Source organism: Aedes albopictus, chromosome 3 (assembly GCF_035046485.1).
Source record: "Aedes albopictus strain Foshan chromosome 3, AalbF5, whole genome shotgun sequence".
Classification (NCBI taxonomy): domain Eukaryota; kingdom Metazoa; phylum Arthropoda; class Insecta; order Diptera; family Culicidae; genus Aedes; species Aedes albopictus.
The window spans coordinates 195,583,515-195,727,693 of NC_085138.1; the positions used below are offsets into that span (position 1 = coordinate 195,583,515).

The following is a 144,179-nucleotide window of genomic DNA, read 5'->3' on the forward strand; positions in this document are numbered from 1 at the left end:
AAGTTCCACTTTCATTCAAGATCGAATACAATCTTGGATGTAAAATTGCGTAGTGCATGCAATATTAAAAGCGATCACTGACTATCGATCACTGCGCCATCTCTAAATGATTGCCTTATGAGTTTCAGCTGCTCGTTACATACAAAATGGCTGTTGAGCATTTTTACACACATTGCCAATATAAGCATAAACGTCTGTTATCTGTGGAAGAGATAAACAAAACTTTTTTTACTATTTTTTCTTCGTTCCACTTTTGACAATTCTATTGTCGGGCCGCCACCAAACCGGACTTCGCACAATCAAGTCGCGACGCGACCCAACTCGCGACGTTTTTGAATCATGTTAAAAGTAGTGCGCATCCTTTCCGTTGTTGTCAGAAACACAGCGCACTAGATGCGAAATAGATGCGACACTTGTGGTCCAAGGAAATGGCAATTTTTGATTGAATGTCTGTCCTGATTCCAACCGGATAGACAATATCACCAGAGATTCGGTACGAACGGTTGGAATTAGCCGCTTATCAGCCGAATATTTCGCCAAAAGTGGCTTTTCAGCAGCCCTATTAAAATATGTAGTTCCTAATAGCTTTGTTAACCATGTTCTTTATATGCATATAGAGCCGACTTGGTGCCATTTTTTACTGCCTAACGGTTACTTGGGTAGCATAAACATCTGTTATCTGTGGTGATAACGTTTGGTGGAACGTTGGCTCGTTTCCAATCGATTCAAATTGATTTTTGCACATTGGAATTTACACCGGTCTACATGAATTTGTGATCAACGCGATTCATCAAACTTTATTTTTACAATTATTATGTTCCTTATTATTATAATTCATTATAATAGGAATATTTGTGTGTGGCACTTCTCTTGCCATTACTATACTGCCGTGAATCGCATATCAGTCCCATCTTTGCTGGATTTCCTATGCAAATGGGACAGATATGCAATTCACGGCAATATAATCAAGTGAAGAGTGAGCGTCGAATATAGTGTGCTTATAATAGATAAATGAGGCTTTGACCAAACCATCGACGTGGCGACATCAACACTCTTGTATATAACATGTACCTACCGTGGAGGGCCCATATTCTGCGCATCTAAGACTTTTTCAATTTCAAACAGCTGTAACAAATTCCAAATCGAACCGATTTGGCTGAATTTTTGACTGCACATAGTTATCAGCTTTGTAAATGAGGGAAAAATATAATTCTTATACAAAACACTCAATTTATATGTAAAATCATGAAAATTCTAAAGAGTGTCTCTGTTCCTAATTCTGCTCACCCTTTTTTGGAATGTTCCTTATTCTGCGCACTAATGTTCCTAATTCTGCGCACATGGGGAAAACTCTAAAAAGGTAACATATTGTAATGAGAACATGATTCATAGATGAAATTCAATTGAATTCTTCATTTTCAACTTTTATGCGACATTACGACCATATTGGAACTGTTAGCGCGCAAATGCAGCTGGCTACCCTATACACACTGATTGAGGAGAATAGGTCGTTTGAAAAGAAAGGCAAACTAGAAGATTGCGAATAGTATAGTCGAGAGCAAAGAAATAGTGCTAAAAGCAAAACATAGGTTTTTAAAATTCACAAGTTGTAGAAGGTTTCGAGTGCGGATGAATCACTGAAGATTGTGAGTTGTAATGTAATTACCAAATTATGAATTATTCTAAATAAAACATTTCTAGTTTAAGCTGATTATTACAAACAAAACAGTGAGTTTTCGATCTGCTCTAAGAACCAGTGCCGGCACCGCAATAGGAACTTTGCATGTCCTCAACATTGACACTACCTACTTTGATTACTAAGCAACGGGAATTTCAATCATAATACTCAAAAGGATTTTGTAGCATTATCGAATACTACTATGTAAAGCTTTTTAGTTATCCGCATATGCACATTTTAGTAAAATTTACTTTCATTTCTAAAGGAAATATAAACTTTTTCGCCATGACAAGGTGGCACAATCTTTGTTTGCAAACTGAGACTTCTTTCTTGTCTAACTCCAGGGTTTCCACTGTTTATTTAAGAAAATTCAATGTAAACTCACATCATATATCGCATTTGACGAATGCTTGCATGAATACATAAAATTGCCTCCGAGGTTGATAGCAAATGTTTAAAACAAGTGGTTAGTCCGGTTGATAGTTCAAAAGTTCAAAAATCGTAAATTAGCCTTCAAAGTTCATAAACTAACTTGTTGAGCCGTAATTACATTCATCGGATTGCTAGAAACATAGATTATCCTAGTTGTAACTATGGTAGCATTTATATGATGTTTGTTTATTAATTATATATTCAAAACTTAGTGTTGAAATGTCTGCGCAGAATTAGGACCACCATTTAATACCAGTTCCTAATTCTGTGCACCTAAGAAGAACAAGAAGGTTAAAAAAAAGAAGAAGAAAACTCAATTGTTTTTTGCCGATTCTGATTCCTCGAAGACAGCAGTACAGGATGCGCATGGAAAAGCAGACATTCTCTTCATTATTTATGTCGCAAAATGCTTCAGCTCATGAGGCAACTTTTTAGCAGTTTCGCTAACAAACACAGATTTCAGGCAATTTACAGTACTTGCAACATCATTTTATTTTTTTACAAAATAATGATCGTTGATTTGAAAAAAAATCTTCACAAACTTTTTCATTACTATTGAAGCAATATTCAAAAAATATATTTGAAGCTAATATTGTACTAGCGTCCGTGATTTTGTGGTATATTCGAGAAAGTGCGCAGAATTAGGGCCGGTCACGGTAGTTGAACAAGTTTGTAATTTGAAATGGTGTATTAACCAGATGTTTCGTCGGCTCTGTTTTATCCGGTTCATGTAGCATAATCTGTCTAATAATATTAGCTATGGGTACCTACATACGCAAAATTGGGATAAACATTATCAACAAAAGTACGCCACAATTTTGCGGTTGTCGCTTTTCATCCTCGGTCACGCCCAATGCTCGCCCGGATAACGCCTCACCTGGTCCACCCATCGTAGTCTCTGCGCTCTACGTCTTTTTATATCATACGGACCAGTATCCAAGCTCATGGTTCATCCTTCGCCGCCACACACATCGTTTTCGTGCACGCCGCCAAAGATCGTCTTTAGCAAACGATGCTCGACCACAACAAGGGCTTGTAAGCCCCCTTCGAACTTGGTCCAACCAGTCTAAAGTCCGTAGATCTCATGTTCACCGATTTTATTATCGTCTTGCACATGGTACATTTGGTGCGGCGGAGCCCCTAGTAGGCACGACTTCCGATGATACGCCTTCGTAGTTCACAGTACATGCTGTCGTCAGCCGTTTGCAAGAAACGGTGGTAGACAAAAGGATAGCTAGAGGGTATCCTCATCTAACGGCAGAACATCCTGAAGATTCAGGTTTCTAAAGTCAGTTTCACTTAACCCTTAAACGCTCATGGTGTCTGTAGAGCACCATCACTTTTTGGCGAATCCGACCTAAACCAGTTCACTTCAATATGTTATAAAAGCGTTTGGGAAGAGGTTATAAGCATATTAGAGTACTTGTACAACTCTAATTACTGGTTTAATAGTGAAACTATTGATAAACAATCAATAACTATTGATAAACGATTAAAAACTTTTTTTACGATTTCGATAAATTGAAGTAATCTCTAACAACTTTTGTTCGAGCACTTTTTGTTCATAGCATTTTTTAGCATTCAAAAGTTTGAAAGAAGTCGTGGGCGGGAAGGGGTTAATAAGTGTTTGGCTCAGGACTAATGAAGTCATATGATGCTCCAGTGCAAGCTAACTCATCAGCTATTTCATTTCTAGTGATGGAAGAATGTCCAGGTACCCATACAAGGTGAACAGCATTTGCTGAATTCAGCTCCTCGATTTGAGTTCGACAAGCGATAACTAGCTTCGACCTAGAGTTGGCCGAAGTAATAGCAGTCTGGCTATCTGAACAGAAGTATATTGCTTTGCCCATTACGTGCTGCTGAAGTGCTAAATGCCCTCCGCACATAAGAGCAAAGATTTCAGCTTGAAAAACGATGTAGTGGCTACCAAGTGAGTAAGACTGATGTAGCCTTAGCTCACGAGAGTGAACACCAGCACCTGCTCGACCTTCGAGAAGGGAGCCATCAGTGTAACATACGATGCCGTCATACTTCTCTCCAGATAATCAAGTGTCCACTCTAATCGGGAAAGCAATTTCGTTATACATAGTAACATGTCCTATATGAAAAATAACAAACAATTGTAAGATCACATGAAGCAAGGACTACTTACCGTTGGCGCACAAGTGGGGCAGCGCCTCGAGCGCGTCTGCCCTTTGAGGCGCCAGCGAGTAGGAGGGTCTGGTGGTGTGCGTTGAAGTGCCTGGCGTAAGCCGACATGGAGCCGCCACTAGCACAGATCTTGGTGGTAGTAGCAAATATTCGAATGAGATCTTGGATGACTGAAGTGGAGGAGGGTTTCGTGTCAACAGCAGTTGAACACGAGTTAGCCAATCCTAAGCTCTATGGGAAACCTGCTTTTTACCTCTCGAAGCCATCCCTAACGGGCGTACCGCGAAGGTAAGGAAGAGAGAGAATGAGTTTTTAGTGGGTCGATCCCTACATCACCTGAAGAACCACCTCTTGGGTATCTGTTGCAGATTTTCTCATTCTATAAAAAAAAGGACCACTTTGTCCCAATTCACCAAAAGTGGAAACAACGAGGTGTGTGTTGATGTGCGGTTCACCACAGAAGTTTCTTCTAGTAAACCGAGTACCGATAGGCGATAAGTGCAAGAAAGTGCTTTTTGTTTAAGATGAATGTGTAGTGGGGCAACGTCAAAGAGAACTTCGAGCGCTGCCATGGGAGTTGAAGAGAACGCTCCAGACATCGCCATCAAGTACATCCTTTGGAGATGGCCTAATTTTGATTGGATCGTTCTCACTTCATCCTTATGCTACCACACAAGACAGCCATAGCCATAGACCAATATTGATCGAACAACAGTTGTGTAAATCCATTTTATATAATTGGGTGTTAGGCCCCAAGTTGTACCAAAGGTTCGCCGGCATTGCCCGAAGGCCATACAAGCTTTCTTGATTCTGATCTCAATGTGAGGTGCCCAGGAAAGCTTGGAATCAAGAATAACTCCAACGCACTTTACCTGTTCAGTCACATCGAGTTCATGAAAAGAACAATAGATTTTTTACTCGGATTTACCGAAAGGCCATATTGGCGACACCACCCCTCAACTACCTGAAGGGCACTTTACATCAGGACGAAAAGGGTGTTGATGCACATTAGCGTGGGACACAAAAAGACATTTACTGCTGTACACTTTTTGACTTCCACTTTGGCCCCATATCAACTGTACAAACTTCAGCTCGATCGGAGAAACGTTATTTTAGCGCCAGCCGTTTTAAGTTTTCATACAATTTCATACAATGTGGAAAATCACTTTTTCAAAGAAAAATCGCCTCAGGTTGCCCCTTAACCCCTAAAAATAAATCGTTGAATGATTTCTGTTGAAAATTTTACAGGGAATCAACCTTCCGAGGACCGCAAAGCGATATAAGGCGATCTGAAATTTTGCACAGTTGATATGGGACCAAAATGAAACTCAAAAACTATACAGGAGTTGGAGTTTTTCCATTTTTTTATATTTTCCCATATAAACCGTGACCCAGGCTAATGCACATACCGACAAACAATTAGCCTCTACACTCAGAAACTGGGAAAGTCAGAAAATGACTTTATTTTATTCATTTGTCAACTATGTTCAATTTATGCATATCAAATACTATAAATTACAGGGATTCTATTACATATGGCATAATCGTTTTGCACTCTACAGCAATGATTCACACAGAAGAACAGTTTTCTTTTAGTTAATGAAATTTCTGTTGTTATCACTGCAGCAGAAATAGTCCAAGGCGCCAGCGCGTATGGAACTCATCTAGCGGTCTTCAACACTTCTGGTTTGACTCCCGACCCGACAACAAAAAAATGATGGTTAAAACATTCATGTGGGGGGCATTAGTACCGTCGATAACGAAACGGTGCTAAAAATAGATTTTTGTTTTGGTTTTCCGTGTTGCACGTATTAAGCATGTGCAAATGCAAATGTACAGCACATGCATTTATGTCACTTTAGCAATGGCTGTCAACGTGCTGCAATATGAGGCATTAATTTGATTTCAGTGGGGCCCTTTTCAACTTTACTATTGCTTCAATGAGGTGTTTAAAGTAATGCAGCATTACATACACAATTTTAAATATAAATATATGGCAAAATTGATGCACTTATATACGGCTTCGTGGTTACTTGGGTAGTAACTAAATATTCTTCATTGGCCATAGCCTCGCGTGTAGCTTGGTCTGGTCCAAAACTTTTCGCTTATAAGCGATAATAAGAAAATGCACGCCTGCTCCGTCATAGAATACATTTGAATGTCACTTATTATAGCACAATAATTATGTACAATACATGTATGCATAACGTAAATGAATTCAGTGGTGTTATTACACATACTCATACACTTATGCACAAAATCTCATGAAATAATATTTTCATTCGTGCATCGGAGAACATTCACTGCAAACAGAAGATTTTTTCGTCTTATTTTGTCTAAAGTAATTTTTTGCACATCAACCCGGGTAGTTTCGGTTCCTCATGGTTCCGAACGAGTCGAATCGTGTAATCGATAAAAAGTGATCAGAATGGTGCTGCAAGGAGTGTTTACCTTTGCATCTTCGTTGGCCCTCGGAGTTGTTGCCCTCGTAGGGATATACTATACTTACAACTACTACCGGAATCAATGGGAGGAGGAACCCTTCCGACGGTCGCGTCCGGTACCCACCAATCCCACCTCCTCGAAGCGCTGGGAAAGCTGTGACGACACTTCTGATTCGTAAGGCAGCTAGAGTTTTGTTTGCCCGGCATACAAACTTTAATAGCAATATATATTTTCATGCCATTCTAGAAACTGCACGATATGCTTGATCTCGGTTAACGACGAGGGCGCCAAAACGAAGTTGGTTTGTGGCCATCTGTTCCACAAACGGTGCATCAATGGCTGGCTGCAGCATTCGAAGTTCTGCCCAAATTGTAGAGAGCCAGCTAGATTCACGACGGAATAGCGTGAATCCTTTGGATCACGGAACTGAATCTAGATGTTAAGCTCGTGGAAGCAATAGATAACTAATAGCGATGAAGGTTAGATGTGAAACAGTTGCTTTCTATTTTATTTTAGTTTTATCGATAGAATTCTAATCATTTACATAACATTATTTCTAGCCATGTAAAAATCCGAAAATAAATAATAAATTCTAATTTTGCTTCTACGGCTATTCAAAAAATTTAAATCACTTGACCAGGTTTCTGGAAAAAAAAAAATAAAACTGTATGTATAGCGCATTTAGTTCACCACTGGACTATCGCACTAGTTTTCACGAGTGCGAAAACGCTAATAAAAGTGCGCGATTGCATCAAATCAACTCGGTGTCTTCAGAGCACTTGTTCTCCATAGATTGAAGAAATAGTGCGCCGAAGACATTAACCTGATTTGATGCAATCGCGCACTTTTATTTACGTTTTCGCACTTATAATGTCGCAGTTCGCAGTCCAGTAGTGAACTAAACTGCCCCCACTCACATAACAGTCCCATTTGCAAAAAGTAGGAATTGAGAAAACGGCATTTGAAGTTTGAAAACTTGTTTCCATATAAAACATTGAAAAATCGCCAAAATTTGAAACATATTTCGATCATCTCGAAACTTTCACAGATTGCTTTGCACATGAATATATAACTGTAAAAAATATTACAACCACTACAAAGTTGTTCAGTTTTGTGTTACGTAACACAAAAATCCATAATGGGACTGTTATGCGGGTACTTTTGAAATGGGACGCTCATGACTTGGTATTTTCTTCACACATTGACATAAAAATTCGTAATTTTTATTGTTGTTAACTCAAAAGTGATGAAAAGTCAAATGGGACTGTTATGCGAGTGGGGGCAGTAAATGCGGTATATAAACTTAATGAGGTTAACTTAGCTCAGATTGATTGTTACATGTCAATGGTTCAACCTTCAACGGACCAGATATTCACCGTACCGCAAATCTTCCAGAAATGCCGTGAATATCAGGTCCTAACGCATCACCTGTTCATCGACTTCAAAGCGGCATACGACAGTATCGGCCGCACAGAATCATGAATCATGGACGCAAACGGCTTATCTGGGAAGCTGACTAGACTTAGTAGAGCAATCGTTGACGGTGTGCAAAACTGCGTAAAGGCTTCGGGTGAACTATCCAGTTCAGGGACTGCGATAAGGTGACGGATTCTCATGCCGACTATTCAACATCGCTCTGAAAGGTGTGATGCGACGAGCCGGGCTCAACAGCCGAGGAACGATTTTCACAAAATCCGGTCAATTTGTGTGCTTTGCGGACGACATGGACGTTATCGTCAGAACATTTGGAGCGGTGGTAGAGCTGTACACCCGCCTGAAACGCGAAGCAGCAAATGTCGGACTGGTAATGAGTGCCTCAAAAACAAAGTACATGCTGGTAGGCGGAACCGAACACGACCAGATCCGTTTGGGCAGTAATGTTACGGTAGACGGAGATACCTTCGAAGTGGTGGAGGAATTCGTCTACCTCGGATCCTTACTGATGGTTGACAACAATGTGAGTCGTGAAATTCAAAGGCGCATCATCAGCGGATGTCGGGTCTACTACGGGCTCCAGAAGAAGCTACGATCTAAAAAGATTCACCCATGCACCAAATGCACCATGTACAAAACGTTAATAAGACCGGTGGTCCTCTACGGACACGAGACATGGACCATGCTCGAGGAGAACCTGCAAGCACTCGGAGTTTTCGAGCGACGCGTGCTAAGGAAGATCTTCGGCGGTGTGCAAAAGAACGGTGTGTGGCGGAGAAGGATGAATCACGAGCTCGCTGCACTTTACGGCGAACCCAGCATCCAGAAGGTGGCCAAAATCGGAAAGATACGGTGGCAGGGCATGTTGCAAGAATGCCTGATAACAACCCTGCAAAGTTGATGTTCGCTACTGATTCGGTTGGCACAAGAAGGCGTGGAGCGCAGAGAGAACGATGGGCGAACCAGGTGGACACAAGTATGACTGAATTTGGTCATATAAGAGTTGTATATGCATTTCTAGAACATGTGTGCTGTGGTGCTACTTTGTAAGGTGACGAATTAATATATGTTCGGTCAAAGCTTTGGATACTGCGTACCTTATCAAGTCGATGACTCTTTTCAGAATGGGGCACGTTCGGTGTAGTACTAGATTTGTAGTAATGAGCTGAATTTTAGTATGGTGAGAAGGTCAATTTTCCGTTTCTGCAACGAAATGGTGCAAAAAGCGTGGGTATTATTATTCCTTGTCTAATTTGATGCTGTTTGAGCAGAACTTTGGGTAACTCTGTTGTTGTTTTCTCCATGTCTTGCAACATAAACAACATAGTTATCAAAAGTTTTGCTCAAACAGCATCAAATTAGGCAAGGAATAATAATACCCACGCTTTTTGCACCATTTCATTGCAGAAACGGAGAATTGACCTTCTCACCATACTAAAATTCAGCTCATTACTACAAATCTAGTACTTCACCGATCTGTCCTATTGCATACATCTCGTACCTTCTGAAAGATCGGCCTACTACTCTGCGCTGTTTCCACGCTGCTTCGTCTCCGTTCATATATCTTCTGCACGGAAGATAACATTGATAAGACTGAGTCATCCGGATTTCTTGCAAACACAGTTTTTGCGGGGCTGCTATCCGGGATTCATGCAACATGCCCTGTCTATCGTATCATTCCGGCTTTGGAAATCTTCTGCATACTTGGTTCGTCGTGAAGCGCAACCAATCGAGGGTTCTGCACGCCACAAAATATCATCATTAGCACTAACACTCGTTTCTCGAACACTGCTGCAATAACTTGCAAGTCCTTGAAGAGCATGTTCCAAGTCTCATGTCCGGAGAGGGCAACCAGCTTGAAGACAGCTTATGCGAAGAAGTCCGTAGCGAGCCAAACTAATGTCCGGAAGCAGTTGGCTCGTTTGCGAATAAAGGAAAGCAAAGATATGCAGCCGCATCTATTGGAGTCCGACGGTCTCGTGAGGAAATTGAAAACAGCCGGAGCGACTTTGACACTGTCTTTAAAAGTAATGTGGTGTCGCAGCTCTTCTTGACCGACCCTGCCAGACTGTATCGGCCTCCATAAGGTTGCGACCCTGGAGACTGTCGAAAAAGACGATTTGAATTTGGACCTCGTCAAACAGCGGTTGTTGGCTGGCTGAAGAAAGAAAGCGTTCCGATCAAACTGCCAGCAAGACCGTATTTGCCAAAATCGGAGTGAAGTGGAAACAGAAGTTTTCCAAGAAAGAAGAACACAACCAGCAACAAGGTGAAGAAGTTGACAAGGGCCGTAGTCGACGTGATGTTTTCTAGTATCGTGTCCGTTTTAAAGATGAATGGCAAGCTCCTGGCTACTGGATTCCTTAATTAATAATGTATGAGCATTTTCGCCGTTATTAACTGAGAACTTCCTGTGACATTGACTATTTTGCATATTCTGTGTTCCCAAAGTCCTCTGCAAAGTGATCCATAAGCGGATACAGGAGAAGATTGACGCAATTCTCCGGCGGCAGCAAACAGGATTCTGTGCCGGACGGTGTGATTGATCGTGAACCAAATCGTGGGTTGCTGTGGCAGCCCATTACAATGGAGCACCTAAACGACTTCGAACTGGCTGATGATGTTGTTCTCCTAGCTCAACGACGCTCTGATCAAAGTAAGCAGATCTATAGAAGGTGAGGGCTTCCTTTGCAAGTTTAAGAAATGAATGGAAAAACAATCAGATTAGTCAACGCACCAAAATCCGAATTTTCAACTCGAACGTAAAATCTGTTCTGCTGTAAGCCAGTGAATCAGTGGAGAACACTCAACGGCTGCAATATAATTCGTGCATGGTGGCATCACAATTGGATCTCTAACGTGAAGCTCCATCGTCGATGTCAACAAAAGCCGATAGCGACGGACATTCGGGAGCGTAAGTGGAGGTGGGTGGACCACACTCTACGCAGGGGTGGGAACGAGTTCTGCAAACAAGCGTTAGTTTGCAACCTAGCAGGACATCTCAGCTGAGCAGAGGCAGGCCGAGAGGCTCATGGCGGCGCAACCTCAACAAGGAAATAAAGGAAGTCGACAGATATTTGACCTGGCCACAGGTCAGGACGAAAGACTTCCGGCCCATGACCTCCAAGAGATTGAGGAAGAGGTTGGCCGGTTGAAAAACAACGAAGCCGCTGGAGCAGATCAACTACCAAGCGAGCTTCTAAAATACGGTGGAGAAGCACTGCACAGTGGAAAAAAATAGGTATAAAACGCGAATAAATTCAATATCTCTGCTCGGAGTGGATGGATTCCAATAAATTTTTGACACAAACTGTAAAAATCTTTACAGTTTCAGATAAGGAGAGTGTCATTCACCGCACGATGCTGGAAATCAGTGAATTTAGCTCGTTGTACCCCACTCTCTCTATCATGGACCTTTTTGAGAAAATCCTAATCTATTCCCGACTGGCGCGCAAAATAAATGACTCGTATTTGTGAAAAAAAAAACTTCCATAACATCGGCAATTTCACATAGGGTTGGTCCTGCTCTTATCGATTGCGTTCCCCTCCGGGCGGAGATACATGTGAAATTTCAAAGAAATAGGGGATATCGGGGTTATTTAAAGATATTTCAATTTTTAAAGCCGTGAGGTGAGCCAAATCAGCTCCTTTTGATAGTACGGAAGTTTTCACACAATCACGACTTAAAAAAACATTTATTTTGCACTTCAGAAATTTCCGAAAAAGGTGAAAAAGAGAGAGTGGGGTAAAACGAGCTAAATACATTGACTTCCAGCATCGTGCGGCGAATTACACGTTCCGTATCTGAAACTATAGAGAATTTTACAGTTTGTGTCAAAAATTCATTCAAATCCATTCACTCCGAGCAGAGATATTGAATTTATTCGCGTTTTATACCTATTTTTTCCATTGTGCACTGGTGAGAGCACTACCCGGATAAAAACTAACCATAGGGTGTTTGGTGAAAACCATTTCTGCACCATACAGTGTACCAGCTACAATAATGTATATTGTAATGAAATGGTTCACTAAAAGCTTCGCACATTGTAGCTACTATACATTTACATTCGATTTTTATGTAACAATATATTATACTGTTTTTCTTACGTTTGAACCATTCACTTTTCCGAAACATTATTTTTCCGTGCATTATTAATTATTTATTCAGTTTTAGATTTTTTCCGTGCTTTGTTTTGTTGATGTTTGTGACTTTTTTGATGCAAAGGAAAGGAAAGAAAAAAAGTGAATAAGTTGAAACATCAATTTAAAAGTAAAAAGAAAATCGCGTTAAGTACTGTTCCTTTGAATTCCACTAAGAATCAAAGGAACAGTACTTAACGCGATTTTTTTTACTTACGGATATTCCCCTAACAAGCCCAGGTTAATCATCATCATTAATTTAAAGTCAATAAAATGTTTAAATAAGTAGTAAACCAGATCTCTTAAGAACTGCAGATCCAAGAGATATGGTGGACTAAGTATGTAGAGTGCGATGAGAGGAATACGATTGACGTACTTTATCGTAGAGCCATCTTTAACATATGGACTGGACTGAATACTGAAAGAAATTCTAATATAGGTTCGTCTGTGGATTCGCTTTTTAACCTAACTTATACTTGAATCGAACTTGACCGTTTTCTCATAAGTTGTTATGTATTTCCCCGTGTATTTCAAACTTTAGTCAAACTGGAGCCTCAATATTGCAATAACGGTTAAGCACGCTGTAATGATACTTATGTACCTCGTCACCCACTTCATGCAACTACATTAGTGGTCTAATAACACTTAGCGCGCTCGGCATAGTTCCATCATGCCGCTCAAAGTGTTGCCACAAATAATGCTTAGTTTGCGAAACCCAGTTATCTGGCTGGTGGGGCATGGGAGCCTAAGCTTCAACTGTTAATGCAATCAGAGACTACTCAGACCTCGACTCAGACTTAAACGTGGGCGATCCAATATGAAGGGTTATCCAAAACGCTCTGGAGAATTCCCAAAGCGCATTCTCATAATGCTAGTAAGCCTAAGATGCCATTAACAGGAGGAAAATGACAAGATAATATAACATTATATGGTTTATGTAATGTAAAGCAATACAACATAACAAAAGAGAACCATTCCAAAACCATTTAATTAAATGTATAACCAGTAGTGAAACTACAATTAAAAAAACAATATATTTAAGGTACATTTTATTGTTTGAAACCATATGTGTACCATACAATGTACGGTTTATTAAAACCCACGTATCAGTATTTATAACAATTCATTTACAATATAATGTATGGTTTTGCAAAAAAATATATATGGAGAAAAATATTTTTTTAAATTGTTACGATACTTAACCACCCGTATAGTATATTGTAAAAATCTTATTTACAATTTACTGTATTGGGTTCTACATTACATTTTATTGCAAGCCCAAGATTGCAAGGATTGGCGAAAAAATGGCTGAAATATGACCATTTCAGTTTGGCGGGTACCAGGGTACCATGTTAGCATGTTGGCATTATACTGGTGCAGTTCTTGCTCATTGTTCAAGGTGCGTTCAATTTCGAGCTCGCACGCGTTCCAAATTTTGAACTGAACAATGTTCAAATCGTTTTGATCGCAGCGTGCCGAATTTGAACATGAACGCAAATTGATCGCGTTCAAATGCAACACTGGCTACAACGGACCAGATGTTCGCCATCCGCCAGGTGTTGCAGAAATGCCGCGAATACAACGTGCCCACACATCACTTGTTCATCGATTTAAAATTGGCGTATGATACAATCGATCGGGAACAGCTATGGCAGATTATGCACGAATACGGATTCCCGGATAAACTGATACGGTTGATCAAAACGACGATGGATCGAGTGATGTGCGTAGTTCGAGTATCAGGGACGCTCTCGAGTCCCTTCGAATCTCGCAGAGGGTTACCCGGATAAAAACTAACCATAGAATGTATAGTGAAAACCATTCCTGCACCATACAGTGTACCAGCTACAATAAAGTGTATTGTAATGATATGGTTCGCTATACTATACATTTACATTGGATTTTTATGTAACAATATATTATACTGTTTTTCTTACGTTTGAACCATTCACTTTTCCGAAACATTATTTTTCCGTGAATTTTTAATTATTTCTGGTGTTCGATTTGAATAGGTCGTATGTTTGCTGTGATTCCTATATGCAGATTCGACCTATTCAAATCAAACACCAGATTTATTCAGTTTAAGATTTTTTCCGTGCTTTGTTTTGTTGATGTTTGTAACTTTTTTGATGCAAAGGAAAGCAAAGAGAAAAAAAAGTGAATAAGTTGAAACAGGTTGAAACATCAATTTAAAGTCAATAACATGTTTAAATCAGTGGTAAACCAGATGTCCTAAGAACTGCAGGTCCAAGCAGGGGTCCAAGAGATATGGCAGGCTAGGTGTGTAGAGTGCGACGAGAGAAATACGAATGTAGGCCAACCCGGAAAGATGCAGGTCAGATTACCGTAAATCAGTGGATGAATTCAACACTATTATTGCTGTATTTGCATTTAGGGGAGTTTTCTCCTCTTCTCTCATGTGAACTTGTCTTCGACCACAATCGAATCAAATGCGATTGACAAACTTTATCTTTGACGTAGAGCCATCTTTAACATATGGACTGGACTGAACACTGAAATGACTTTTAATATAGGTTCGTCTGCGGGTTCGCTTTTCAACCTAACTTATAATTGAATCGAACTTGACAGTTATCTCATGAGTTGTTATGTATTTCAAACTTTGGTCAAACTGGTGCCTCAATATTGCAATAACAGTTAAGCACGCTGTAATGATACTTATGTACCTCGTCACCCACTTCATGCAACTACATTAGTGGTCTAATAACACTTAGCGCGCTCGGCATAGTTCCACCATGTCGCTAAAAGTGTTGCCACAAATAATGCTAAGTTTGCAAAACCCGGTTATCTGGCTGGTGGGGCATGGGAGCCTAAGCTTCAACTGTTAATGCAATCAGAGACTACTCAGACTTAGACGTGGGCGATCCTATATATGAAGGGTTATCCAAAACGCTCTGGAGAATTCTCAAAGCGCATTCTAATAAATCTAATAAGCCTAAGATGCCATTAACAGGAGGAAAATGAAAAGATAATATAACAATATATGGTTTATGTAATGTAAAACAATACAACATAACAAAAGAAAACTATTCCAAAACCATTTAATTAAATGTATAACCAGTAGTGAAATTACAATTAAAAACAATTTATTTACGGTACATTTTATTGTTTGAAACCATTCATGTACCATACAATGTACGGTATATTTAAACCCACGTATCAGTATTTTGAACAATTCATTAACAATAAAATGTATGGTTTTGCAAAAAAATATATATGGAGAAAAATCTTTTTTTATATTGTTACGATACTTAACAACCTGTATAATATATTGTAAAGATCTTATTTACAATTCACGGTATGGTGTTTTACATTACATCTAATTGTTTTTGTATTTTTTATTTTTACAGTGTTGTCTATTGTAAAAATATGGTTCTAAATAGTACTGTTACAATACAACGTTCGGTTTTTCTACTGTATTTTTTATTCGGGTACGGCAAGGTGATGGTCTTTCGTGCTCACTGTTCAACATTGCTTTAGAGGCTGTAATTAGGAGAGCGGGGATAAACACGAGTGGAACGATTTTCTCCAAGTCCGTTCAGCTGCTTGGTTTCGCTGATGATATTGATATTATTGCTCGTAAATTTGAGACGATGGCGGAAACGTACATCCGACTAAAGAGTGAAGCCAGGCGAATCGGACTAGTTATTAATGTGTCGAAGACAAAGTACATGATGGCAAAGGGCTCCAGGGAGGAATCAACTCGCCCGCCACCCCGAATTTATATCGATGGTGATGAAATCGAGGCGGTTGAAGAATTCGGGTACTTGGGCTCACTGGTGACCGCCGACAACGACACCAGCAGAGAAATTCAGAGGCGCATTGTGGCAGGTAATCGTGCTTACTTTGGACTCCGTAGAACTATACGATCGCATAAAGTTCGCCGTAAGTGACCATTCATAAACCACGTAGACTTCTTGGGGGAAAAGGGGGGGGGGACCTGGCCAAACTCTACGCTCCATACAAATTTCATTTTTTTGTGTGGACGAAAGTCTGCGAGGGGGGGGGGGGGGTCTGAGATGGTCAAATTTTGGTCTACGTGGTTTATGAACAGCCCCTAACACGAAGTTAACATCTACAAAACGCTGATTAGACCGGTCGTCCTCTATGGACACGAAACACGTGCAGAGGACCAACGCGCCCTTGGAGTTTTCGAACGGAAGGTGTTGCGTACCATCTACGGCGGAATGCAGATGGAAGACGGAACTTGGAGAAGGCGAATGAACCACGAGCTGCATCAGCTGGGAGTCAAGGATATTTCCATTACGAAAAGCTCCTGGACCGACTGGGAATCGGACCCATTATCCTCAGCACGGTATTGCTGAATGCCAACCCATACACTTCGGCTATATGGGCCCCTTCTAGATAGCACTCAATATATCAAGTTTACAACACCCCTATATGTGGTAAAATAAATACAAAATTGATTATCCATTATTATATTTAAAAAGCCTCAAACCTTATTGTATAATTTTATTTACCTAACATTGTACATACACAGTTATAATAATCTCAGCTTTTACCAGGTATAACATTTTTCCCTTTGGTACATAGACGACAAATACGTGTTTTTTTTACATAAGTACATTTTAGTAGAAAAGTAATTGCTAGCTAGGGTTAGTCAATACCATTCGACAGATGGGGCATGTCCGTTTCACAATAAGCCATTGGTTGATGCATTTTTCGTGGAAACTATGTTGACACTCTAGCGTTTTGCGTTTGTTGTTGTACTTGATACAGGCTCGACAAATCGCACAGAAGTTTCTGCAAAAGTATCAAATTTTGAAGAAACGAAAATTTTACATTCGTGGCAAACCCGATCAAAAAAATGGACGCACCTATCTTCCCCGATTGGGCCATTCCAGGTGACACGGTTGTAGTTGGGTCGGAAACTCTCCGGATCTTCCTGTTGCTGTAGGTACTCGTACTCGGTATAGTTTGCTTCACGTTGGAAAAAATGAATTACGGTCGCCAGACTGGCCATTCCCAGTGACATTAGAGAGCTGATGGCTAACACATTTTGCAACGACATTTTTCCATTGTTTCATAATTTGCTACCGATGAAATTTTTCGATTTTATTTCGCGGATAGATAAATACGCAGTTGTGTTTATTTTCTATTTACTTTGAGATATTTTTGTTATGTCAGCTGAGCTGGGCAGTGTCAGAATGAAAATACGAAAATGAATGTTACGCCTTTATGGAAACATGTTTGCCATAACATTCATTTCACATCAGTGCTGAAAATTTCATTTCGTCATATCTAAATTCAATCACCTACAGCTCATTTTAGAAGCTGAACCTGAGAATATGATATATGAAAAACTTGTGCGTCTAGACCCGTTCTGAAAGTCACGGAAAAAACGCGATTTTTTGAATATGTAAGGTAAATGTCACGGACTATCTTTGAAAAATGCTAAATGATAATCACCGTGAATATCATTTGCATTTTTCGAAGGTATTAACTTGACTCTCTACATCTCAAGGACCATAAGAGATCAAAATTAAGAACCAATTTGTAATGCACACTAGAACCCAAAATGTGGCATGTGGGTAGATCACCTTAGATGAAATGGTGCGTTGTGGTGTAAGATCTACCAAATCACATTTTAATTTTGATATTTCCCGCCTTTGTAAGTATTCCCAGAATCAAAGTTTGATGTACTTTTTTGTGTTTATGTTATATTTTTGTTTTAGTGTTACTGATAATTAACAGTTTATTTTAGCAGGATTCAGGTGAATTTATCGTAAGGACTGTATCGGAAATTAACTATATATGTTCAAAACATCCTAAAAAATAATTTATTGAAGTTATAAATAATTTTATTTTTGGAGGTACTATATAAATCCTCAGAAAAAGGAATGGCACTTTTGCTTTTGTAAAAATAATTATTTTACATGGTCATCAATCTCAAAGTTTAAACGCATGATCTTGAAATTTTGGACACCTCTTGAAAATTTGAAATTGCTGAAAAAATGGATTTTTTTTAATTTTTTTAAATGTTTTAGCGCAAATATATTCTTTCCCAGATTGCTCATAATATAGGTTAAAAAATTTGTTCAAGAAAAAATTCGACTCCATTTTAGCGCAATTCTTAAAAATGAAAAATGGTCATTTTTCAGGGACCCTATTTTTTTATGTTCATTCAAAGCACGATTACGCAAATAAAAAATACATCAAACTGATGATTCGATTTTTTTTAATTGGAAATGTTTTTAAACTTAACGACGAGGTAGCTTTAGTAGAGAACGGAATTGTATAACCTTTGAAGATATTTAAAACAGACTGCCAAAGTTCGACAAAAAATTAGTGTTTTTTTAGGATAGGTCATTTTTTAAATGTTGAGGGTTTTTCGATCATAAATATTTTTTTTAAGTCAGTGTTCGGTGATATGTTATGTGTACATAACTGCTAACAATAATTAATATTTTTTGGATTTTTCGCCGTACAAGTTTTATTCGCTACAGGTTAATGAAACGCTGAAAAATCTTTAAAACACAACAATTTGTCCAAAATTTTAATTTGTAAGATGTATTCATTCTACAATATTTTCAATAATGCTAAACATTTTTCAATTTTTTTCAGGCTGTTCTAAACTTGACTGTATTGTGAAGATTTGATAGAAGAACCGAAATGATAAGACCAAACATGCTTCGAGATAGAGCATCCTGAATGTTTATAGTTAATTTCCGATACACTCCTTATGATACAAATAATATTATAAAAATATGTAACTGTGGTGAGCGTATCACGCACGCAGTTAATTTTCCTTTACATTTCAGATTTTCAACCGAAGAATCTAGTAATGGTCACTCCGCACATAAGGACAACCTGACTACTCACTTTGAGGACCTCGACGATGGAGCTCCACATTGGAGATCCAATTAGGAGGCCACCATGCACGAACTATATACCACAGGTATCTATTGAAGTGCCCTGCAGCCGTTGAGTGTTCCCCGCTGATACACACTTAGTTTCACTGGCGTACAGCAGCACAGATTCCGCGTTCGTGTTGAACATTCGGATTTTGGTGCGTTGACTAATGTACTCTGATTGTTTTGCATACATTTCTTAAACTCGCAAAGGCAGCCCTCGCCTTCTTTATCCATGCACCAATCTTGGTGCCACCATCCGCCGCCATTTGGCTACCAAGATATTGGAAGCCTTCAACATTCTCCATTGCGTGCCCGGTTACCGTGAAGCTAGAAGGGTTGACAGTGTTTACATTCAAAGATTTGGTCTTGATGACTTCTTCTTCTTCTTCTATGTGGCTCTACGTTCTCACTGGAACTTGGCCTACCTCTCTCCAACTTAGTGTTCTTTGAGCACTTCCACAGTTATTAATTGGAGGGCTTTCTTTGCCTGCCATTGCATGAATTTGTATCTTGTGAGGCAAGCACAATGATACGGTATGCCCAGGGAGTCGAGAAAATTTTCCCGACCGGAACGGGAATCGAACCCACCGTCTCCGGATTGGCGATCCATAGCCTTAACCACTAGGCTAACTGGAGACCCTGGTCTTGTTGACGTTGATGGTAAAGACCTGCCGCCGAGGAGCGATCGGCAAGATCATCGAGCTTACTCTGCATATCAGAGCGCCGTTGAGCTAAGAGGGCAACGTCATCAGCCAGTTCGAAGTCATTAAGGTGCTCCATGGTAATGGGCTGCCACAGCAACCCACGATTTGGTTCACGACCTATCGCACCTACCAGGTTCTAGTCGATTGCGATGAGGAACAGTAGCGGTGATAGTATACATCCTTGCCTTACTCCAGCAACGACCCGGATGGGATCGCACAAGACACCGTTGTGCAGCACTCTGCATGAAAATGCAATGTAGGGTCTGGGACTGCTGCTATAACTCAGTCAATTTCAAACCGGTTAACTTGAATTTTTGAATATGGCTAGATACTGTGCGTATCTGATCGTGAATCAAAAACCAAGCCAATCGGTACAAAATTGACTGAGTTATAGCAGCAAGTGCCCAAAATAGGTTCTTTTGCCCAAATGGTCCCAGACCCTACTGTTCCTCAATGAGGCCGATGATTTTCTCAGGGACACCCTTGCGCCTGAGGACTCCCCACATGTTTTCTTGGTATTCATTGATTTGCTCCAAGGTACAATGTGGTCCACACAGAACCGTCCGGCAGGGAATTCTGCTTGCTGCCGCCGGAGAGTTGCATCAATTTTCTCCTGTATCCGGTTAAGGATCACCTTGAAAAGGACTTTGAGAACGATGCACAGTAACATGATACTGCGCCAATTTCCGCATACAGTCAGGTCACCCTTTTTGGGCACCTTTACAAAGACGCCTTGCATCCAGTCGACCGGAAATGTCGTGGTTTCCCATATGTTGCAGTAATTGATGCAGTAGTAGTGCAGATACCACGGAATCAGCTTTGAGCATCTCGGGCTGAGACTCCCGGCTGATATGCGATCGACTCCCGGGGCCCTGTTCGATTTCATGCTACGGATGGCTGTTTCCATCTCCTGCCATGTGGAGATTCGATGTTGACACGAGTAATACGTCGAACCCTTGGCGGATCATGCTGAGGTGTTGGTGGCGTGACACTTGAAAAAGGTTTCCACAGTGCTCGAACCAGCGTTTCAGCTGGTCCACCAGGTCAGTCAATAGCTGTCCAGATGTGTCTCACGGGCATCGTTGCATTCATCTTAGTTCCACTAAGGCGGCGTGAGACATCGTAGAGGAGACAAATGTCGCCAATATTTGCGGCTTTCTCGCCTTCGTCGGCTAGGGAGTCCGCCCTCGCTCTTTTGTCCCGCCTACATGAGCGCTTCACTTCCTACTCGAGAGCCGAATAGCGCTGACGGGCGTCGGCTTTGGCTCCTTGTGTTTTCGCTCGCTTTATCGCGGCTTTGGCGATCCTTTGCTGCTCTATCTTTCTCCAGGGGCCTGTAGCATAATGAAAATTTTACTAATAATATTAGTCTTGTAGCTTGTAACTTATATTTTTTTGTTGCATAAAAATACTACAAGTACAAGTTACAAGTCCAATACTACAAGTCGGTTGGACTAATATTATTAGTAGAATTTACAAGTGTATGTTGCATGAACAAACTACAAGTATAAAATATTAGCTATGACTTGTACTTTTGATTACAAGTCTCAAAGGTCTTGTAAAATAATTTACAAGTTAGATTTAAAGTATTGCAGAAGTCATATTTAGTTTTGAATATATCGATTTACCATTTTGATGAACTCAAAAGATATTATTTATCTAACATGTCTACCTTAATTCCAGTTTTCGACGATTAAATTTGGTAGTATGTATTCGAAACTCATTGAAAACAAAATTTCGTTGATGTACACTTTGCATCCAAAATATAATTTCTGCTGAGTCTCTCAAGTTCTCCAAAGTTTCTACAATAACCATCTTTGATTGGAGGTTCTTGGTAAAGTTATATATTATGGTCACTGCATAAGCACAGGTAAAGTTGCAGATGCGAAATAAATTTGAATCAATTGCTTGTATGTATTGCGCATCATTAATGTCGTTTTCGTTTTTGCGGCGGTGCTACACCGCTTCGTGCTACACTTTTCGCTGAATAAACGAACATTTTCGGTGCAGTTGCATTGGTGTGCGTGTATAAACACCAAAATATTGACAACTTTGCAAACGCTGATTGGTGGACACGGTGTGCACCAGCTACACTCCCGATTTTTTTAGTGCTACACTATCATGCGCGGTGCAGAAAAAGTGCTGCACCGGTGTAGCACGAAAATCAAAAACGAACATTTTCGGTGCAAAAGTGCTACACCGGTGTAGCTCCACCGCAAAAACGAAAACGACATAAGCTAATCAAGAGCTACAATATACATACACTAACTCGAATCGAGTTGAGGCGACATATAAAATTAGGTAAAAGATCATTTTTTGTATCCCAGATCACTTCGGATTTTAACAAGAAGCATAATACATGTTGCTAAATCTTTATACATTGTTTTTCAACCAGTACTATTAAATCTTTGGGACATTTTACTACAAATCTAGGTAGGGAATCGCGCTACTTGGGCGGTGGCTTCTATATTCGTCTGTTTTCCACTATAACTCAGTCAATCTTGAACCAATTGACACAATTCTTGGAATGCGGTGAGATAGGTATAGTATCTACCCGTGTACAAAATTTCAAGTCAATCGGTTCAAAATTGACCGAGTTACAGTGGAAAACAGACGAAAATAACAGACGAAGAAAACCACCGCCCAAGTAGCGCGATACCCTACTTGCAGTGCCATACTTAGTAAAAAAAAACATTTCGTCAGAGCGGCCGAAAATTATCCAAACAGCACATGTTTTTCTTCATCTATCGTATAAAGAATGCAAAACTTCGGAATAAATGAAGTTATTTCCGGATGTTACGCGGAAAATGCAGAATATAAACAAACATCAACTGCCATTTCAAATTAATAGTGAACTGTCGGATGAATTTTGACAGGTAAATGAACCAAAACAACTTGTATTTTCATGGTCACTAATATTACAAGTGCTAATAATATTAGTGGAAAATTGAGCCTTTATGCAACACAAATTATTAGCACTTGTAATATTAGTACTTGTAACTTGTAACTTGTAGCTAATATTATTAGCCCGATTATGCTACAGGGCCCAGGTGTCATTTGTCTCCAGGGCTGCTTTCTCTGAGTGCGAAGCTCACCCAAATTATTCTCACCAGCGGCGATGGAGGCGTTCTTGATGGCGCTCCATTGATCTTCTACGCTTCCACCTTCCGGAATATCGGCAGCACGGTTCTCCAGCTCTTCGACGAAGGACCTTTTCACCGCAGCGTCTTCCAGTCGGAGTGTATTGAACCGGCGCCCGATTTTCTCCTCCTTTAGATGGATCCTCGCAATGCGCAACCGGATCTCGCCGAAAAGGAAATGATGGTCAGACGCGATGTCGGGGCTACGTTTGTTCGAGCATGCTCCGTCTCCATTTCCGGCTGCTGCAGATGTGGTCAATTTAATTTTCCATGACGTTTGTTGCCTCAAACTCTGCAAACTGCTCACCGTTCTCGCTCATTTCTCTGAGACCATGGCGTCCCATGACGTACTCATAGTCCATGAGGATCTTAATATCACCTTTTGGAATCTTATTCACGACAGCATTCAGTTGGCTGTAAAAGTTCTCTTTGTCTTCCAATTCGGTAGTATTGGTTGGCGCGTAACATTGGATCTTGGTAAGGTTTCGAACCCGTGTTCTGAATTCTGGCTACAATTATCCTCTTATTAATAGGATCCCACTTCATAACGCAGAGTGGGCGTGAGCGCTGAGCAGGAAACCAACTCTATACGGTGTCGAGGAGCGTGTTTACCTCGTAGGCCGGAGTACAGCAGAATTTGGCCAGACACCAGTCTGTGTTCTTCAAAGTTCGGTCAACGAATTTCGTTCAGTCCTAGGATCTCAAGCTTCATACGGCATGCCTCATTGGGCTCATTCAGGACAACCTGAACCATCTTAAAATCTATGCCAGATATTCATGAAAGGCCATATTTATTATTAGTTGATGCACACTGAAGCCTATTATCTATTATGCCAAGTTTTTCACGTGTTCGTCGAAGTGGTGCTTCCAACTTTCAATTAGTTTTAATCACGTTGGTCCGTTGTTCCTCATCGCTAAGAGATTAGTGTTGAAGCAATAGAAACAAGACATTATCTTTGCTGAAGTAGATGTCAATAGCAGCTGTGAAGATAGTTGTATAAAACCACATATTAAATTATTTTTATTGATTATGGACAAGCTTAAAAATGAGAAATTTTATAATATTACTTGCTCTAAAATTTTGAAATTACATAGTTTAAATTCATATTCAATATTGTATGAAAGCTAGAGCAAAGTGTTCATTTCGAACACTAACACACAGTCGAGAGTGAAGTCATCGTAAATGGGATTTTGTAGTGTAAACTTCAGTCAACGACGGCCGTGGATGACTGGAATACGAAGCATTCCGCAGTTGCGTTATATCTGTTGTCGTCTAAGGTCATAGAGCTAGAGAGCTATGACATTGTCCTAGCGGATGTGATATCAAGTTGAATATCACTCCCAGTTTCGTCTAAAAAGTTGTAAAACTGTTAAAAACACATTTGTGATAACTGTGAGATCTCATCGACGCCGCAGCGTACAGTCAATCCCAGTTGGAAAGCTAAAAATTGTTCCAAGTTTTTTTTATTTGATTCAGTCGCACAAAGCGCAATAATCACATAGGGGTAAAACCGAATAGCGATAAATAAAAGAAAATGGCCTGGACGAAGTATCAAACAATACTGGCGCTCACCCTCGTGATAACCGGATCTATCAACACCCTCAGCACCAAGTAAGTTGTTGACTATTGATTTTACAATAGCAGAAATGTGCATTTGCAGTGACATTGAAATAATTGAATACATTTTTTTTCTCATCCATTTTTCTCTAGATGGGCTGATAACATCAAATCGGAGAGTTCCGATGGCCAAGTGCGCCCCTTCGAGCATCCGTTTGTGCAAGCCTGTGCCATGTTCATGGGCGAGTTCCTTTGTCTGTTGACGTTCAAGGCGCTTTATTATCACTTTCGCAGGAAAAACGTAAGTGCATTATATGAAGAAGTAGAATGAATCCAAATTTTCCTCCTTTTACATCCTCCTCTCGGTTTTGTTTTTATTTTTCTTGACCCGCATAACGACGGACGTGTGTGGTGGTATTGAGTAGAATGAGTAGAATAGGTACAGTGTATCAAACAATTGTCCGTACAGCAAATTTTTTGTCAATATAATTTTTCATTCAAAATATTAATAACTTTTTTATGCGTCAATCAGAAACGCTGAAATTTTGACCAATCATGAATCATATATTAAAGCTTCATTAGTAAAATTTTGAGCAAGATCGAATAAGGTTTCTGAAAGTTATGGAACTTTTAGTAAAACTTATAATGTTTTTGAACACATTTTTAAAACATTATATCTCAATATGTACTCAATGAAATTTTTTTAATTTTTTTTGTTACATCTTAAACCTAAGGCTTTCATAGGCAGCCATGTTTGGGGTTTTATATTCACTACAAAAAATATGAAAAATGTGCGTATGTAGTTGACGATGTGTTAAAATTTACCATATTTTGCACATATAATCTGCCAAACGTTTTCCACCAATAAAAGTGCATTAACTGAACGAAAAATTCATAGGACCTACTCTTCATATGTAGTTTAGTAGGTCCTGTATAAAAATATATCTTTAAGAGAGTTTAAAAAAGTTGAAAACACTTGGCAATTTTATTGATCAAAATATGACAAATTTCCAAATGACACTCTGAACATATACAGATTTTTCATATTTTTTGTAGTGAATATAAAACCTTAAACGAAGCTGCATATGAAAGCCTTAGGTATAAGCTGTAACACGAAAAATATTGAAAAAGTTTCATCAAGTACATATTGAGATATAATGTTTTAAAAATGTGTTCAAAAATTTTATAAGTTTTACTAAAAGTTCTATAACTTTCAGAAAACTTTTTCGATCTCGCTCAAAATTTTATCAATGGAGCTTTAATATATGGGTTATAATTGGTCAAAATTTCAGCGTCTTTGATTGACGTATAAAAAAGTTATAATCATTTATTGTCGCGCTTATCTTTTATTAGAGTCCTGCGGCGGTCGTACGCTCGCAAGGCATACCGCCGCATGACAGTCGCAAGGCAAAACAAAAGAAAAAGTGTTCCCGCCAAAAACAAAAGCACGTGGGTTTCGCAAAGTGACAGATGTTTTTGAATGTATTTGTGACGAACGGCAAGAGTAGCTCAAAGGAATGAGTGTTCTTGCTGTCAAACCCCATATAGTGGAATCATATACTTTTAAATCTGGTGACGCTGTTATGATTAGTGACTGTCGCGCTAATATCAGAAACCAGAGGCAGATAATCGCCATATTCTGATTTTTCTTGAGAGGCATAATATATGAAAAATTATTTAGACCAAAAAATCGCTGTACGGACAATTGTTTGATACACTGTATATCCCACATATACAAATAAACTTCTACTCGCTTCTTGTTCATACAAGATGTGCCAATAAAAAAGTCACATTTTGTATTTATTAACAAGATTACTGGCCCATTTGACTTATCATCACTTTTGAGTTAACGTTATGGATAGTCATCATTTTCGATGTACCAAGTCATGAGCGTCCCATACCAAAAGTACCCGCATAACAGTCCCATCATGGATTTTTGTGTCACGTAACACAAAACTGAACAACTTTGTAGTGGTTGTAATATTTTTTTTCAACTTCTCATCGTAATAGGCCATTTTACCTCACGCAAATCTGACAGGAAAAGGCCTACTTTCCCACACCAAATTAACAGTGCTGTAATGGTTCATTACAGCACTGATTTGCGTTGCGTAATGAACCATTACAGCACTGTTTTCAGTTTTGATCAACTTATTGATGCTTTCTGGACGCAGGTTTGAAAATTGTGACAACTGCACAGTATAACCTGCTATGATCAGACTTCCTTAATCATGATTATGAACATCAGTGTGCAGTCTGATGAAAAAGTTTTGTTAAAAACTATCCTCAAGTGGTAATTTATGGAGTTGCAAAAAACGTTGTACGCAACTCGGTGCAGAACTCGATTTTTACAGCACTCATCGTATTATCCAACTCGGCAAGCCTCGTTGGATAAATGTACGACTCGTGCTGTAAAAATCGTCATTCTGCACCTTGTTGCGTAAACTACTATTTTTGCAATTTCTCATCGTAATAGGCTGTTTTACCTCACGCAAATCTGACAGAAAAAGGTCTACATACTTTCCCACACCAAATTAACAGTGCTGTAATGGCCGTTGCTTTATTTTTTTTTTGTTTCAAATTTCTCATCAAAGTTGTCTAAGAACCATTTTTAGAGCTTTAAAAAACACACATTTTCGTGCGCTGAGAATGTTGCTACGTCATTCCGTTCAAAAGCTATTAATGATTTTCTACAAAAAATAGGCACTTTTCAAGTATTTTTCACTTGAGTTACAAAAATAATACCCCTCCAATTTTTTGATATGTTTTTTAACAACATTTTTTTCTATTGAATGCGGGCAAAAGGTATTTTTATGTTTGCCCCAACCCGTCATACCCCCTTTTAAAAAACTATGATTTTTTTAGAAAAATGCCTGTAACTTTTGAATCAAAAGAAATAACAACCATCTCAGCGTCCAAACGACACGTCTTCAAATGCTCTACAAGTGTTTCTTGGGCGACTTTGATGAACATCGAAACTGAAAAAGTTAACGCAAAAAAACCGGTTTTTCTTGAACCACCCTAAGCTTATTCAGAAAAATACCTCTAGATCGATCAATTTTAAAGCTACATAAAAAGTGTCCTCGGAAAACTTGCTCAAAATTGATAGATCTACACCTTTCCCGAAGAATGGATACAGTTATTCTTGCAAATAAAAAAGTTTGGTTACGAATTTTATTGAAAATATGGGCCACCCTAATTTTCATGCACATTTTAAGGAGGGCCTTATTATTATTATTATTTTTTATCTGTATTAACGAGATTTTTAGCCCTATAGGCTAGTTCATCTCGGGACTCACGCTTTACTTCCCTTCCGAAGGAAGAACTCAAATTTTTGCGAGTTTGTCGGGAGTGGGATTCGATCCCAGGTCCTCGGCGTGATAGTCAAGGGCCTTATTATTAGGGACAACTTTGTAGAAGACCATATTTGCACTCATTTGAAGGCGTTGAATGCATCTTTCCTCGTAAATCTGGTTCGTGGACCACTGCACAATGGTCTTCGGAAAACTTGCTCAAAATTGATAGATCTACACCTTTCCCAAAGAATGTATATAGATATTCTTGCAAATAAAAAAGTTTGGTTCTTAATTTCTTTGAAAATATGGACCACCATAATTTTCATGTAAATTAAAAAGAGGGCCTTATTTTTAGGAACACCTTTGTAGAAGACCATATTTGTCTAGAAAATCATTTTAAGGTGCTGAATGCATCTTTCTTTGACAAGAAATCTTATAACCACATTGCTCTTATACACTTGAAGGCGCCATCTTTGTGCCTCCACTGGAACAAAGCCTGCTTCTCATCTCAGTGTAATATGAGCACTTTCACAGTTATTAAGTTGCAGATACGAAGATACTCTATGGCCAAGAAAATCAAGGAAAGTTCCCTTGTTGAATTGAGTTTGAACTGAACGTTGAATTCTCTATAGTATGAACTCTCTATAATAATTCATAACGATTATGTACTTACCTTACCGGACAGGCTAAGGCCGGGGTGGCCTCTGCTGTACATAGTAGCCGCCTCCATTCCACTCGGTCCATGGCTGTTTGCCTCCAGTTCCGCACTCTGCGTAGGGTCCGCAGATCGTCCTCCACTTGGTCGACCCACCTAGCTCGCTGCGCTCCGCGTCTTCTTGTACCGGTCGGGTGACTCTCGAGAACCATTTTAGTCGGGTTGCTATCCGACATCCTGATGACGTGACCCGCCCACCGTAGCCTCCCGATTTTCGCGGTATGGACGATGGTTGGTTCTCTCAGCAGCTGATGCAGCTCGTGGTTAATTCGCCTTCTCCAAGTCCCGTCTTCCATCTGCACTCCGCCGTAGATGGTACGCAACACCTTCCGTTCGAAAACTCCAAGGGCGCGTTGGTCCTCTGCACGTAGCGTCCATGTTTCGTGCCCATACTGGACGACCACAATGCGCCTCTGAATTTCTCTGCTGGTGTCGTTGTCGTCGGTCACCAGTGAGCCCAAGTACACGAATTCTTCAACCGCCTCGATTTCATCAACGTCAATATGAATTCGGGGTGGCGGGCGCGGTGATTCCTCCCTGGAGCCCTTTGCCATCATGTACTTTGTCTTCGACACATTAATGACTAATCCGTTTCGCCTGGCTTCACTCTTTAGTCGGATGTACGTTTCCGCCATCGTCTCAAATTTACGAGCAATAAGGCCGGAACAAATCTCATTTTCTTCTTTTGTCACTTTGCTCGTAGACTCGTCAAGGGGGTGGATAATAAATAATAAATGTATTTGTTGAAAAATTACCCAAACAATTAGGCTAAATTGTAAAACTAATCGGATTTATTAAGAAATTTTCTCGACAACTCTAATTTAAGTTCAAAATTTTCAAATTTTTGTATAAATTTATTTGTGTCCCCCCTCAAAATGTCGGATTCCGACTAAAATTTTCCGAGGGGGGGGGGGGGGGCGGTGACATTAGAGAAAATCGAAATTTGTGTCAGCCTAATATCAATATCATCGGCGAAACCAAGCAGCTGAACGGACCTCGTGAAAATCGTCCCACTCGTGTTTATCCCCGCTCTTCTTATTACACCCTCCAAAGCAATGTTGTACAGCAAGCACGAAAGACCATCACCTTGCCGTAACCCTCTGCGAGAATCGAAGGGACTCGAGAGTGTCCCTGATACTCGAACTACGCACATCACTCGATCCATCGTCGCCTTGATCAACCGTATCAGTTTATCCGGGAATCCGTATTCGTGCATAATCTGCCATAGCTGTTCTCGATCGATTGTATCATACGCCGATTTGAAATCGATGAACAAATGATGTGTGGGCACGTTGTATTCGCGGCATTTCTGCAACACCTGGCGGATGGCGAACATCTGGTCCGTTGTAGCGCGTTCACCCATAAATCCAGCCTGATAGTGCCCCACGAACTCTCTTGCAATCGGTGATAGACGGCGGCATAAAATTTGAGAGAGTATCTTGTAGGCAGCGCTCAGTAGTGTGATCGCGCGGTAGTTCCCGCAATCCAACTTGTCGCCCTTTTTGTAGATGGGACACACGATACCTTCCATCCATTCCTCCGGTAATACTTCCTCCTCCCAAATCTTGGTAATGACCTAGTGTAGTGCTCTCACCAGTGCTTCTCCACCGTATTTTAGAAGCTCGCTTGGTAGTTGATCTGCTCCAGCGGCTTTGTTGTTTTTCAACCGGCCAACCTCCTCCTCAATCTCTTGAAGGTCAGGGGCCGGAAGTCTTTCGTCCTGTGCACATACTCCTAGATCTGTTACCACGCCACCTTCGGTACTTGCAACGTCGCCATTGAGGTGCTCATCGTAATGCTGCCGCCACCTCTCGACAACCTCACGCTCGCTCGTGAGAATATTCCCGTGATTATCTCGGCACATGTCGGCTTGTGGCACAAAGCCTCTGCGCGAGCGGTTCAGCTTCTCGTAGAACTTTCGTGTGTCCTTAGCGCGGTACAGCTCTTCCATCGCTTCGCGATCTCGTTCTTCCTGCTGGCGCTTCTTCATCCGGAAGACTGAGTTCTGCCTGTTCCGCGCCTGTTTGTAACGTGCCTCATTCGCTCTCGTACGGTTTTGCAGCATTCTTCTCGTTTTTCAACTGTTCACATTCGCCGCCGTACCAGTCGTTTCTGTGATTCGGAGTCGCGAAGCCTAGTGCTGTAGCCGAGGTACTACCTATGGCGGATCGGATGTCCCTCCAGCCATCTTCAAGTGTAGCTGCGCCAAGCTGCTCTTCCGTTGGTAGGGCCACTGCTAACTGCTGCGCGTAGTCTTGAGCCACTTCTACGTTACGAAGTTGTTCGATGTTGAGCCGTGGCGTTCGACTTCGACGCGTGGTGATAACTGTCGAAAGTTTTAGGCGCATGCATACAGCGACTAAGTAGTGATCCGAATCTATATTCGCACTGCGGTATGTGCGGACGTTGGTTATATCTGAGAAGAATTTACCGTCGATTAGAACGTGGTCGATTTGGTTTTCTGTTAGATGGTCGGGTGATCTCCAGGTGGCTTTGTGGATATCTTTGCGGGGGAAGAAGGTGCTTCGGACTACCATACCACGGGAGGCTGCAAAGTTTACGCATCGCTGGCCGTTATCATTCGATACGGCGTGCAGGCTGTTTCGCCCGATTACCGATCTGTACATTACCTCCCTTCCTACCTGCGCGTTCATGTCGCCGACAACGATTTTCACGTCACGCGGCGAGCAACCATCGTATGTTTGCTCTAACTGCGTGTAGAACGCTTTTTTCTCGTCATCAGGTCTCCCTTCGTGTGGGCAGTGAACGTTGATGATGCTGTAGTTGAAGAAACGGCCCTTAACTCTCAACATGCACATCCTTGCGTTGATCGGCTGCCACCCGATCACACGTTGTCGCATCTTGCCCAACACTATAAATCCTGTTCCCAGTTCATTGGTGGTGCCACAGCTTTGGTAGAAGGTAGCCGCTCGATGCCCGCTTTTCCACACTTTCTGTCCAGTCCAACAAAGTTCCTGCAACGCCACGATATCGAAGTTGCGGGGATGTAGTTCGTCGTAGATTATCCTATCACATCCTGCGAAACCTAGACTTGCAATTCCTTGTTCCAAGTTTCCAATCGTAGTCCTTATTTCGTCGCGTGGGTTTTTGCCGATTGTATCGAGTCTCCTATATTATTCGCAATGGGGATTTTTACGGGTGGCTTATTGAGCCTACGCCAACACTCCTGTCTCGCCGGAGGGCCATCGTGACAGTTCTGTTTAATGTCCCAACTAACACTGGGACGACCACGCTGATGGGGCTACCACCTTGGATCTAGCTGGGCGTGGTGCAGCGTTTCTTACTCAGCCGCTGGATGCCAGAACAGACGCTGTTTGAGCCGCACCTCCTTGGTGAACAGACACTCGGATCGTACCTCCTCAATCTAGCTGAAGTCAGAAGGACAACAGTGCCCAGGCTGCACTATCAGCTAAGCACACAACTCTTAGCTGGCGGTCTTTGTCATCGCTTGACCCGTGGAAGCATGAGGTAGGAACTTGTGAGGACCAGAGCTATATTGGACGCTCTCCTTATCGACTCACCGTTTTGCAGCCCAAGGCCAACGATTATGTAGGTAGAATGAATTTCATAAGGTCACTCTATGACACAGAACAGAACTGACTCTCAGCTTGGTTTTTATACATATTTAGCACAGTGTCATTAGCCGTGTGGGTAGAGCACGAGCTCAGGTGATCATGGATTGATTTCAGTCCACATCTTTTTGGAATTAAAGTAAATATAGTATAACATTATTATATTATATTGAAAATGTATATTATTATGCTTTTGGTCGAAATACAAAGTGACCGAACGTGCGAAAATTGATTTTTAACCTACTTAGAAATGTCGCAACTCGCGAGTTAACTCAATATGGATTAGTGCATATTGTTGCTCTAATTAACTAATGATGCGGAACAGAAAAAATAGACTTCGATTTGGTGGTGCGACGATAATATTATATACATTTAGTTTGTTTATATTATGAAAAAAAACATCATTTTTACTGGCACACCTTGTAGTTCTTAGCCCCTGTTTTGTTTGGGTTTACCGAACGCTGTTATTTACAAACCATGCATGTTGCACACAATTCAAGCATAATTTTTCAAACCGACGTATCTAACTTTTTCACTGATCTGAGTAAATTCATGGTCAATGTTGACGACTATTTCACTAAAATAGTTTTTATAAAAAGACTTTTCATAAGTTTTTTCGTGCTTAATATCACCAGGGATATAGCACGCACTAGGTAAGAAACAAAACCTACTCATTCCATATCATTTTTACAATGAATTTTGACAAAAATACACATACACCGGGTTGGTTCGAGATACGTCATGCCAGATACGTCGCTTTTGTATGGTGCCAGTTTGGTGTATCTGTTACTTTTGATTTTGGCTAGATACGTCGTTTGGTTTTCTCATATATCAAAATGGTGTATCTATCAGCAAAGTTGTAAACATCAAAATAGTTAGATACGTCGTTTCGAAAAATATGCTTAGTTAAACAAATTAAGCAATAAATCATCAAACAGTGATGTGGATTCTTTAATTTGCTTTATGAATCATGCATGCAACAGTAAACCCGGATTTGTTTACATTCTCGAGTTACGTCGGATTGAAAAGTTATGCTTGAATTCTCGTCTCCGATGTATCACTTCTACTCTCTTGAAAAATACAGAACTAAGCCCTCAGCACGACTGATGAAACTGCTGACATTGTAGTTTTTTCTCCTCTCCTGCCTCTTTTCAGAATGGTGCCGAGGATCGCCACGATCTGGTGAAAGGCAACCGAGAGTTCAGTCCGTTCATCTTGTTCGTGCCGGCCATGTGCGATATGATTGCCACTTCGATCATGTACGTTGGCCTGAATCTCACGTATGCTTCCAGCTTTCAAATGCTACGCGGTAAGTATGACTCAGAGTCAGAGCGGTTTGCCTTTTGAGGGTGGCATTCTATTCGGTTGCGTTATTGTATGGTAGTTTTTTTTTTTTCAATACATAATTAGATTAGGTTTGCAGTATCGTAACTGGAACGATTACCTAGAACTTAATGGACGTTGTTTCGTCAACGTCGTTTCTATGATAGCATAAAGCAAAATGAGCTAGTTGTCGATCGATGGAATTTTATCAATTTATTTAACTTAGATCGGAGGAATCGTAAAATTCTTTGTCGGTATGAACGCGTAAATAAATTTCAGATCCATTGAATTGGCTGAGATATTAACGATCAAAACCTAACTATCACTACATCATACCAAGGTGGGCGTTGGTACCGTAAGATTAAAGAGTTTTTGAAGCCTAAGGCAGATGGGCAGGCCCGGATTAAGGATTGTGAGGGCCCGGGGCCAGAGCGGATGTGGAGGCCCCTTGGAGGTACAAATGCCATGAGCAAATAAGCTTTTCTTTGTTTTTGTTAATGTTTAGCAAGCAAAAAGGTTTTTGTGGGGCCCCTAAAATGTGGTGGCCCAGGGCCCTAAACCCCCCCCCCCCCCCCCCTTAGATCAGGCACTGCAAATGGGCTTCTAGAAAGTCTCGTATATTAGTAGTCCTGCCAGTAACCCAAGGATATAGATATAGGGACTGTTGAGGAAAACTAGAGACCATCCAGAGATCTATTGTACTCCTGCTAAACATTTTCCACTCATACTAGAGCATGTTTCACAATTTCTCCAACAGGTTCTGTCATCATTTTCGTTGGAATTCTCAGCGTTGCCTTCCTAAATCGTAATCTCGTCAGCCGAGAATGGATTGGTATTCTGTTCATCATAGTGGGACTGGCTGTGGTAGGTCTCTCGGACTTCATGCTGAACGACGGAGACGGTTCTTCCTACAGTCGGAACAACGTCATCACTGGTGACCTGCTGATTATCCTGGCCCAGATAATTACCGCTGTGCAGATGGTATACGAGGAACGTTACGTAGCTGGGCTGGACATCCCTGCTCTGCAGGCCGTTGGATGGGAAGGTTAGCATTTATTACAATAATGCAATAATATAACCTTAACCTCTGAACATTCTCCATTTTGTAGGATTCTTCGGATTCAGCGTCCTGGGAACGCTTCTCATCCCGATGTACTTCATCACCGTTGGTCCCCCGTTCAACGACAATCCCCGTGGAGTGTTGGAAGACGTGCTGGACGCTCTTGTGCAGATGAAGAACAACTATCAGCTAGTTATGGCGATTCTCGGAACCGTAGTGTCGATTGCCTTTTTCAACTTTGCGGGCATCAGCGTGACCAAGGAGATATCCGCTACCACCCGAATGGTACTGGACTCGGTACGAACCTTGGTCATCTGGATGGTTTCCCTGATGCTATCCTGGCAAAAGTTCCACTTTTTGCAAATCTTTGGCTTCGCCGGACTTTTGTTCGGAATGTGTCTGTATAATAATATTCTTATTCTGCAAACCTACGATCGTATCCACAACATGTTCGCTCGACGAAGAGAAAATGATGGGCAAGCCGATCCTATTGTTAACAGACGTGCAGATGAGCCGGACTGTTAGACTGAGAATAGCTAGGAAGTGATACATGCTTGTAGATATTATATTTGCATAGTGGCAAATATGAAAATATATTTCTGAGAGGAATAAGTCTAATGTAGAATCTGGCATTTGATAAAGTTTTGTTAGAAGAAAGGTCGTTGTCAACTTAATTTCATTTATGTTTTGATCTGTAATGAATAATATACTAAAAATGTACGATACAAATCGTTTCTGTCTTTCATCTTTTATGTATGACAAAGTTCCTCTTTTCCAAAATTTCTTTAACAATGGTATTGCAGAGGTCTTAAAGTGTTCACAGCAGCCTTAAAAACAGTTTCGACATAAATCGGCCAATGGTAAGGCCCTGCCTTTTAGTTCAGAGAGGGTTTGCACTGCGTCCTGCCAACTTGGTCAAGGCATGATTCTTGGGGGTTGTTAAAAGATTATGTAACGTTATGTAATCGTATTTTGCGTAAAAACAAACCATTATTTCCCAAACGTGTTACGTAATATTTGAACAACTTTATCAACACTGATATTCTAAAGGGCTGGAATGATGAGTTGTGCTTGTAGGGATCCCTTGAAGATGGTATGTAAATCATTAACTCATTTTTTCGGTAAAACAGAATTCATTGTATTACCGCAAAACTATTGTTTCACATAACAACTACTAACCTTATATCCTTCCTTTTATCTTCCCTTCACACGAGCAAAATAATTACACCCAGGCATTGGTATCACCATGGCAAACATCAAGGACGAATCTGAGACGGACAGATGAAACATAAAGGCCATCTTAAAATTAAAGAGGAACGGAATACAACAGAGGATTCGTAAGTAGAACAATGATCAACGATTACGATCAATCGATCAAATCTGACTAGGGGGGGCTGGGACACTCAACTTATTCTCAAAGTGCATTTTAAGCAGCTCATACATTTTTGATCAAAAACGGCGCCGGCCACGTCCTTATAAGTCAGTTGGGAAGGGAAAGGAATGTTACGAGTGTGGTGGTTGTTGCTACTAAAGACCGAGAGCAACCATCACGGGCTGGGGTATTTGTTAGACGGAAAGGATGGGAGATCTGGGAGTCACCGTTGGGTCGGTGATGCGATATCCATGGATTGGGAATGTTCGTAAGGTGATAGATTGTGTGGTGATTACTATGAAGGACAAGCGGCACAGTTCGCTTTGGTTGCATAACTTTGTTTTTTGTCTGTATTAACGAGATTTTTAACCCTAGGCTAGTCTCATCTCGGGACCCACGTTTTCCTTCCCTTCAGAAGAACCCGCATTTTGTGAGTATGTCGGGAGTGGGATTCGATCTCAGGTCCTCGACGTGATAGTCTTGTGTTCCTACCATCACACCAGGTCCGCTCCACAGGTTGCATAACTTGTAGGCGCTATATACACTGTGCTGGAAGTTGGAAGGAAGGGAAACAAATTTTTGCAATTAGTGGAGCGGACCTGGTGTGATGGTTAGAACACTTGACTATCACGCCGAGGACCTGGGATCGAATCCCACTCCCGACAAACTCGCAAAATGTGAGTTCTTCCTTCGGAAGGGAAGTAAAGCGTGGGTCCCGAGATGAACTAGCCTAGGGCTAAAAATCTCGTTAATACAGATAAAAAAAAAAAAAAAAAAAAAAATTTTTGCAATTCATTTCTGGTTCTAGTGATGAGTAGAGAAGAGGGAGAGAGAGAGAGATAAAGTGGATAGAAAGATACAAAGTAGGATGAAAGGGACGGGCCAGGGATTGAATCCATGACCTTCTGCATACGAATCAGAAGCGGTAGCCACTAGACCACCAAGCCCGTCATTCGTGAATAGAACAATGATATCGCCTAAGGTAAGAATCTAACTATTCGCCCAAAGCTGGACTTAACAAATACTGGCGCTACCGTGTACAGCATTGTTGTATGAGAATCCCTATGAACATGGGATAACTATGCTGCAAACGGCAGGGCGTAAGTGACAAAATAGACAAAATGGAGTGGACTTTGCGAAAAAGTTACTCGTCCTCTCGGTGAGACTTCTACTCATACGCGCCAACTTCAACAACAAAAAAATCGATGCTGTTCGTCTAAGGCAGTGGTGCTCATCCTGCGGCCCTCCAAGCCTTAAGATGCGGCCCGCGGAGTACTTTAAGACGAATCGAAGTTTTTGAACGATTATTTGAAATAACTCGTTAAATTCATTAAGAAATCAAAAAAAAAAATGCTGATCAATTTCACAGTGTTGAACACAAAAAGAACAATCCGTTCTGGTAAGATTCGAAATCGCAACTCCGAAATATTTCGGTGTTTCAGCTAAGTCACGAAGCCAGCTTACTGTTATTTATAAGTAATACGAATCAAATGAAAGTTTGTTAAAAGTGTAATCTTGAATCATTTAAAAATTAGTTGCAGTTTTTAAGTGCAGTCAATGCAACGCTGAGCAAATATTTCACATTTCGCCTTTCCAAAGAACATACAAACACGAAGTTTTTGACAAAATTCTCAACAAATCTCAACTTGGTTGCCAATATTGTTTCATTTTCACTTACGAATCCAATTTGATATGTCCAAGCGAAACTCCTGAACGAATTTAAAGAAAAAAATCTCAGGCGAGATTCATAAAGCGTCTCCTGTGCCCATTGGCATAAATAGGGGGTGGCCAGGGGGGGCCTGGCCCCCTCCAGAATAATCCATTTTGGAAAAATACCATGCAATTCAGACGAAAAGTATCTTTTTAGTATAAAAAATCTATATTGACATGGCCTTGGCCCCCCTAGAGCTATGACCTAGTTACGCTTATGCCTGTGCCCTTTTGGAGAAACTTTTGGATACATTTTTGCAGAAACTCCAGAAAACATTATTGGAGGAAAATTTTAAGCAACTCTAAGCGAAATATTGCGCATTTCCCACCTCACTGGAACCCTTTCGCAGTTAGTATTATGCGTTGCGCGAAAATTTTTGAGCGCAAGTGCTCGTGTACCTCCGCCAGTACGGTAAATCGTGTTGGTGTTTTCGGCGCAGTATTCTTTGGCCCATTCACGCACTTATTGTAAAATACACCAGAACGATTAAACGTACGAGCGGAGGTCTATTAGCGATTTTGCACCATTGTCGCTCTCTATTTTCTTGCAACGGATAATATAAGATCGTGAATAAAACAGCGATTTTGCATTGAATCGTGTCGGTGTCTTCTGCGCACTTATTCAGCATCTTGTAATGCATAAGTGCGCAGAAGACAGCAACACGATTCGATGCCAAATCGCAGTTTTATTCACGATCCCGCACTTATACAAACTGCGAAAGGGGTCCAGTGGGGTGGGAAATGCGTAATATATGGAGAAACTCAATGAGAAAGTTGTGGCGATAATGCATGGAAATTATAGGAGCATCTCTTAGAAAAATGTTTTGGTGCCACTCTAACAGAAATTTCTTATAAACTTTAGAATAAATTCCTCGAGCAACAAAAAGAGAATTTTCAGGAGTAACTACAAACAAGATTCCAGAACCAACTGCATCAAGACACAAAAGATGCTTAGAACGCCTGAGGAAAATTTGAAGCAACTTATGCAGCAACTTTAGAAGATAATGTTGAAGAAACTTCCGGAAACAATTGTTAAAAATCTAAATTTTGAAGAAATTTAATGATGAAGTATTGCATCAACTTTAGGAGAGACTTATGGAAAGAATTTACTAAAATCTTCAAAAAACTCCTGGAAAATTTTCGGGAAAATCCGGAAGCTATTCTAGGAGAAATTCTTGGAAACGAATAATGAGGAATTTCTGAAGTAACTTCAGGGCAGTTCCAAAGGCAAATCTAAGAGGAGTTCTTGGAGATGTTCCTAGAGAATTCTAGAAAAACTAAAAGAAACTTCTCGAAAACCTTCTGGAACAACTCCACAAGAAATTTCAGGAGAAAATCCAGCAAACCTTTTTGGAGCGATTTAAAAGAAATTCTTGTAAAAGCTTCTTGACAAGTTCTTGAAGTGGCTTCAACGCAATTCTAGGGGCAACTTCTAAATTGTTTATTTAAATTTCAATTTGAAGCTCAAACGTTTTTCTCAACCAAACTTATGAATCTAAAATGAACAGTTCAGATTTTTAATAAATTCATTCATTTATTTAGTATTACATAAAATTCAAGATAAAACAGAATCAACAATATTTCTCCATAATACACGGTTCGTGGCTGCCGCTCTCCATCCTCGGTCGCGCCCGATGCTCGCCAAGTCACGCTCCACCTGGTCCGCCCATCGTGCTCTCTGTGCTCCACGCCTTCTTGTGCCAACCGGATCAGTTGCAAACACCAGCTTTGCAGGGTTGTTGTCCGGCATTCTTGCAACATGCCCTGCCCACCGTATACTTCCGGCCTTGGCCACCTTCTGGATGCTGGGTTCGCCGTAAAGTGCAGCGAGCTCGTGGTTCATTTTTCTCCGCCACACACCGTTCTCCTGCACACCGCCGAAGATCGTCCTTAGCACGCGTCGCTCGAAAACTCCGAGTGTTTGTAGGTCCTCCTCGAGCATGGTCCATGTCTCGTGCCCGTAGAGGATCACCGGTCTTATTAGCGTTTTGTACATGGTGCATTTGGTACGTGGGTGAATCTTTTTCGACCGCAGTTTCTTCTGGAGCCCGTAGTAGGCTCGACTTCCGCTGATGATGCGCCTCCGAATTTCACGGCTCACGTTGTTGTCAGCCGTCAGTAAGGATCCGAGGTAGACGAATTCCTCCACCACCTCGAAAGTATCCCCGTCTATCGTAGCATTACTACCCAGACGGATCCGGTCGTTTTCGGTTCCGCCTACTAGCATGTACTTTGTTTTTCAGGCATTCACCACCAGTCCGACCTTTGCTGTTTCGCGTTTCAGGCGGGTGTACAGCTCTGCCACCGTTCCAAATGTTCTGGCAATAATGTCCATGTCGTCCGCAAAGCACACAAATTGTCCGGATTTTGTGAAAATCGTTCCCCGGCTGTTGAGCCCGGCTCGTCGCATCACACCTTCCAGAGCGATGTTGAAGAGTAGGCATGAGAGTCCATCACCTTGTCGCAGTCCCCGGCGATATTCGAATGAACTAGATAGTTCACCCGAAACCCTTACGCAGTTTTGCACACCGTCCATCGTTGCTTTAATCAGTCTAGTCAGCTTCCCAGGAAAGCCGTTTTCGTCCATGATTCTCCATAGCTCTGCGCGGTCGATACTGTCGTATGCCGCTTTGAAGTCGATGAACAGGTGATGCGTTGAGACCTGGTATTCACGGCATTTCTGGCGGATTTGCCGTACGGTGAAGATCTGGTCGGTTGTCGACCGGCCGTCGATGAAACCGGCTTGGTAACTTCCCACGAACTCATTTGTTTTAGGTGACAGACGACGGAAGATGATCTGGGATAGCACTTTGTAGGCAGCATTCAAAATAGTGATCGCCCTGAAGTTCTCACATTCCAAATGGTCGCCTTTCTTGTGAATGGGGCAGATTACCCCTTCCTTCCACTCCTCCGGTAGTTGTTCGGTTTCCCAGATCCTGACTATCAGCCGATGCAGACAGGTGGCCAACTTTTCTGGGCCCATCTTGATAAGTTCAGCTGCGATACCATCCTTACCAGATGCTTTGTTGGTTTTGAGCTGGTGAATGGCATCCTCTCTGAAGCAATACCTTCTTGGTGGTTCCGGAGAGACGTAGGGTTTGGCGACCATAGGAATGTGTTTTAGTGGGTCGAGGAGAGAGTAGTCCTGGCTTCTACCGGCATTGTAGAAGACGGCCTCATCCCCACACTACCCTAACCTTCCTGTTAGGGTGTCTGATGAGCAGATTTATCCCCCTATGGTTTAGAAGGAAAAAAAAAAAAAGAATGGCATCCTTAACTTCCCTCAGCGTGGGAGTTGGTTCATTTCCGTCCTCCGCTGCACTGGCGTCGTCGTTTCCTACGTTGCCGTGGGCTCCCGTGCCTACGTTCTCCACGCCGTTCAAGTGCTGATCGAAGTGCTGCTTCCACCTTTCGATCACCTCACGTCCGTCCGTCAAAAGGCCTCACGCTATGTCTGAACCAGAAGATTATTAAAATTGAATGTACATCGGGTTTCTTTCCACAGAATATCAGAATTCATGCTATATTATCATATGCAGAAACTTTTAAAATATTTCATCGGGGAAATTTTGATTTTTTCATCTTTTTAGCTGTTTTTCATACAAATTTGCATGTAATTCACGTTTTCGGTCAATTTCGCTCCCATACAAAATATATGGAAAAATTTTCACCGATAGAATATTTTTAAATCTTCTGCAAATGAAAATATGGGTTGAATACTGATGTTCTGCGGAAAAACATCCGATGTACATTCAATTTTTATAATCTGCTGGTTCAGACATAGCGTGGGCCTCCGTCTTTATCCCTGCATATTTCGGCTCGTGGCACGAAGCCGTTGCGGGATGCGTTGAGCTTCCGATAGAACTTCCGTGTTTTTTGGGAACGGCACAGCAGTTCCATTTCTTCACACTCCGCTTCTTCCAGGCGGCACTTTTTCTCTCGAAAGAGGCGGGTCTGCTGTTTCCGCTTCTGTTTGTAACGTTCCACGTTCTGTCGAGTCCCTTGCTGCAGCATTCGTTCCGTCGATTCCGTTCCACGTACCCGATGGTGCTGTCGGCTGCGTCGTTGATGGCTGCTTTCACTGTACTCCAGCAGTCCTCTATAGGGGTCTCATCGAGCTCGCCCTCGTCTGGCAACGCGGCCTCGAGATTCTGCGCGTATGCTGAGGCGTCATCCGGTTGCTTCAGTCGCTCTAGGTTGTACCGTGGCGGTCGTCGGTACCGTACATTGTTGATGACGGAGAGTTTTGGGCGCAGTTTCACCATCACCAGATAGTAATCGGAGTCGATGTTGGCGCCACGATAGGTCCTGACGTCGATAATGTCGGAGAAGTTCCGTCCGTCAATCAGAACGTGGTCGATTTGAGATTCCGTCTGCTGTGGTGATCTCCAGGTGTAACGATAAGGGAGGCTGTGTTGGAAAAAGGTGCTACGTATGGCCATATTTTTGGAGGCGGCGAAATCAATAAGTCGTAGGCCGTTTTCGTTCGTCTGCTGGTGGGCGCTGAACTTACCAATCGTCGGTCTGAATTCCTCCTCCTGGCCTACCTGAGCGTTCAAATCACCTATGATGATCTTGACGTCGTGGCTTGGGCAGCGATCGTACTCGCGTTCGAGCTGCGCGTAAAATGCTTCCTTGTCATCATCAGTACTTCCGGAGTGTAGCCTGTGCACGTTTATTATGCTAAAGTTGAAGAATCGGCCTTTGATCCTCAACCTGCACATTATTTCGTCGATCGGCCACCAACCGATCACGCGCCTCTGCATATCACCCATCACGATGAAAGCTGTTCCCAGCTCACGTGTGTTGCCGCAACTCTGGTAGATGGTATGATTACCTCTTAACGTTCGCACCATAGATCCTGTCCAACACACCTCCTGCAGCGCTACGATGCCGAACCCGCGGTCCTTCTGTCGGCGAGTATGCGGGTGCTCCCAATGAAGTTGAGAGATCGGCAGTTCCACACCGAGTTTCCAATCGCAAGTCCTTTTTGTTCGCTGGGGTCGTTGCCGTTGGTCTCGGTTCGTATTATTCTGTGGCTGATTTTCCGTTACAATGGTTTTTTACGGCTGGCTCGTAGGGCCTGACAGCAACCCCCTACTTTCCGGAGGACCATAGTGCACAGTTGAGCTTAGAGTCCTTCCTTGGCACTCGAACGTAGATCAGCCGCCCCTAACATGGGGATCAGACGCTGTTGTGAGCCGCTCCTCCTGGAGAACAGACGCTCAAGTTTACCGAAGTAAACCCCCCCTTCCCTGTCAGCCTACGACCAAAGTTCCCACCGGGGTTGGTTACCCGATCTTCCCTAAGGTTGCCTTTTAATAAATATGCTTTAGAATTGTTCTTTTTGTTGTTTTTGTGCATCGATGTTTTGTGCGGCCCGCAGGTCGATCTCGAATTGCAAATTTGGCCCGCGGTATCCTCCAGCCTGAGCACCACTGGTCTAAGGTAGGCATATTCAAGTGAAAACTAGTGAAAAAAGTAGCATTACAATTTTGAAGAGCATCCCCCCACGACGTCCTACACGTATTCAAGACTTGAATCAATTAAGACTTAGTCATCTGAGATTGTGGTAAATGCTCCTACACTATTGGGATGCAAGCATTTACACAATAAGAAGGTTAGTCCCAAGCATTATCTGCTGGTTCTTTGTGTAAATGCAGATGTCCTTGCAATAACAAAGGAGCAACCGCCGCGGGCGGTCAATCATGCTCATGCTCAGGCAGAAAGGCTTATTACTAGCACCAAACCCTATATAATCTTTCAGTGCTTTCGGTACACTTTGGTGTGCAAGATAGACAAAAAGTGATCATTTCAACAAGAGGTCAAGAGTTTAGTTGTTTTCCACTGCGTTCGAAGAGAAAATCTTATTTACCTAATGGCAGCAGACTCGCAGTATGTCCTCCTTAAGCCATCTTCTTCAGGAGCCCCGAGAGTATCTTCTCCCGTTCCTCGCGCTTCTTCTGACTGTTCTTCAGGACGCCCTGAAGCTCCTTAACCGTGTTCCGCTTTTGGTCCTTCAACTGGCCATCCATCTTCCTGTACTTCACCATCATCTTGGCACATTTCTCCATCTTGCCGTTCATCTCCTGAATGCGCTCCACATACTGCTGAGCCATCTTCCGGCACCTGGACCCGAACCGTACCCTTTCGCCGCCGACGGCGTCTTGAAGATTTCCCAGGCTGGAATCGATCACGACCATAGTGGTGGAGAAATTGTGATTGACCGGGCGCCGTCTAGGTACCAAAGCCATTCCGTCGTTTGGTACATCGTCGCCCTCGACGAACGTCATATAGCGCGTCGAACTGGTCACCTCAATCATCTTCCGGATGCGCCGCTTGTTGTCCTCTGAGGGGCAAGACCGCTCATCCGAGGACTTTTGAATCTTGAAGGAGCGACTTATTTCGGTCATTGTTGCGGTTTTTGGAAAGCTGAAAAACAGTTGAGTAAATTAAACGATATTATAACTTTAAAAAGCATAAATATTTACATTTACCTATCTTAGTTTTTTCAGTAAATTTTAAGATTTTCACTGAAAAATTAAAGGTCTCCGAGAGTCCTCCGAGGCTGGAAGAACAATAACATTTTTTTTTTTCAAATAGGATACTGCAAGATGACGTCACGAAGCCGTGCACTGACAGTTCAGCGAGCTTGTTTACATGGACTTAGTCTCTGGCGGAGATCCGGCAAAACTGTTTTTCGATGTAATTTCAGTAAAACGGTAATTAGACGATTAGTTTTGTACTAGTAGAGCTGAATATAATTGATATTTCCGTACCATAATGGTTTCGGGATGGAAAACGTAAATTTAATTTTCGCCGCTCGTTAAAAATTCTAACACCTTGTAAACAAGCTCGCTGAACTGTCAGACAAAGTGAGGTTAGATCAGGTGCTTGCAGTACCCTATTCAATAATTTTCATTTTGAGAACTTGTTTGTTGAAACATTGAGAACTGCCATCAAAATACACGCTAAGATAAAGTTTCATAGAAATGAGCAAAATACACACAATATAGGACAGGGAACGTTCAAAAATTACGTCCAACATTTGGGGGAGGGGGGGGGTCTAGAAAAGTGTGACAGTACGTGTATTGGGTATAGGGAAATTGCGTGACAGAGGGGGGAGGGGGGGTCTAGAAATCCCGAAAAACGATGGACGTAATTTTTGAATCTTCCCGCACTGCACTGTTTTGATTTTGTATGGGGTTTTGACGTTTCTTGGCCTTGTTGTTTTCAAAATTTCTTTAAGAGTGAAAGAGAAGGAGAGAATTCCATGCAGTGACCTATACTGCATGAATTTATTATAGGTCACTGCATGAAGTTCTCCCCAAGTAACCATAAGCATTATATCATTGCACGAATTAGACTGAATATCAACCTTTGCAATGCGAAATGCAGTAATTCCACACTTGTCATGCAATAATCCTTTAGATTGGCATTATCAATGTAATGATGCATTGCATTTTTCTTTACATTAGGGTCCATTAAATGGTGATATAAGATACTTCAATAATTCAACACTGCAAAAACTGAACAAATGCAATGCACAAACTAGCAAAGTTTGCTCTAACAATACAATTATAAAAGCTTGACTCTAATGGTAAACAAATGAAATCAAGAAGATAGAACAACTTTACGGTCAACTCAAGCGGTCTTCAACGTTTCTGGTTCGACTCCCCGCCAACTTAATCCCCGTTTGAGCCACCGATCGACGACAGCAAAACCTTTTTAAAGATGACCTTTTCTCTTTTCTGTAGGCTGCTATCACATGCCAATAATGATGGAAACCACAATTAGCATATGAGAAGTATGCGAAGCGAAGGGTGTTTTAATCGTGCTTTTCATTTTCCTATATTGATTAAATATCTTCGAAAATGCATTATGTATTTATCAGTAATTTATCAGATTGTGATAAATTACTGTATTCTATTACATATGACATAGTCGTTTTGCCCTCTACTGCAATGATTGAGACAGAACAACAGTTTCCTTTAAGTTGATGAAATATCTGTTGTTATCACTGCAGCAGAAACAATCCAAGGCACTAGCGCGTATGGAACTCATCTAGCGGTCTTCAACACTTCTGGTTCGACTCCCGACCCGGCGACAAAAAAATAATGGTCAAAACATTCACGTGGCATCAGTACCGTCGATAACGAAACCGGTGCTAAAAATAGATTTTTGTTTTGGTTTTTCTAGTTGCACGTATCAAGCATGTGCAAATGCAAATGTACAGCACATGCATTTATGTTACTTTAGCAATGGCTGTCAGCGTGCTGCAATATGTGGCACTAATTGGATTTTAGTGGGGCCCTTTTCGACTTTAATATTACTTTAATGAGGTGTTTAAAGTAATGCAGCATTATATTCACAATTTTAATTATAAATATATGGCAAAATTGGTGCACTTATATACGGCTTCGTGGTTACTTGGGTCTCCTTCTCTTTCACTCTTAAAGAAATTTTGAAAACAACAAGGCCAAGAAACGTCAAAACCCCATACAAAATCAAAACAGTGCAGTGCCCTATAGGGCACTGCATTGTTTTGATTTTGTATGGGATTTTGACGTTTCTTGGCCTTGTTTACATAAATTCTGTAAGAGTGAAAGAGAAGATGAGAATTTCATGCAGTGCCCTATACATAAATACTGGCCTGCTTAAGTGCCCCACACAACGCATCCGTTTGCGTGTGCGTGACAGTAATTTGACACATTTCTCATGGGAAAACTGTCAAAAAAACGCAAACCTCGACGGAACGGACGCTATGTGTTCCAGGCTTTACTCTCACACGAAATTTGACGTTTGAGCGGTGTCGGCACCTCCCAAACGTAAAATTTTCTGTGAGAGTAAGCAGGCCAGCACAAATTCATGCAGTGGACCATAGACCGCGTGAACTTTTGTGCAAAGCCTCGTTTTGAAACATTTCAACGCATGGGGTGGGACACTCGATCTCGTATTACAAATATTACGGATATTAATATTGGTATTAATAATATTATCAAGTGCTCATTGATATGTTGGCGTTGTTTGTAGTTGTCAAAACATCACATTTGAACTAGAGGAGCCCATCATAATTTGGACACTCGAACCGGTCGAAAGTACCGCATACAACATGTTTCTATTTTTGTGATTTAATTCCTGCTGCTCTCAGATGGTCCTTTTTGATGAGGACCAAGAACTGCAGCCTAGACTGCAGCTCATTTTCAATGAGCGTAATATCCATGGTGGCTAACATTGAAATACAGAGTTGTTTATTGTTCAGTACGTGCTGCGGCAAAATCCCATTCGCCGCACTATGGGATTCGAAACACGATTGAATTCAGTTTCGTAGAGGAGTCGACAACCGAGTGGTCGTGGGTTTTGATCGACGACCGGGACCACTTTCACATGGGTGGTCTATTTGTGGGAGTCTCGAAGGCCGAATACCTTTCCCTGGCCGGAATCAATCCTAGTCCCCACACAAAAAAATACTACCAAGCTTTGATCAAAAAGCCATCAACCAAAGTAATTTGTACTTTGGAAGATTTCATATGTGAATATATCGCTGTTGTGATCCATTTTTTGTCCGAAACTTCCCGGACTGTACCATGGGATATTTTGAAATCGTTTCACAATGATCAATTTTCTTGGTAAATTAAAAGAAATTTAATTGTAATAAAATAATGAAGATTTATTTCAGGTATAGAGCTTGCTGACGTTTATTCACCTCTCTCTTTCAAACATGCAGGCGGGATAGGATTTGTTTTCATCGGGAAAGGTTTCCCGATGAAAACAAATCCTATCCCGCCTGCATGTTTGAAAGAGAGAGGTGAATAAACGTCAGCAAGCTCTATAGCATTAAACATGAAATTTCTATGTCCATGAAGAACGCCCGTTGGCGTTGATCACTGAAACCCCTCACAGAACCACATTCCGTTAGTAATTCTGGTGATTCTGATGCTATGGCAGACCGACGTGAAGTCATCAGCCAACGCGACCCAGAATTCGATTGGGTAGGTTTTGCCAGGTAGAAATGGTCTCGGTCGCAAGACGAGGCTGGGGTCTTGGTGAGAAACTGAATTTGGTCGTGTTCTGGGCTTTATCCCGGGTCCTGTTTTTTTTTACACTGTGCGCCGCATGTAGATGCCCCTCAGTTAAAGTTTAGTCTAAAATTAAAAAATATTTCGCTATAAGTTCAATTATTAAGATAATATTGAAAACTTGCCTACCGTAATGAACTGCATAACTCAATATATTTACCTCCATACGTCAGTAGTCTGCGTGTATAAAAAAATCACAGCCACCTTGATGTGCATAATCGATATTACTGAACTAATATAATATTAGTCGATATTAATGGATATTACTGCCCATATTAATGAGTGCCCCACCCCATGTTTCAACGACTTCAACGACCGCGCGGTGTTTACGTTTCAAGAAATCTGCTGGCAATATTTTGTATGTCTCATAGGGTAGTGGGGGTATTTTGGCCCAGGGCATGTATTTTGGCCCACTGTGGGATTTTTATAAAATTTATCAAATAATCTCAAAAAAATCTTGGCAAATGATGATTGGAAGTTCCAACACGGTCAGAAAATTCACTCATTTTCGAGCTAAAGTGGGACAACTCAAAATTGAGTAAATTTTTTTTCCAGCGATAGCGCTGGCCCAAGTGCGAAAATCTCATCAGTTTAAGCCGTATTGCCCGTTGTGAAGATCTATAGATTCCGACGAAAATAAATGATTAGGCTCATTTTCAGCGTAGGTGCGTTATAAATGTTTGTTTACAATGCAAAACTATCACCAAATGTGTACCTAACAACACAGCGTAAAATATTCACCAGGACGCGGTCTGCTTTTATTTCTGTGGGCCCACGCAAGAAAAATCCACGCAACTAATTTTCGCGCAGGAGTCTAAACAGGTGGAATCTCCGCAATATAATATTCTTGATGATGCGAAGAATATTATACGGCTTAAACCAGTTGGATTTTTGCACTTGGGCCAGCACTATCGCTGGAAATGCAATTTACTCAATTTTTTAGCTGTTCCAGTTTAGCTCAGTTTTGTGTGAATCTTACTCATTTTAGAGTAACATTTTCTTAGCGTGAATAATCATTTGCCAAGATTTGGTGGAGATTATTGTCTATCCGGTTGGAATCAAGACCGACATTCAATCAAAAATTGCCATTTTCTTGGTCCACAAGTGTCGCAACTGTTTCGCATCTAGTGCGCTGTGTTGCTGACAACAACGAGAAGGATGCGCACTACTTTTGACTTGATTAAAAAACGTCGCGAGTTGGGTCGCGTCGCGACTTGATTGTGCGAAGTCCGGTTTGGTGGCGGCCCGACAATATTGATATGTAAATGTAATAAAAAAATAACAGGGTGGACCAAAATACATGCCTTGGGCCAAAATACCTTCACTACCCTATTTTTAGCTCAGATGAGTGAATCTTTTTAATTTCTGAGTATTTTTTTTCTTAGCGTGTGGGTTAAAATTCTTTTACCATAACACTTGTATTTTTTAACCGTGTTTCCAGCCGTTCCGTTCCTCCGCACATCCTTTGTTTGTTTGTTTGTTGATGTTTTTCTTTGTTCTGTTTTGAGAATCCGTGCGCGATATAAAATCGTCGTGCTGTTTTTGTGTGAAGGTTATTATCTCGAACCTGCGGAGGATTTCTTTCGTCGCAAACTTATCGTTACTGCCCCGGTGCTCAGAAGATAGTGAAGTGCTTATCAATTTAATCGCGAAACAATGAAATTCCCGTGGTCACATTCGACGCTGGTCGAAGTGCTGAAGAATGAATCCAAGCTGCATCACAAGTGCGACAAACTTACCGAAGGTAAACGAAGCTAGGGTAACTGAATCAGGTTTGGACTGTTAATTAATGCGCTTCTAATTTTCGTAGAAATTTCCAGCAAAAAGCTGGACATCTCCGAGTTTGTTGAAGAACTGGGACCCGCTCTAACCCACGAAGATGCCAGCATTCGGATGAAGGCTACTCAGATGCTCTCGACGGTGCTGAAAAGTCTTCCGATCGAGCTGTTGACGGAAAAGCAGCTGGAATTTCTCGTGGCATTCTACTGCGATCGGGTGAAAGACCATCATTCGGTAATTCCGGCCATTCTAGAGGGAGTTGTGGCACTGGCGGCCATGCAAAATTTCCCTCACGATTCAGCTCCCAAACTGGCCAGTTCACTATTCTTGAACATTCCGTGCCAGAGCCAGACCAAAGAAGAACGCGCCATGTACTTCCGTTTCATCAGTCTCTTGGCGGACCGCAATCAGGACCAGTTGAAGGCCATGGGAGCGGATTTTGTGTACGGTGTCATTGGCGCCATCGACGGGGAACGGGACCCTCGGAACCTGATCTTCCTCTTCGAGTACATGCCAACCTTCCTGGAGCGATATCCTCTGCTTCACCTGGGGGAGGAAATGTTCGAAATATTTGCCTGCTATTTTCCGATCGATTTCCACCCGAACCAGAACGACCCGGAGGCCATCACGAGGGACATGCTGGCGGAAAAGCTGCAGCAGTGTCTGTGCGGGTCGAAGGAATTCGCCGAGTATTGTGTTCCACTGTTGCTGGAGAAACTGGAAAGTGAACTGATTGTGGCCAAGATGGATTCGCTGCGCTTGTTGGTAAGTTTGTTGAATTATTTTTACGAAGACAGCTACTTGCAAGCAAAAATTCTTAACTTAGAAGCTTAGCAAGCAAGATTCCAATCGGTAAATTTGAGCCATTTCTTTAAAAATAAGTATAGGTATTGATATCTGTTCACTCACCGGTCAACTATCAAGAGTAGTGAAAGGAGGGCACGAGATTCCGATTTCTTAATATTTATTAGGCACATTAAAAAATCCTGAAATTCAACCTCATTAGACACAATTCAATTGGGGCCACACTTAACTTACGTTTAGTTCTTTAGTGCTTTAATTCCTCCTATCTTCGTCCCTTTATATGGTGTATGGTTCCAAACTTCTAGCGGCAAATCTGTTTGTACTGCAAGTAGATCAATTAGGATCTCAATTGAACTATGATTATTTGATCAAACTTACGATAATATGTTTCTACAAACGATCTCCAACGCAGTTCAGTTACGGGTTAGCGAATATACCGAAGTCTAGTTCAGCTTATCTTTAAAGAAATTCATTTATTGCTAAAGATGATAACTTGAAGTGTTAGCTGTTAGATTACCTCGTTTCACTAATTACTTGCAACACAATTATAACTATAACGAGTACCTGCAAAAATTTTATAATAACAATTCGAGAATCACACCGCAATTTTGTCTAAACATTCTCCTGACCATCTCATGTTTGACGTCCAAGCATTTGACAAGTTGCTCTGTCATATTGAGTGTTCTAGCTACATCTAACGAGGCTGGAATAACAAAGAGGAGAAGCGTCAAAATTGGAACAGCCGATTTGCTGTCATCTCCATAGTTCCAATCGAGCAGGAGACCTGTCAAAACGACCAGGATTCGCCACTTTGGTATACTCGAGGCACTTTACTGCCGCTATTCGCATAACAGTCCCATGTTTGCTGGGTTTCCTATTCACATGGGACTGTTGTGCGAATCGAGGCAGTTTAGTCCTGATAAGGCGCGTCGACCGAGGTGTCGCAACAATATCTACCTATTGAAGAATAGGTATCCCTGATAAAAATATACAATAAAATCGCCATAAACTTTCATTGAATAATGATAAAGTTGATTGTTCAACAACAAATCATATTGTGTACATATTTTCCTGCTGAAAATTATGTATTGGAACTACAAAATGTGCACAATAAAATGAATGGCACTAGAGATTTCAATAATAAAAACACCATAAATTGAATGGTAGTTGACTTGAATTTGCTCCAGAAAATTTGGATTTTTTTATGGTAAAGATACATAACAACCCCCATTTTCTATTGTAAAAGTGACATTTACAATACATGATATGGTGGAAAACCATAGGGTCTGGTGTTACTCTATCGTTTTAAACAATTGAAATCATGGTAACTACCATTCATTTCAGCGTGTTGTAACAATACATTCTGTTGTATCTCTATGATCTTTTTTTATCACGGATGCCTATTCTTCAAAAGGTAGACAGGAAATAAATACGATTCTATAACATTCCCCAGAAAACCATTCCCCAGAAAACCAATCCCCAGAATTCCATTCCCCTGAATGTATCATTCTCCAGAAAACCTTTTCCCAGAAACCCATTCCCCAGAATTCCATTTCCCAGAATATACCATTCCCCAGAAAAAAATAAAACTATTGCTTTAATTCTGAATGGTTTATATTAATAGCTAAAAATCAAATATTTATTCGTAAAAAATCACCGGAAGAAACATACTGCCAAAAATTCTTATTTGACAAGAAAAAACTTCGGAAATAAGCATGATTTGCCTTTACAATTTAGGCTATTGGTATAATTATTGGCATCGCAACTGCTTACTTTTTCAACATACATTTTTCCTTCTTTTCTGCATAGGCTGTTCTTTCGAATTGTACTTTTCAGTAAATTATCGGCATCAAAACTTCTTACATTTTCTACGTAGTTTTTTCCTTCTTTTCTGCATAGGCTATTCTTTCAAGTTACACTATTCAGGTAATTATCGGCACCACAAGCACAGGTGTTTAGAAATTTAGAAAAAAATATGAAATAAATATAACAGCAATTTTAACACCGGTGGAGGCTGTAATGCCCATAATTTCCCGAAAAGTGCAATTCGAAAGAACAGCCTATGCAAAAAAGAAGGGAGAATCTATGTTAAAAAAGTAAGCAGTTGCAATGCCGATAATTTCTTGAAAAGTGGAACTGGAAAGAACAGCCTATGCAAAAGAAGGGAAAATTTTTGATAAACATATAGGCAATTGTAATGCCAACAATTCTTATACCTAACAACTCAAACATTTTTTTTAACGAAGAAGGAAACGTAACACTCTGATAATTGCCATCGTACATCGATTTAACGGTTTATTTGAAAATTTGAGAGTTGACCAACTGCCAATTCGCGGCGTTCGCATAGTTTTTGTTTGAGTTTGACGTTTGCTCACTACTGCCACCTAGTTGATGATTGGCCAAATTCAGTCCTTTTAGAATTAAGCGAACCTATTTCCGAGACTAAAATTAAAATCGAAAAATGTTCGAAGTGTTACGTCTGTTTATGTGGTGACATTGTTTTCCTTGCGGCATTCAAAAACCCAACACTGTTCCTTTTTTTAAACAAGCTTTTTTTTAGAAATTAGGCAATTGGTACAATTATTGGAATCATTACTGCTTTCATTTTCAACATAGACTTTTCCTTCTTCGCTACATAGGCTGTTCTTTCGAATTGCATTTTTCAGGAAATTATCGGCATCACAACTGCTTACTTTTTCAACATATATTTTTCCTTCTTTTCTACATAGGCTGTTCTTTCGAGTTACAATGTTTAGGCTAGCTACAATCGGCACCACAAGCACAGGTGTTTAGAAATTTGAAAAAAATATATAATAAATATAACAGCAATTTAACACCGGTGGTTGTAATACCCTGGCCAAGATCACAGGGTTTGACGGTATTAAAGGGAAGTATGTTAATTGTAATTCTTGTATTGAAAATATCACCTTTAACACTTTAATGCGCCTCCAACGGTTCATTGCGAACTGGCTGCTACAGATGGAGTATTAGCGTGGGACACGAAAAGACATTTTACTCCTGTACACTTTTTGAGTTCCATTTTGGCCCCTTATCAACTGTGCAAAATTTCAGCTCGATCGGAGAAACTATATTTTAGCGCCAGCCGTTTTAAGTTTTCATACGATTTATTATGGGGAAAATCACTTTTTCAAAGAAAAATCGCCACAGGTTGCCCCTTAACCCCTAAAAATATATCGATGAATGATTTCTGTTGGAAATTTTACGAGGAACAAACCCTCTGAAGACCGCAAAGCGATATAAGGCATGTGGAAAAAGTTATTGACTGAAAACCGAATGGCATGCCAACGCTGTTTAACATGTAAGGAATAACAATAAATAATAAAATCTCGTCATTTTATCGATTGGGTGAGGCTTAATAACTTTTTCCACGAACGTCGCATCGGTTTGCGATCTTCGCAGGTCTGATTCCTCGTAAAATTTTCTACAGAAATCATTCATCGACTTATTTTTAGGGATCAAGTGGTGACTCCTAGCGATTTTTCTTTGCAGAAGTAAAATTTCCCCATAGTAAATCGTATGGAAAACTAAAATGGCGGGCGCAAAAATATAGTTTCTTCGATCGATTTGAAATTTTGCACAGTTGATATGGGACCAAAATGGAACTCAAAAAGTATACAGGAGTTGGATTTTTTCCATTTTTTATATTTTCCCATATAAACCGTGTACCAGGCTAATGGAGTATGGCTGATTTATCAGAAATGCTCGATAAACAGGAGGGACCTGCTAGGGCTCAGTAGTTTCTATACTCAGAAAACAGTTCCGGTCGGTTGATTCTGGAAGGGTTTTGAGAGTCGTTGTGAATCATAATGAAAATATTTGTGTTTTGTGACGAATCTTTGAATCTTTTTGGAGTCAGCAGACTGCATTGTTGTCTGGGCTTCCCACTATTCGGTTAATTTTAACAAACACTATAAAAATCAATAATGTAATACTTAGTTGTATCTAGTGTATTCAATTTGCTTATACCTAGTTCTCAACATTTGAATTGCTTACGTGATTTAATTTTAACTTTTATTATTTTTATATCTGCTAGTTTTTTGAGTAAACTCTAATATATTCCAACTGCCTGATGCTTAGTAACGTTTTCTTGCAATATCAATTTAAATTAACTGAGAAACTAATACTGGGAAAGTGCAGCATTTAATAGTGCATGCTTATAGATTCGAAGCTAACGTGTGATCAAGACTTAAGACGCATATTTAACGAAATCGACTAAAACTGACTAGTTCGACATTGACTAACCGACTAACGTAACCTATTTTTGACAAATTAGACGTTAAAGTGTATGAAATGTTTTCTTTAGTTAGGAACTGTTTGGACAGATGCTGATAGTGCTAAGGATATGGACGAAAGACAACTTTCAAAGATAAAAAAAACAGTAATAAAATGAGGATCAAAAAATTTACATAACGAACACATCGACCATGTAACGGATCATAGACACACCAAAGATTAGTGGATTACAGGGCACAACATGAATTTGAACAATAACATTCCTTGAACCGTGACATGACAAAAGAACAAATTCAAACAAAATCGACCATATGACAAAACCAAAACTTTCACACCTTCTACCGTAACTTTCTGAGTCAGTACGCAACAGTGTCTTACTGGACGACATGTTCCGTGCACGGCTGGTGAACTGCTTCTGAAGGATTACGTTCTCTATCCTATCCAAAGACCTAGTGAACTGTCGTTGTCCGCGCAAACGCATCGTGCTCCTCCATATAAACGCGAGACGATTGTGCGCATAGTGATGGGAGAGGTTTCTAATCTTAAAAAAAAATGTTGTAATAATGCCCATAATTTCCTGAAAAGTGCAATTCGAAAGAACAGCCTATGTAGAAAAGAAGGGAGAATCTATGTTGAAAATGTAAGCAGTTATAATTTAAAGAATTTTACTAATTGCCTTAATTTTAAGAAGAAAGGAACATTGTTGGGTTTTTGAATGCCAAAAGGAAAACAATGATACTTTTTCCCCTCTTCATTAAAAATATTTAGAATTGTTGGCATTAAAACTGCTTATATGTTCACTTTTTCTATTCCATTCCATAGTATTGGAATAATGATGAAAGCCCTTCTCATACCGCATGAATGAAGAGCCTTTGAAGCGAATAATTAGGAACAGCCATTGGGATGGATCCCTCCAACCGTTTGCAAAGAAAAACGTGGTCAGTTGAGTCTTTAGTATCTTGTACACTGAACAACATCAGAAGAATATGCGTTTTCTCTGTAAATTGTGCACGTCACTTTTAAAACGTTATTCATCGTAAAACAAGTGCTGCACAATTTTCACAAATCTGTCAAAAACAAAACATTTTATAGCAACGCAACTAACAGTTTGTGAACTTTCAAGATAGGTTTAACGATCAACATGCAACTGTGTACAATGGTAATTAAACGTTTGAACCATTGTAGAATATTTTTATGGATATGTATTAGGCCTGTCCAGCTTTTCAAAAATGTTCTCTGATTCTCAAGTCCACCCCCATATTTTGATTGGCATCCTAAAAGAAGTAACTGGTCAAAATTTCAGCTAAATACATTGAAATTAAGAGGTGCATCAAATCAATTTTGTGTTTTTCGACTATTTTTGAACTTCAAAAAATCATAACTACACTAAAACTTGTCAAAACTTAACTCTTTCGGCAGATATTGAAAGCTATACTTGTTTGCTACAACTTCTCCGAACAACATGTGCCAATAAAATTGAAGCAAACATGTGTAATTATCACATTTGTGATCAGAAAAACCTTAAAAAGTTGATTTTTTGATAGATTTCGTTCTGGAACACCCTAATATACGTAATAAGTTTGATATTTTAAAACGGCATCATATTGTCTCATGTTTTTTGATTATTTGTTTCTTTGACACCAATGCTGTAGGAGTTGAACAAAAAATATTAAAATTCGGGAAAGCCAAATGTGGCCTAAAAACTAGCTTTTTGGGGACAATTTCTGCCGAAAAAGTTAAGTTTTGACAAGTTTTAGTGTAGTTATGATTTTTTGAAGTTCAAAAATAGTCGAAAAACACAAAATTGATTTGATGCACCTCTTAATTTCAATGGATTTAGCTGAAATTTTGACCAGTTACTTCTTTTAGGATGCCAATCAAAATATGGGGGTGGACTTGAGAATCAGAGAATATTTTTGAAAAGCTGGGCAGGCCTAATATGTATGTATGTATACATTTTTACCTTAATTTGTTACATATACCGTACAAGGAATAGATATTTGCTCGTAATAACACTATAATGTTAAAATCCTTGCCTATAATACTTATGACACACATGTGATACAAGAATCACTGTACAATTGCGCTTGAAATGAGTGCCATACTGAAAATTCTCTCAGTTCAAGTCAGTCTTGTTAGAATTTTCTTGACACTGCGTACCGTTGTACAGGAATCATACTCGTATCACATGTCTGTCCGGGGTATAACATATCATTATGATCAACATTTTACTGTTTGTGTATCGAATTAAACTTTTTAGCAGAGTATATTAAGCTTTTCTGGGGAATGGATTTCTGGGGAATGGTGCATTCTGGAGAATGGATTTCTGGGGAATGGATTTCTGGGAAATGGTACATTCTGGGAAATGGTTTTCTGGGGAATGGAATTCTGGGGATTGGTATTCTGGGGAATGGTTTTCTAGGGAATATTATAGAATCAATCAATACAATATTTCAGCGAATATGTAGTACCTATAGGGTATAGTTTGGGTCATTATTTCGCTAAATATTGTATTTATTTCCTATACTAGATTGTGATTTGCAGGGTGTGAGAAATGAGTACTGTTACAAGAGTTGTCTAGCGCTTTAGTGTTTTCAAATGTTTGTATCGTAGCATGTGACACGGTACGTACGTACAGAAGGAAGTAATTAGTTTAGGAAGTGCCAAAACGAACTATTATCAAGATTAATTGACATAAAGGGAGAATACTTTACCAAAATTAAGCCAAATAAACTACGATTTCCTTGTAATATGAATAAAAGATATCCAATGTCTTTTATTCGCTGCTGTTTTGTGTATTCGACAACGTTACAAAACGTACTGTATAAAAGCAGCTAATTTATTTGTTGGGACTCTTATTCGATTTGCACATAGGTATTCTGGCAAATCCAGAAAGTTAGATTAAAGTGCAATAAAAGCAACCCAAATAATTTCACAGCACAGAGACGGATAGCCAAAAAGTATTTATGTAGGGTATCGCGCCACTTGGGCGGTGGCATCTATATTCGTCTGTTTTCCACTATAACTCAGTCAATTTTGAACCAGTTGACTTGAAATGTTGTACACGGGTAGATACTATACCTATCTCACCGCATTCCAAAAATTGTGTCAATTGGTTCAAATTTGACTGAGTTATAGTGGAAAACAGACGAAAATAGAAGCCACCGCCCAAGTGGCGCGATTTCACATAGCGATTCCCTAGTAGCTATATATCCCGCCCTAAGTTCGTTTTTACAATAATGTTTACAGTTTCTTTATTACAGCTTCTAGCTGTAATGATATCGCACAACGGCCTTCAAAGCGGTGCTGTTTTGTATGTTTGTCAGAATTACAAATTGTAAGGTACACCGGGGCAAGTTAAAACGGGCGGGGCAAGATGAAACAGCGGGTTAACATGAAGTTATCCAATGATTGTGAACAGCTTGAATGCCGTAACACATAGTTTTTGATTCAAACAATCTTTTAACGAAACAAAAATTTCTAAAATGTATTGAAAACTATTTCAAAACTTCGCGTTTCATCTTGCCCCACCCGTTTCAACTTGCCCCGGTGTACCTTACTGTATAGTAGCAGCTGTTCTATTAGTGGGAACTCCTATTCGAGTTTTTCATAAGTTTTTACATCTTCCAGGAAATCTCCCGAAGTTGAAATAGAGTGCAGTAAAGGCAGCTCCCGTGACAACTGATTCATTTCTAAAAACCGTGTTTGGTAGCTGTATGGTGCTTGTTTTGCAGCCATGTATTAGCTTATGGTTTATATTTGACTAGCTTCCCTTTTATTCAGCGTTGACTGCTTCTATTCGATTGTTACACAACAGAAAGAAAATGACTGACGCTTATAGCGCTGAAAATGTTAGTTGGGTTGTCCAGGAATTTATCTAGGGATTCAGGGATTCCAGGTCAACAGAAGCACAGCAAACGTGTTGATCGCCTCCACCTTGTTGCCGGCTAACAGAAAGCTGCCACCAGTGACAATGTCAGCATTCACAATTGATTGATTGATTTGTCTTTATTAAAGAGACTTTCAGTCAGCATTCACAAGCTAATATCTATCAAATGTGCATAATTGTGACCAGTTTTATTCAATAGAGCACAAGATCTAATCACTAGCTGGATATCAACATGAAAAAAATAATAAACTTTTCGATTTAAATTTGCAGCCTGTGAAACGAGGCGGGAAAGATATCAAATTTGTTTTAAATGACCTCGTGTGAGACAAAAAATATGATTCGCATATGAAACGAAATGGGACTGACATGCAAAGAAGGGTAAAGGTATCGCCTTGGCATATCCTCCTCCTGATGCTGAGAGTTCTGGATCGTAACACAGCCTTTCACTTGTGAGACAATGAATAAAAGAACGTCTAGTTCGGTAAGAGCTTGAACAAAAGTAATGAAAATTCATTCTAATTGATTACTCCTGCTAAACAATCAGGTTGCTAGGGTTGCTTAGGGTAGTGAACTACATACAAAGGGTAACTACGTTTCTCAACACTCACTCAACACTGGCACAAATTTCCCAAATGGAGGAGAACGTGCCTCTAGAGCCGACCTACTGATACGTTTCTCAACACTCCTCCTTAGTTTACTATCCCTAAATATCTTCGAAATGCTTCATGCTTCTGCTTCGGTAGAACCTTGGTGAAGCCATCCGTGGGTTGCTGCTGCGTTGGGATATAGTGCAACGCAACATCTCCTCTCTCCAGACTATCCTTCACGAAATGGTATCGTATCGAAACGTGCTTGGTCTTCGGGTTGAATCCTTCGTTTTGTGCTATACATATCGCGGATTGGTTGTCACAGAAAATGGGAATCGTTCGTTGACCTTTTATCTCCTGCAACAGCTGCTTCCACCATAGTGCCTCTTGCGTTGTCCGGGAAAGTGCCGCAAATTCCGCCTCGCACGACGACAATGCTACGGACGGCTGCCGCTTGACATTCCAGGACACGGCTCCTCCCATCGTGCTGAAGATGTAGCCCGTTGTCGACCTCCTATTTGTCGGATCACCTCCCCAATCCGCATCTGTGTATCCGGTGAACTGAGGATCGCCGGCTCTGTAACGATGATCGATAGTGCCCTTCAAATACCGCATAATTCGTTTTGTTGCTTCCCAATGGCGACGACCGGGGTTTCCGCTAAACTGGCTGACCTTGTTCACCGCCAAAAGTATGTCCGGTCGTGTTCCTTGAGCCAAGTAGGTCAGGCATCCAACTGCTTCCTTATAGGGAACGTTCCGCATCACTTGAATCTCCTCTTCAGTACGTGCAGACATTGAATCATCCAGTTGTTCTCCGGGATTTGAAAACGACTGTTCAGGAACTCCTTCAGCTTCTTCTTTAAGTCCGGGTTGTTGGTGATGATCAACAGGTCATCAACATAGATTGTCACGAAGATCATTTCTTTCTTGCTAATCTTGAAGTACAAGCACGAGTCCACTCTGGAACGAGTAAGTCCAAACTGCCGCATCGCTTCATCCAGTTGTCTATTCCACTCCCTGCTTGACTGCTTTAATCCATATAGCGCCTTCCTTAGCTTGCAAACCTTGGTGGCATCGTTCACGTACCCTTCCGGCTGCTCCATGAAGATGGTTTCTTCCTTCAGGTCGGACTGGAGAAACGCCGTGACGGCGTCCATTTGCTCAACGTCTAGATCGAGCTGCACTGCGAGAGCCATCAGATAACGTATCGTCGAGTATCTTACCACCGGTGAGTACACCTCCGCATAATCAATACCCGACCGCTGTGAACAGCCTTTCACCACCAGCTTGGCCTTGTACCGGGAAATTTCTCTATCCGCTCCACGTTTTGTCTTGAAGATCCATTTGTTTCGTATGGCCTTCCTTCCTTTGGGCAAGTCGGTCAATTCCCACGTGTTGTTGCTTTCCAGCGCTTTCAACTCCTCGTCCATTGCAGCAATCCAGCGCTCTCGGTCTGGCCGGTTGACTGCTTCGTCGTAGGTTAATGGATCACCCATCACGTTTGAAGACTGGGAATGGGGGGAATCATCAGGGACAGAAGAACTATAGCAAACATAATTGCGGTACTTGCCTGGAAACCTGCGCTCCCGACCGCTGTGCGTCGACCCTTGCTGCTCATCAGCTGGTCTTGTGGATTGCGGCGGGAGCGCATCGTGAAGCTCAGCATCGACGAACTCATCATCACTGGAATCAGCTTCCGGACGCAACGAGAACATTTGAACGTCATCAGTTGAAGCGCTTGGATTTTCTCCACGTGGCATGCTGGATACCCTTTCGGTTGGTTCAGCACACTCGATCCACGATTGAAGTTCCATGAAACTGACCTCTTCCGTTTGCTGTTCGCCAATCGCCGAAGACTTCCCTTCATTGATGATCCGTACGTCTCGGCTTGTCACTATGCTGCTTTCGCTTGGATTGAAAATTCGGTAACCTTTCGACTTCTCCACATACCCGACAAAGATTCCTTCAACGGCTTTCGGGTCGAACTTCCGTCGCTTCTGCTTGGGCACGTGTATCATCGCCAAGGAACCGAAAATCTTGAGATACTGCAACGTTGGTTTTCTGCCACTCCACACCTCTTCTGGTGTTTTTGCTTCTAACCTTCTAACGATCTTGCAGGACTCCTATTTACCAGATATGCTGCGGTTGAAACTGCTTCTGCCCAGAACTTCTTTGGTAACTTGGAATCATTCAGCATGCACCTTGCCTTTTCTACGAGCGTCCGATTCCTCGGCCACACCGTTCTGCTGAGGAGTGTACGAACACGTCGTTTGATGGATTATTCCGTCTCTCCGCATGCATGCTTCCATCGCCGCATTAACGAACTCGGTGCCATTGTCAGACCTCAAAATCGTCAACTTTCTTCCGGTCTGCCGCTCCGCCATGGATTTGAAATTCTCGAACACATCTTTAACACCGCTCTTCGACATCAGGAAGTATGCGAAGACCTTCCGACTGGCATCGTCCACGAATGTTAAAATGTAACGGCTACCGCCAATCGAAGGTTCCTCTATCGGTCCACAGAGATTCGTGTGCACCAAATCCAACAGTCCGTCTGCTTTCGTTGTACTGGATTGAAAAGGGTCACGAGCTTGCTTCCCTGTAGCACAGGTCACACAGTCGAATGCCGCTTCCTTCCGAAGATCCAAATCGTCCACCATGGTTGCGAGTTTCGTCATGCCTTGCTGATTCAAGTGTCCTAGCCGCCTGTGCCAGATTTCCGCTTCTGCTGTCAACAAGGATGTTTCCGGTTTCTTGCAGTTGAGTCGATACAAACCATCCATCTCGGTTCCTGAGGCAATCACTTCTCCATCTTCATCGTAGACTTCACAGGAATCTGCCTTGAACGTCACCGTCAATCATTTTCGGCAAATCTTACTTACTGATAGGAGGTTGGCCGCCAAATCCGGGACATGCAGTACCTCCTGCACTTCGATGGGTCCTTCTTGCAATTCGAGCTTCACTAAACCTTTCGCTGTAGACAGGATGCATTGGTTGTTCGCCGTGTCGATCGGATGGGCGAAAACTTCCTGCTTCGTGAAATTCTCCTCGCTTCTCGTCATGTGGGAGCTTGCCGCCGAGTCGAAATACCATTCGTCTGCGCCGCCCTTGCCAACAGCCAACATCGCGCACAAAGCCTTGTTCTTCGGTTTCGAATGAGCACTTGATTTCTGTTTCTGAGGTCACTCAGCTGCAAAGTGTCCGAGCTTGCTGCAGTTGTTGCACGTCTTGTCCTTCTTGTCCGCTACTGCCTTGGTTCTCCTGTGCTTGTGCTTCGTGTATAGTGCACCTTCACTTCCGGAGCTTGAAATCGGCCATTTGACGTCCTGCAATATTTTCGCTTTGTGCAGTCAACGACAAGCCGGACGCCTGAAGTCCCATGACCATCGTATGATAATACTCTGGGAGCCCTTTCATTAACAACGACGCCAGCCACTGGTCATTCACCTCAAACCCTATCTCGCTGAGATCTTTGTCCGTGGTCACCAGGATGTCCACGTAATCCTCCACGGTACTGTGGTTCTCCAGCTTCACCGAAGTCAACCGGTCCAGCAATCCAAATCTTCGTATCAGCCCGTCGTCTTGAAATGCCTTCCGGAGTTTCGCACTTGTCGCGGTTTGAACGAGACTGAAGTTGTTCTTCTCCAACGTTAAACATATCGTCGCCAGCGCTCGCTCACTGGCTTCCGGATCAACTTGCTGGCCTTCCGCCGGCTGCACAGCTCTCCAGGTCCCTTCTCTGATGAGAATCATTTTCATTGAAAACGCTCACGAGGAGTAGTTTTGACGGCCCTTGAGTTTTTCGATCGCCGAAAGATTCACTGCATTCCCGTAGGCACGAACTACACCACCGGTTCGCACACCGTCTCCTGATCCAGTCGCCAAGTCGCCTCCGGATCCGGTTGCACCGCTTCTAGTCGTATTCGTCCTACTGCTGCCTGGACCGCTTCCGCTCGAACTCGGTCTTTCTACGTCCCTCGGAATCATGGCTTCTTTCTTAAACGAACAAACTTGTCTTGATGAACAGGAACAACGATTACTTCAAGCTTTGGCCACGTCTCTGGGGATATAACCACTAGTATGGTACACGCTTGTATGGAAAAATAAATCCTCGCTCCAGTCGACTTTTTAGTTCCCATTTAGGTCCCATATGAACTGTACAAAATTTCAGCGCAATCGGTGAAACTATAATTTAGCGCAAGCGGTTCAAAGTTTTCATAGGATTTACTATGGGAAAAGTTACACTTTCAGATAAAAAATCCCAGAGGTCGTCCCTTGTCTCCTAAATTCAAATCGATCAATGTTTCTTGTAGAAAAATCAATTATGAAACTTTCCTTCGAAGGCTGCAAAACAATTGGATGCTTGTGGAAAAAGTTATTGATTTATTACCGATTAGTGATCCAACGAACGGCTTTTTATTTTGTTTTATCAGCAGCACTGCTGCTGCCGTTGTTGCATGGGGTGGCGGGAGGCATCACCACCCCCAGAAACAGCAGCAGCCAAGGCAACAGCTACAGTGCTGCTAATAAAACAAAACAAAAAGCCGTTCATTGGAACACTAATCGGTAATAAATCAATAACTTTTTCCACAAGCATTCAATTGTTTTGCGGTCTTCGAAGGAAAGTTTCAGAATTGATTTTTCTACAAGAAACATTGATCGATTTGAATTAAGGAGACAAGGGACGACCTCTGGGATTTTTTATCTTAAAGTGCAACTTTTCCCATAGTAAATCCTATGAAAACTTTGAACCGCTTGCGTTAAATTATAGTATCACCGATTGCGCTGAAATTTTGCACAGTTCATATGGGACCTAAATGGGATCTAAAAAGTCGACTGGAGCGAGGATTTGATATTTGTCCCATACTAATAACCACTTGTGAGAATGAATAAAAGAACGTCTAGTTCGGTAAGAGCTTGAACAAGTAATGAAAATTTATTCTAATTGATTACTCCTGCTAAACAATCAGGTTGCTAGGGTTGCTTAGGGTAGTGAACTACATACAAAGGGTAACTACGTTTCTCAACACTTTCCATCGGTAATTTTTATTGACGTGCTCCATTCACACATATTTGAAACCTAATGATAGGTCAATCATGCTTGATAGTTAACTCACAATTTTACACATTTTTTCTGCAAAGTCCTGCTTACGAAACTGTTTGATTCTTTGCTTAACAAACGACGTTTATCATAAGAGTGAGCACGATAATCGATATCTGAAAAAGCTGAAAACCAGTGCTCTTGCTAAATATAATAGTCCAGTTCAATGAAGTAGGTTGAACATGGTCAAAGTTGATGCATTCTGCTCTTACCTATTCAAACGGATAAGAGCAGGATGCAGCAACTTTGACAGTGTTCAACCGACTTCCTTGAACACGACTCATATGTGTTTCCTATATCGTTACCATTTTTCTTTCCAGATAAAATGCACCCAAGCGTTCGACTTGTCCGACATGAGCAAGCACCTGGATGACATCTGGAATGCCCTGAAGCTGGAGCTCATGCCCGGTGGTGGCAACAAGGAAACCATCGACCTGGCACTGGAAACGACCACCCAGATCGTCAAGTTCACTCAGCGGGATCCGCAAGTGGGCGATCACTTCCTGACCACCATATTCGTAACCGTCATGGGAAGTATCGCAGACGTCGCGTCGAAAATGTTCGATAACGGAATCAAAGTGGCGCTGGCTTGTGCTAGGGCAACACCCGAATCAGCCCACTTTGTGGCCAATAAACTACTGCCGATGACGTTATCTCAGCTAAATGGAGACGGGATAACGGAACAGGAGAAGCTGTCGTTGGTGGACGTTCTGAGTAGGACTTTGTTGGTTTGCAAGGAGCATGGGATCTTGAAGGAAATGGATCAGCAACTGGTCGGGGCTGTTCAGAAGCAGTTCATCCAGATTCTAGTTCAGGAGAGCGATTCCAGTGAACTGAAGAAGATTGCTTTGTTTTGTATTACGAGAATTCCGGAGGCCGTGGTGGATGAGAACCGCTTTGTCGTCTACACGACCATTATCCATGTGCTGCTTTCGTCCAGTGACGAACGGTTGAACGTGGAAGATTGCCTGCATGAGTTCGCAGTGCAGTATGGAGTCGAGGTGGGGAACGTCATCGTGGACAAACTGGTGGCTAAAAAGTATGAGGTGGTCACTTCATCTACGGAGCGGGTGTTTCACGCTTTGGCCAAGCTGATTCCGCTTGATTGTATGAGGGGGAAGATATTGAAGTTCTTTTTGGATCTTGTTTTCGAGGAGTGCGATCATGAATCCCTCACAATTTTGGCCCTCCAGACGTTGCAAATGGTGCTGGAAACTTCGGGTGGAGCTGCTGTAGCCGTAGAATTGTGCGATCAGTACAAATTCATCGAAAAATGTGTGACCCTGGTGCATAAGGACGGGGTTACACATTCCTCCGATATGCTGTTCGCCCTGTCCAACACGATGAAGGACACGATGAAGCAACTGCCTGCCGAAAAGCAGAAATCAATCGTTACTGAACAGTTACCATCGATGGACCTCACCAAAGCCAACGACCTCTATCTGACTTCCGGAATTCTCGGTTATTTGGATGAATCGGTATCAGTCGAAGACCACTTCGAGAACCTTGTAGATGCGCTGACAAAACTAGCTATGACCAGCGAAGACGAACACGTGAAGCTTCTGAGTCAGCAGCTGCTTTGTAGTCTATTCAATCGGATGCCGGACGACGACCATCACCGGAACATCCTGCTCAAGTTGCTGAAGTTCCTCCGGAAAGAGTTGAAAAGTCACAACAAGAAAGTGGTTGGAATCCTGTCGTGGATCGGCAAAGGCTTACTGGCCCGGGGCCACCCGGAAGCCGGTGAAATAGTGGACGACATAGCAGAATTGCTGGACCACCCGACGTTGGGCCATACGGCCGCCCTGGCGTTCGAAATCCTGTCGGTGGAATTCCCCCAGTTGCATCTGCCGCTGATAAAAAATCTATTCAAGCAGAAGCTGTTCATGCTGGTGATGAAGAAGCTGGAAAAGTCGGCCGAAAAGTTTGCGGAAAACCATCTGAAGGCACTGCTGTACGTGTATAAACCGACGCCCCATCTGGTGCTGAAGATGAACATTCAAAAGGTGAGTAGTTTTTTTTTTTGATAATGTCCAGGAAAAATCTACAACTTTTAGAGCTAACTATCAGATTGAGTAGGTGACAATAGCTAAATGCGAGTACCAAACTTACACTGTTCATTCTCAGGTTGGACCAATGCTACTCAAATGTTTGCAGTTGAGTGATGACAAAGCCCTGGAAATGGCATTGGAAATAACGTTGAGATTTATAAAAGAGCAAGATGCATTCTTCCTAGACCACCTGCAGACGCTTATACCTCAATTGTTGAGACTTTCGGTGTACCAACCTTCGATGGTAAGGATTTTTTTGGGGTCTAGATAGGTAATTTAGATTTGTCTATGATCTCTAACGAGTTTTCTCCCGAAAATGCAGAAAGTACGGATAGACGCCCTGGAGTGCCTACTGTATGCAACCAAATATCCACCCTTTCTGTTGCTGCCCTTCAAGCAGGATGTTGTATTGGGTCTGCAAGCCGCGTTGGATGATCACAAACGGCTGGTTAGGAATGCGGCCGTTGCGGCACGACTTCAGTGGTTTGTCGTGGCGAGTGCAGAGACTAGTAATTCCGGTGAATAGGCCCTTTTCCATCTAGATTAGTGGAATGCATTTCGTACATATGTTTTAAAGACAATAAAACATAAGCTATTGTAAAGATTTCCGTTTATTACCTCTATCAGACAAACAAATAAAATGTTGGAACTAAAATTAATTAAAGCATCATGTCGTTGAATCAATCCGAAATGTACTACACTTCAATATATAATCTATGGCTTTGGAACGGATAAACAGACGTCACTCACCTATTACTTACACAGTGCCATCTATTTGTCAAATGGAATAAGTGGCCCTTCTGCTCACCTGTTCCCTGGGAATACGGCAAAGGGCGCCGCTCAATTGCCCTGATCGCATTGTGCCCGGGCCATCAGGGCCACTTTTTGGGCCCGTTGAATCACCTCGGTGCATCGCTTCTTGCGCACCAGCCGGCAGTCCTGGAAGAAGCCTTCGTTTCTTGGAAATCCGTGGCTCTGATCGCTGAACGTGATCAATCCGAGGCCCCAAATGCGTCCGCCGCGGAATTCACCCTCGTACTTCATCCCGTCCGCACGCCAGAAGACGCCATGGCCGTGGAACCAGCCCTGCATGAATTCTCCCTCGTATCTGGTTAGGGGAGCGAAGAACGACGATTCGTTAATGGGGATCTGATTGGTAAGCTAAAATCTAGGGATAGCTGAAACTATGTACCTACTTTATGGTATGGTTGAAGGTATACACGCTAAAACTGCTCAGCACTAAAATGTGTAAGACCTACTCATAAGTGCATAATTTCCAGACCACACAAAAATGTGTGACAGTTACACATTCTCAAAAAACAGCTCGTACACTCGTCTAGATGCGAAATGTTGATTCTTTTTTGTTTTCCAAGGTCACTAGTAAACCTAGCTAGATTGGCGTACACAATTTTTTGCGAATTTAACGATTTTGCGGACACTGGAGCTGATTTTGTAAATGTGCAAGGGTTACACATTTTTGGTGTAGTCTGGAAATTATGCACTTTAGTGCTGAGCGGCGTTAGCGTGTAGTGGATATGAATATAGAAAATAACATAGGTAATTATAGAAAGGGAATAAGGACACTCATAACACATTTTTACTTGGCTTTTTACGGTTTTTATTCAGCTTCCTTGATGCTTATTCAGTATCAGTATGGCATTTCTTTTGTGTTATTTTTTGTACAACTTTCGTCAATTTTGAAATTAAGCATTCTAGAGAAGTATTAGAATAAGACACTCAATAAAGCTACAGAAAACAGGAAAATAATGAATGATATATGCACGAGAATGGATAAGCAAGTTACTGATAAAATAAATTCTTACTTGGCACCATCAGGAAAGCACTGAAAAGAAAAGAGAAAGCAGAAACTTAATTTAATCATATTTTTTATCGATGTTTTTTGCAATTAAGATAGATATCATATTTATGGAATTAATGTCTTGATTAATGTCAGAGTTGGTTGGCCAGTGTGCCTGTTTAGCATCTTTGAGCTGCCGAAGTGCTTAATTTGAGGAATGCCATAAGTCGTGGGAGTGCAAAGGCCCCGCTGGGAGTAAGCCCTCCAGAAAGTGTGGGGAATAGAGCCATTTACAGTTTTGGCAACACTGGTTTGCTACGTAAACAAACCAACCAATAGCGTTGCACTTTTTTCCGAGTTTTTACGTTATTTCGAATTAGTAAAACCGCGATTCGGCATTCTGAAGTCGCAGGCAGTCCCAGAGAACCCGAGTGGACAAAATGCGGCGGCGAAAACGTCGCAAAAACCGCCCAATAATCAACTCCAACCGAGACAGAAACGCAGCTTAGAGACGGAGCATAACCACAACGATCCGAACCTTCATCCACCTCGACCGAAGAGCCCGTACGTGACCGAAATGCCACAGACAAACAGACGACCACCCGATCATCCTCCCGGTAGCAGCAGTAGTGGCACAATTCAAAGCGGAATCAACGTAATCGTGAGTAATGAATTCGATTTACTATCGGAAGAAGAGGAGCACATCGATGCAATGCCAACACTCACCCCGATGCAGACGACGACGAGCGTGGCTCCAAAAACAAAAAAGGCTCGTGTCCCCCCGATAACGACTGTTAATTTAACAAGCAAGCAACTGCGGGAGCTGATGACCAAGAACAACATCGCACAGACGGACTACAATATGAGAGTGACTAGGACGGGCGTGCAATTACTTTGCATGAACGAAGAAAGCTTCCGCATCTCCGTTGATACGCTGAAAACTTCTAACATCGAGTTCCACACCTACACTCAGAAATAAAAGTATACACGGAATTACTATTATTTATGCATTTTGTATCCGCATCTCTCTCACTCTCTTTTTGTTTTCATGCTATCTGCCGTTTAGCCTGGGTTGAAGAGAAGTGTTTCGTCAACCCAGGCGAAGCACCAGATAGCATGAAAACAGAAAGAGAGTGAGAGAGATGCGGATACAAAATGCATAAATAATAGTAATTCCGTGTATACTTTTATTTCTGAGTGTACACCCTCCCCTCCGATCAACCGGTGAAAGTCGTTCTATCCGGTTTACCAGTATACGATATTGCCGAGTTGGAAGAAGAACTTGCTACCCTCGGTGTGGTGTGTACCGAAGTTAAACTACTCTCCCGTAAAGTCACCGGACCTGAAGAAAGTGCTTTGTACCTGCTGAATTTCGTGAAGGGAAGTGTAAAATTATCGGAGCTGCAAAAGGTAAGAGCAGTTTTCAACACCACTGTGAAATGGCGCTACTTCGAAAGAAGGCCAACGGATGCTGTCCAATGTCACCGCTGCCAACGCTTCGGTCACGGAATGAGGAACTGCAACCTTCCCCCTCTGTGCGTCAAGTGTGGCGAAAAACATCACTCAGCTGATTGCAAACTACCAAAAAAGGCTGACTTGGAGCGCGCCGATAAAAGCGAAACTCCAGGACTAATTAAATGCGCAAATTGCAGCGGTCAGCATACTGCCAACTACCGTGGTTGCCCCAGCCGAAAAGTGTACATTGAGAAGCTGGCAAAACTAAGAACGGAACGCCGGCATCCAGCTCCTCCCCCACTCGTCTTCCGTACAACCGAGGGTCTAGGGTTACCAGACGTACTCTTTTTAGAGTACATGTACTCTTTTTCAGCAAAAAATTGGGAGTACTATTCTTTTTGGTAAAATGGGCCCAATTGTACTCTTTTTTGCAAAACTACATTTTTCTGATAAAATATACATATCAATAAAAATAACCTTCCAAGTAGTAAAATAATCAGTATGCTGCAAATTAGAATCACTTAACGATAGGTCTTGTCTGCTGAAGAAAGGCCATCATTATTTTCCCTTTCTTCTATCGAAATCACACTAATTCATACAGATTATGATTTGCTCCTTGCTGAAAAATGTTGCTAAAACTGTCGTTTATTAATTTGTTGTGCAAAAATGGCTTCACTTTGACGTGCAATAATCGGAATTCGTTTTTGAGTTATTCCTCCAGAGATTGAACGCCATACTTCCCAACATAATAATCGGAAGGGTAAGAAATAACGAAAGTATTTCGTTTCTGTAATATGTTAGCTTTTGAAAGCAGGCTCAATTTTTTAAATTGTCTTGAACGAAGCAATGAGTTACATTTTCCATTGCGTTCTTAAAAGATGTTTGTAATCTGTATCAACGAGATTTAAGCCCTTCCGAAACAAGAAATCACATTTTGCGAGTTTGTCGGGATTGGGATTCGATCCTAGGTCCTCAGCGTAAGCGTCACGTGTTTTAACCATCACACTAGGTTCGTTTTACAAAAAATAAAATAAAAAAAAAGTCTTACGAAACCTATTGCATCTACTAGAGAGCAAAAAAATGACAGTTCTCGCCAATTCTTAACGAAAGGAATTTGAAAACATATCACTAACACGCAAACCGACATTCGGTTCTTCAGATTTCTGCTCTTGAGAATTCGAGTTGTGGCTTCGTCATACATTCACCTTAAGTTTTTACATTTAGGTGTCAAGTATGGTTTACAGAATTTAAATATCAAAAACTCCAAGAGTGTCAAACAGTATTTAATCGAAAAAAAAAATATATATTTTTTTTTCGATTACTGTACTCTTTTGTACTCTTTTATCAGATTTCTTGAATGTACTCTTTTCATGTGCGAACAATATGGTAAGGGTCGCCCATCCAGTTCAACCGCTCCACATCCGCGTGGCTCGTACGCTCAAGTGCTACAAACACAAACAACCAACCATCAAAATCTGTTCTCAATGTCTGAATTTTTGTCTCTTGCAAGGGAAATGTTTGAGCGTCTTGCTAGCTGCCAGTCAAAGCAGCAACAACTTCTAGCTCTCTTCGAGCTTAAGTATATCTACAATGTCTAATTTAGATAACTTGCGCCTCGCTAACTGGAACGGACGTTCCGTTCATAACAAGAAGCTTGAATTTTTCGACTTTTTGTTGCGTCATAAAGTAGACATAGGGATAGTAACGGAAACTTGGTTACAACCAAAGGTTTCTTTCTTCCACCCAAACTTTTCCTGCGTTCGTTTTGACCGCGCTTCCAACGATGCTGAAAGAGGTGGAGGGGTTCTGATTGCGGTTCGTAAAGGCATCAAGTTTGCAGAGTTGAATATTTCGACCAAAATCATCGAAAGTGTAGGCATCACGATTAACACGGCAAACAGCAACGTACACATCATTGCCGCCTACTTCCCAGGGGCGAGAAGGAGAGCAGCCTGGACACAGTTTCGCCGAGACATCTCTACTTTGACCAGGATCGCTGAACCGTTCTATATAGTTGGTGACCTGAACGCTAGACATCGTCACTGGAACTGCTCGAAAGCAAACAAAGCCGGAACTCTGTTGGTCCAGGAGGCAGCAAGCCACAACTTCTATGTTCATTTCCCGGACGCCTTCACCTTTCATCCCACCGGTCGCGGTCGGCCATCCACACTGGATCTTGCACTTTCAAACAACTTGCTGGACATGACTAAACCGGTCACATTGAATGAACTTTCATCGGACCACTCTCCGGTACTCTTCAATGTGAGCCTCTCTGCCCCAGCTATACAGACGTCTCCGAAGGTTCGTTGCTACGCGCGTGCAGACTGGTCTCGGTTCCAACGAGAAATAAACTCAAAAGTGAACCTACTTGATCCAGCCATTACAACCTTGGACAGCGAACAAGAGATCGACACCGCTATTGAGTTTCTATCGAGGATCGTCATAGATGCAGAAGCCGTTTCGATCCCTGAAGTACAACGACGACCGTACCAAGTTGCCACTATTCCAGAGAGCACCCGCAGACTGATCGCTCTACGAAACAAACGACGACGTCAATGGTATAGAAGCAGGGACCCCATCTACCGGAGCATAGTGCTGTCACTAAACCGAAGAATTCGGGAGGAATGTGTTCAGGCCAGCTGTAAGAAATTCCAGGAAACGCTGCGCACCCTCAACAACGATCACGACACACTTTGGAGAATCTCAAATGCACTAAGGAAATCAACCAAATACAGCCCACCCTTACGCCATGGTGATAATATCATCGCTTCATCCCTGGAGAAGGCTCAGTTACTTGCCATGAGTTTTTCGAAAGCACATACCAACCAAATGGCTGATGACCCTGAAACCGTGACTGCTGTAAACAACTCCATCGCACACATCGACCAAATTCAACTCACTGGTGCTCATCCATGGTTGATCCGCCCGAAGGAGGTAATCCAGATCATCCGCAGACTCAAGGCGAAGAAGTCTCCTGGTCAGGATACCATCAGGAACTGCGTGCTCAAGAAGTTGCCCCGTAAGGCCCATATTCTGCTCGCTAGAATCTTCTCTGCTTGTGTTCGACTTGGGTACTTTCCATCTAATTGGAAACACGCGGTAGTAATCGCCATCCCGAAGCCGAATAAGGATTCCACGAATGCGTCCAACTATAGGCCAATTAGTTTGCTATCTGCCTTCAGTAAGCTTCTCGAGCGCATAATATTGAAACGTGTCCACCAACATCTAGAAAACACGCAGATTATCCCTGACGTCCAGTTTGGCTTCAAAAGCGGGCATTCCACCAACCATCAACTTACCCGGCTTGTGGGGCAGATTCGAGCCAACTTTGCGTTGAAGAAGTCGTCCGGCATGGTGCTGTTGGACGTCGAGAAGGCGTACGACTCTGTATGGCAGGAAGCAATCTTGCACAAGATGCTACTTGGGAACTTCCCCTCCTACATCTTGAAACTAATCCGCTCGTTCCTGGTAAATCGATCATATCACGTGGCTGTTAACGGGCATACATCCGACAGGTACGAAGTACCCTTTGGCGTACCTCAAGGTGCAGTTTTGAGTCCGACTCTCTACAACATCTTCACCGCCGACATGGTGATGCTAGACGACGTACAATATTATCTTTTCGCCGACGACACTGGGTTCATCGCAGCGGATTCGGATCCAGTTATTGTAGTTGATAAACTCCAAGCAGCCCAAAATGCTATCGAAAACTACCAACGAAAATGGAAGATCAAAACAAACGCAAATAAATCACAAGCAATTTTTTTCACTCGAAAAAGAAGCCCGCAAAAACTTCCGCAGCAAGCAATCTCCATCTGGGGCCAACACATTCCGTGGTCGGATGACGTGGGATATTTGGGTCTTACTCTGGACCGAAGGCTAACCTTTGCCACTCACGTGAACAAAGTTCTGGGCAAATGCGACAAGCTCACTAGAATGCTTTACCCGCTTATCAACAGGCGTTCACACCTGGACAAAAATTCAAAGTTACTTCTCTACAAATTGGTGTTCATGCCATCGATGACGTACGGTTTTCCTGCCTGGTTCGATTGTGCCGCTACTCACCGGAAGAAACTCCAAACGAAGCAAAACCGGCTTCTGAAGATGATGCTCAATTTGGACCCGTTTCACCCCACTGAAGATCTCCACAGATTAGCGAAGGTGGAACTCATCGATGAATGGATCCAGCGTGTACTTCCCAAATTCTGGTTAGGATGTGCAACTTCAGCAAACCCGTTGCTGGAACAATTGACGGCGCGCAGACTGTGATATTAGAATAAGAATTTTACTTTTCCTTTAACTATCCCCATACTATTCTCAATTTTGAAAGGGTTTTTCAATAGTTTTTCCTTTTCTATGGTAAATTTATTCCATGCTAAAAGTTATTAATTAAATATTGAATTACTAAGCTGCTGCAAGGAACTCCAAATCTCAGCTGATGAAATTATGTCACGTTTGTAACTCCAGAATAACTCGAAAAATAAAATGAAATGAAATGAAATGAATAGAGCCATTTCGCCAGGAAGTACAAGATCATCGACTTTGCGTCCACGAACTACAAGATAAGTAAGGACCTGAAAATGGCCCTGTTGTGACTTCGTAAGTCAATGAACGATGCCAAGTAGGATCACGTGAGACTAAGCAGTGGCGGAACTGGTGAAAGCAAAGGTTACGACGTCTACCCATACGGAGGCCATCGCTTTCGCAGGAAGTCTAAAAGGTGTGACGGATGCGACTGCTCGGGAAGCACTCGCAGAAGTGGATGAGGCAGCCGTCAGGTGCGGAAAGCTGAGAAGAGTGGGCCAGAAAAAGCTGACCCGTCCCAAATAAAAGGGAATATGAGGTTGCAGATCTGGGAAACCAAACGGCTACCGGAGGAGGGAGGAGTAATCTGCCCCACCCACACGAAAGGCGACCATTTGGAATGTGAGAATTTCAGAGCGATCACTATTTTGAATGCTGCCTATCCCAGATCATCTTCCGTCGTCTGTCACCTAAAACGATTGAGTTCGTGGGAAGTTATCAAATTGGCTTCATCGACGACCGGTCGACAACGGGCCTGATCTTCACCGTACGGCAAATCCTCCAAAAATGCCGTGAATACTAGGTCCCAACGCATCACCTGTTATCGACTTCAAAGCGGCATACGACAGTATCGACCGCGCAGAGCTATGGAAAATCATGGACGAAAACGGCTTTCCTGGGAAGCTGACTAGACTGATTAAAGCAATGATGGACGGTGTGCAAAACTGCGTAAGGGTTTTGGGTAAACTATCCAGTTCATTCGAATCTCGCCGACGACTGCGACAAGCTACTCTCATGCCTACTCTTCAACATCGTTCTGGAAGGTGTGATGCGACGAGCCGGGGAACGATTTTCACAAAATCCGGTCAATTTGTGTATTTTGCGGACGACATGGACATGATCGCCAGAACATTTGGAACGGTGGAAGAGCTGTACATCCGCCTGAAACGCGAAGCAGCAAAGGTCGGTCTAGTGGTAAATGCCTCAAAAACAAAGTACATGCTGGTAGGCGGAAGGAACCGAACACGACCGGATCCGTCCGAGTGGTAACGTTACGATAGACGGGGATACCTTCGAGGTTGTGGAGGAATTCGCCTATCTCGGATCCTTACTGACGGCTGACAATAACGTGAGTCGTGAAATTCGAAGGCGCATCATCAGCGGAAGTTGAGCCTACTAAGGGCTCCAGAAGAAGCTGAGCACCCATTGCACCATGTACAAAACGCTAATAAGACAGGTGGTCCTCTACGGTCACGAGACATGGACCATGCTCGAGGAGGACCTGCAAGCACTCGGAGTTTTCGAGCGACGCGTGCTAAGGACGATCTTCGGCGGTGTGTAGGGTAACGGTGTGTGGCGGAGAAGGATGTACCACGAGCTCGCTGCACTTTACGGCGAACCCAGCATCCAGAAGGTGGCCAAAACCGGAAGGATATGATGGGCAGGGCATGTTGCAAGAATGCCGGACAACAACCCTGCAAAATTGGTGTTCGCGACAGATCCGGTTGGCACAAGAAGGCGTGGAACGGAGAGAGCACGATGGGCAGAACAGGTGCAACGTGACTTGGCGAGCATCGGGCGTGACCGAGGATGGAGAACGGCAGCCACGAACCGTTTATCATGGAGAAATATTATTGATTCAGTTTTATCTTGAATTTGATATAATACTGAATAAATGAAAAAAAAAATTGAAATGAGGGAGTTGCAACCGTTGTTAGGCCCTCAGGGTAGGGCCGAGTAGGGTGAACCAAGGGAAGGACCCTCCTTGGATGAAAGTCGAGCGGAAGAGGAAGAATAAAAAGCCGCAGATTGAGAAGAACAGGGACGATAAACCAAGAAGGCGTAAAAGAGTAGGTGCCAAGCGCGAGAGAGGCGACGTGCTCGTCATCAAGATCGAACTGTCTAAGTACTCGGACGTCTTGAATGCGAGGCGAAGCGACGGCCAGCTCGTGGATCTGGGAGCCGACGTGCGCAGTATCAGACGTACTCATACGTCTTATGGAGTTGAAGCGCGATAAGGAACGCAAGAGCGCTGCCTACATAAGTTTGGCGGAAGAGGTCCTTGGCGAAGGGGTAGAGGTGAGGGCTCTTACACAAGAGGCGACTCTGAAGGTGAAAAATCTAGATGAGATCATCGAAGTCGAAGAGCCCGTCACGGCATTGCGATAACAACAATGCGACATGCAGGTGATCACCGCATGCCGTGGTTCAGCTACCTGTGGCGGACGTAAAAAGTCCGTTAAAGTAGGGAGGCTTATGTCATCTGACATTATACGAGCCACCGGAGGTTTGTGTCAGGTGTCTGGAACCAGGACACAAGTCATGGGACTGCAAAGGCCCTGACAGGAGCAAACTGTGTAGGAGATGCAGCGCCGAAGGCCATAAGGCACAAGGCTGCACAAGTCCACCCGTTTGTCTGATTTGTACCGGGAAATTCATGAACAACAGGCATCCAACGGGTGGTCCAAGGTGCCCGGCCTTCAAGATAGCCGCAGTGAACAAATCACAGTGCAGGTAATGCAGCCGAACCTCAACTACTGTCACGCAGCTCAGCAAGTGGTCTGTCAAGCAGTTTCTAAGTAGGGGGCGGTGGCAACGGCAATTGGGTCACGGATGGGTCCGGGAAAATGGCGGCGAAATGGAAGACGGGTAAATACCCTGTCCAGGAGTTGGTGTCTGCTACCTACGAGAGCTTCGTGGTTGCCACAGTGAACGGGGTCTTCTTCTGTAGTTGTTATGCGCCTCCGCGGTGGTCAATTGAGCAGTTTACGCAGATACTGCACTATATGACTACCATGCTGACAGGGCAATGGTCGGTGGTAATAGCGGGTGACTTCGATGTCTGATCCATGAAATGGGGAAACCGTTTTACGAACCAACGAGGTCAGATCCTGCTAGAATCACTGACTATGCCAGATGTTGACCTCGTTAATGTTGGTATCTACCAAATGTACCTTTAGTCGGAGCGTTGTGGAGTCGATTATTGACGTTACTTTTATAGTCCTAGCCTAACAAATAATTCGAACTGGAGGGAAGACGATTGCTACACTCACAGCGATCACCTGGCGGTTCGCTACAGTATCGACAACAGCAGGCAGCGAGTAGAGGAAGAGGCGCCTAGGCCAAGCCCTCGTAGGTGGAGGACGTCATACTTCAGGGACGAGGTATTTAGGAAGGCGCTCCGCCGTGAGCGAAACCTACTCGGTTTAAGCGATGACGAGTACGGTTGCCTCGCGTGCCCAGAAATGAAAGACCGCAGGCTTTCTGGTGGACTCAAGCGATTGTGGACCTGCGCTGCCCCTGCCTATCGGATAGGCGGCGGATGCAGCGAGCACGAACTGAGGAAGAGTGGAACGAACGACGGATGGTATTCGTCGCTGCTAAAATCGTGCTGAAGACTGAGATTAGGGCAAACAAAAGAGCCTGCTTTGAGCGTCACTGTTAGAGTGCCAAAGCGAATACATGGGGTGATGTCTACAGGATCGTGATGGCCAAGACGAGAAGTGTAATGGCTCCTACAGAGCAATCTCCACAGATGTTGGAGGGAATCATCGAGGGGCTTTTTCCGCGCCATGATCCTAGTTCTTGGCCTCCTTTTGTAGGACAGCCGGAACTGGGGCTGGCGATGAAGAGAGGGTCGGATATGGAACTTGCGGAGATAGCAAAGTCCCTTAGTGTAGGTAAGGCCCCAGGTTCGGACGGAGTTTCGAACCTGGCCTTAAAAGTAGCTATTGCTGAGGCTACCGAGATGTTCAGGTACACTATGCAGAAATGCCTAGTCGAGGGAGTTTTCCCAGAAGTATGGAAGAGGCAGAGCCTGGTTCTATTGCCAAAGGCGGGGATACCACCCGGAGACCCGTCAGCATATAGACCGATATGCTTGATCGACACGGCGGGGAAGGTGCTCGAAAAGATCATCCTCAATAGAATGTTGAGGTACACCGAGGGTGTAAATGATCTATCGAGTAACTAGTACGGCTTCCGGAAGGGGATGTCGACCGTAGACGCTATCCTGTCGATTTCAAAAACCGCCAAGCAAGCACTCGAGCGTAAGAGAAGATTCGCTACTGTGCAGTAGTGACTCTGGATGTAAGGAATGCGTTGAATAGCGCCAGCTGGCCAGCTATTGCCGATGCGCTCGTGCGTATGGGTACCTGTACGAGATTCTCGGAAGTTACTTCCAGAATCGAGTAATGATTTACGACACAGAGGTGGGTCGGAAGTGCTGTCATATCACCTCAGGAGTCCCGCAAGGTTTCATCCTGGTTCCGGTGTTATGGAATGCCATGTGCGACGAGGTTAGAATTCCCAGTGGGGGTGGAGATTGTCGGCTTTGCCGACGACATTACGCTCGAAGTCTACGGTGAGACGATCGAAGAAATGGAGTTGATTACACAAGTTTACAAAATAAAACGAAAGTCGTGAACTTCTGTCAACGACCAAAATTTTTGAAGCACAATTTAGTGCTGATTTCGAAACCGACCTTCAAAAAATTTAAAGTAGAACAGTTTTTGAGTTTTAGCTCAATATCGAGTTTTGTAACTTTTCAAAATATGTAATTTACTAAAATTCAAATATATTGCATTTTGTTCAACCAATTTTAAATCTTTTTCCATAAATTGAAAGCTGAATACAATACCATTCGATCATCTGAATACAGGTTTTGCGTCAGATTGACGAAATTCAAGATATTGGCGAGTTTTAGGGACGATCTTCTTAAATTTTAGCAAAATTCCCAAAATTTTTTTAAGAAATGTATTTTTTTCAATAAGAAAAAAACAACCTAAAAATTCTTTCTCGACGTTTATTTGACATATCATATGTAGGCGAGTTACAGTAAAAATTTCAGCTCAATCGGAGCATTGATTACGGAGAATGAGATGTTTGAAGTGAGCGACTTTGCTTAAAAATAGAACAAAAATTGATTTCAAATCATCAACCTTGTATGGAAAGTCGAAAAATTTTCCGCTCTACTGTAATTTTTTTCCTTCGCGTTTTCGAACTCAGGGCATGATTCTACACCAAAAATGATCATCAGCTTACCGAGTTCAAAAATGCTGTAAACTAGTGTTACCACCCACTCGATCAAGGTTGTGGAGGCGTGGATGAGGTTCAGGAAACTGAAGTTGGCTCGCCACAAAACTGAGGTGACAGTTGTGAACAACCGGAGGTCGAGGCAGCAAGCGGTGATCAGTGTCGGTGATTGCGCTATCACATCGATGCGCTCCGTCAAACACTTGAGCGAAGATAATATCACTTTCGGTGGCCTAGCCACGTTGATTACACCTGTAAAAGAGCCTCTACTACAGCTATTGCGGCACTGACCCGGATGATGTCCAATAGCTCTGCAGTGTACGCCAGTAAGCGCAAGCTTCTGGCTAGTGTCGCTACGTCCATACTAAGGTATGGCGTGAGGCACTGCGCTAGGAAGGTACTTACAGGCTGATGTGCCTGAGGGTTGTAAGCGCGTACCGTACCGTGTTACACAACGCGCTCTACGTCATCACTGGTATGGTGCCTATAGGCATCCTTATCAGGGAGGATATGGAGTGCTTCGAAATGCGCGGCACAAGAGGCATATACGCAGGACTGCCGGGATGGCCTCCATGGCCAAATGGCAGCGCGCATGGGACGGTTCCACCAAAGGAAGGTGGGCCCATAGGTTGATATCGAGGGAAGATAGTAGGATTAATAGTCCCCACGGGGAAGTAACATCCCAAGTAACCAAAAGTTCCGCTTCCCATGACAAAATGCACTTTCAAGTTCCGCGAAGTTCAGATAAAGTTCCAAATGGAACTTTCTGGCTGCTTAAGAGGCTAACGATGAGCCTTGCTGGAACTTCGGTCACAAGTTCCGGCAAGACTCATTGTTAGCCTCTTAAGCAGCCAGAAAGTTCCACTCGGAACTTTATCTGAACTTCGCTGAACTTCAAAGCTGCTTAAGATGCTACTCGGAACTTTGTCGGAACTTTCAAGTTCATAGAAGTTCAGTTCAGTAGCATTGTGTTTCAATGGAGATTAAATTTATTTCTTTTACAGGAAACAACTGTTTAAGCATACACGAATAAAAGAATTTATCAAATCAATGAATACTAGGCTTGAGCAAAAAAAAAAATTGCCGCTCATCGGATTCGAACCGATAGACGCTGCGTGAGAACCCTACGCTCTACCACAGTACTACAGTTGCGATTGAGCGAACAGTGGCTAAAGTCTGACTTGAATCGATTTCCTGCCGGCAGCTAGTTTTGCACATTTGTACAGTAGTGAAGTTAACTTGACTTTGTCAAGTGTCTTCAGCAGCGCAGCGGTAAGTCGGCAGGCTATCACGCAGGAGAATCCAGATCAAATCTACATAGCAGCGACAAGTGTGAACATATAATTATCAGAAGCGATTTCCAGACATGAATCACAACCCCACCAACCCACCAACACCACATTTTTGTTCCTGCATGAATTTTGTCAAAGTTCTGTCAGAATCTGCTTAGACGGTTATCCAGCGTGCTTATGTGAACTTTCAAGTTCCAAAATTACTTAAAAATGAAGCTGCTTAGAAGGCTAATGAGCAACCTCGAACGAGCTGCTTAGCTTATAAAGTACCCTTTTATCTGATGTTCGGATAAACAGGAATGACCTGTACAATGGGGAATCCCCCGTCAGCTTACGTTCAACGATTGCGAGGAGATAGACGTCAACGCAATGACTGTCATACCTGATGGGAGATGATATAGATCGAGAAAACGTGCTTTACTATATGATGCAGATGTGCTGATGATGGTGAATTAATTGCAGAATTTAACCGAAAATTGTTTGAATTGATAGTGAAATTTAGCTTTATTGTATTTGGGTGAAAGATAGTGGGTGCAGAGTGAGTGAACATTATGGAAAACGGAAACTATTTGAGATATAACATGAATTTATACTCTGTAGGTTAGGCATTGCTTCGAACACTGGTTCAGATATTAGGAGTTCCAAATCTCGTATTCATTCTTTTCTTGAGCCGTAAGTTTATATTATCCTTTGCTCTAAAAATGTCCTAACGAATATTCAAATACCTTTAGTGGGATCTTCTACCAAAAATCGAGTTGAGGTCGTGCGTGGGATCAGTCACCAAAGGGAAAAATTAATGTAAGAACCTTTGATACTTAACCTATAACAAAGACAAACACTGAAATACACATATATTTTCAGCTTTGAGCGAATTACCCTAAACCGCTACAGAGAAGTTTTTCTGGCCTTACCTAGTCCGAACAATCTCAAAGATTAATTTCGGAAGCGCACGATGGCCCATAAGCAGCCGACGATCGACAGCTATTGCCTATGCGAGTTGTGCCAGCAATCACCCTCCGCTGATCATGGTATGGTGGCATGCGACGAATGTGGAAAGTGGTTCCACTACATGTGCGCTAACGTCGACGAGTCGATAAAAGACCATCCCTGGTGCTGTGAGGGATGCCTGCTGGTGAGATCTCGACGGCATCGAAGCGGAGGTAGTTCCACGTCATCGAGACGTCGATTCCGGGAGCTGGAACTTAAACGGCTGGATGAGGAATACGCTCTGCAACAAGAGTACATGCGGAAACTGTACGAGGTGATGGCATCGTGTCTTGAGGACGACGAAGAGGACGATAGTGAGGTCGGTAGTATGGTGTACAGCAGCGCAAGTAGGACAAGAAAGTGGATCAAGAGTCAGCGAGAGGCCGAGGGGAATTTTGGTCCCGGTAAGGCCTATAGTTTGCCTTCGATCCCGCATGAAGGTCCTAGCAACGTTGTAGGCCACGGAGCGTCCTACTCAATTACACCTTTAGGTCGCCCGGAATCGAGATTGCCAGCTCGAAAGAATGCTGTTGCAGCCGGAATCCCACTTGAAGGTAGTATGCCGCGTTATATACCGTCCCTTGCTGACCCTATGGGGTCCGTGTCGAGTCCACACGGGCTGGGGCGGAGTCAACCACCAAGTCAAGCATCATATTGTGGAGGCTCGTCGTTCCTGCCGGCCCGGCAGCAAATAGTCCCGCCGGGTTCGATTGAGCTGGATCATCCCTGTATGGAAAATTCCAATCCGCAAGCGCCGATGATGAATCGGTCATTAATTCCGAGACAATCGCGATCCAGTCCGGTGATCAGACTACAGGGTGGTCCAACTCCAGCTCAAATTTCAGCTAGGCAAGTATGGCCGAAACGATTGCCGGCGTTTTCTGGAGCGGCGGAGGAGTGGCCCATCTTCATTAGTTCGTATGAGAGCTCGAACACCGCATGCGGATTTTCCGAGGTGGAAAACCTCATTAGGCTGCAGGAGAGCCTAAAGGGACCGGCGCTGGAGATGGTCCGCAGCAGGCTGGTGCTACCGGCGAACGTACCGAAGGTTGTAGAAACTTTGCGTCGTGTCTACGGGAAACCAGAAGTGCTCATACGTTCGCTGATCTCAAAGGTACGAATGATAGATCCGCCGAAATCTGATCGCTTGGATACTATCATTAAATTCGGGATTGCCGTGCAACAATTGTGCGACCACTTGGACGCCGCCAATCAACAAGACCACCTCCGAAATCCCGTGCTGTTGGAGGAGATGGTGGAGAAGTTGCCTGCCAGTTTCAAGTTGGAGTGGGTACGCTTCAAGAAGGATGAACATCTAGTGTCTATCCGCACCTTCGGCGACTTCATGGAGAAGCTGGTAGACGAAGCTAGTGAGGTGACACTTTTAAATACGCCGCCTGAACCCGCGATGAAACCGGAGAGAAAATCGTCAACGAAGCCGAAAGGGTTCGTACACACGCACAGTGATGCGGTACCGAATGTTACAACTAAAACTGAAGCTGTTAAGTTGGGCGATGACAAGTTGTGCGCAACATGCTCTAAAGCCGGGCACCGCGCGCGAAATTGTGAGGAGTTCAAAAGGCTGCCACCGAACGAACGTCTTCGACTAGTAAGAGATCGGCAGCTGTGCGCCGTGTGTCTGTATAGTCATGGCAGCATGCGCTGTCGCAACAAGATGCTGTGTAACGTTCCGGGCTGTAATGCAAAACACCATGCTCTACTACACCAGGCTGAGAAACCGGAGGAATTGAATTGCATGGTGCATCAGCGAATCAACAAATCCTCTGTCGTCTTCCGCGTCGTACCAATCACCCTCATAAACGGGTCGAAGGAAGTTGCAACCTTTGCCTTCTTGGACGAGGGTTCGTCCAGAACACTATTGGAGAGCAGCATGGCGAAGAAGCTGGGACTGAAAGGAGCGGTCAGACCACTGGATCTGAAGTGGACTTCGGGCGTTACCAGAACTGAAAAGGCATCAATGAGCGTACGCCTGACGGTGTCAGGGAAAGGATCACCCACGCGATATTTGCTGGAAGATGTGCACACCGTAGAACGATTGAATTTGCCCAAACAGAGCGTGAACTTCACTGACTTGATTGCGAAGTTCGAACATCTCCAAGAACTGTTTGTCGAGGATCAAGTGAACGCTGAACCTACTATCTTGATCGGCTCAGGCAATATCGACTTGATGGCTCCGATGGAATCGCGAATTGGGAGAACAGGAGAACCAGTCGGTCTGCGCTGCAAACTTGGATGGACAGTTAGTGGACCTGTTACTTCAAGCGGTTCAGAAGGATACTGCGGCGTGCATCAATGCGATCTGTCGATGGATCAATCGTTGAAGAACTACTTCACCATGGAAGAGGCTGGGATTGCTTGCCCGTATCGCTTAGAATCCGAGGAAGACCGCAGGGCGCGAGAAATATTGGAGGCTACTACGAAGCGTGTCGGAAATCGGTTCGAAACCGGTCTTTTGTGGCGAACCGACAAAATTCAGATGCCGGACAGCTACTCCATGGCGTACCGCCGTATGCAAAGTTTGGAGCAACGTTTCCGGAAGAATCCGGACCTGCAACTGAAGGTCGCCGAAGCGGTCAAAGGATTCGTTGAAAAGGGGTATGCTCACAAAGCGTTACCTGGAGAACTTCGTAGCAGCAAACCGGGACAAGAGTGGTATTTGCCCTTGAACGTAGTGGTCAACCCGAAGAAACCAGAGAAGATTCGGCTAACGCTGGATGCCGCTGCCAAGGCTGGTGGAACTTCGCTTAATGATATGCTGCTGAAGGGCCCAGACATGCTCCTCTCCCTTGTGGATATCATCAACTACTTCAGAGGGCGGAGAATCGGGTTTGGAGGCGATGTGAAGGAAATGTTTCTGCAGATCCGGATGCGTCGACCAGATACACAATTCCAGAAATTCCTTTTTCGACAAGACACCTCTCAAAATCCTGACGTGTACATCATGGACGTCGTCATATTCGGAGCTAAGTGCTCACCGTGCAACGCTCACTTCACGAAGGACATCAATGCACGTGAGTATGCTGATCAATTTCCAGCCGCCGCAGATGCCATCCTCAAGCGTCATTATGTCGATGACTATTTTGATAGTGCGGACAGCGAGGACGAGGCGATTCAGCGAGCACGGGAAGTAAGGGAAGTTCATTCGCTCGGAGGGTTTGACATCCGTAATTGGGTGAGTAATTCACCTAAACTACTCACGGCGCTGGGAGAGGAAAATAGATCCACCAAGGCACTATGCTACGACAAATCAACGGAATCAGAGCGAGTGCTAGGGTTACTTTGGGAACCCAAAGAAGACGTGTTCATCTTCACTATGGGGCTGAAAGAGAAGTTGATCCCATACCTTGTGGACGAAATTCGACCGACCAGTGCGTCATGAGCTTCTATGACCCTGTGGGATTCCTCTCTCCCTTGCTGGTGCATGGGAAGATCATCATCCAAGAGACCTGGAGAAGCGGGACGGAATGGGATGAACCAGTGACGGACGAAATTTTCGAAAGGTGGCTAAGCTGGACAAGAGTTCTTCCAAATATCGAGAAGGTGAGGGTTCAACGTTGTTTCTTTGGGGACGAATCCATCAAGAATATATCTTCAGTTCAGCTACACATCTTCTGCGACGCCGGAGACGATGCGTACGGATGCGTCGCATATCTGCGGTATCAAGTAGCGGAAGACATCCACTGCTCTCTGGTGGGTTCCAAAGCCAAGGTTGCCCCTCTGAAGCTGACCTCGACGCCTCGATTGGAACTGCAAGCTGCGATAATCGGGGCAAGGATGATGAACACGTTGTTGGTAACGTTGCCTGTTCCAATTCAGGAGCAATTTCTGTGGGTAGACTCGACTACGGTTCTTTCTTGGATTCGGTCAGACAACCGGAAGTACAAACCGTACGTAGCGCACCGAATTGCAGAAATACTACACACGACGGAGATCAACACCTGGAGGTACGTTCCCTCCAAGCAGAATGTAGCCGACGATATTACGAAGTGGGGGCCGGGAACCACAGTGGAACCGAAAAGCAGATGGTTCAACGGACCGCCTTTTCTTCGTCAACCGATGGATTTATGGCCGGAGCAACCTCAGACTAAGTCGACGGTGACCGAGGAACTCAGAGCATGTTATTTGTTCCATCATATTGCGATCACGCAGCCCATTATTGACGTGACCCGCATTTCGAAGTGGAAGATTCTTCTGAGGACGGTGGCTTTGGTATACCGCTTTATTTCGAACTGCAGGCGGAGGCGTGCTGGTCTACCAATCGAAGCTTTGAAAACCGCTGAGGGTAGGAAAACGTCTGTTCCAGCAGTGCTGGTGGGAATTCAGCAGGAGGAGTTAGCTAAAGCAGAAAGTCTGCTGTGGCGTATGGCACAAGCCGAAGCATTTCCGGACGAAGTGAAGATTTTGAAGAGGAACAAGGAGCTTCCCTGCGATCAATGGGCCTACATCGAAAAGTCGAGCCAGCTATACAAAACTTCGCCATTTTTGGACGAGCACGACGTTATCATGATGGAAGGCAGGACAGCTCCAGCAGTATTCGCAGCGGCTCGTACTCGATTCCCCGTCATACTTCCAAGGAATCACATCATCACTGCGAGGATATTGGAGGATTATCACATCCGGTACGCTCATGCGTCGAAGGAAACTGTCGTGAATGAAGTGCGACAAGGATACTTCGTTCCTAAACTACGGACAGCAGTTGGCAAGGTTATCAATAACTGCTTGAAGTGCCGACTACGCAAAACCAAACCAATTATGCCTCGGATGGCCCCACTGCCTATTCAGCGAATGCAACCCTTCGTTCGACCTTTCAGTTACGTAGGGCTCGACTACTTTGGGCCAATCGACGTCACCGTGGGAAGGCGCAAGGAAAAACGCTACGTGGCACTTTTCACGTGTCTGGTCGTGCGAGCTGTGCACTGTGAAGTTGCGTACAGCCTGAGCACAGAGTCCTGTAAACACGCAATCAGGCGGTTCATCAGTCGACGCGGGTCCCCAGTCGAAATATTCTCGGATAATGGGACGAATTTTCAGGGGGCCAGCCGAGAATTACGAGAGGAATTGGAGAGGATCGACCGGGATTGCGCGAACACTTTTACTGGGACGAATACGAAGTGGACCTTCAACCCACCATCTGCTCCTCACATGGGCGGAGTATGGGAGCGGATGGTGCGGTCCGTCAAGGAAGCGATGACGGCTTTGAGTGATGGACGAAGGATGACCGATGAAATCTTGATCACGACTTTGGCTGAAGCAGAATTTTTGGTCAACGCACGCCCGTTGACTTACTCGGGAACAGAAGATGCCGAATTGGACACGATTACCCCGAATCATTTCCTGATCGGGTCTTCTTCAGGACAACACCAACCTTTTCAACCGCCAGTATCTTTAGCAGAAGAACTGAAGAGTAGCTACAAGCGGTCCTTGGCGTTGGCGAATGAATTCTGGACGAGATGGTGTAAAGAGTATCTGCCAACATTGAATCAGCGAAGTAAGTGGAACGTGGATGGCAGGTCGGTGAAGGTGGGCGACCTGGTCTTCGTCATGGATGATGGTAAAGGTGCGGCAGGGGTCCGTGGCGTAGTTGAAGAAGTCTTTACTGGTGTCGATGGGCGAATACGTCAAGCTGTGATTAGGACGAACGGAGGAAGCTTCCGAAGACCAGTGGCAAAATTAGCAGTTTTGGAGATAGGTGATAAACCTGGAAACACTTCCGGTCGGCATTGTGACCAGGGTTTATGGGCTGGGGAGTGTTCGGATAAACAGGAATGACCTGTACAATGGGGAATCCCCCGTCAGCTTACGTTCAACGATTGCGAGGAGATAGACGTCAACGCAATGACTGTCATACCTGATGGGAGATGATATAGATCGAGAAAACGTGCTTTACTATATGATGCAGATGTGCTGATGATGGTGAATTAATTGCAGAATTTAACCGAAAATTGTTTGAATTGATAGTGAAATTTAGCTTTATTGTATTTGGGTGAAAGATAGTGGGTGCAGAGTGAGTGAACATTATGGAAAACGGAAACTATTTGAGATATAACATGAATTTATACTCTGTAGGTTAGGCATTGCTTCGAACACTGGTTCAGATATTAGGAGTTCCAAATCTCGTATTCATTCTTTTCTTGAGCCGTAAGTTTATATTATCCTTTGCTCTAAAAATGTCCTAACGAATATTCAAATACCTTTAGTGGGATCTTCTACCAAAAATCGAGTTGAGGTCGTGCGTGGGATCAGTCACCAAAGGGAAAAATTAATGTAAGAACCTTTGATACTTAACCTATAACAAAGACAAACACTGAAATACACATATATTTTCAGCTTTGAGCGAATTACCCTAAACCGCTACAGAGAAGTTTTTCTGGCCTTACCTAGTCCGAACATCTGAACTTTTGGTTACTTGGGATACCATCTAACATAGGTCCTTCCAGGCCATGGTTGATTCCGACACCGTTTCGGGCATGCGGGTTCTCCCGAATGCCTTGTTTGTGCTGTTTTAGAGGAAACGGTGGAACACGTTTTGTTTGTGTGCCCGCGTTTTCGCACAATGCGTGACCGCATGCTTGGAGGACACAACTCCGGACAATCTTGTCCAGAGGATGTGTAAGGATGAAGTTGGCTGGAATGCCGTTTCAACGGCTATGACCCACAACGTCTTGGAGCTACAGAGGAGGTGGCGCGTGGACTCGGAGAATGGCTAGTTCAGATGCGGTACAAGAGGTGGTCCAGGGGTTCGGAGTCGGGCTTTGTAGGTGCCCTGCGGTCGAAATCGACCCTTACAGCCATTAAGTCTCCGCGGAGAGGAAGTCCTGGTAGCGTTATTGTCGTGGCGTTTGTCTACTTGGTTGAATCCGAGCCCGTGGATGGAAAGGGGTCCCCGGTAAGGGCCGGGGCAGGTGGAGACTCTACTGTCAGCAACCTCCTGGTGCAGCTGATAAAGCCTGAAGGGTAGTGATACGCCTTCTCTTCAGTAGGTCAGATCTGGTTGCACGTAGGCATCTGTTCTTGATACCTGGCAAAAAAGTTGGGCGCGGGCGTGGGGTTGACCCTAACCTTTAGGGTGCGATGTGCACTAGCCCCTCTACGAAGCAATACCTTCTTGTTGATTCTGGAGAAACCTCCAGATGTGCAGGAACGCAGGAACACCAAATCTTGAAGGCGGGTGGGTAGGTGCCAAGTGCGACAAAGGCAGTACTCGGACGTCTTGAAGACAAGGCTGAGCAACGCCAAGCTCATAGATCTGGGAGCTGACGAGCGCTGTATTAGACATACTCATATGGGTGAAACGATCCTCGAACTCAAGCGCGACAAGGAACGTAAGGGGCGCCTACAAAAGTCTGGCGGAAGAGGTCATTGACGATGGTGTCGAGTTCTGCCTCAAAAGCTCAGCTTATTGGACGCAGAGGCTTAATTTCCCCAATAGCAAGGCCGTTGCATCGCGGTTGATGTCTGTTGAGCAAATTTTCCTTCGAATATTTAACCTTCGGTGGGACTCCGGAGGACTCTGGTAGAGTGTTGAAAGTTTGTCTGTCTGTGACGTTGCACTGTTAGGGTATTTCGCAAAAAAGAAATGGCTAAGACATTTTTAAGCATAGAGTATCATTGTGCCTGCCACACAATATCGTCGATATACGAATGATCATTACAACGGCAGTTAATTACTGTAAAAGTGCTTACTCACAAAACCTCTCGTTGAGAAGCAGGATATGTACCAGTTGGGAAGAAACACCAGAAAGAGGAAGACGAAAATAAAAATTTCAATTACAGCATACTTTTCAAAGCCTGACACTCAAAAAAATTTCAGAATTTAACTTATCCGCTATACTCTACTCACCATCACTCCAAGTCCCGAGCAGACTCCGTTGCTGAAAGCTCCGTCGTAGCGCGTCCCATCCGAGAACATCATCGAACCCATGCCATGCTTCTGTCCACGCTGGTTCCAGTCTCCGATGTAGCGTGTCCCGTCATCGTACCGATAGCCACCGCACTTGACCACACCACTCTGAATTCCTTCCATCATGGTTGCTTCTTCTTCCTTTGCGATGGAATAATGACGACCGATTAGCACGTCGTGTACCGACCGAGCAACATCACACGTCTGATTGCAACTGACTGGGCCGAGCGCGATGGCAAACAGGTGACCAAAGCGGTCCAATGCGATGGTGGCTTTTGCGGGTGTTCCTGGTGGCGACAGTTAATGCAATTAGTGGAAAATCGATTACTCTTCAATGTGTACTTTAATTAAATTATTTGGAGGACACCATCAAAGCTGTTTTGTTAACCCGGGAGCGTCGTGTCCTGAGTACACGCACCATGAACAAAAAGCACGCTTGTGGTACACAGCGTGAGCGTGGTGGCCGAAGACGCGACTGCTCGAGGGTTAAATGTACCTATCGAGCGCAAGGCTTTAACGGCTACGCAGGTACCCTACGACACTTTGGATGGTGTCTTTGTCGTCAGGGAAAAGATACGTTTTTTCTTTTTTGTTGTGGTTTTGCCCAACTCTAACTGTCGGGTGGTGGAACCAAAACGACCTACAACTCATCGATTTCGCCGCCTCCAAAATCATGGCAAAACGTAGCACCTTTTTCCCACGCAGCCTCCCTTATCGTTACATCTGGATATTACCACAGCTGGCGGAATCGCAAATTGACCATGTTCTGATTGACGGCACTGCACTAACATTGACGATATCAGGACCTATCGCGGCGCAAGCATCAACTCCGACTACTAGCTAGTGATGACTAAACTGCGCCTGAAACATTTCGTCATCAACAATGTACGATACCGGCGACTGCCACGATACAACCTTGAGCGATTGAAGCAATCGGATGTCGTCTCAGCATACGCTACGCACTCTCGAGGCAGTGTTGCCAGACGAGGATGGGCTCGATGTGGTCGTTCAAGAGCACTACTGGAGTACATATAAGCAACTATCAACGACACAGCCGAGAGCACCATCGGGTACGTGGAACGGGGTGGGCGGAACGAATGGTTTGACGAGGAGCACAGAACGATTTTGAAGGAGAAGAACGCATCGCGTGAGATTATGCTGTAGCATGGAACCTGGCAGAACTCCTCTTTCGGGACGAAAAGCATCACCTGAGCAAAGTGCGAAAAAATGGAACTTTTCGAAGGATAAATTTTAAAATTATATTGAAATCTATTTCAAAACTTCGTGTTTCATCTTGCCCCACCCGTTTCAACTTGCTCTGGTGTATCTTATTGAATTTTATAGTTTTAAGCAATTTATGTTAGATACCATATTTCACCTTAAAAAAATTGCATGCAAGTTTACTTACTAACAACAAAATGCTAAAATCTATCAAATTTGATTTAAAACGAAATTAAACGAAATATTTTGCATGAGTCGTTAATTTTGATGTTGATTGACCAATTTACCCTGTCATTGCCTCAAAAATATATTTCCATGCCTAATGGCATGCTAAAAAAGCCCAAAATCGCATATTTTGCCCTATAAATTGTAATATAGCTCAAAAGAAGAACGCAGCGAGGGCGGTAATGCTGCAGCAAGGGACCCTACAGAACGTGGAACGTTACAAACAGAAGCGGAAACAGCAGCCCCGCCTCTTTCGGGAAAAAATGCGCCGCCTGGAAGAAGCGTAGTGTGTAGAAATGGAACTGCTGTGCCGTTCCCAAGAAGCACGGAAGTTCTATCAGAAGCTCAACGCATTCCGCAACGGCTTTGTGCCTCGAGCCGAAATATGCAGGGATAAAGACAAAGCACTTCGATCAGCACCTGAATGGCGTGGAGAACGTAGGCACGGGAGCCCACGGCAACGGAGGAAACAGCGACGCCAGTGCAGCGGAGCACGAAAATGAACCAACTCCCACGCTGAGGGAAGTTAAGGATGCCATTCAGCAGCTCAAAACCTACAAAGCTGCTGGTAAGGATGGTATCGCAGCTGAACTCATTAAGATGGGCCCAGAAAAGTTGGCCACCGGCTGATAGTCAGGATCTGGGAAACCGAACAGCTACCGGAGCAGTGGAAGGAAGGGGTAATCTGCCCCATTCACAAGAAAGGCGACCATTTGGATGTGAGAACTTCAGGGCGATCACTATTTTGAATGCTGCCAAAAAAGTGCTATCCCAGATCATCTTCCGTCATCTGTCACCCTTAAAACGAATGAGTTTGTGGGAAGTTATCAAGCCGGCTTCATCGACGGCCGGTCGACAACGGACCAGATCTTTACCGTACAGCAAATCCTCCAGAAATACCGTGAATACCAGGTCCCAACGCATCACCTGTTCATCGACTTCAAAGCGGCATACGACAGTATCGAGTGCGCAGAGCTATGGAGAATCATGGACGAAAACGGCTTTCCTGGGAAGCTGACTAGACTGGTTGAAGCAACGATGGACGGTGTGCAAAACTGCGTAAGGGTTTCGGGTGAACTATCCAGTTCATTCGAATCTCGCCAGGGACTGAGACAAGGTGATGGACTCTCATGCCTACTCTGCAACATCGCTCTGGAAGGTGTGATGCGACGAGCCGGGCTCAACAGCCGGGGAACGGTTTTCACAAAATCTGATTAATTTGTGTGATTTGCGGACGACATGGACATTATTGCCAGAGCTGTACACCCGCCTGAAACGCGAAGCAGCGATGGTCGGACTGGTGGTGAATGCCTCAAAAGCAAAGTACATACTGGTAGGCGGAACCGAACACGACCGGATCCGTCTGGGTAGTAATTTTACGATAGACGGAGATACTTTCGAGGTGGTGGAGGAATTCGTCTACCTCGGATCCTTACTGACGGCTGACAACAACGTGAGCCGTGAAATTCGGAGGCGCATCATCAGCGGAAGTCGGGCCTACTACGGGCTCCAGAAGAAACTGCGGTCGAAAAAGATTCACCCACGCACCATGTACAAAACGCTAATAAGACCGGTGGTCCTCTACGGGCACAAGTCATGGGCCATGCTTGAGCAGGACCTGCAAGCACTCTGAGTTTTCGAGCGACGCGTGCTAAGAACGATCTTCGGCGGTGTGCAGGAGAACGGTATGTGGCGGAGAAGGATGAACCACAAGCTCGCTGCACTTTACGGCGAACCCAGCATCCAGAAGGTGGCCGGAAAGCCGGAAGGATACGGTGAGCAGGGCTTGTTGCAAGAATGCCGGACTACAACCCTGCAAAGCTGGTGTTTGCTACTGATCCGGTTGGCACAAGAAGGCGTGGAGTGCAGAGAGCACGATGGGCGGACCAGGTGGAGCGTGACCTGGCGAGCATTGGGCGCGACCGAGGATGGAGAGCGGCAGCCACAAACTGAGTACAGGCATACTATTGTTGATTATGTCTTGTCTTAAATGTGATGTTGAACAAATAAATGTTTGTATAGCTCAAAATTGTGACGTGATGGAGCGAATCTAAGCCTGGGTTTGAATTTAGCGGTCCAAAATCTTTCAGAGACACATAAGTTTGCTCTTGAAACAAAAAAATGTGCTGTGTTATGAGTGTTGGACGAACTCATCGCTGCGCGACAAGCTCGCGCTTGGTGCTGTTGAGGATTTACGTTGTGATTTCTGAGTTTAATTTTTTTCCTCAGAAAAACGCCGAAATCGCTTCCTCATTTACTCGCGAGGCAGTTTCTGTCAAGCCTGCTTATAGAAGCGTTCTACCAGCTGCCGCCTTTAATTTGTTCACTCTCCCCTGGAGACTCGGGTCCTGGCTACTACTATAGACTACTTGTAGAACTTAAGCTCCGGGAAGGGGAGGGGTGCAACTGAACTAGCTGTTGTTTGGCTCGCCACTTTCTCTGCGAGAAACCGTGGAAGTATCGGAATCCCTCTTGTCCGCCCCGTACAAATCCCTTCAACAACATTGTCAGGCGTGATTTATCTACCGCATACTTCCTACATACTCGACCTTTGTTCCACGACGCGTGGGCATTCAAAGAGCACATGCTCCGCGGTTTCGTCGCAGTCTACACACTCCGGATATGCAAGAGGCCTGCGTGTCCGAACCTGTGCAGATACCACCTAAAGCACCCATGGCCTGAAAGATATCAATATCACCCTGGAATGTGTTATACGACAAGTCGGTCTCAACTGCCGTAGCACGACTTTTACGAAATCAGTCCAATTTGTCTGTTTTGCGGATCATTTGGATATTGTTGCCAGAACATTTGGAACAGTGGCAGAACTGTACACCCGTCTGAAACGTGAAGCAGCAAAGGTCGGGCTGATGGTGAACGCCTCAAAAAAGATGTACATGATGGCAGACGACAGGCGGATTAGCGAACGACAGCGCAGGTCTATAGGCAGCAGTACTGTAACTATAGACGGGACACTTTAGAGGTGGTGGAGGACTTCATCTACTTCAGATCCTTATTAACGGCAGACAACTAAGTAAGCCGCGAAATACAAAGGCGCATCATCAGTGCAAGTCGGCCCTACTATGGGTTTCACAAGAACCTGCGGTCGAAAAAGACTCACCCCGCACCAAATGCGTCATGTGGGTTGCAAACGGACGTTAAACAGAACTGGCACGATGACCCTCTGACGAGGCAGGAGTGTTGGCGTAGGCCAAATAAGCCACCCGTAAAAAAAAAAAACCATTGATTGCGAATTACATAGGAGAAAATACGACTCGATACAATCGGCAAAGACCCACGAGACGAAGAAAGGACTACGATTGAACACTTGGAACATGGAATTGCAAGTCACTTGGTTTCGCAGGATGTGACAGTATAATCTACGTCGAACAATATCCCGCAACTTCAACATCGTGGCATTGCAGGAACTTTGTTGGACTGGACAGAAAGTGTGGAAAAGCGGGCATCGAGCGGCTACCTTGTATCAGTTATATCAAAGCTGTGGCATCGCCAAGGTACTTAGAACAGGATTTAAAGTGTTGGGCAAGATGCGACAACGCGTGATCGGGTTGCAACCGATCAACGCAAGGATGTCCATGTTGAGAGTTAAGGGCCGTTTTTTCAGCTACAGCATCATTAACGTGCACTGCCTAGTGCACTGCCCACACGAATGGAGACCTTCGAGACGGGAAAGAAGCGTTCTACGTGCAGTTAGAGCAAACATAAGATGGTTGCTCGCCACGTGACGTGAACATGAACATGAACGCACAGGTTGGAAGGGAGGAAATGTACAGATCGGTAATCGGGCGAAACAGCCTGCATGCCGTATCAAACGATAACGGCCAGCGATGCGTAAACTTTGCAGCCTCCCGTGGTATTTTGTCCAAAGCACCTTCTTTTCCCGAAAAGATATCCACAGAAATACCTGGAGATCACCCGACCATCAAACAGAAAACCAAATCGACGGTGAATTCTTCTCGAATATTCCAATGTCCGCACATACAGGGGATGACCAAAATGTTTGGGAAAGGCAACTTTTTCTCTCCCACAAAAAAAATTCAACATACTGTAACTTTTCATAGAGTGCATCAAAAAATCTCAAATTTTGACTGTTTGTCAACCTATTATATGTTGAAATCAGGCACATGATATTGGAGATATGCACTGTCGCTGGAAGGTGGCAGCAGCTCGTCCTCTCTGGAGCCACCATATGTTGACGACGGGGCACTTACCGTTGCGAAGGGAGACGGTATTCGATTCCGCGTGTGCCGATCAACAGGCAAGAGAAACGCACTGAATAAACTGTCGACGACCGAAACTACTTACTGATACTCGGAGGATTGAGTGGTAGATAATTAAAATCGATTGGTCCAAATCGAATGTGGGAGCAATCAACTGGCCTTCCTAGATCCGGTCAAATTCTTTCGCATTCGAAGACGTGACTTAGTCGGATGAGGAAAAGTTGATCGCAATGCATTTATATTTTTTCTAGACTCATGCCAAAGTTACTCGCATTCGGAACCGTGGCGTACCAGAGTGAGAAAATAAATGCTTGCCCACACTTGAATCGGTGTCAAACTGGCCTTTTCAGACTCTTGCCAAAGTTACTCGCATTCGGAACCGTAGCGTGCCAGAGTGGAAAAAGTTTGATCGATTCAGTATGATTTAGACTCCTCGATTCTAAATACTAAGTAACTCTTTTCAAAGACTTAAATTTTCCAATCAAGCTCCAGCCAACTCCTTTCGCATTCGAAGGCTTGGGTAATAGGAGGGATTAGAAAAGATTAAGCTTCTCAAAGTGCTTGGTAAGAAGGAACTCGAGTAGCAAGTGAATGAGCGTTCTGTAGCTTGTGACGTACAAGGCAAAACTGCTACCGTCTTTATTGTTCGATCGCTTTTTATACTATCGTCCAGACATTATTCGCACCCTCTTTTTACATGTTCTTTCCTGATTCCTACGTAAAGCATATTAAATATATGTGTATCGTCCAGAAACTATGCTCACTCTCTTTACATCATTAATTAACTCATGATTCATCAAAATTCTAACTTGTATACAAACAATACTGCAATGAATCTTTCAATCAAGTTTTGCTTACAAGTTTTGCTAACAAAATTAATCCCTGATCAAAACCTTCCTAGTACTTTGACCATTACAATACATTGGGGTTGTGTTCTTGACTTTACGTTAGTTGTGAGCATAGAGTCTGGAACTAACAATTACAAATGGCGTAGCTTATATTCTAGTTCCATGAATTTCACAATGTTGCTTAATTATATATAATGCTTATGTGTAAGTGCTTAGTTCTATCCGATTGCGTAACATTAAATCCGATGGTGAAATTCCATACTGCGCTTGCGCATTTACGCTGTGAAACCGTGAACATACTTGAATATAATATCGTTTCTAATATGAATTAGAATGATTCATCCCCATGCATGCTATGAGTATGCGTTCCGGGCTAATCGATTACTACGCACGCGCGGTTTGTTCCGTTCTTGATCAACCATCCCCGATGCTGCGCTATCGTAGCATATCGTAGACAACATTGTGTGAAAGGTGGCTCGTTTCCAATGCAAACTGATTGATTTTGCATATTGCAATTTACACTGGTTTTCATGAATATGTGACCAACACGATTCATAAAACGTTACCTTTACAATTATTATACAAGCTCTTGTGTTAAATTATTACAAGCGATTTGCTTAATGCTAGATGTAGGAAATGATTGGAATTAGTGTGCTCTAGTTGTTAGAAATTAATGTACTTCACGCGTCGCGTTCGTAACATTATATGTGCATCATTGGTACAAATTTGGGCTCGATTGATTAATTTTTCGCAAAGTTAGAACCATTCGGGTAAAACTCTATTATTTAGACAACTAGTTTTTGAACTGTCATATCTCGGAAACCAGTGAACCGAATTGAATGATTTTTTTAACGTTTATCAACAATATATTGATACTTAATACGACGTTATAAAATGTAATATTTTCTCACGGCGAATTAAGTTATACCGGATTGAAATTTTTTCCCATATAGAGGAAAATAAGTCAAATTTACAATACCACACAAAAATTACTAAATGTGTTCTTCCTTCAATTTAAATAGGCTCTAATATATCTGATTAGAGATAACTTGATAACAGAAGTGGAAAATCTTTGGAAATTAACACTAAAACTTATTGACATTGATGTAAAAAAATATCATTTTTTCGAGAAAAATCCAAAAAGTGTCAATCTATGATAACTTTTTTCAACGTTTAAAAAGTACCAATGTTTTAATAGTTTGTGAAGCATTTACATATTGTTAGTGTACGTTCAAAATTTCATTCAATTCGGTTCACTGGTTTCCGAGATATGACAGCTCAAAAATGAGTTGTCTGAAAAATAGTGTTTTACCCGAACGGTTCTAACTTTGCGAAATATTAATCAATCGAGCCCAAATTTGTACCAATGATGCACACATAATAGGTTGACAAACAGTCAAAATTTGAGATTTTTTGATGCGCTCTATGAAAAGTTATAGCTTGTTGAACTTTTTTGTGAGAGTAAAAAAAGTTGCCTATCCCAAACATTTTGGCCATCCCCTGTACCACAGTGCGAATATACATTCGGATCACTACTTAGTCACTGTATGCAAGCGCTCAACACTTTCGATAGTTCACGCGTCGAAGTCGAATGCCGCGGCTCAACATCGAGCAGTTGCGTAACGTAGAAGTGAAGATTACGCGCAGCTGTTAGCAGTGGCCCTACCAAAGCCAACGGAAGAGCAGCTTGGCGTAGCTACACTTGAAGATGGCTGGAGGGACATCCGATCCGCCATAGGTTGTACCTCGGCTACAGAACTAGGCTTCGCGACTCCGAATCACAGAAACGACTGGTACGACGGCGAATGTGAATAGTTGAAAAACGAGAAGAATGCAGCATGGGCGAGAATGCTGCAACACCGTACGAGAGCGAATGAGGCACGTTACAGACAGACGCGGAACGGGCAGAACTCAGTCTTCCGGAGGAAGAAGTACAAGCTAAACCGCTCACGCAGACGCTATGTGCCACAAGCCGACATGTGCCGATATAATCACGGGAATATTCCCATGAGCGAGCGTGAGTTGGTTGAATGGTGGCGGCAGCATTACGATGAGCGACGTTGCAAACACCAACGGTGCCGTGCCCGGTCAACCATATCTTTAAAAATCTTTACAATTCTTTATAACGATCTTTAAAGACGTTCATATCAAAAATCGATAGCGATCGTCATCGTTTCTTAAAGAAATTTAAATAAGAGCAAAGTCACATCGTTATCGATTGATAAATAAATGTTTTTGAAGATAAATCGATACTGAAAATAGTGGGTTCTGTTTTATCGACCTGTCAAAATCATCAAAAAACTAAAAATAACAACTACCTCACCACCCACCCTTCCTGTTCATATATGTATTGTGATTTTTTTCTAATCATTTCCAAAATTGGGAATTGAACTTATACTCGTAGGAACTTGAAGGTGTTATGTTGATGCTTACTTACTGAGTCACACACTATTACTAAGATTATGGCTGGCCAAAAGCATATTCCTTCAAATTTGAATATTCAAACATAGAACCAATTACCAATTTGTAATTTACGGTAGTTCCCAAAGGTGCAACAGAGCTAAGATTTATCTAGCATTTATAAACTGAATCTTTGTTGGGAAACCTCAAGTTTTCAAATCAAATAAGATCCACATAATTTCATAAAGGTCCCCGCCCGGTCAACCTTTAGCGCAGGTGTAAGTTTTTCTGGAGCATGGCAATCATCGGGTGGGTAACCATTAATCACGGCGGTGCGGCGCAGTGGCTTCCTACTGCGAATGAAATTTCATATATACCTACCGACAGCATCAATTCCTGTCCTGGATTGCTGTCCCGGGGAGTAATCCGGTGAAATGCGGCCTTATCCGGACCTAAGAAACATTTTTCCGCTGGGAGAAACCGTCTTTTCACTTTGGTTTCATTTTTTTTAACTCGGGTAAAACCAAAACATTCATCCTGTCATTCAAAGTATCAAAATATCTTTGCTCAGCTTCATCAAACGATACCGAGCAGAACGATAAAGGAGCATCGTGACTGATATTTGTGTTTCGATACCAATATGCAAAGTTACGTTGATATCGGAAAATGAATATTTTCCGATAAATATTCATGAAGTAAACCAAAGTTCCAGCGACAACATGGAATTTAACGAAATAAATTTACGTTTCGGTAAAGGTTTTTATCTAATGACCGATAAAGGATATTTTTCAAGTTTCGTTATCGATCGATGAAGTTGTTTGAATTTTTGTAACGAACTAACTAGTAAAGAATAGCCGACATTAATCTTTACATTTTGGTAAAGAACTTTAACGAAGTTTATGAAATGGTTGACCGGGTGGTTACAGATCTAGGCTGCCGTAATTCTGCAAAGTGACGTAAGCGACATTGATAGTTTTTGCTCAGTTTTTGGTTATAATGCAGAAATCTTTGGTTAATCCTCTAACTTTCTCTCCATAGATGATAGATTACGACTAGATCTTTCATTCTAATACAGTAGACATACCACAGTGATATTTTGACACCAGATATTAAATGTAATATACCAAAAAATATTGACATTTTGAATGGCGCTTACGTCACTTTGCAGAATTACGGGGGGCAGTGGTGCTCATCATGCGGCCCGCGGAGTACTTTAAGATGAATCGAAATTTTTGAACGATTATTTGAAATAACTCGTTAAATTTATTAAGAAATCAAACAAACAAATGCTGATCAATTTTCACAGTGTTGAACACAAATTAAATGATAAATAAACAAAAAGAACAATCCGTTCTGGTAAGATTCGAAATCGCAACTCCGAAATATTTCGGCATTTCAGCTAAGTCACGAAGCCAGCTTATAGTTATTTATAAGTGGTACGAATCAAATGAAAGTTTGTTAAAAATGTAATCTTGAATCATTTAAAATTTAGTTGCAGTTTTTAAGCGTAGTCAATGCAACGCTGAGCAAATATTTCACATTTCGCCTTTCCGAAGAACATAAAAACACAAAGCACGAAATTTTTGACAAAATTCTCAACAAATCTCAACTTGGTTGCCAATATTGTTTAATTTTCACTGTTTAAATTTCTATTATAAGACTCACACATTTTTCGAAGCAAAACTTACGAATCCAATTTGAATTGTCCAAGCGAAACTCTTGAACGAGCTTAAAGAAAAAAAAAATCACAGGCGAGATTCATAAAGCGTCTCCTGTGCCCTTTTGGAGAAATTTTTGGATACATTTTTGGAGAAACTCCAGGAAACATTATTGGAGAAAAAATTTAAGCAACTCTAAGCGAAATATATGGAGAAACTCAAATCATCCTGAGAAAATAAACCTGAAGAAACTCAATGAGAAAGTTGTGGCGATACTGAAGAAGAAATTCTTCTTTTTTAAGAAATTTAATGATGAAATATTTCATCAACTTTAGAAGAGACTTGTGGAAAGAATTTACTACAATCTTCAAGAAGTCCTGGAAAAATCCGGAAGCTATTCTAGGAGAAATTCTTGGAAACGATTAATGAGGAATTCCTGAAGTAACTTCAGGGCAGTTCCAAAGGCAAATCTAAGAGGAGTTGTTGGAGGTGTTCCAAGAGAATTCTAGAAAAACTAAAAGAAACTTCAAGAAATTTCTCGAAAACCTTCTGGAGCAACTCCACAAGAAATTTCTGGAGAAAATCCAGCAAAACTTTTTGGAGCGATCCAAAAGAAATTCTTGCAAACGCTGTTTGACAAGTTCTTGAAGTGGCTCCAAGGCAATTCTAGGGGCAACTTCTAAATTGTTTCGTAAAATTTCAATTTGAAGCTCACACGTTTTTTTTTCAACCATACTTATGAATCTAAATTGAACTCCACGAAGGGCAATAGATTGTGAAGTTTGACCCTTGCACAAGTTCTAAACATATCAAATTTTTAATAAATATGCTTTAGAATTGTTCTTTTTGTTGTTTTTGTGCATCGATATTTTATGCGGCCCGCAGGTCGATCATGAATTGCAGATTTGGCCCGCGGTATCCTCCAGCCTGAGCACCACTGATCTAGGGGTACGTGTGCAAGATTTCCAGCCCGTAGCCTCCAAAAGATTGAGGAGCAGGTGGAGAAGCACTGGTGAGAGCACTACACTGAGTCAATACCAAGACAGGAAGTATTACCGGAGGAATAGATGGAAGGTATCGTGTGTCCCATCTACAAAAAGGGCAACAAGTTGGATTGCGGGAACTACCGCGCGATCACGCTACCGAGTGCTGGCTACAAAATACTCTCTCAAATTTTATGCCGCCGTCTATCACCGATTGCAAGAGAGTTCGTGGGGCAATATCAGGCTGGATTCTCACCGCGCTACAACGGACCAGATGTTCGCCATCCGCCAGGTGTTGCAGAAATGCTGCGAATACAACGTGATCACACATCACTTGTTCATCGATTTTATATCGGCGTATGATACAATCGATCGAGACCTGCATAGCAGATTATGCACGAGTACGGATTCCCGGATAAACTGATAGGGGTGATCAAAGCAGCGACGCTGGATCGAGTGATGTGCGTAGTTCGAGTATCAGGGACACTCTCGAGTTCCTTCAAATCTCCCACAGGGTTACCGCAAGGTGATGGTCTTCCGTGCTTGCTGTTCAACATTGCTTTAGAGGGTGTACTAAGGAGAGCGGGGATAAACACGAGTGGGACGATTTTCACGAAGTCCGTTCAGCTGCTTGGTTTCGCTGATGATATTGCTATTATAGCTCGTGAATTTGAGACGATGGCGGAAACAAACATCCGAGTAAAGAGTGAAGCCATGCGAATCGGATTAGTCATTAATGTGTCGAAAACAAAGTACATGATGGCAAAGGGCTCCAGGGAGGAATCACCGCACTCGCCACCCCGATTTTTTATCGACGGTGATGAAATCGAGGCGGTTGAAGAATTCGTGTACTTGGGCTCACTGGGGACCGCCGACAACGACACCAGCAGAGAAATTCAGAGACGCATTGTGGCAGGAAATCGAGCTTACTTTGGACTCCGCAGAACTTCGTTCTTTTCATTAATGATCTTGCCTCCCGTTTAAAATATGGAAAGCTGATGTACGCTGACGACCTTAAAATCTATAAAGTAATTTCTTCGGAACTCGATTGCTGTGCATTACAATCCGATGCGAATGAAATAGTTTTGTGGTGCGCAGAAAATGGTATGAAACTGAATGCTGGAAAATGTAAAGCTATTACTTTCACGCGAAGCCATTCCCACGTGTCTTATGACTATATGATCGGAACCAGCAATATCGAGCGTGTGGACTCCATTCGTGATCTTGGTGTAATCATAGACCGCAAATTAAGCTTTGCCGAGCACATCAGTATGGTAACAGCAAAAGGATTTGCGGTATTAGGATTTATTCGACGGAACTCGCAATCATTCAGTGACGTCTACACATTGAAGGTTTTGTATTGCTCGCTAGTGAGGAGTATCATGGAATACGCTGTTTGCGTGTGGTGTCCATACCACACAACTCAAATCGTTAGGCTTGAGAAGGTGCAACGACGCTTCATCCGCTACGCTCTGAGACGTCTGCCCTGGAATGACCCAATAAATCTTCCCGACTATGAGAGTCGCTGCAGGCTGATTGACATCGAAACGCTAGAGGAAAGGCGAATCAAGATTCGGCGGCTGTTTGTATTTGACTTGTTATCTCATGACATTGACTGCTCGGAATTGCTGAACGAAGTCAGGTTTTACGCTCCGATCAGGCAGCTTCGTGAACGTCAACTGCTCGCAATTAGGCCGTTTACAACGACGTATGGTGGAAAATGTCCTTTGTCCAGTTGTTTCCGAGCATTCAACGATGTTAGCAGTCATTTTGATTTTAATGTGTCTAAGTGTATTTTTAAACGTAGAATTAAGTATTTAAGGTAACAGTCTGTGGGATGGGCCCATTCATCCAAGACGAAGAAGAATAAATAAAAAAAAAAAAAAAACTCTAAGTTCGCCGTCACAAGATGTTAACTATCTACAAATGCTAGACCGGTAGCACTCTATGGGTACGAAGTATGGACGCTACGTACAGAGGACCGACGCGCCCTTGGAGTTTTTGAACCGAAGGTGTTGCGTATCATCTGCGGCGGAGTGCACATGTAAGATGGGACTTGGAGCAGGCGAATGAACCACGAGCTGCATCGGCTGCTGAGAGAACCAACCATCGTCACACCGCGAAAATCGGGAGGCTACGGTGGGCGGGTCACGTCATTAGGATGTCGGATGGTTTTCGAGAGTCATCCAACCGGTACAAGAAGACGTGGTGCACTGAGCTAGATGGGTCGATCAAGTGGAGGACGATATGCGGACCCTTCGCAGAGTGCGGAACTGGAGACACACAGTTATGGAACGAGTAGAATGGAGACTGCTACTATGTACATCAGAGGCCACTCAGGCCTTAGTCTGACCGGTAAGTAAGGCAAGGAGAAACCTCGGAAGGAAGTATCGGAAGTAATTTCTAGAGAAATTCCGGAAGGAATTTTGAAGAAATCTAGGAACTCCTGGAGTGATCTCAGAAGGTATTCATTAAGAAATCGAGGATAGAATCGCTAGGAGAACAATGTGGCGGCGAAGAAGAGCTGCTGCACTCTACGGCGAACCTAGCATCCGGAAGATAGTAAAATCTGGAAGATACGATGCGCTGGACGTGTTGTGACAATGCCGAACAACAACCCTGCAATACTAAAGTTCGCAAGAGATCCGGACCGGGCGGTACTATAAGACCTGGAGGACAGCATGCGAGTAGCGGAAAGTGCCCATAATAGGATCCCCTGCTCAGTCTCACCCACTATTTTCAGTTATTCCACTGAAACACTGCTTGAGGGACAACCATCAGATGCGTGACCAGCTCTCACGTACTATAAACCTACAATAATGTTCATGATTTTTTTATGAGTTTCTTCAAATTTTTAAACTGTTTTATGTTAAGTTGTACACGGATCATGTTTCCACTAGACCATTTTCACTTTTCTCAGCTTATTGCTTTATTGCACAAACACGTGCAATAATGTTCATCTCATCATCGATCTCATGTTGTACAGCTTCATAACCGACCGATTGCGATTACGACGAACCAGTTGTTCTCGTTTATTTGCGGGTATCCTCCCGCCGCGCCGCACCGCATTTCACTATCATCGTCCGTTCCGTGCACGGGGAGCAACATGTGCGATGCGAGTGGAAATGTGAGTTTCACTTACACTTTTGCTGTCAATTATCCGGTGAGCAATTCTAGTTTATGTAACGATCCATATTCGTGTTAAACTGTGCGCAATTCAGTTTTCCGTTCGAAGAAGGAAATTGTCCGAGTCGCGCACGTTTTTATGCGTTCGATGTTGTTCGCTCGCTGATGTAGTAGACGGGTGGTACGAGGGCCGCCAAGAGGGCACTGGTCGTGTCCGTGTGAGCTTTCAGATATGCGCGACGGACGACGACTCTGACTGAGGAAGAAGCTTCGAGACACGCGCGCGTGGGCTTCTCTTCTGGCGACTGAACCGACCGCGAGGACCAACCAACCGACAACGACAACGTGGTCCCGTGCGCGTTGCGTTTGCTGCGAGACTGTTTGGTCTCGAACGGAGCGCGTGTTTGCAAACGACACGACGACGATGATGGCGCGAATTCAATGCTGGTGGTGGCGGTTCGGTGGGCATCATAATTATCGAAATTAGGTACATTTTATTCGCTCTACATACTGGAGGAAATTACCTGAGTTGGTCAACCTAACAGTGAATGAAAGGGCCGAAGGTTTCTTGGGAGCAATAAAATTAATTACAGTTGAATCTCTCAAGGGCTAAAAGATTTCTAGAAAATATCATTGCTTGTTCATAGAACAGATTTTTCAAGGGTCGTTTAATCCATATCCGCCCAGCGTCCTATAAATAGGACGTCCTTTGATAAGCGCGATTTGAATAATTTTGAGAAATTCGTCGAAGAAAGCGGATTGAGTATCAATCCTAGTAAATGTTCAATTGTTACATACAGCATACAGCAATTGTTACATACAGACTTCAACCGGTAGCATTTGACTACAGCTTGAATGACACGGTCTTGTAGCACGTAGAAAATGTTCGGGATCTTGGTGTGACAATGGACCAGTGCTTGACATTCAATGATCACATCACCAGAGTTGTTAGAGAGCCGTTACAACTCTTTGCAGTCACTCGACGTTTTGGTAGAGACTTCACCGATCCTCATGTGATCCTGACAATTTATATCAATCTTGTTAGGACAAAACTCGATTTAGCGTGCGTGGTGTGGGCCACAGTATGACATACACGTCCAAAGGCTAGAAGGAGTGCAGAGAAAGTTTTTAAGATACCACTTAGAAACCTCGGATGGACCGCAGCAGAACTTCCTCGATACGAAGATCTTCGCTGTATCGTTGACCTGGATACCATCAGTAGCAGACATAATACCCCGGACAGACATGTGATACGAGTGTGATTCCTGTACAACGGTACGCAGTGTCAAGAAAATTCTAACAAGTCTGACTTGAACTGAGAGAATTTTCAGTATGGCACTCATTTCAAGCGCAATTATACAGTGATTCTTGTATCACTTCTTCTTCTTCTTCTTGGCGTAACGTCCTCATTGGGACAAAGCCTGCTTCTCAGCTTAGTGTTCTATGAGCACTTCCACAGTTATTAACTGAGAGCTTCCTCTGTCAATGACCATTTTGCATGCGTATATCGTGTGGCAGGCACGAAGATACTCTATGCCCAAGGAAGTCAAGGAAATTTCCTTTACGAAAAGATCCTGGACCGACCGGGAATCGAACCCGTCACCCTCAGCATGGTCATGCTGAATACCCGTGTGTTTACCGCCTCGGCTATATGGGCCCTATCTTGTATCACATGTGTGTCATAAGTATAAGATCGCCGATATTGTGTTTTTCTGTAATATCCTAAACGGACGAACAAAGAGTCATTTCCTGTACGACCGACTCAGTTTCAACAACAGTCCAGTGCCACTTCGCCGAAGAAGGGTATTCGATTCTCCATTGCGGTCGAGAAATTATAGGCAGCATGAGCCTACTGTAAGATTTATTAATGATTTCTACGGACTACAAGATGTGATTTCTTTTAATATGACTACAGAAGTGATTCGATATAGATTAAGATTTTTTTTAGAAATCAATGGACGATATAAAGAAGAATGTTTTATCTAGTCTCTAAATAGGGTAACGGGCAATACAAATACAACTTTGTGTAAGAACATCTCCAGAATTAAGCAAAATGTAAGAAGAATTTTAGAATTTTAGAGAAGATGTTCTCCATATCCATACCTTGTTCATAGCGGACAATATAATTTGTAACTGTGACTGGTTGGGTGGAGTAAACTATGCTGCAAAGATTGCTTATTGTCACGAGTTATGAGCTACATTTTCAATGCGAAGAAAATTTATTTCCTTGGGATCTTGACAAGCTATTTATATTTAAGTCCCTTTTAGGCAACAAAACTCACGAACGGATGAACCGATCAGCATGACCCTTTTATTTTCCTCTAAACCATAGGGAGATAATCTGCAAACAGACACCCTAAAAACAAGGATACGGTAGTGCGGGGCTGAGGCCGTCTTCTACTACAATAGTAAAAGCCAGGACTACTCTTTCCTCGTGCCCACTAAACATATTCCTATGGTCGCCAAATCCTACGTGTCTCCGGAACCACCAAGAAGGTATTGCTTCAGAGAGGAACTAGTACACATCGCACCCTCAAGGTTAGCTGCGCAGCTTGCAGCAACAAGTATCGATGACTCGCTCTGGAGAGTCTATCACGGTAGCATGCTGGCGCTTATCCAGTTTCCCGAGTGATCCTCACCACTCCTTTTGTCCTCGGAAGGCGGGCAGGGTCAACCCCGCCCACGCCCAACTGCTTAGCAGACATCAAGAACTGATGCCCACGAGCAACCCGATCTGACCTGTCCGCAAGGAAGGGTATCACTACCCTTGAGACCCTATCAGATGCAACCGAAGGTTGCAGACAGCAGGGTCTCACCTGCCCCGGCCCTTGCCGGGGACCTCTTTCCGAGGCTCGGATCCAACCCAGTAGACGCCACGATAGCAACGCTACCGGGACTTCCTCTCCGCGGCCACTTAATCGCTGTAAGGGTCGATCTCGACAGCAGGGCACCGGTATGAACCCCCGAAGCCGACTCTGAACCCTTGGACCACCTCTTGTACCGCATCTGAACTAGCCATTCTCTGAGTCCATGCGCCACCTACTCTGTAGCTCCCAGACGATATGGGTGAAAGCCGTTGGAACGGCGTTCCTGCCAAACTCATCCCTACACATCCTCTGGACAAGATTGTCCGGAGTTGTGTCCTCTCCGCATGTGGCAAGCATACGGTCACGCATTGTGCGAAAACGCGGGCACACGAACACAACGTGTTCCGCCGTTTCCTCTAAACCATTGCACACTGGGCATTCGGGAGAATCCGCATGCCCGGAATGTCATGTCGGACGAGGTGTTAAGGTTAGAGTACCCAGTGGGAGTGAAGATTGTCGAATTTGCCGACGACATTACGCACGAAGTGGGGTCTCCAGTTAGCCTAGTGGTTAAGGCTATGGATCACCAATCCGGAGACGGCGGGTTCGATTCCCGTTCCGGTCGGGAAAATTTTCTCGACTCCCTGGGCATAGTGTATCATTGTACTTGCCTCACAATATACAAATTCATGCAATGGCAGGCAAAGGAAGCCCTTCAATTAATAACTGTGGAAGTGCTCAAAGAACACTAAGTTGAAGCGAGGCAGGCCAAGTCCCAGTGGGGACGTAAAGCCAAAAAAAGAAGAAGAAGAAGAAGATTACGCACGAAGTCTACGGTGAAACGATCGAGGAGGTGAAGTTGACAACCGACCACTCGATCAAGGTTGTGGAGGCGTGAATGCGGTCCAGGAAACTGGAGCTGGCTCACCACAAGACAGAGGTGACGGTTGTTAACAACCGGAAGTCGGAGCAGCAGGCGGTGATCAGTGTAGGAGAGTGCACGCTCCGTCAAACACTTGGGCGTGATTTTGTGTTTTCGGACATTTTTGTGTTTTACAATTTGTTTGAAGCTTAAAAATAACTAAACCTGTGACTAAATTGCATTTATACTTCTCATGGTTCACTTAGCATCAAAATATCTGCAAAAATGTTGTACCAATTCACACAAAACAGTAAACTTTGAACGCTATTTAAAAAAAATCATTAAATATCATGTCGGCGAAAAAAATTTACATGAAAGCTTATGTATTTTTTAGGTGATCGCCGATGAAAAAACTTGCCCGACTGCAAGAACGTCCTACATACATTTTGCGTGATTTTCAGGAACTTTCTATAAAAAATCAATGCATATTTTGTTTTTTCCAACTAATTTCATTGATATATGTTATAGGGGAATTGGGGGTAATATGAACACCCTAAGCGTTTGTGGTCGTTTCCAATAGAAATATGACAAAATCTTTATTTTTCACCCCGTAATATCGTAGATGGCAATATATTCAAAGAGTTCTGGAAGAAAATATTAATTAAAAATACAGTTTTCTTACATTATTTTTGATTACAAAACATGCAAGAAAACAGAGTCATAAAAAATAGTGTGGGTAAAATGAACATTCGATGGGGGTAAAATGAACATGTCTTCAAAAACAAGTTTAAATGTATAATTTCGATATATTCAAGTGTAGGCCAACAAATTTAATACTAACTTTATATGCTACACTTTTAAAACTTTAGATATATAATTTGGAATGTGCTGGAATAATTATTTGTAAAAAATGTACTAAAACAAGCGATTTTCGGATAAAAATCTTATTTTATGGGCGCAAAGTAATTTTTTCTTAACTTTTTGCACTAGTTGTGTCAAAATATGTGCTATAGATTTCAATATACCGAGTTTGCACAAAATTTTATAAAAAATGGGTAAAGTTTGAACCAGCTGTTCATTTTACCCCCAAGTCGCTCTGGTTTTAAAGTTGTTCTAGAAATTGTATTGAAAGCGTAACCTATCTTTTTTTTCAACTGAATATTATCTTTTGGAAGTACATTATTGGAATATGGGATCACACATGTCTTAATTTGCGAAAAATATACGAATTTTCCTTAATTCAGATAAGCTCAATTTTACATCAGAGCATATTTTTTGTGGGATTTTTGATATTTTCGTCATAATCAAGTGGTTTATTCAATTTTTAAGTTCAAGATCAGCAGAAGTATAATGTTTTACGTTATCACACAGCATCCAATCGTTAAAACATGCAGAAATACGCTAATTGCTGTAAAACAACACCCTGTTCATTTTACCCCCCCTGTTCATTTTACCCACAATTCCCCTATTCAATGATGCAAAATATCACCTCACGAATGCTCAATCAACTTATCAATTGTATTTTTATCACTTGCAATTGAACTGTACACTGCTCAGCGATGACCACAGGCAAAGAGGTGGCGAAACGAACATAATGTAACTCACCAACGATTTTGCACACATCTGTCAGTGCCGCCACATCCCGGTCAACCATTTCATAAACTTCGTTAAAGTTCTTTACCAAAATGTAAAGATTAATGTCGGCTATTCTTTACTAGTTAGTTCGTTACAAAAATTCAAACAACTTCATCGATCGATAACGAAACTTGAAAAATATCCTTTATCGGTCATTAGATAAAAACCTTTACCGAAACGTAAATTTATTTCGTTAAATTCCATGTTGTCGCTGGAACTTTGGTTTACTTCATGAATATTTATCGGAAAATATTCATTTTCCGATATCAACGTAACTTTGCATATTGGTATCGAAACACAAATATCAGTCACGATGCTCCTTTATCGTTCTGCTCGGTATCGTTTGATGAAGCTGAGCAAAGATATTTTGATACTTTGAATGACAGGATGAATGTTTTGGTTTTACCCGAGTTAAAAAAAATGAAACCAAAGTGAAAAGACGGTTTCTCCCAGCGGAAAAATGTTTCTTAGGTCCGGATAAGGCCGCATTTCACCGGATTACTCCCCGGGACAGCAATCCAGGACAGGAATTGATGCTGTCGGTAGGTATATATGAAATTTCATTCGCAGTAGGAAGCCACTGCGCCGCACCGCCGTGATTAATGGTTACCCACCCGATGATTGCCATGCTCCAGAAAAACTTACACCTGCGCTAAAGGTTGACCGGGCGGGGACCTTTATGAAATTATGTGGATCTTATTTGATTTGAAAACTTGAGGTTTCCCAACAAAGATTCAGTTTATAAATGCTAGATAAATCTTAGCTCTGTTGCACCTTTGGGAACTACCGTAAATTACAAATTGGTAATTGGTTCTATGTTTGAATATTCAAATTTGAAGGAATATGCTTTTGGCCAGCCATAATCTTAGTAATAGTGTGTGACTCAGTAAGTAAGCATCAACATAACACCTTCAAGTTCCTACGAGTATAAGTTCAATTCCCAATTTTGGAAATGATTAGAAAAAAATCACAATACATATATGAACAGGAAGGGTGGGTGGTGAGGTAGTTGTTATTTTTAGTTTTTTGATGATTTTGACAGGTCGATAAAACAGAACCCACTATTTTCAGTATCGATTTATCTTCAAAAACATTTATTTATCAATCGATAACGATGTGACTTTGCTCTTATTTAAATTTCTTTAAGAAACGATGACGATCGCTATCGATTTTTGATATGAACGTCTTTAAAGATCGTTATAAAGAATTGTAAAGATTTTTAAAGATATGGTTGACCGGGATGCTCACCCGAACAGCCGAACAACACCGAGTGGATTGGTTTTAGAAGCTACGGCACGAACGCTCGACACGCACACAGAAGCAACATTCGCATGTGCCGACACCACACCAATAACGTTTCCAGCCTACGATGCTTCGCGATAAGCTGATCGAAAAGCATCGAAAGCGATGAAAAGACAGGCTTGGCTGGAACGCAACAGCTCAACGGCGAAAAGGAGCAGCCAACAATGCTGATCAGCGTCGAGTCTGTTCGTGTGCTATTCGAACGGGAGGTTGGTTTGATAAAGCGAGGTAGGGTGAAAACGTATTCGTTGTCGAAAGCGAATCACATCATTTCGCGAATGTTTTCACCAAATAGCAAGCTTGGTTATATTTTAGTATTTTTCATTACATATTATAACTCGAAAACAGATATTAAATTTGTTTACAAACGTAATTTAATGAAAAAACTCGATTTTTGGTAGGTATTTTATAAAACGGCTAATATCTCAAGAATAGTAGGCTTTGGAATTTTGACGTCTTCGGCAAACTTTTTAAGCATAAATAGCCGAACAACTTTGCCGAAGACACCATATCGCTAAAATGAAAGATGGCCAAATGACTTATAGGACTTTTATGTGAATAACGTAAGAAAAATATACTACCGTTCAGAATATCGATCTTGTTCAAAGAAATACTTTCTCTGAAGACACCAAGTGTGGATCTCGACATCTCGACGAGCTAGAGGTTTTTTTCCGTGTATTTTCAACCCTGCCCCAGTGTGCGCACCACGTCTTCTTGTACCGGAGACTCTTGAGAACCATTTTAATCGGGTTTCCTCCTGCTAGTAATGGGATTCAGGTTGGCAGTGATAGGGTAAGTGTACCAATTATGGCACTACCTAAGGAAAGCTATTTATACAAAAATAACGAGAAGACCAACGAATGTCATCAATAAGTTAAAAGACAGCTTAGTCTCCATACTTTACAGGAAAAATATAGAAACGGAGCCAAAACTACTTTTAGTATTGATTACAGCGTGTGCCAATGATAGGAACCCTGTACCAGTTATGGTTACAGTTTTTAACTTCGGTTCCTTTTCGCACTATTTGCATGCATTCCTTATGGGGTTAGCCATAACTGGTACACTATGGCCAAAAAGGGTGCAAGGAAGCCGAAATTTTAAGGAAAATTATTTATTTATACCATGTTTTGAGGAAAATGTGGAGTTTAAATGAGTGCGACTATCTTTTGTGAACGTGATCTGTTGTTCACAAAATTTTTCTTGTTGATTTACATCGTTAAAGGGTGAAAATTTACTATGGCGAATAACTGGTACTATAGCCATAATTGGTACACTTACCCTACCGGAAATAAAACGCGGAACACGCGAAATTACAGAAAAAGGTAACTTTGTTTATTTCGATAATGTTACATTGATTACGTTAGAAACACAACTGATCAAGTTTGACAATAGAGGTAATAAACTATAGAGGGAGAATGTCGCTGGCGTCGACGCTGAAACATCTCTTGCTGGCGAAGATAGGGAGGTATATAAGTGTCAAAGCGAAAAAGTATGCAGTTTGACAGATAGATACCCGGGATGTTTTCGAACGAGAACAAAGGGAACAGCAGCAACATTCGTCCTCTATAGTTTATTAACTCTATTAGTTTGACTAAAAAGGCGCGCACACCGCTGCGCTCGTGTTTTGGGTTGACAGCTCATCGCTTGGTGGGTTCGGCCGCTTAGGTCGAACAGACAGGGTTCGGATATTGCCTATCCCAACACCCCCGCTCAATGTCCGAAACGTGCCAACCCCAGGCTGGCTCGATGCTTCTGGAACGCACTTACTGGCAATCCTTTTGTCATAATATCCGCTACCTGCTCACCGGTACGGATGTACTGAACCGCTATATTCCCCCACTGAATCTCTTCACGGACGAACCGATGCCTAACGTCGACATGCTTCAAGCGACCGGTATCCCGTTCTTCTTCGACCACCTTAATCGTAGATTGATTGTCTTCGTGGTACACGACCGGATGCTCCGGCTCGACATCCAAATCTTTCAGTAGACGCTCCAGCCAAATTCCGTGACAAACAGCCGTGCTCAGGGCCACCAGCTCCGCTTCCGTGGAAGACAACGAGATGGTAGACTGCTTCCTGGTCAGCCAGCTAACAGTCGATCCATGAACTCGAAAAACGAATCCTGTAAGCGAACGCCTATCGACAGGGTCATTCGCCCAATTCGCATCGGCAAATGCTTCGATTACCGGTGCCGATTCCTCCGCCGAGAACACCAGTCCCAAATCCAGCGTTCCCCGAATGTATCGCAGCACTCTTTTCGCATGCACCCAGTGCACCTCTGAGGGACAGCTCTGGAACTGACTCAGGTAGCTAACCGCTGCACACAAGTCCGGTCTAGACGTCAGTGTCACGTACGTAAGACAACCGATTAGCTCTCGGTACGGTTTATCAGTACGCTCAGCTTCTTCCCCTTTCTTTAGTCGCAGACGACACTCAATGGGTGCCGAGGTAGCCTTACACTCATGCATGTTGAAACGTCGAAGCAAATTCTCCAGAAAACCTCGCTGACTGATCCGAAGAATCCGTCTCTCTAAGTCCCGGTCAATCCTCATGCCGAGAAACGCTTGTACCTCTCCTATATCCGTCATTTCGAACTCGTTTGCTAGGCATCGCTTCACCACCTCAACCGCCTTCAGCTGACGTCCAACCACGAGCAAGTCATCCACGTACAATACCAGTATGACTTGGTTGCACCCGCGGCCTTTCACGTACAGGCACGGGTCGCTCGAACTCCGACGAAATCCCAATCTCTCGACGAAACTGTGGAATCTTGCATTCCAGGCTCTCGAGGCCTGTTTGAGGCCGTACAGTGACCTGTTGAGTCGGCACACCAGCTGCTTTCCACGCTCAAAGCCCTCCGGTTGGGTCATATATATCTCTTCCTCCAAATGCCCGTTTAGGAAGGCAGTTTTCACGTCCATTTGGTGCACTGCCATCCGCTGCTCGTTCGCTACCGCCAACACGACCCGAACGGTGTCCAACCGCGCAACGGGAGAATAGGTTTCGGCGTAGTCGAAACCTGCCTTCTGACTGAACCCGCGAGCCACAAGTCTGGCTTTGTAGCGGTCTTCCTCATCGCCTTCGTTGTGCTTCACCTTGAACAGCCACTTGCACGTAATGGGCACTCGCCCCTCTGGTAGCTTGACTAACGTCCACGTTTGGTTCCGCTCTAGGGAATCCATCTCTTCGCGAACAGCCGCTTGCCACTTATCCCAGTCCGGCCTTTTCTTCATTTCCGCCAGCGATGTTGGCAAGTTATCGACGAAGCTTGAGGCGTTCAACGCAAATCCCGTGTAGTTCATCTCGTACTCTTGATGCCATCCCGGCGGCTTCCGGTCCCGTCCAGACCGGCGAGCCGGCGACTCTGCCTCCGCTTGCTCTTCAGTCTCTTCTCGAATTGTCCTATCGGCACAACTGTCGTAGCTATCCTCCTCAGCGCTTTCATCCGAATCTGCTTCCGAATTGTCCTCCTCGTCATCAGCATCTGCGGAAACGTTCTCCCTTACAGCTTCACTGTCTTCTTCGGAATCTTCCCGCATCACACGAATCCGAAAGTCTGCAGAACTGCACTGGGTATTCGGAATCTCTTCCGAACTCGCTTTGGAATCGTTCTCAACGAAAACAACGTCCCGCACTACAACGATCTTCTTCTGTTTAGGATCCCACACTCGGTATCCGCAGGGAGCGTACCCTACGAAAATCCCTTTCCAGGATTTCGCATCCAATTTTCTCCTACGTTCCTTGGGGATGTGCACGTGAACCGCCGCGCCGAATGCGCGCAGACCACGAACATTAGGTCGCCGACCTTCCCAAACTTCGTACGGTGTCTTCCGTTGACCGATCGCACTAGCAGGACTGCGATTCACCAGGAACGCTGCAGTCTGGATCGCAGGACCCCAGAACTCCTTCCCGATACCGCAGTCTTCGAGCATGGAACGAACCTTTTCCACGAGCGTTCGGTTCATCCGCTCGCTCACACCGTTCTGCTCTGGAGAGTAGGGAACGGCGTACTCGATCTTAATCCCCTTCTGCTTGCAGAATCTTCGAAACTCGCGACCGACGTATTCGCCACCGTTATCGCAGCGCAATCGAGATATACGTTTACCGAACTTCGCACTTACTAACGCTTCGTATTCTCTGAAGTTTTCCAGTACTTCTTCTTTTGAGTTTATCAGAAATACGACCGTGAACCGACTGAAGTCGTCAACGAATGTCACGAAATACCTTTCGTCGTCAATGCCCACCGGCGTCACAGGGCCACAAACATCTGAGTGGACTAGTTCCAGCACTCGCGTCGTTTGTCTGTCCTCGCACGCGAACGGTTTACGCGTTTGTTTACCGGCGAGACACGGTTCACACACGAAATCACCACCGGACTTTTTCGAGCTAGCACTCATCCCATCGACCATCTCGTTATCGATCAGCACTTTCAAGTTTTTCGCACTTAAGTGTCCGTATCGACGATGCCACAACTCAAGTTCTTTTGGAACACAACCGCACGAATAGAGAACCGATTCGGTCGGCCTTTCCCGGTGAAAGTCCAGTTCATAGAGTTTACCGCGACGCTCGCCAACGGCGATCACTTCAGAATCCCGCTCGATACTAACGACACCATCCGCGAACACAACTTTTAGACCTGCCATTTCCATCTTCCGAACGGATAACAAGTTCACTCTCGCATCCGGGATGTATAGAACGTTTTTGAGTGTAATTGGAACAGACTTACCCCTCGCCACGGCGAACACATTCACCTCACCGTACTCTCGGGCGACGATGGACTCTCCTTCCTTTGCCACCGAGATGTGCATCGGCTCCTTCATCGGAACTAGTTTCGCAAATAGCTTCCGGTCATTCGTCAGGTGCTCGGACGATCCAGAGTCGATTATCCAGCTCGTTCTGGGTAGTCTTCCATTCTCACTGCCGAGGAAACAAACACTCTTTTCGCTTTTCCCCAAATGCGCACTTGTTTTCTTCGGTTCGTTCTTCTTCGCACTGTAGTTTTTCTCCGGGCAATCGGCAATTTTGTGCCCTTCGCGATTGCAACCGAAACACTTCCACTTAACACTCGTTTTCTTCTTCTTTTGCTGCTTCGTACCAGCGCCACTGAATGCGGCGGCTTCACCCGGTTCACGCGATCTTCCACTTTCACCACTGCGCTTGATTTCCTCATCAAGCAATCTGCACTTGACGAAATCCAACGACAGCTTGTCCTCCGGCATCGTCTCCAGGGCAGTAACAACGGTCGCAAATTCCGGACCGAGCGTCAAAAGCAAATAGCAGACAACATCGTTGTCTTCCAATTTCGCTCCGGTCGACTTTTACTCCCGGACAATCCGTTCGAACGTGAGAAAGTGGTCTTGTAAACAACCACCGCCGTGTCGAAGTGTCAGCAGCTTCTTTTGCAAGTGGAGTCGGCTTGCAATGCTCTTTCGCTGGAAAACCCTTTCCAGCGCCTGCCAGATAGCTTTAGGTGATTCCTTATCCTGGATATACTCGAGCATGTTGTCGTTGATCCGCGAAATCAGCAGCGACTTGCAGCGACGATCCTGTTTCGCCCGCTTCTCGGCTGCTTTGGTCTTCGCCTCCCGGACGGCCGCAGAGTCCTCTTCTTTCACGTTCAATTCCTCCACTTCCGCCTGCTCCAACGCGATGCACTCCTGCAGCTCATACTCCTGCAGAAGCACCAACATCCGGAACTTCCATTGCGGATAGTTTGATCCGTCGAACTGTGGTACTCGAGCGACTTCTGCTTCCCGTTCCATTTTTGCGACTTCAGCTCACTTTTTACACTTTTCCGGCACTCGCGATCACTGTGCCCATAACCTAATGGGATTCAGGTTGGCTGTGATACCGGAAATAAAACGCGGAACACGCGAAATTACAGAAAAAGGTAACTTTGTTTATTTCGATAATGTTACATTGATTACGTTAGAAACACAACTGATCAAGTTTGACTAAAAAGGCGCGCACACCGCTGCGCTCGTGTTTTGGGTTGACAGCTCATCGCTTGGTGGGTTCGGCCGCTTAGGTCGAACAGACAGGGTTCGGATATTGCCTATCCCAACAGCTAGTACTTGTCATAGCTTGGTATCCACCAGCGGGGCAGCGCGGACGTCAACCACGAATAGATGAGCCGTAGTCCACATGAATTTGACATGTTTGGGAAATTGACACTTTTGGGCACTCTGACAGATTTGGGATGTGCACGACATTTGCGAATTAATCATTACCATAAGTTATTACTTAAGTAAAACGTGTAAAACTAGCAAAGGGTTATCGAAATTTTAGCGTGCAATCGTTCGAAATTACACGACAACGCGGAGATAGCAAATAAATCAGTAAGAAATTGTGTAATGCATCAATTTACAGCACAAAAAAATTTGGACGTGTTTTTGTTGTGAGCTACGGGGATTTTGGCTTTCGCTGGCCCCCTGGTACCCACGGCTTGGTGGGCACGGCTAATCCTTGCCATTTATCTTCCTCATCACTACCCGTCACCCAATAAGTTACAGTCAGTGTGCGCAGAATAAGACACCGCAAACGAAAAATAGGCAACAAAGAAGGCACGGCAACAACGCTTTGTTTTTTCGCTAGCAGATAATGACAAAATCACTCCCGAGTTTGTTCACAACAAAAACGGTAGGAATATTTGTCTCGTTCCATTCACATCGTGATTTTCGCATTGTTTTACAACTGAAACTCGACTTTGAGGTTTACAAGAGTCCCAATTCGTCCAAATGCTTATGGATTTGATGATGTGGGTCGAAAATTTCAGCATAAAACCCGAAATGTCGGCACACGCACGGCAAGCGATGTTTGTTTTATTGCTCTCATCGCCTGACATGCGTTTATTGCGGAGCGCCTTTGTTGCCAACATGCACCGCTTAGGACAAAGCGTTTGTTTTTCGGCGTGATCCGTTTTTCGTACCCTGGTTACAGTTTCGGATGAAATTCACATTTTAAAACCTTAGAAGCTGCCGGAGCTACACCGCCTTTCCTCAAGTGCCGATCTGTTACCACACCACCTTCGGTGCTTGCAACGTCGCCATTGAGGTGCTCGCTCATCGTAATCCTGCTGCCATTTCTCGACCACCTCACGCTCGCTCGTGAGAAGATTCCCGTGATTGTCACGGCACATGTCGGTTTGTGGCACAAATCCTCTGCACGATTGGTTCAGCTTCGCATAGAACTTTCGTGTGTCCTTAGCGCGGTTCAGCTCTTCCACCGCTTTTTCGATCTCGTTCTTCCTGCTGGCGCTACTTCCTCCGGAAGACTGAGTTCTGCCTGTTCCGCGCATGTCTATAACGTGCCTCATTCGATCTCGTAAGGCGTTGCAACATTCTCGCCCATGCTGCATTCTTCTCGTATCTCAACTGTTCACATTCGCCATCGTACCAGTCGTTCATGTGATTCGGAGTCGCGAAACCTAGTGCTGTAGCCGAGGTACTACCTATGGTGGATCGGATGTCCCTCCAGCCTTCTTCAAGTGTAGTTGCGCCAAGTTGTTCTTTCGTAGGTAGGGCCACTGCTAACTGCTGTGCGTAGTGTTGAGCTACTTCTACGTTACGCAGCCGGTCGATGTTGAGCCGCGGCATTCGACTTCGACGCGTGATAATAACCGTCGAAAGTTTTGAGCGCATCTGTATGCACTTCGTAGTGATCCGAATCTATATTCGAACTACGGTATGTGCGGACACTGAATATTTTTTTCCGAAAAGAATTTACCGCCGATTAGAACTGGTCGATTTGGTTTACTGTTTGATGATGGTCGGTGATCTGCAGGTGGCTCTATGGATATCTTTGCGGGGGAAGAAAGTGCTTCTGACTACCATACCACAGGAGGCTGCAAAGTTTACGCATCGCTGGACGTTATCATTCGATACGGCGTGCCAGCTGTTTTGCCTGATTACTGGTGTGTACATTTCCTCCCTTCCTACCCACGCGTTCATGTCGCCGACAACGATTTTCACGTCACACGGCGAGCAACCATTGTACGTTTGCTCTAACTGCGCGTAGAACGTTCTTTCTCGTCGTCAGGTCTCTCTTCGTGTGGGCAGTGCACGTTGATGATGCTGTAGTTGAAGAAACGGCCCTTAACTCTCAACATGCACATTCTTGCGTTGATCGTCTGCCTCCCGATCACACATTGTCGCATCTTGCCCAACACTATAAATCCTGTTTCCAGTTCATTGGTGGTGCCACAGATTTGGTAGAAGGTAGCCGCTCGTTGTTCACTTTTCCACACTTTATTTCCAATACAACAAAGTTCCTGCAACGCCACGATGTCTATGTTGCGGGGCTGTAATTCGTCGTAGATTGTCCGAGCAAAGTCTGACAGCAAATTGAAAACAAATTTTGATGTTGTGATATTGCAAGTTATGATAATTCAGGTTGTTCAGCAGAAAAATGTTCCCGTAACAGCAAGTTGAAAACAATTCCTGCTATCGGTGATAGCAAATTGATAACTGTTTTTGCTATCAGTACGAAAAAATGGGAAAAAAAAAATCGAGAAGAGACGAACCAGCCAAGGGCTGAAAGTCTCTATAATAAAGACAAATCAATCAATCAATCAAAAATCGTTAAATTTAGGGTTTTTTTCGATTGATATGAAATCCTGAATGCCATAAGATAATTTCACTAATGATATACTCTTAGAGTTATTATACAAGGTTGTCTAGAAGTTTTAAAATAACTTAAAAACTTATTTTTTGTGATAGTTTGAAGTGGCAGCAAAACGAAATCTAAATTTGAAATCAAATTTAATCAAGACAAACTGATATCAAAATGTGATATCAATTTGCTGTTGAATACAAATCGAGTTTTCGATTTGCTATAATTTTGTTGTTAGACTCTGCTCGGGTGTCCTGTCACATCCTACAAACCAAGTTACTTGCTATTCCATGTTCCATGCTTCCAATCGTAGTCTGATTGTATCGAGTCGTATTTTCTCCTATGTTCTTCGTAATGGGGATTTTTACGGGTGGCTTATTGGGCCTACGCCAACACTCTTGTCTCACCGGAGGGCCATCGTGCCTGCTCTGGGACAACACTGGGACGACCACGCTGATGGGGCTATCACCTTGGATCTAGCTGGGCGTGTTGCAGCGTTTCTTACTCAATCGCTGGATGCCAGAACAGACGCGGTTTGAGCCGCACCTCCTTGGTGAACAAACGCTCGGTCGTACCTTCTCAATCTAGCTGAAGTCAGACCTCCAAGTACCGTAACTCCTGCAAATAGTTACAGGCTACAACTATGTTCTTAAAAACGAAATAAAGTTTCCATCGCTATTATCTAACATAAAAAAATATTACAAATTAAACTAGGCGTTAACATGGGTTTCAGTTCGATGGGTAGCAAAATTAAATCAATTCAATGCAGCACCATATAAAATTTCCTTTGAATCTGCCGCGTTGGGTGAGCTGAGGCCTAACATGATAGAGCATTTCGCACGCATGTGAATTTCAATCAACACCTTTTCGGCACCGTCTTCCACCAAACCAAAGTTTCTTCTGTTTTGCTTCCTCGTTCGCTCAACAACCCATATTTGCTGCTTTGTTGATAGGCAATTTTATAACTTTTTCTGCTGCTCCAAGCCAAAAGGTCCGCGCGAACCTATTTTTGGCCCGGACCCATCATCTGTGCAATCTTCATGGTCATCTTCATTATCAATGGGGGTACCTATACCTACCTACCAACAGACTGCATCGCATTTGTTGGCCTCCCAAAGCGCCAAGCCATCAGTCACTGCACCCATCATGTGCTTTTGTAATAGCGCTTGGTTTGTGGTTGGCGATTTATGGTTTGCTTTGCTTTACTGTTGTTATCAGCTCTGCAATATTACTTCATCTTGCGCTACTGTGTTGTTTGGATCTTTCTTTACTGTTTTCTTTAAGCATCGATAATTTGGGTCACCAAGAGCAACGCTATTAGCTGGGCATTCAATTACTGGTTTTAGGACCACCGTAGAGGAGATTGGCTAATAATGGTACCAGGCGTGTTGTAGTATGTTGAAACTTTTAGTATGTAGTGCTTATTTCTACTTACTGTGATAATTATTTGAGCGTCTTTTACTTTGTATGGTAGTCATCATATTTTAACTCTTGAAACACAACTACGCAATTAGGCAGCGCTCATTTATTACTTACTTGACACTTGATGGGCTCCACCTCGTAGCGGTGAGCCTACGCCGAATTAAGCAAATCGACTGCACACGGTCCTGTGCCAATCTCTTCCAGTTACCCTGAAAATTTAGAGTCCTTAGGTCCTCTTCAGCTTGGCTTGTCGTTCCTCCGGCGTACGAGCTATGTGCCCAGCCCACCGCAGCATGCTGTGTTTAGTTTGCTTCACTATACCCATCTCTTTTTATACTTGACACAATTTGTAGTTCATTCAACGTCACCAGATATCGTCCATGTGACCGTGTGATAATGCACAGTGGTTCAGGACCCAGATTCACGAGGAAAGATGCTTTCAGCGCCTTGTCAGTTGTTGTTAACCCATATGCGCCCAGCGATCTATTTATAAATCAGATGCCTCGAGTGCCTAGTGATCTATTTATAGATCAATAATTTTTGCGATAACCGTGGAAAAATGAGGCATGTTGGAAGACGACTGGTGTCTTCAGCAAAGTTGTTGAAAAGGGCATGGACTCTCCCATAGTACGTAATTTAGTACGTATTCACTCCCGTAGGTGGCGCTAGTGATCATGAAATATTTTACATTGATGGGAGTTCTGTATCTCGAGAATCAGATTACATAGAAGAATTTCGTCTTCGGTAAAGTTGATCGGGACATCAGAAGCTACCCGATAGTGAACTAGTTAGTTCTAGGCTTATCGACTACAGTGATAGACATTCGTTTAGCCGAGGCCCAGAAATATTTAAAAAAGTGTTAGGAAACTCATACAAAAGATTTTATGATAAAACTTTTTTATGGCAGTGATAGTATATCTAATACTGTTTTATGAAAAGGTTTTATAAAAACGAGGGTAAAAACCCTTCAAATGTCATTTTTGCCTAGAATTTTTTTTTATCTGTATTGACGAGATTTATAGCTTTATAGATTTATAAAATAAATAGTTCTGTGTGGTAATAAAGACGTATCCTAATGCCTCTGAAGTATAACTGTATAATACTAGCATTACTAAATGAATTAGAAGACTGCCAAGCGAAAGAACTGCAAGAAGAGTCGGAAATTTTGAACCCTGTTTATTTAACAGCAGATGCTCATAGAAAAATGACCCAGAGTTTGGAACGAGAAGCTGAAAAATGTTCTGGCGCGATTCGGGTTCAAGCAGCCCAGTGACAGGCATTGTTGTCAACATCTCTTTTGTTATAACGGGCCCAAAATGTGTTGATCAAACGAAAATGGGCCCCTAATGTCTCTACTGTCACTCCATGTTATTGATATAGGCATGTCAAAGGCGTCCAGCGGCTGAGTAAGAAACGTTGCACCACGCCCAGCTAGATCCAAGGTGGTAGCCCCATCAGCGTGGTCGTCCCAGTGTTGGTTGGGACGTTAAACAGAACTGGCACGATGGCCCTCTGGCGAGACAGGAGTGTTGGCGTAGGCCCAATAAGCCACCTGTAAAAATCCCCATTGCGAATAACAGGAGAAAATACGACTCGATACAATCGGCAAAGACCCACGCGACGAAATAAGGACTACGATTGGAAACTTAGAACATGGAATTGCAAGTCACTAGGTTTCGCAGGATGTGACAGGATAATCTACGACGAACTACATCCCCGCAACTTCGACATCGTGGCGTTGCAGGAACTTTGTTGGACTGGACAGAAAGTGTGGAAAAGCGGGCATCGAGCGGCTACCTTCTACCAAAGCTGTGGCACCACCAATGAACTGGGAACAGGATTTATAGTGTTGGGCAAGATGCGACAACGTGTGATCGGGTGGCAGCCGGCAGGATGTGCATGTTGAGAGTTAAGGGCCGTTTCTTTAACTACAGCATCATGAACGTCCACTGCCCGCACGAAGGGAGACCCGATGACGAGAAAGAAGCGTTCTACGCGCAGTTAGAGCAAACATACGATGGTTGCTCGCTACGTGACGTGAAAATCGTTGTCGGCGACATGAACGCGCAGGTAGGTAGGGAGGAAATGTACAGACCGATAATCGGGCGAAACAGCCTGCACGCCGTATCGAATGATAACGGCCAGCGATGCGTAAACTTTGCAGCCTCCCGTGGTATGGTAGTCCGAAGCACCTTCTTCCCCCGCAAAGATATCCACAAAGCCACCTGGAGATCACCCGACCATCAAACAGAAAACCAAATCGACCATGTTCTAATCGACGGTAAATTCTTCTCGGATATAACCAACGTCCGCACATACCGCAGTGCGAATATAGATTCGGATCACTACTTAGTCGCTGTATGCATGCGCTCAAAACTTTCGACAGTTATCACCACGCGTCGAAGTCGAACGCCGCGGCTCAACATCGAGCAGCTGCGTAACGTAGAAGTGGCTCAAGACTACGCGCAGCAGTTAGCAGTGGCCCTACCAACGGAAAAGCAGCTTGGCGCAGCTACACTTGAAGATGGTTGGAGGGACATCCGATCCGCCATAGGTAGTACCTCAGCTACAGCACTAGGCTTCGCGACTCCGAATCACAGAAACGACTGGTACGACGGCGAATGTAGAACAGTTGAAAAACGAGAAGAATGCAGCATGGGCGAGAATGCTGCAACACCGTACGAGAGCGAATGAGGCACGTTACAAACAGGCGCGGAACAGGCAGAACTCAGTCTTCCGGATGAAGAAGTGCCAGCAGGAAGAACGAGATCGCGAAGCGATGGAAGAGCTGTACCGCGCTAAGGACACACGAAAGTTCTACGAGAAGCTTAACCGCTCGCGCAGAGGCTTTGTGCCACAAGCCGACATGTGCCGAGATAATCACGGCAATATTCTCACGAGCGAGCGTGAGGTGGTCGAGAGGTGGCAGCAGCATTACGATGAGCACCTCAATGGCGACGTTGCAAGTACTGAAGGTGGCGTGGTAACAGATCTAGGAGTATGTGTACAGGACGAAAGACTTCTGGCCCCTGACCTCCAAGAGATTGATGAGGAGGCTGGCCGGTTGAAAAACAACAAAGCCGCTGGAGCAGATCAACTACCAAGCGAGCTTCTAAAATACGGTGGAGAAGCACTGGTGAGAGCACATCACTGGGTCATTACCAAGATTTGGGAGGAGGAAGTATTACCGGAGGAATGGATGGAAGGTATCGTGTGTCCCATCTACAAAAAGGGCGACAAGTTGGATTGCGGAAACTACCGCGCGATCACACTACTAAGGGCTGCCTACAAGATACTCTCCCAAATTTTATGCCGCCGTCTATCACCGATTGCAAGAGAGTTCGTGGGGCAATATCAGGCTGGGTTCATGGGTGAACGCGCTACAACGGACCAGATGTTCGCCATCCGCCAGGTGTTGCAGAAATGCCGCGAATACAACGTGCTCACACATCACTTGTTCATTGATTTCAAATCGGCGTATGATACAATCGATCGAGAACAGCTATGGCAGATTATGCCACGAGAATGAACCACGAGCTGCATCAGCTGCTGGGAGAACCAACCATCGTCCATACCGCGAAAATTGGGAGGCTATGGTGGGCGGGTCACGTCATCAGAATGTTGGATAGCAACCCGACTGAAATGGTTCTCGAGAGTCATCCGACCGGTACAAGAAGACGTGGAGCGCAGCGAGCTAGGTGGGTCGACCAAGTGGAGGACGATCTGCGAACCCTACGCAGAGTGCGGAACTGGAGACAAACAGCCATGGACCGAGTGGAATGGAGGCGGCTACTATGTACAGCAGAGGCCACCCCGGCCTTTGCCTGACCGGTAAGTAAGTATGTCAAAGGCGTGGGTTCAAGCAAGCGGAAGCTAATCCGTGCCTGTTTGTGCATTAGAATAACTAGCCACAGAAGTCCAAAGTCGCGACTGTTCGTGTGACTAACATCTGGTTTGCCACGCCCTTACAGCGTCAGTAGCGGTACTAGAAGTGTCAAATCAATTTTGTTTACTAAAACAAAAGATCCTCTACGAGCTCAATACTTTAAAACAATCAATTGTTACAATAAAAGTTATTAATTAAAATAAATAGGAAAAGTGACTACAGCGCCATTGGAGTTCTAGTGTATTTCTATTGTTTGTGCGGAAGAAGAACGACAGCACAGTGTATATCCTCGTCTATATGGATGATATGCTGGTCGTCACCTCCAATGCCAGGAATACGGCGAGATTGTGAATGCTTTGGCTACGGAGCATTTTAGCATTTTTGGGGATAAGATTAACGAAAGCAGGTAACGGTGTGGCTTTGTGGTCGTGCGGCTAGTGTCACCACGCATTTAGTCGCATCGTGCTAGGAGCGCGGGTTCGATTCCCGCCGCAGCTGTCAGGAAAAGTTTTCGGCTGTGCCACTGGGCGTTGCATGCTAGTCCGTTGTCTAGTGTCGTGTTTCCTTTAAAGAGCGAATAGCTCACTGGAAGTACTAAACGTGTCCGTGTCTTAAAAAAAAGCCTACTGCTTGGACTAAAAGGTTTAACCAAAAGTTAGTTGAACACTGAACAGTTTGAACTTGCGGATGCGAAAGTATCAAGAATTCCTATGAACGTCGGATATCTACAGCAAAAGGAGGAGTTGGAGAGTCTAGCGAACAATGACAAGTTCCAGAGCCTCGTCAGTGGTTTGCTGTACCTGAATACCCGGCTAGACATCGCTATAAGTACATCGATTCTTAGAAGGCAGGTGAGCAAGTCAACGAATGCGGATTGGACGGAAGCAAAAAGGGTTCTGCGCTACCTGAAGGCGACAAGTGAGCTGAAGCTGGTATTAGGTGCCGGCAAAGAAGAACTTTAGGGGTATGCGGACGCAGACTGGGCTGAAAATGTGAAGGACCGGAAATCGAATTCGGGCTACCTATTTCGCTTGGGTGGTGGCTTGATTTCGTGGTGTGCCAGGAAGCAAGCGTGCGTGACACTTTAATCGACCGAAGCGGAGTACATTTCGTTAGCTGAAAGTTGCCGGGAGCTGCTTTGGGTCAAACAGTTACTGAAGGACTTCGGGGAGCCTGTCCAGAAAACAATGCAGATCTTCGAAGATAACCACGCATTCACGCAGTGTGAATGGACAATTAGTGTAACGTGGGGCATGAATGAAGAGGGAAAAGGAGATGATTAAAGATCACACCAGTTTGTTACCTCGACCTGTAAAGACGTGTTTTACAACAAGGAAATAATGGAAGGCAATACGTCAAGGCGTTTTGGCGGGCAATCGCTCAGGAAGGAAATCTTTCAATTCGGCCCTCTGCACCATCATGGGTGCTCAGAACTGAATGTAGTAGTCGATGATCATAAGGACGTGACCGGAGTCATTATTTACCTAACCTTATAATTGGGAGTTCTCGAATTGTGTAAGCTAGTCTCAAGCCCCATTCTTTGGTTCTCTGTGCAGTAGGTATTGATTGATTCGGCTAATCACGGAGTAGCAACTATGAGTTGTGCAGAGCAATCGCCAATGTGCTAATGTCATGTCCAGTGGGTAATATTAAGCGACACGATACAAGTGACGCGTTCTCCAGGAGCGGCAACAGAGTCAAGGATTTTCGAAGAACTAATCAATTTACAGTTATACTTTTCGGAAAATAATTTTATTCAACACTTTTGCAGCAGTTTGAAAAGGTTTTTTACAAGTATGTGTATGTAGGTATTTAGATTGCATTATTTTTTTTAATCAAAGTTCTCCTACACCCTCTAGGCATGCTTCGTACGTATAAGATAGATTGGAGTCTGCCTTACAGATTTTTTTTTATACAATAACATATCATAATCGTCCTATGTGTACAAAATCCTACACATGTTGTATCAAGCTAAATGATAATGAAGAATTCCCTCCAAGATTTGAAACGACTAAACACAATTTAAAACATTAAGCTCTTTATATATACAGATTTGATACAAAATGGCAATGGTAGTAATTTGTATAGAGGGAAAATTGAAAATTTTACTCACTAAAATACACGTCATACTGGTCTGATGGCAATTGGTACAGTTTATGCAACGCTTCTAAAAATACAGCTAAAAATATAGCAGTTTGGCGAAATTTTGTTCGATTGCATAAAAGCTAATTGTTTGAGTAAAATAAAGGCACATAAACATTTGTCTTGCTTTACAATTGAAGAAAAGTAACACTTATTGCTGTACAATCCTAAACCTCGAGCGCCTAAAATATACGAAAAAGCATTCACTTACACTTAGAAATGGTCCACTTTGACCGAGACGGTGTGGGCCGCAGCGTTGCTCGGCAGTTCGATATTGTCCCAATCAGTTTGCAGGTTCTTCTCGCTGTCGGTGGCCTTGACGGAGATGCCGAGCGATGGCGTCCGGCCGGCACAGTGCGGGATGTTCAGGGTCACCGGCTGCAGGAATTCCGTCCCCTGGGGACCACACATAACGAGCGGCGAAAGCATCGTTTCACCTATGGAGATAGCAGGAATGGACGAGAAATTTGGACAGGAGTTGTTAGAAACTTGTGTAAGTTTACCATTGGATAGTTTTATTTTTAAAAGCATGCAATGCGTATGAGTTAAATCAGAAGCTTGTTCGAACAATACATTCATTTGTTTTCTATTCTAGTTCGCGTATTTTTACATATATCGTATTACCTTGCATATACACTCCCGTGCAAAAGTTTGGGGTCACCCCTACAAAAACATGGAAATGTTTTTCGATCATATCTCAGTCATCTTTTATTTAATCCAGTCGTTCTCAGACTCTATCGAAAGATGAAGAATTAGATTTCATTCGTACGTACTTTTCACAAATTTTATATGAAATTTTTAGTATAAAAAGTTTACCAAAACTTGCATGTTTTTCCTAAATCTGTACGAAAAATTGTTTTCCGTGTAATTCAAAATTGGGTCGACCAAATTTTAAAATTAAAGATGCATTGGAACCCTATTTCTATCCTCTTTGAGAGTCATTCATTAGATTTCAGCGGAAAAAATCATAACATAATTTAATTATCGAGTTAGGTTTAGAAGTCACCGGGCAAAAGTTTGGGGTCACCCCTTAGGATGCTGCATCGTGCAAAAGTTTGGGGTCACCTTCCAGATGAAGTCTGAGTCGGATTTTTGTTCAAATCGTCATTTTTTTTTGGTGCAACTTCAATTCTTTCTTTGATAGTTGAATGGCAAGACACAGAAATGGATATGAAATGTTCATAAACTAAGTTCTAGACTAAGTTCAGGTAGAAAATGGTATATAAAATCCATACTAAATCAGCTAAATACGTTATATAAAGTGCGAAAAAAGATAGAAGTGAGAAAAAATGACTGATTCGTGAATTCTACCCTAAATAACTGTAACTGTTATAACCACAAACATATCATTACCCCAAAATCCATAAGTTTCAGGAATGTTACATATTTTAATTTAAATGGTATTTTCATCAAAAAGTTACCCCTTTGCTTTGCACCAAAACCCAAAATCTCGCATGTAATAGTACATTCGGAGAAATGACATTCGTTGTAATGGTTTTTGGGGTAATGATGTATTTGTGGTTTTAACACTTACAGTTATATAGGGTAGAATTCACGAATCAGTCATTTTTATCTCACTTCTATCCTCTTTCGCACTTTATATAACGTACTTTGCTGATTTAGTATGGATTTTATATACCACTAGCTGTCCCGGCAAACTTTGTCTTGCCAAGCTGTGCTGGTTTGACAACTTTAGGGCTCAAAACAGCACCGCACTCTAGATTTGTTTCATTTCAATTGGGTTGATTTTCTTCCCAAGTCATAAAAATCAGGATTTTGTAAATTTTCTTACTTTTTTGGTTCATTTTTGTAACTTTTTTTACATATAAACACAGCCACCATGAATACGAACCGAACCGTGCAAGAGTCATCCTGATCGGTTCAGCCGTTCTTGAGTTTTGTTGCCTCAAAGGGACTTCAAACTCATTTTTATATATATAGATTTTCTACTTTAACTTAGTCTAGAACTTAGTTTATGAACATTTCATAACCATTTCTGTGTCTTGCCATTCAACTATCAAAGAAAGAATCGAAGTTGCACCAAAAAAAAAATGACGATTTGAACAAAAATCCGACTCAGACTTCATCTGGAAGGTGACCCCAAACTTTTGCACGGTGACTTGTAAACCTAACTCGATAATTTAAATTATGTTATGATTTTTTCCGCTAAAATCTAATGAATGGCTCTAAAAGAGGCTTCGCTACGATTCTAGCGAAAAAACTTTGAGGTACATTCACTTTTCATAATACTTCCCTTTGGACATAGCGTATGCTCCTGTAAGTAGCACTATGTAGGGAAAAATCTTCGGAAGGAGGGTTCATACATCACAAAATTGTCTGTTTATAACACTTTAGATTCCCTGAAGAAGGTTAAACAAATACAACCGAAACGTCGGATGTGGAAGCAAAACAGCAGTCCTTCGGTATCCACTCAGGTTGCCAAGGATTGTGAAATGTTACTGTACATAGTAAAACTAGTTATTGCTTATATTGTCGGTTTTCTGCAATAGGGACACAATTCAAAATTTGAGATTTTTTGAGATTTTGATGGCAAATGATGGAAAATTACACAATTAACATATGTTATATCACAGTGCTGGTTGCTTTCAAAGATGGATTTTTGATGCAATTCGCCTATCACACTATTTTTGTACTCGGGCACGGTTGCCGACATTAATTTCATAAACTCCACATTTCACAAACTTTTTTCACGGATATAAACGCACAAGCCTGCACAACTGGCCACCCGGTAACGACTTTGGTGAGAAACAAAGAGAGAAAGTCGAGTTGGAGAGTTGTCAGATGGATGAGAATCAAAACAAAACCGAGGAAGAATCAGGCGAATCACACACCACGTGCTAATCTGTGACATTTATCGACGTCAAAATGCTGTCAGACAGGCCGGTTGCACTTATCGTCACACTTCTCAACCGTCACACTTTCTTACTGTGCAGTTCGATTTGCTGTGAACAGTGCAATATTACCTGTAACAAAAGGACCCCGTCATATCGCATACATTTCCCCATCAGCTTTTAAATTTACAGCTTACTCTCAGTATGAAGCTTGCGTACAACATTCCATACAAGAAATTGTTTTATGTAAACTTCAGTGAAAGGGAATAGAAATGTATATGCCAAATTTGTTCACGTCGGGTGTAATTTTAGGAAATTTTTGCTGTGTATGTAAACTTTTATCCCACAAAGACTTGTTCAGGAATTCGTAGAGTAACGCGAGATTTTGGCATTTTACCAATTTTCTGCAATAAAGACACAACTCAAAATCAGTCAAGTTTTTCAATAGTCGTTGAAAAATAGTCATCCAAAATTACCGAAACAGCTACTCCTATACAGTTCCTTTTCATGATACAACAATCAAAATTCGTTTACTTTTGTCAAATGTTTAGTAAAATAAGTGAACTGGTTGGAAGTGCTTAAAAATTCCCATGTTTCATACGCTTATTCTGAAAATTCAGTTTTTTAGAGTTTTTGGCATATGTTAGTAGATTGAAACCTTTTGTCTCAGAAAATATGTAGGTATAGTTGATTCAAAAGCAATTTTTTTAACAATAGACATACAGTAACGTTATATGCGTAAGGGTCCCTGGTTGTACTGTATTTGCCGAACGATTTCTCAGTACGAGACGTTTAAGTTTGAGAACTTAGAATTTCAACTTTGTTATGGTCTCCGAAGAAAACTTTCCAATTCAAATTATCTTGTTACAGGTTATTTCAGAAAATCTCCCTCCAAAACTGTCGCAAAGAATTCTGATGCAAAATCTCGCATTCAAAAATTTCTCCATGATTTTTTACTAACCATTTCAGAGAATGTATGATAGATTCTCACAGGGATTACTTCAGCAATTTCTGGATATTTATTCAGAAATTTCTCTAGGCATTCGTTTGGAGAATCAATTGGAGATTCCTTCTGAAAATATACCAAAAAATTCTCCAGAAGTTCTTCTAAAAAATCTTTCTAAAAAAATCTTTCGGAAATTTGTCCAAGTATTCGGCCAAAAATTCCCTCACGGATTCTTCCAAATATTCTTCCACGGATTCTTTCGGAATTTTTCTTCAGGGATTTGTTTAGAAATTCCTCCTATTCTGGAAATTCCACCAAGAATTCTTTCAAAGCATCTTGCATTCAGAGATAAACCAGCCTAGGGCTGAAAATCTCTTTAATAAAGACAAAAAAAAATCTTGCAATATGTACTTCTAAAATTTCTCCATTTAAAAAAAAAAAACAATGTATTTGAGCAGAAATTTCTCAAATTCTTTCAAAAAATCGTTCAGAAATTTCTTTAGACATGTATTCAGAAATTTAGTAAAACTTTCCGCGATGACTACACTTTTTTTCTGAAAAACTTTGGAATAGTTTCTCAAAGTTTTTCAGAAAATGTTTTAAAATTTCATTCAAAAATTTGTTGCTTTGAACATTTACCTGAAATTTCCACAGCAGCTTCCAATTTCTACGGAAATTCCACTATGGATTTCTCTAGAAGTTTCACAAAGAGTTGTGTAAAAAAGTTGTGTATGAGTTTCTGCCGAAATTTCTCCAGCAAGTTCTTTAAAAAATCGTTCAGAGATTTACCCTATTTTTCAGGACTTTCCCAGATTCGAAGTTTCCTTTAAGCATTCTCTCAAATGATTATCTTCTTCTTCTTCTTTATGGCTCGACGTTCACATTGGAACTTGGCCTGCCTCTCTTCAACTTAGTGTTCTTAGAGCACTTCCACAAGTTATTAATTGAAGGGCTTTCTTTGCCTGCCATTGCATGAGTTTGTACATTGTGTGGCAAGTACAATGACACTTTATGCCCAGGGAGTCGAGAAAATTTTCCCGACCGGAACGCGAATCGAACCCGCCGTCTCCGGATTGGCGATCCATAGCCTTAATCACTAGGCTATCTGGAGACCCCTCAAATGATTATCCAAGGATTTATTCCAAAACATTCTCCGGGGTTTGTTTTAAAAATTGCTAGAAGGATTTTTTTTTTGAAAATCTGAATCTCTGTCAGAAAATCTTCCTGGGATTTCTTTAAAAATTCCTTTAGGGACTCTTTTTTTTTTTAAAGTGAGATCCATTCGGAAGTTTTCTCCAGAGGTTCATGTAGAAACTTCCCTAGGGGTTCCTTCACATTTTTTTTCGAAGGATTCTTTCAGAAAATCTCCCTTGGCTTTTATGATATTAGATCATGGCTGTTATAACTTAACAAAAATTCAGTTTTTTCGCCAGAGATTTCTTTTCGAATTTTTCCAAAGATTACTTTGAAAAAACTTTCACAGATTTTCCGATAATTCTTTCATGGACCCTTGCTGAAATTCATTTCAAGAATCTTTCGGAAACTTCTCGTAGATTTACTTTAAAAAATCATCCAGGAAACCCTAAAGAAATTCAGTCGGAAATACTTTCACAAAATCTTCTAGGGATTCCTTTAGACTTTAGGCCGTTCGCAATGCTGTTTTATTTTGTATGGCGAGTTTTAAAAATTTTAAAACTCGCCATTCAAAATAAAACAGCATTGCGAACGGTCTTAGAATATCCTCCGAAAACTCCTTAAGAAAGTCTCGCACAGATAGCTTCCAAAAATGTCGCTAGGATTCCTTTGGAAAATATTTTAAGAATTCCTTTAAAAAAAATCTTGCATTAGGGTAAATTAACAATTATTACACATCTTGAAAACTCGTCGATTGTTGCATATCTCATAAGAAAAGCATGGAATGTGCAACAATTGGCGCTTTACCGTAATTGTTCCAGAAATTCATCTACGAACTAGTCTTCGAATATATTTTCAGATTTTTTTTATAGAGATTCTTTCAGAAATTCTTCAAAACGTTCATCTAGAAAACCTTCCATAAACTTTCTCAAAAATACTCTATGGTTTTTTTTAGAAAATGCTTCAAGGATATATTAAGAATCAGAAATTCAGAAGTCCTTCAGAAGCTTTCTAAAGAATTTCCTCCAAGGATTGCTTTAGAAATTCTTCAAAAGATTATTAGGGAAATTCACAAGATTTCCTCATATTTCTTTAGTGAGTAATTCTCGCTGAAATCAGGCCGCCATTTACACCAAGTCTTGGATTTCAATTTTTTCTTGCTTATTCCCTAGAATATGATAAAAAGGAAGAAAACCACTTTGGTTGGGTTAAATTGATGGACCCCTCGCTTGTCAAGGTTTTGTCGCATCTGATCGTGCGATAACAGGATCGGTGGAATCGCATGCATGCGCGTAGCGTCTGCGGCAAAATGAATGGGAGAATAGGTCGCCTAACGTTTTCATCGATATATCATTGTTGCGGTCAATGCACACCTGAATTTTTGAATGTTTTGGAAAGCTTAGACTCTCAGGTTTCTAATGATGAGTTCGGATTTGAAATCGGTGGTTGCGAACACAGCGAAAATCGCAATTTAATGATAAAATTGAAAATGGCGACCAAATCCAAGATGGCTGCCAAAGACTTTGAATGAAAGGTTTATAGAAAAGTGAAGTTTTGTATACGTTACAACATTAAATTTTGAGATATTATGCGATAAATTAGGTGCAATTTGATGAAAAATCGTCATTTTTGTAACCTTGTCAGCCCCTTGCCAAGCGAGGGGTTCATCAATTAAACCCAACCAAAGTGATTTTCATCCTTTTTTATCATATTCTAGCGAATAAGCAAGAAAAAATTGAAATCCCAGACTTTATGTAAATGGCGGCCTGGTTTCAGCGAGAATTACTCTAATTATTCTTTCAAGATATATCTCTTCCAGAAATTGCTATAAGGATTTCTTTAGAAAGTCTTAGAAAATCCTCCGAGGGACTCTACAAGAGATAAGTGTAGACTTAGCAAATTAATACACAGAAATAAAAACAAAACAAAAAAAAAAATCTACAAGAGATTATTAGGAAAATTCTCAAGATTTCTTCACATTTCTTTAGATATTCTTCCAAAATATATTTCTCTTCCAGAAATTGCTCCAAAAATTTCTTTAGAAAGTCTTACCCTCAAAATGTTCCTGTTTTTTCAGAAATTCTTTCAGGGAATCATTTAGAATTTTCTTCATTTTTTTTTTTGTAAATTCCTTCTAAAATTTCTTCAGCGATACTTTCGGAAATATCTTTAGAGACTTCTTCAATATTCCTAGAACTACTTCAGAAATTTTAGGAGGGATTTCTTCAAAAGTTCTCTCTCTCTCTTCTTGGTGTAACGTCCTCATTGGGACAAAGCCTGCTTCTCAGCTTAGTGTTCTATGAGCACTTCCACAGTTATTAACTGAGAGCTTCCTCTGCCAATGACCATTTTGCATGCGTATATCGTGTGGCAGGCACGAAGATACTCTATGCCCAAGGAAGTCAAGGAAATTTCCTTTACTTCAAAAGTTGTTCCATGGATTATTTCAGAAGTTGTCCCAGAAGTTTCTTCACGTATTGCTGAAGCGGTTCCTTCAGAGATCCTTCAGAGAGAAATAACCCATGGAAGAAATGTACCAATGAAAGAGCGCAAAGGAAGCAAAATTAACTGGTTTCCAGACATATGTTCGTGGGTGGCCCTGGCCAGGCTTTTGTCACGAGAAAACAACCGTCATGTTGATTTCCGAAAGTCTCTACCCAAGTAACATTTTGATGACCAACTTGTCTTGCAGAGGTTTTAAAAACCGTCATAAAACCTTATACCTTTTATTAAATATAGTTTTAACACTTATGTGGCCGGCAGAGTACCCGGGTACCTATTTCAATTTCAAATCTCGATATTTTAATGGTTATTAAGACTAGGATGTTGGAACTCTGTTAGATCTTAGTACTCGTGAATATACATCTATTAATGGGGTTGACCGAATTTTAAAGTGAGGAGAGGAAGGGAGAGGGGCTCCTGAATTTTTTAATTACGTGGAAGGCCGGCAGGGTACCCGGGTACCCACGAAATTAAAATGATCATATCTCCGTCAATTTTTCATCGATTTTGGAAATTTTTAGCTCATTCAACTCAGAAACTCATCATCTATCGGGAAAAAAATTGGTTAGACCGATCTAATCACCGTGGTTTTCGGAAAATCCATATTTTTGGGAGCATGTCCCTATACCATATTGAAACCCACATTGTTAAGGCTAGGATACCTTAAAGTGTTTATGGTCAACGATGGCCCCACGAAATGCAACCTGTTGATATCATGTGTTCATTATTCCAAATGACCTTCTACAATACCCGAGCAAAGTCTAACAACAAAATGACAACAAATTTTGGGGCCCCCGCCTGACCGATCAACTATATTCTAACTTAACTGAAAAACTTAGATGATCAGAGCTGTTTTTGACTAGTAAAAAAAAATTCTCCTGCATCCTCGTATTTTTTTGATGTATGCAGGAATTCCTTCGGAAATTCTTGGAGGAATACCTTCGAAAATTCCTGAGGATATTCCTTCGGAAATACCTGGAGGAATTCCTTTAGAAATTCCTTAAGGAATTCCATCCAGAATTCCATCCAAAATTCCTGGAGGAATCCCTTCGCAAATTCCTGAAAGAATGCCATCGGAAATTCCTGAAGGAATTCCTTCGGAAATTCCTGGAGCAATTCTTTCGGAAATTCCTTGGGCAGTTCCTTGGGAAAATCTTGGATGAATGCCTTCGCAGATTAGTGGAGGTATTCTTTCAGAAATCCATAGAGAAATTCGTGAGAGGTGAATTCCTTACGAAATTCCTGGACAAAATAATTCCAAACTTCCTGGAGGAATGCTTTTGGAAATTCCTGGAGGAATTCCTTCGGAAATTGCTGGACGAATGTCATTGAAAATTCCTGGAGGAATTCCTTCCGAAAGTCCTGGAGGAATTCCTTCGGAAAGTCGTAGAGGAATTTTTTTCGGAAATACTTTTTGGATTTTTTTTTTGGAAATTCTTGCTGAAATTCCTTCCTGAAATTCATTGGAAATTCCAGGAGGAATTCTTTCGGAAATTCCTGCAATAGTTTCTTCGGCAATTACTGGATGAATTCCTTCGGAAATTGCTGGACCAATTCTATTGGAAATTTCTGGAGGAATTCCTTCGGAAATTCCTGGAGGAATTCCTTCAGAAATTCCTGGAGGAATTTTTTCGCAAATTCTTTTCAGATTTTTTTTTGGAAATTCCTGGAGAATTACCGTCGGAAATTCCTAGCAGAATTCCTTCGGAAAATCCTGAAGGAATTCTTTAGGAAATTCCGGGAGGAATTCCTTCGGAAATTCCATTAGGAATTCTTTTAAAAATTCCTGGAGGAATTCTTTCAGAAATTTCGGGAGGAATTCTTTCTGCTGGACGAATTCCTTTGGAGATTCCCGAAGGAATTCATTTGTAAATTTCGGGAGAAATCCCTTTAGGAATTCCTGGAGGAATTCTTTCGGAAATTTCTGAAGGAATTCCATCGGAAATTGCTGGAGGAATTCCATTGGAAATTCCTGGAGGAATTCCTTCCAAAATTCTTGGAGGAATCCCTTCGCAAAATCCTGGAAGAATTCCTTCTGAAATTTCTGGAGAAATTCCGTCGGAAATTCGTGAAGGACTTCGTTCGGAAATTATTGGAGGAAATTGCTGGACGAATTCCTTTGGAGATTCCTGGAGGAATTCATTCGGAAATTCCAGAATGAATTTCTTCAGGAATTCCTGGAGGAATTCTTTCGGAAATTCCGGGAGGAATTGCTTCGGAAATTCCTGAAGCGATTCCTTCAAAAAATCCTGGAAGAATTCCTTAAAAAATCAGAATTCTTGGAGGAATCCCTTCGCAAATTCCTGGAAGAATTCCTTAGGAAATTCCTGAAGGAATTCCTTCGGAAATTCCTGAAGGAATTCGTTCGGAAATTTCTGAACGAATTCCTTCGAAAATTTCTGGAGGAATTCCTTTGGAAATTCCTTGGGGAGTTCCCTCGAAAAGTCTTGGATGAATACCTCCGGAAATTTCTGGAGGAATTCTTTCAGAAATCTATAGAGAAATTCCTGAGAAAATCCTTGGATGAATTCCTTAGGACATTCCTAGAAAAAAATCATTCCAAATTTCTTAGAGGAATGCTTTTTATGATTCCTGGAGGAATTCCTTCGGAAACTACTGGACGAAATCCTTTAGAAATTGCAGGAGGAATTGCTTCGGAAATTGCTGGAATAATTGCTTCGGAAATTACTGGAAGAATTCCTTCGGAAATTCCTGGAAAGTCTTTTTGGATTTTATTTTTGGAAATTTCTTGGAGAAATTTCTTTACAAATTCCGTTAGGAATTCCTTCAAAAATTCCTGGAGGAATTCTATCGGAAATTCCGGGAGGAATTCCTTCGAAAATTGCTGGACGATTCGTTCGTTTGAAGATTCATGGAAATTCCTGCAGGAATTCTTTCGGAATTTCTTCGGAAATTCCTGGAGAATTCCCTCCGGAATCTCTTGGATGCATTCCTTCTGAAATTCGTGGAGCAATTATTTCGGAAATTCCTGGAGGGATTGCTTCAGAGATTCTTGGAGAAATTTCTTAAAAATTCCCGGAGGAATTCCATTGGAAATTCCTGGAGGAATTCCTTTGGAAATTCCTTCGGAAATTCCTGGAGATACTCTTTTGGAAATTCCTGAAGGATATTTTTTGGAAATTCCAGGAAGAATTCCTTCAGAAATTCCAGGAGAAATTCTGTCGGAAATTCCTGGAGAAATTCCTTTGGAAATTTCCAAAGGAATTTCTCCATGAATTTCCGATGTAATTCCACCAGGAATTTTGCGAAAGATATTCCTTCAGGATTTTCCGAATGAATTCCTCCATGTATTTCCGAGAGAATTCCTCCAGGAACTTCCGGAGAAATTCCTCCAGGAAATTTCGGAAAAATTCCTCCACAAATTTCTGGAGGAATTACTCCTCCAGGAATTTCCAAAGGAATTTTCAAGGGAATTCCTCTTGGAATTTTCAAAGGATTTCCTCCTGAAATTTCCGAAGGAATTCCTTCATGAATGTCCGAAGAAATCCCTCCATGAATTTCCGAAGGAATTCCTTCAGAAATTTTCCGACGGGATTCCTCTACGAATTTCCGAAGAAATTCTTCTAGGAATTTTCAAAGGAATTTCCGAAGGAATTCCTCCATGAATGTCCGAAGGAATTCCTCTATGAATTTCCGAATGAATTCCTCCAGGAATTTTGCGAAGGAATTCTTACATAAATTTTCAAAGGAATTCCTCCAGAAATTTTCCGACGGAATTCCTCCACGAATTTCCGAAGAAATTCCTTGAGGAATTCCCGGAGGAATTCCTCTAGGAAATACCGAAGGAATTCCTCCATGAATTTCAGAAGGAATTCCTCCAGGAATTTTGCGAAGGAAATCCTAAAGCATTTTCCGAAGGAGTTCCTCCATGAATTTCCGAAGGAATTGCTCCAGAAATTTTCCGAAAGAATTCATTCACGAATTTCTGAAGAAATTCCTCTACGAATTTTCAAAGGAATTCCCTCAGGAATTTCTTGGAAATTCCTCCATGAATTTCCGGATGAATTACTTCAGAAATTTCCTGAGAAGATCCTCCAGGAATTTCCGAAGGAGATCCTCTAGGAATTTTCAAAGAAATTCCTTCTGCAATTTGCGAAGGAATTCCTCCTGGAATTTCCAAAGGAATTCCTTCATAAACTTCCGCAGGCATTCCTTCAGGAATTTCCGAAGGAAATCTTCCAGCAATTTCCGAAGGAATTCCTCCTGGAATTTCCGAGGGAATTCCTGCAGTCATTTCCGGTGGAATTCCTCCAGGGATTTTCAAAGGATTTTCACCTGGAATTTTCTGCTGGAATTTCCGAAGGAATTCTTTCGTGAATGTCCGAAGGAATTCCACCAGGAATTTTCGAAAGAATTTCTCCAAGAATTCCTTCACGCATTTCCGAAGGAGTTCCTCCATGAATTTCAGAAGGAATTCCTCCAGGACTTTTGCGAAGGAATCGCTCAAGGATTTTCTGAAGGAATTCCTCGATGAATTTCCGAAGGAATTCCTCCAGAAATTTCAGGAAGAAATTTCTCCAGGTATTTCCGAAGGAATTCCGAAGGAATTACTCTAGGAATTTCCGAAGGAATTCCCGAAGGAAATCCTTCACGAATTCTCGAAAGAATTCCTCCAAGAATTTCCGAGGGAATTCCTGTAGGATTTTCCCGAAGAATTCCTCCATGAGTTTCCGGAGGAGCTTGTCCAGGAATTTCCGTAGGAATTCCTCAAGGAATTTTCAAAGGAATTTCTCCTGGAATTTTCAAAGGATTTTCTCCTGAATTTCCGAAGGAATTCCTCTACGAATTTCCAAAGAAATCCCTCCCGGAATTTCCAAAGAAATTTCTTATGGATTTGCTTTGAAATACCTCCAAAAATTTCCGAATGAATTCCTCCAAAAATTGTTGACGGTTGTCCTCAAAAAATTTACTTAGGATTTTCTCACATAATCCCTAAACGTGTTTCTGAAGGAATGTTTGAAGAAGTTTCTCAAGTTTTCATAGGAGTTTCGCAGTACATTTTTGAAGGAACTTCTTGAGGAATTTCCGAAGAAACTTCTCAAGGATCTTTCGCTGGAATTCCTTGAGGAATTCCGTAAAGATTTATAAAAAAAAAACGAAAAAAAATCCTCAAAGAACTTATCAAACAATTTCTCACAAAATTTCCGAAGGTATTCCATAAGACATTTCAGACATATGTCAAAAAAAATTCCAAACGAACTCCTTTAACAATTTCCGAATTTTCCTTATCAAGGCATTTTTTAAAGGAACTCTTCAAAGAATTTCCGAATGAGTTCCTCTAGGAAATAAAAAATCACAAAAAGCATTTCTTCAGGAATTTCCGAAATATTTTTTCAAGGAAGTTTTGAAAGATTTTTAAAGAAATTCCTTATGGAATTTCAGAAGGGATATCTCAAGAGACTTTTAGTGATTTTTTTCAATATTTTCGAAAGAATTACTTCAGGAAATTGGGAAGGAATTTTTACAGAAATTTCCAGATGAATTCCTCCAAAAATTTTGGAAGGTATTCCTCATGGAATTTTCGGAAGAATTCCTCACGAAAACTCCGAAGGAGTTCCTCAAGGAATGTTCTAAATCTATTTCAAAAAAATTCCTCAAGGAATTCCCGAAGAATCTTCTAAAGGAAATTGTAGAAGAACTCTCGAAGGAATGTCTTATGGAATTTCTCAAGGAGCTTTAGAAATGAAGGAATTCCTCAAGAAATTTCTGAAGAATTTGTCAAGGAATTTCCGGTGGAATTCCTCAAGGATTTTCGAAATAAATTCCTGAAATTATTTTTTAATTTATTCCTCTTAAAATTTCCTAATGCATTCCTCTAGCAACTTCCAAAGATATTCCTCCAGGAATTTCCGAAGGAATTCCTTTAGAAATTTTAAAAGAATTTTTTCCGGTAATTCCGAAGGAATTCATTAAAGGATTTTTCGAAGAAATTTCTCCAAAAATTTCTTAGGGTATTCCTCAAGGAAAGGAATCTTAGTTTGATTGGAATTTTTGAAAGAATTTCCGGAGAAATTCTTAAAGTATTTTCTGGAGCTTCTCAAACGGATTTCTGGTGGAATTAAGAATGATATTTGTAAAGAATTACTGGGGAAATTCTCAAAAGAATGCATGGTGAAATTCGTAATAAAACTTCTGGAGCAATTATTGAAGAAATTTCTGAAGGTATTCCCAACGGAATAACTGCAAGTTTTCCGAAGGTAATTTCTGCTGGAATATCTACATTCAAATAACCTGGAAAAATATTAAAGACATTTCTGGAGAAACTGCTAGAATTCAAATTCATGATGGCATTTGTTAAGAAATTCCTGAAGCAATATCTTGAGGAATTCCTCAGGATTATAATCGTATATGATTCTTCCATTGAACCATTCCTGTTAATCAACCATATTTCATACTTCACTTGTATTTTCTTTAAATGATGAAGTATTTGAACTCCTTGTTACTGCAAAGTGGTTTTCAGTGTAAGGGTGCTCGCCCCCCCCTGCCCGAAAAGCTGGCTACGCCCTTGGCTATTGGCAACGAGAAATAGCGCATTTGATAAAAATGTTGAAGATCATTTTTAAGTTACTCATTTTATAAAACGGCTTAAGGCCATGCTGAAGTGAACGGTAAATCAACAATATTTTATGCACAATGACATAGACACTACTACTTTTCTACTGTAATTTCAACTGTAAATTAAATATTTTTCTATTGTTTTCTACCCATGCCCGAAACACTAAAAAAACAAGCCTAAGTAAGTTACACAATACTATTCTAGGTGAGTAAAGCCATGCAAATGAAAACAAAAAAATCACGCAAACACACACACTCGCACGCACACACGCAAGTGCATACATAACTTCAAATGTGTTGAAAACTTTGATATAAATGAATTAAATCACAAAACATGAACACAATGATCAATGCAATTAAAGTCAAACAAAACTAAAGTTATATTATCAAAAAACATAGAAACAACGAAACAAAATGATGAAACAATAGGTACATAAGCAAACTGAGCACATGAACGTGAACGTGAAGGATACGACAACAAATCATACAAAACACTACGGGTGTGTGTTTAATAAATATATAAATGAAACCAAAGATAAAAGACAATCGATAGAATCAGTGTGTTAAAAAGCACCAACCATTTTCCATGTCCAGCGGGGGTCCTCCAACGCTTTCGCTGAGCCGCGGATCGGTGACGGTGAAGTAGATTTCCTGCTTGGTGCCGGGCGCGATCGCTCCTGGCGGAATCTGCAGCGACACGTTCCAGATAGGGTCGGCCAGCGTTCCGCCGGCGGCATCGAAGATACCCCTCCGGGTGATGGGTTGCCGCGGTGGCGGTAAGCCCAGCGACATTTCGCTGGCAAACGGGGTGCTGTGGGCGTTCGGAGGACCTATAGGCAGACTCATCTGCGAGGTGTACTGAGTTTCCATCGAGGTGCGGCTGGTGTAGACTTCCGGCGGGATGGATTCTGGGCTTTTTGTTGTTGGGCTGGACGTGGGAATTGTGGATATTGGCGGAGGAGGAAGTTGGAATGCTGGAGGCGCCGGTGGAGGAGCAGTACGTTTCAAGAAGTTGGAAATGTGCGAGGATCGTGGACTGAGAGGTGAAGCGACTTTGATTTGACTGGCGGCTGCCGCCGCTTTCTGCAGATCAGACTCGTTGGCTTTTGTGAGAGTGTCGTCTTCTTCGTCATCCTCGGACATAGCCAAGGGAGCCTTGGTGGTTTCGTCATTGCCGGAGTCTCTTTCGACGGTGTCCACCGCCTGTTCCGATTGATTGACTACCGTTCTGTTGACGGAATCGTCTTCTGTAATGTTTTCCTCCAGTTTGTTTTCGCTTATCTGAAGGCTACTCAAATCCAACGAAGATGCCGCATCGACTTCGTTTTTGGATTCGTATATCGGCTCGTGCTTGAGTTCCCTTCTTGAAACGTACTCCGGCTCCGCCATAGATTCCATGGCTTCCCTTCGAGATTGATAAATCTGGTCTCTGAGTTGCGTGCGAGGTTTGATGCCTTTTTCTTTCATTTCCTTCCGAGTGGAGTACGTGAAACTTGCCGGAGAGTTGGGAGAGCTAGAGCTGGATTCGGTGGCTTCTTTCACGCGACTTGACGTACTCGGAGAGTGGCTTCGATCATGATGTTGGTTCTGGATCATCTCTAGGCGGCTCTGTTGGATGCGATCCTGCATTTGCTTCTTGCTCTGATACAGATGATCCCTGTGCATTTCTTTCCGACTTTGGTAGACTGGATCATCCGTGGAACGCCGAACGTGATCTCGCGCTTCGTCGTACATGTACGATCCGCTCTTGCTCTGGTAGATGGATTCGTCGTTCAGCGAAGTGTTCATCATCTCCATGCGGTATCGTTCTGATCCCATTCTTCTGCGGTTTAGGTTGTTGAAGCTTGGCGACGGAACGCTTCGATCGGCCATGCTGTGGCGCCGAACTATTCTTCGACCCGTAGTGTTTGCGCCGGAGCCTGGCATTAAACCTGGCCGCGATCGTTCCAGCTCTATCAACGCGCGGTTGGCGTACAAGTTCTCCTGTTCCCGATCGTAGTATCCACCTGCCCCGTAGCTGTCGTAAATGGATTCTGTTTCGAGGTTTTGGTAGGTGCTGTTAGGGTCCTTGGGATAGAAAGGCTCATGCCGATGATATCCTTGCATATGATGCGGCGGTGGAGGAGACATCTGTTGCCTAGGATCGCTGTAATACTGCTGTGCGTAATATTGGCGAGGGTCGTACTGGTGGGGTTCTTGGAAGCGAGTGTCCATCATTCGACCGGAACGTGACTCCATCATGGAATGCTGTCGCTTTAGTATGGGTCGCAGCTTCTTGTCTGCTTCTGCCAAGCTGACTTGCCTGCGCAGCGGTCTGGTAGATTTGATAAACACGTTCTTGATCGCCTTCAGTGGTGATTTGAGGATGTTCTTTTTCGGAGGTTTGGCAGGAAGCTCCGGTGGGAGCATACTTCTGTTACCGTACGGATCGTACCCGGAAGATCCGGGAATTGGAGGTAGAGGTTGCTGCTGCTGTTGGCGAAGACGTTCTTGGTACATAAGATTCTGTTGATGTTGGTTGAACTCGTGTATCGACATCATCGGCTCCATTTCGCTGCGGAAGTATTCGAGTTAGGGTGATGGAATAAAGTTTGATTATGGACATCGATTGGTGTTGGTTGTGCTAGTTTCATTAGGAAGGGATATCTGCGCAATGACATTAATGCATGACACATGCACTAACTTTTCCCCCATTTCGTTCGAAGTTCTTTGAGAAATCACCTGAGGTACTTACATTAAGTTATCTTTGTATTTCCTTCAATCGTTTCGTTCGTTACATGTTAACTGTGAGAGTGTTTCAAGGTCAAGTAATTAGATCGTTCATGTATCACACTCGCTATCTCACGCACTCGGTCAATAACATCCATACAAAGTTCTTTAGTGAAGCTTAAGCTCATTCATACGCATTCCGTACCAGCACCGATTTTTTGTTAAAAGCTAAACTGATTAGGATGGGGTGATTTTTCCCAGCAGATAGTTTGGGCCGTTACGGCAGTTGGAAGTTAACCTGGAATAAGTTATAGTTTTCTAGCAGTAAGAGTTTTTGAGCTTATTCGTCAATCTACTTTTAAGACATTCTATGGGCACTGTAATCAGATGAATTCCGTAGTTTGCAGACGTAGATAAAAGCCGTGTTGTATTGTATGAGAAGCTGCTGCATGCTGGTATATACGACCACGAGTCTTGGACGTTGAAGAAGCCGACTTGAGGGTATTTAGTATCTTTGAACGTAAGGTGTTGCAAACAATTAGAAGACTATTAGAGTACGGCAGGTTGTTGTGGGCTGGTCACATTTCACACATGCCGGAAGAACGACATACCAAGATAAAAGTCAGTAGAGAACTAGAAAGAGGCCGGAGACTGCGGCAGGCCTCGCACACGATGTCTGTTTCTTGTTGAAGAGGACCTAAGAGGACCTGTTGTGGGTCAAGACTGAGTGCAGTGGAGAAGGATTCTTCATTCGGCGTAATTGAAACACTACCGGAGACTGGTGTGTGGTGTGTCCTGAAGGTTGTCAGGGTTGGAAGGCTACGGTGGGCTAGTGTGTTCTGAGACACTCGGCCGGACCTTGCAGTTTTGGTGTTCGCATCAGATTCGGTGGCAA

At 42.7% G+C, this 144,179-nt stretch overlaps 8 protein-coding genes across 8 annotated transcripts in view; 4 read left to right on the forward strand and 4 right to left on the reverse strand.

The window, feature by feature from the left end:
- Positions 1–6,527: 6,527 nt before the first annotated feature.
- Positions 6,528–7,311, forward strand: LOC115269127 (uncharacterized). Its single transcript, XM_029877535.2, has 2 exons — positions 6,528–6,883; positions 6,956–7,311. Exons 1-2 carry the CDS (start codon positions 6,693–6,695, stop codon positions 7,110–7,112), a joined length of 348 nt encoding a protein of 115 aa, XP_029733395.2. The 5' UTR covers positions 6,528–6,692; the 3' UTR covers positions 7,113–7,311.
- Positions 7,312–16,724: 9,413 nt separating this feature from the next.
- Positions 16,725–17,444, reverse strand: LOC109427191 (RING finger protein 122-like). The gene is made up of 2 exons (XM_019702703.3): positions 17,140–17,444; positions 16,725–17,065 (listed from the first exon to the last, which is right to left on the reverse strand). Exons 1-2 carry the CDS (start codon positions 17,331–17,333, stop codon positions 16,909–16,911), a joined length of 351 nt encoding a protein of 116 aa, XP_019558248.1. The 5' UTR covers positions 17,334–17,444; the 3' UTR covers positions 16,725–16,908.
- A 6,837-nt stretch (positions 17,445–24,281) lies between these two features.
- LOC115261426 (solute carrier family 35 member F6) lies at positions 24,282–35,291 on the forward strand. Its single transcript, XM_029863075.2, has 5 exons — positions 24,282–24,632; positions 24,732–24,879; positions 33,335–33,488; positions 34,260–34,547; positions 34,612–35,291. Exons 1-5 carry the CDS (start codon positions 24,556–24,558, stop codon positions 35,085–35,087), a joined length of 1,143 nt encoding a protein of 380 aa, XP_029718935.1. The 5' UTR covers positions 24,282–24,555; the 3' UTR covers positions 35,088–35,291.
- An 8,201-nt stretch (positions 35,292–43,492) lies between these two features.
- Positions 43,493–44,548, reverse strand: LOC109427192 (uncharacterized). Its single transcript, XM_019702704.3, has 2 exons — positions 44,142–44,548; positions 43,493–44,076 (listed from the first exon to the last, which is right to left on the reverse strand). The coding sequence occupies exon 2, from the start codon at positions 44,055–44,057 to the stop codon at positions 43,551–43,553; it is 507 nt and encodes a 168-aa protein (XP_019558249.2). The 5' UTR covers positions 44,058–44,076; positions 44,142–44,548; the 3' UTR covers positions 43,493–43,550.
- Positions 44,549–49,199: 4,651 nt separating this feature from the next.
- On the forward strand, positions 49,200–66,852 carry LOC115254070 (MMS19 nucleotide excision repair protein). The gene is made up of 5 exons (XM_029863073.2): positions 49,200–49,467; positions 49,534–50,267; positions 64,458–66,143; positions 66,265–66,432; positions 66,511–66,852. The coding sequence occupies exons 1-5, from the start codon at positions 49,380–49,382 to the stop codon at positions 66,712–66,714; spliced, it is 2,880 nt and encodes a 959-aa protein (XP_029718933.1). The 5' UTR covers positions 49,200–49,379; the 3' UTR covers positions 66,715–66,852.
- LOC115261425 (MORN repeat-containing protein 4 homolog) lies at positions 66,782–104,226 on the reverse strand. Its single transcript, XM_029863074.2, has 4 exons — positions 103,915–104,226; positions 89,140–89,486; positions 68,012–68,031; positions 66,782–67,296 (listed from the first exon to the last, which is right to left on the reverse strand). The coding sequence occupies exons 2-4, from the start codon at positions 89,323–89,325 to the stop codon at positions 67,029–67,031; spliced, it is 474 nt and encodes a 157-aa protein (XP_029718934.1). The 5' UTR covers positions 89,326–89,486; positions 103,915–104,226; the 3' UTR covers positions 66,782–67,028.
- Positions 79,891–84,815, forward strand: LOC134290178 (uncharacterized). The gene is made up of 3 exons (XM_062857240.1): positions 79,891–80,963; positions 81,023–81,089; positions 81,153–84,815. Exon 3 carries the CDS (start codon positions 81,244–81,246, stop codon positions 84,676–84,678), a length of 3,435 nt encoding a protein of 1,144 aa, XP_062713224.1. The 5' UTR covers positions 79,891–80,963; positions 81,023–81,089; positions 81,153–81,243; the 3' UTR covers positions 84,679–84,815.
- Positions 104,227–126,148: 21,922 nt separating the features above from the next.
- LOC109411600 (tight junction protein ZO-1) overlaps positions 126,149–144,179 on the reverse strand; it is a gene marked incomplete in the record, with an annotated part of 419,854 nt that continues 401,823 nt past the window's right edge. The window contains 2 exon segments of the mRNA XM_062857432.1: positions 126,149–127,002; positions 141,154–143,129. Of these exon segments, the coding sequence (XP_062713416.1) occupies positions 126,779–127,002; positions 141,154–143,129 (2,200 nt within the window).

Excerpts from the sequence above, each read along its gene's own strand:
- LOC115269127 (XM_029877535.2), top strand. The coding sequence starts at position 6,693 with ATGGTGCTGCAAGGAGTGTTTACCTTTGCATCTTCGTTGGCCCTCGGA. Across the intron at positions 6,884-6,955 it reads TGTGACGACACTTCTGATTC|AAACTGCACGATATGCTTGA; the intron begins GTAAGGCAGCTA and ends ATGCCATTCTAG.
- LOC109427191 (XM_019702703.3), bottom strand. The coding sequence starts at position 17,333 with ATGTCGTTGCAAAATGTGTTAGCCATCAGCTCTCTAATGTCACTGGGA. Across the intron at positions 17,066-17,139 it reads GGCCCAATCGGGGAAGATAG|AAACTTCTGTGCGATTTGTC; the intron begins GTGCGTCCATTT and ends ATACTTTTGCAG.
- LOC115261426 (XM_029863075.2), top strand. The coding sequence starts at position 24,556 with ATGGCCTGGACGAAGTATCAAACAATACTGGCGCTCACCCTCGTGATA. Across the intron at positions 33,489-34,259 it reads CAGCTTTCAAATGCTACGCG|GTTCTGTCATCATTTTCGTT; the intron begins GTAAGTATGACT and ends TTTCTCCAACAG. Across the intron at positions 34,548-34,611 it reads GCAGGCCGTTGGATGGGAAG|GATTCTTCGGATTCAGCGTC; the intron begins GTTAGCATTTAT and ends TCCATTTTGTAG.
- LOC109427192 (XM_019702704.3), bottom strand. The coding sequence starts at position 44,057 with ATGACCGAAATAAGTCGCTCCTTCAAGATTCAAAAGTCCTCGGATGAG.
- LOC115254070 (XM_029863073.2), top strand. The coding sequence starts at position 49,380 with ATGAAATTCCCGTGGTCACATTCGACGCTGGTCGAAGTGCTGAAGAAT. Across the intron at positions 49,468-49,533 it reads GTGCGACAAACTTACCGAAG|AAATTTCCAGCAAAAAGCTG; the intron begins GTAAACGAAGCT and ends TAATTTTCGTAG. Across the intron at positions 66,433-66,510 it reads CGGTGTACCAACCTTCGATG|AAAGTACGGATAGACGCCCT; the intron begins GTAAGGATTTTT and ends CCGAAAATGCAG.
- LOC134290178 (XM_062857240.1), top strand. The coding sequence starts at position 81,244 with ATGGCCCATAAGCAGCCGACGATCGACAGCTATTGCCTATGCGAGTTG.
- LOC115261425 (XM_029863074.2), bottom strand. The coding sequence starts at position 89,325 with ATGATGGAAGGAATTCAGAGTGGTGTGGTCAAGTGCGGTGGCTATCGG. Across the intron at positions 68,032-89,139 it reads GCTCGGGACTTGGAGTGATG|TGCTTTCCTGATGGTGCCAA; the intron begins GTGAGTAGAGTA and ends TTTTCTTTTCAG. Across the intron at positions 67,297-68,011 it reads TGCTTTCCTGATGGTGCCAA|ATACGAGGGAGAATTCATGC; the intron begins GTAAGAATTTAT and ends TCCCCTAACCAG.